General features: G+C 46.9%; 1 protein-coding gene across 5 annotated transcripts; it reads right to left on the reverse strand.

The window, feature by feature from the left end:
• Positions 1-6844: 6844 nt before the first annotated feature.
• CCDC6 (coiled-coil domain containing 6) lies at positions 6845-95269 on the reverse strand. Of its 5 annotated transcripts, XM_080938112.1 has the most exons (13): positions 94869-95269; positions 59341-59490; positions 45481-45609; positions 36843-36946; positions 34734-34894; positions 28983-29139; positions 20763-20863; positions 15751-15875; positions 14068-14695; positions 13409-13594; positions 12258-12335; positions 9834-9948; positions 6845-8322 (listed from the first exon to the last, which is right to left on the reverse strand). In XM_080938112.1, the coding sequence occupies exons 1-9, from the start codon at positions 95148-95150 to the stop codon at positions 14495-14497; spliced, it is 1410 nt and encodes a 469-aa protein (XP_080794238.1). In that variant the 5' UTR covers positions 95151-95269; the 3' UTR covers positions 6845-8322; positions 9834-9948; positions 12258-12335; positions 13409-13594; positions 14068-14494. The 5 variants fall into 5 exon arrangements, with proteins under 5 accessions (XP_080794238.1, XP_080794240.1, XP_080794237.1 ...); XM_080938114.1 differs by lacking the exon at positions 12258-12335; XM_080938111.1 differs by having other exon boundaries at positions 12258-13594.
• Positions 95270-144179: the final 48910 nt, after the last annotated feature.

Consider the following 144179-nt stretch of genomic DNA (forward strand, 5'->3'; position numbering starts at 1 on the left):
CTGCTCTTAACCGCTGAACCATCTCTCCAGCCCACTTTCTGATACCTAAATATCTTTTCATTGTTTGTAAATTTAACCTAGTCTACTTTGATTCTCCCATTTCCAAAATATATCAACGAGTGGATTTGAAAACATCTGCAGTTGATCATATGTATGTATCCGTGTGTGGTTGGGTAGTGGGGGTGTAAGGTAGGGGTTTCATTCCTTAGAGTATTGTTTCTGAATGTGTAGGTCATGACCTCTCTGGGGGGTGTGGTCATGTTTCAGATATCCTGCATATCAGATATTTACGTTACGATTCATAACCGTAGCAAAATTACGGTTGTGAAGAAACAATAAAATAGTTTTATGGTTGTGGAGGTCACTACAAGATGAGACCTTGTATTAAAGGGGTGGAGCATTAGGAAGGTTGAGAATCCGATACTTTTGAGTCTAGGTCTCTTACTGACCAGGGACCTGACAGGCCCCTAGGATGGCTATGGAGTCACAGCTATCCCCCTGTCCCTGCCACCCCAGTGCTGGGAATACACACACTGCTACCTGGCTTTTTCATGTGCACCTCAGGTCCCTATGCTCACACGGCAAGCAATCCGCTGACTCAGCCATTCCCCAGCTCCATTATGGGTTGCTCAAAGTTTGTTTACTCTCCCATCAGGATCCCTAAACAATCCTAAAAACATACTGTTTAGGGGTGAGGGCAGATGGATCTTGGGGTGGGGGGTGACACTACCTGCAAAATCGATATGGTTAGATGGAAACAGACACGGTTCTGGCTTGAGAGACTCTCTTCTTCTGAAAATCTCCATTTCAAAAATGTCCAGATGGTCGTCCCTCTAAGCCCCTCATTCACAGTGGACATCAGATCATCCAAAGCAACAGCAGAGCAACTTAAGACCCAAGTTCCATTGAACACAACTGTCTTGAATGTTAAAGGAGAACTTGCGTTTACCTAACAGGTGAGGGCAGGCACAGGTAAGGCAAGGCCTGTGATTGGGCAGTGAAAAAGATAGGCGGGGGCGGAGTTTTGGAAAGGTGGGAGAGATAGGAGAAGAAAACAAGATGGAGGTGGAGGATGATCCACCCCCGTGTGGCTTTAAATAGCCACAAGTAGCTATGAATATCTTATAAGGGATGGATAATTATAGGACAATTTGTCTTATCTAGGTGGGTGGTTTATATCCTTATCAATTGGCTCTGAGTTTATTGTGTGGATGTTTTGTGGAGTGAGAATTTACTGATATAAATATAATTGATAGGTTACAAGCCTCAAGAGTTTTGATTCTGTTGGGTTATTGGGAATTGTGATTATAACCATAGGGGGTAGATGCTGGGAATGTGAGCAGAGTCCACAGCAGAGAGGCATGAGACAGGCAGCCTTTGCATGGGGCTAGCCATGGAGGCCGAGAGACCACAGGGCCCAGAGAGTAGCAGGCTGAAGACTGGGATGGAAATTGAGAATTTAGCGAGCTAGGTGGAGATGTTTTGCTGATTGAGATGAAAATACCCAGTAGGTGTCACATGGCCCACCTGTGCCAGCCATAGCAAGGGCTAGTGCTTCTTTGTTTTTATTATTTACTACAACAGTTACTGGAGTATATTACTTTGTATCATTTCGGGGCAGTGCACTTTAGGTGCCTCGTTTTAGTTGTCTTTTATCCTAGCTCAGACCCCACAGACAGGGACTCTTCTGTTATCAATTTGACTGCACTTAGAGTCACCTAGAAAACACTTCTGGGCATGGCAGTGAGGGAGTCTCTAGAGAGGTTAAACTAAGGTGGAACGAACCTTACTTAAAGTGAAGGAGACCTTACCATGGGCAGAGCACACTGGACTGGAAATCAAGGGAAAGAGCAGGCTAAGCATCAGCCAGCATTCAGCTCTCGGCTTCCTAGTGTTGTATCCATTGTTCACTGTGACCAATCATTTCATGACCCCGTTGCCATGACTTCCTACCCTCTGTGAGAAACAAAACAGACTGGAGCTTTCCTTAAATTACTTTTGTTGATTCCTCATTTTCCAAACAAAGCCTTTCTGATCAACTACAACCTATGTCAGGACAGGTGGATACTTTATTACAAACAACTTGGTGACCCTCTGTTGGGTAGACACCTACTGGCTCTGAGATAGCAAGTTTTCACACCGTGATTTAACATTTGTGAGCATCCATGGGATGTTACTTATCTACAGCTGTGTGTTCACAAAAGACAAGGGACATCATCAGGTGACTCTGCTGCCAGCATACATGTCAGAGATGGCACTTACCAAACCTAACTGGGATAGGCCAGTCACTCCACATAGCCTCTCGATTTCTCAGCAAACTTACACATTTTGCTTCTAGCATTCACAATCATCGCCGGGAACAGCGCTCTCATTTTTTCCTTAACCCCACCCCCACCCAAAGGAATATCAGGAATACTGAGAATTATGTGTGGTTAAGGATGAAAGCCACATTTAATGATTGCCCCCCCTTCCTTAAAGAGGATAACTATGCACTAATAAGCTTGGTGAACATTAAATGAGTCAGGGAACCACCCAAGCAAATCCTCAGGAAAATTTGAGATCCAAGCCACTCCTAGCTCCTCTCAGGAACCTCAGACTGGCAGAGAGAAAGCTCCCATGGCTGTCCCCCGACAGCAGTGTCAGACCTGGAGGCTTAGCTCATGTGCCTCCTTATTCAAACTCTCAGGCTTCTGTGCAGAAGCCTCCACTTGAGGAAGAGACAGACCTACTGCAGGAAGATGATTAGCAAAATATGTAAATAAAAGCCTTTCACAATAATACCAGGAACCCAACTTCCTGTCCTTAATCAACCTGATCATATTATATATTTTATAGAGATAGGATCGTCTTTGGGATGTCGGGTACATAGAGGAATTAAGGAAGAATTCTGGGGGGCTGGAGAGATGGCTCAGTGGTTAAGAGCACTGACTGCTCTTCCAGAAGTCCTGAGTTCAATTCCCAGCAACCACATGGTGGCTCACAACCATCTGTGATGGGATCTGATGTGTCCAAAGACAGCTACAGTGTACACATGCGCACACACACACACACACACACACACACACTAAATAAATAAATCATAAAAAAAGGAAGCACTCCGAAGAAAGGCTGCCCCTGCTCCCTTCTGTCTTGTTTGGCTCAATCTGGGCTCTATTATGATGTCTGTGCCCATGTTGGTGGGGGGAGGGGGGGATCTTCTATGACCGACAGAAACATGGGCCTCAGAGATTAAGTGTTCTGGTCAGTTGCTAGACCCAAATGATGGTCATCTAGTATAGTGGGGACTTGGGAAGTTGATCTTAACAAGTCAAAGCATTCCGCAAGTGATACCAGATGAGGAAATGGCACGTCACATTTTCTGCTTTTTTTTTCCTTTTGAATGGTGGAGTCTTACTATGCAGCCGAGGCTGACCTCAAACTCTCCATCCTCCTGCCTGCCTCCGTCTTCCAAGTGCTGGGATTACAGGTGTGTACCACCATGCACACCCCAAAACAAATATATATATATACATTTTTTTCCTTTGTGTGTACAGATGAGTGTGCTATGGTTGCCAACCCAACCTTTAAGCTCACAATCCTTCTGCCTCTATGAATCTATATTCTGGCGGCTTTACCAATAATGTCTTTCAAAAGAATAGAAAGGCGCTTTCTGGGCTCTTATACAGTCCCATCATGGAAGCTATGTCAAGGGCACAGGCACATGTGGTGGCTGGTCACACTGTGCCCACAGTCAGGAAGCAGGGACAGATGCCAGTGGCATTTCAGTGCCTCTTTTGAATTCAGTTCACCCTCAGCCCACAGAGCCCTGACACCTTTATTTAAGGTAGGTCTTCTCCCTTCTGTTAAGCCCTTCGGGAATCACCCTCACAGACACACCCAGAAGCCTGTTTCCGTGGCAACTCCAAATCCCACTAACAGCAACAGTTTCTAAGCGTCGAGATTACAGGTGTGCAGCATCGCACCCAGGAGAAAAAGACAGAAGAATTGTATAAAGTGCTATTACTAATCTCATCTACACTCTTCCTACATCAGTGCCGGGGACAGTCAGGTCGCTGTTGAAGAATACACCTTAGCACAGGTGTATAAACAGTCCTCAGCTCCAGTCTGGTCGAGTGTCACTCGGGGTGACACTCATATCTTGTGCATCCTGGTGGGGAAGACAAGAAAAGCAGGTTCTGAGTAGCTACATCACTCATCCAAAGACACAGTGTCAGAGGTCACATGCTCCTTTGGTTTTGCCAGACAAGGGACTGAAGTGCATACTTAACATACCAAAGCAGACCTGGCCTCAAGATTCTCCCAGCATCCTTCACTCCCTCTGGCATACCCTGCTCCCAACCCTAAACTTTCCAAGCCAGGGGCTGGGCTGCCCTTCCCCCAAAGGCTCTTCCTACATAATCCAGACATTCTGGACTCTTCCTCCTCTCTCTTCTCCTTCTCTTCAAGTCCTTTCGCTCTCTCCTATCCTCTGCCCCCCATGGCTATTCCCTTGACCTCAATCCTTGGGGCCAGTGAAAGGGCACTTAAGAGCAGCTTCCCAATAAACCTGCCTTTAATAAGATCTAGTCTGACTTGAATTGGCTCAAGAAAGAACCTATCAGCTCTGGTAGAAGACATTCTGTTCCCAAGACCATGTTCTCTGAAGGCCAGGCTCTCAGAACACACAGGTGTGTCCTGTGGCAAAAGCATGCATCTTGGTGGTAAGATAAAAAGGAAAAAGGGAAAGCAGGGAGGGGTGCAGCCAAATGAACTGTGTATTCCGGAGTTTCACCAGATCCTACTGAACTCAAAGTCTCACAAAACTAACTCGGGGCTCAGCATGAGTGGAAGGCACTTTCCTTTAGAGACACAGCCAGGCTAGTCCAAGCCTGATGAGAAATCCATGGATTCTCCAGAAACAAAATGTAATCCAGGGCACAGGTTTGTCCCCCTCTCTTGCTCTAGTCTCAGCAGGAGGGGGGAGGTGTCTGTGTATAAAGTGACCTGGTAATACGCACAGCCTTTACCCTCTCGGAATGGCAATGAAACTCATCCACTGAGGACCTTATAGCCAGTTCTTCCTAAAGCACATACAATGTGGCATAAAAACAATGTTTACCTTTTGTTTTATAAGCACATTTACTTCTTCCTGCTTGGGCCGTTTGACTTGACCTCCCTGTAATGAGGTGCTGGGCAGAGCGAGGTTCTAGAAGCAAGGAAAACCAAGGACTTTTCTTCTCATTGTGAGGCAGAGAATGTAATCTAAGAATGTGGTTGGGTAATTTCAGAACCCAAAGAAATCTTCAGTCTGATGTGTCAGGCAGGCTTCAGACCCAAAGCCTAACATACTCTGCCCCTGTGGACAATCAACAGCAGAACTGGGAGTGGGGTGGGGGTGGGAGTCTCTGTACTTAAGAGTTCTCCCATTTCAGTTTGCTAAGCCATCAAGGACCAAAATGAAAGATCGCTTGATCCACACGGGCAAAGATGTGCTACCATGAGCCCGGGAAGTAGCCCATCGGGGACGTGCTTGCTGTTGCAGTGTTAAGGAGCTGGGCTTAGATTTCCAATGCTCACCAGACAGCTTGCTGAGATACACTGTGGAAGGGAAATCAATGAGACCTTGTTTCAAACAAGGTGGAAGAGGAAGGACCAACATCCAACGCTGTTCCTTAACCTGCGCTCACAGGGGGATAGGGTTGATTTGAAGGAATGGGCTGCTAACATAATGTGACCAGTTAGCAAACGTTTCCATATTATACTAAAGGACTACCCCAGGGATACTGGCAAGAAGGTGGAAGATTGTACAAGTGTCTGATGTGACCAGCAGGGCACTAAGTGTACATAGAGGGCCAACTCCTCACCCTGCATCTCACCTACACTTTTGTTTTGTTTTTGGGGGTGGGGGTGTCATTTTGCTCATTGAATAGCTAAGATCCCGTTTGGCTTGACCAAAGTCATTAAAAGACTGAGATTCAGGACAGAGAACAGGCAGAGGAGCAGCCAACTCCATCTAGAATGTCTAGAGTCCCAGAGCTCCTCCACCTACCTGTTCATCAACGTTCCTGCTTCCACAGCCCCTGGCCTCTTGTCCTGGCTGAAGCACGGGGAAGAGAAGAAAAAGGCAGGCAGTGTGGAAACCATACTTCCACACACAGCCAGAGGGACAGCTTTGCTCTTGGTACCCAAACATTACCCACACAACAGCTCTTTCAGGGTCCTGGGATTCCCAAGGGAGTCCCAGTCCGCACTGTGTCCACAGCCACATCCATTTCAGGCTTGCTCCAGGCCTGCAGCTGTGCTCGGGGTGTGTGAGCTTCCCACATAACCAATGCCCCCGCCCAACAGTGTCCAGCGAAGGAACCGCCAAGCACCAAAGGTTAGCGCATGCCCAGACTTTGTAACGCCTCGGTGTCCCTCTGTTGTCTACGAAGTTCACTCTCGACAACAGTGCAGTGAAGACACAAACCAACCAGCCACTTCCCCAAATGCAAAAAAAAAAAAAAAAAAAAAAAAAAATATACTTAAAGAAGTTTAAGATTTTTCGGCCGGGCCACATTCATCGCCATTCTCATCTCAGTCACGTGTGGTCGGTCACATGTGGCCTGTGGGCCAAGAAATGGACATACTTGCTGGACACTGGAGCCTCTACTGACCTCAAGCCCAACCGTGCTGGGGCAGAGCTCACGAGAGCCAACTATTAACATCTAGGAACACAGCGATCTGGTTGTAGAACACAGACACTTAAAAATTAGATGATAAAAATCGCATACGGGACAAAGATGACCCTCAAACAGCATACTTTTTAAAAGAATTCTCCTTTATTTTCTTTGAGACACTGTCTCATCTATTCCAGGCTGGACTTAACACACACTATGCACTGAAGACAATCTTGAAAGTCCTAACCCTCTCGCCTCCGGACTTCTACTGCTGGAACTGTAGGCGTGCACGGGCGTGGTGTGAGGAGAAATCGGGGCCGTGTGCAAGCTAAGACAAGTGCTCTAACCCTAAACTACATCCCCAGCTTCTGCCTTTCCTCATGTTCACCAGGTTATTTATAGCTTCCACATGGTGAACACTATGGAATGCGACAGCTTGAAGTCACTCCTGAATAGAGTATTTACATTGAAGGAATCGAAGAAATCGGCAGGTCATACAAATCAGGGCTGAGACAGGGTCTCAGGGCACAGCCCTGGCCGGCCTGGAACTCACAGACGATCCTTTTGCTGATGCCTCCCTCTAGTGCTGGGATTAAAGGTATGCACCAGAACACCCGGGAGAACCAGGACTTCTAAACAAGCTGGGTTTCTATTTCTCTATGAAGCTAGACCTCTCAGTTCAGCCTTCTAAATACATACTAAGAGACCCATCCTGCAAACACATGGAACACATTAGATCGGCGGTTTTCAACCTTCCTAATCCTAAAATCCTTAAATACAGTTCATGCTGTGGTGACCTCCCCCAACCATAGTTATTTTTCTTGCTACTTCATGACCGTGTTACTGCTCCGAAATATAAATATCCATGTTTTCTGATGGTCTTAGGTGACCCCTGTGAAAGGGTTGTCCAACCTCCACAGGGGCTGTGGCCCACAGGTTGAGAACCAAATGAATGACACAAAAGCTAAGAGAATGTAGGAACACCAGTCCTACTTTGTAACCTGAGGCTCATTTATCAATGTCCCCAGTGATAAGTTTGTAAGAAGATAGAGAGGGAGGATATGTTCTATAGAGGTGTGGTGAGGTATGGGGAAGCATCCCTTCCTCCTGAGGGACCAGCCATACTATAGTATAGTATAGACTTGTTTATTCAGGGCATGTGGAGGGGAGTTAAGAGAGTAGTAGGGGCAAAGAAGGGGGGGGTAGAGGAGTAGAGGCCAGCCATAGCACATGAAGAGCGAGGGGGAAGGGAATGGGGAAGACAGTGGGAGCAGGAAGGGAAGAGCACAAGAGCCAAGAGAGCTAGAGAACAAGAGAGGAGGGGGCAAGCAGCCCCTTTTATAGTGTCAGGCTGTTGCCAGGTAACCATGGGGCGGAGCTTAGCCAGAATGCTAATACCCGGGGTACATTTGATTTTCTTATTATCTGTACAAGTTCTGGTATATGCCTCTCTCCAAGGCAGACTTTGATTTCTGTTCCCCTTTCCTGTGAAGAAACACAAGAACTAGCTGTGCTTGACTTCCCGTATTCATCACATGCCTTCTCCAAGTAGGTCACAAACTCAAAGGCTTGCAGGTCCATGCTTCAGAAACCACAGCACTGGACAGAGCAGCTCAGAAGAGGATCAGGCACGTTGAGCTCTCAGCCCGAGATGACTGCGAGGCCTTCCAGCACGTGACGTTTTCTTAAAAAAAAAAAAAAAAAAGGAATCTTGGGGGGGGTTATTTGAATTAAAAATGCCTCACTTAAAATTGCATTCTAATTTTCCATCAATGCTTCGGACGATGGTGAGATCGTTCCCCACCACCCCAACCATCTGACTTTACTATAGTGATGTGTCGTTTGCCGGAATCCCTCGAAAAGCGTTAGGTAGACATCCGCAGCTTTGCCATCTCACAGAACACAGGGAACCTGGATGTGGAACAAGAAACCTCCCCAGAGTTGCCTTTATCCAACGGGTCAAAGGACCAGGTGGCTCTGCAGCCTTGTTTGTAGGACAATCCTGAGGCTGGACTGAGGTTTCCCTTGGGAATTCCCATGGACATTAGCCATATAAGCAGCCGATTCGCTTACCCTGTGTGGACTTCCTTTCTGCCACTGACCACTTCCTGGAATCACCCCCAACTCGTGAAATTGGGACAGAGGTCCCACCCACCTGCTAAGCTCTAATTCCTTTAGATCTCTACTCTGATCCATGGCATATCCTTGTATTAAAGCGGGGGGGGGGGGTGGTGGTGGCAGATTTAAATGACTTGACCCAATAAAATGGTTGTCAGGAATTAAGGCTACATTCTTTAAAGGACTCCACTACCATGTACTGCCAACCACAGCCTTACCCAAAGTGCAAATGACAAGCCACAGACCCAACACATGGACACTGACCTCAAATATTCCCACACATATCATCCCATATTTTCCTGACCTACTGAAGCAATGCAGACTTGAGTTGTACCAAGGTTAGCTGCTGTAATACAAGCTGTCTTAAGAATTAAGTTCGGCATGTGGATGCCTCAGTCCTTCTTAGAAGGGGGAACAAAATACTCATGGGAGGAAATACAGGGACAAAGAGTAGAGCAGAGACAGAAGAAAAGGCCATCCAGAGACTGCCCCATCTGGGGATCCACCCCATATCCAGTCAGCAAACCCAGACACTATTGCTGACACCAAGAAGTGCTTTCTGACAGCCGACTGATGCTTCCCAAGAGCCTCTGCCAGAGCCTTACTGATACAGATGAAGATGCTTGCAGCTAACTATTGGACTGAACACGGGGACCACAATGGAGAGGAGTTAAAGGACTGAAGGAGCTGAAGGGGTTTGCAACCCCATAGGAAGAACAACAATACCAACCTAACCCAACCCACCAGAGCTCCCAGGGACTAAACTACCAACCAAAGAGTACACATGGGGTGAACCCATGACTCCAGCCGCCTATGTAGCAGAGTATGGCATTATCTGACATCAATCGAAAGCCTTGGTCCCGTGAAGGGTCGTTTCCCCACTGTAGGGGAATGCCAGGGTGTTGTGGGAGTGGGAAGGGGGAACATCCTCATAGAAGCTGGAGGAGGGAGAATGAGAGAAGAAAAAACCAGGAAAGGGGATGACATTTGAAATATAAATATATAAAATATCCAGTAAAAAAAAAAAAACTGCAGATCATTACCACTGCAAAAAAAAAAAAAAAAGTTTGTTATTACCTTTCATTAATGTTGTGTATGTGTGTACCGAAGTCTGCGGAGGTCAGAGGACAACTGCAGGAGTTGGCTCTCTCCTATCACATGGGTCTAAGGGTTCAAACTCAGGTTGTCAGGCCTGTAGCAGAGACATTCATGTACAATTTCACTGTCCCAAGAGTGAGCTTCTCAAATAAGCAGGAATACATTAAAGCATTATCAATTACTACACACAAGTGATAAAGTGATTAACACGGGATTGATGTCATAGGCTGATCCATACCAGGCTACATACATGACCAATATACGGCATTTCATGATCGTCTTGCTACCCGGGTCATTGTAAGCCTTAGGGATGATTCATCATCCGTGAAATGTCCTGTGGCACGTGCCTGTGCATATAGGTCCACATGAGATGTTCTGGGAGTGTAGCTTCCAAGTTATAACCCCCTTGGTTTACTGTTTAAAGTTGCAAACACAGTACAAGGTGGGTAGCCTCGGTGGGCCTGGGTTCAATTTCCAGCACCCACGTGACAATTCGTAGCTCACCTGTCCATTGCACAGACAAGGGAGCCAATGCCCTCTTCTGGCTTCCACAGGTACACATGGTGCACAGACACGCATGCAGGCAAGATAGTCATACATGAAATGTTTTCTTCTATTTAAAAAAAAGGGACACATGCTGGCCCTATCATGCCACCCTCCAGTACATCCCCCAGATTAGCTTGCAATGGACTTTGGTTTTATCTGTTGGAACCAACACTAACCAATCACCAATTCCAATTCAGAGACCAGAAAGAATGAGACCAAGTTGATGGTCTGAAGGGTACGTTTTAAAAAAATTATCTTTATTTAGGTTTTTTTTTTTTTCTGATTCAGCACATGTATTAAAGACTGATCAACATAAAGTAAATAAGACATTAACTGGACGTCTTACATCTCTCTAAACTCCAACAGAGAATGTCAGGATGGCCACCGTTACCTGAACTCCAAGCTAGTTAAGCTACCTGGACAACACACAGAGCACAAGATATGCAGAGGCAGAGGGCAGGCTAGCTTCTTGGCTCTCCCCTCTTCCTTGTCGACATCTGCCCAACTGACAGTCCGCTTTCTTTGCAAATAAAGTCCCAAATCAAGTCTGTGGAGACATCTCAGGGTCCATCTGAGCAGACATTCTTCCGAAGGAATGCATTTCAGCCTGTGCTACCTGCAACCTTGGCTTTCTGGTTTTGTTGTTGTTCCGTTACCAGAATGAAGTTCAGATCAAATGCACAATGCAATCTGATGGTGGTGAGGACCAAGTCGAACAGCAAAGCTGAGCAGGAACCCAAGTTAAGGCATGAACACACACACGCACACGTGCACACACACAGCACCCATGCTAGCACGCACAGAGGATCCCACTGATCACTCCAGAAGAGGTGACCTGGGTGTGACCAGTAACCACAACTGCTGAGCATTCTGGGAAATGCTCCCCGACATTAGGCTAACACATTTTTATCAAAACTTAAAAAAAAAAAAACAAAAAAACAAAAACAAACCCTAAAACTTAAACAAAAAAAAAAACCTTAAGCATCTTTTAGTCTCTCACAATGGCTCCTGAGAAAGAACCATGGCGCAGCATCAATGGCTGGCTCTTCAGTAATTTGGAAATAGAAGGTTTAGTCTGCATGTCTTTGGTAGGCATCGCTACAAGCTCTCAGCATTGGTTAACCTATTAGACAAATACTGGACAGAAGACCAAGTCACAAAGAAAACTTCCTTCTGGATTTTAAAAAATAAACTTTCTGAAACACGCACCACTGTGCTTTTGCCTGTACTCTTGGGCAATTTCTACAAGCAGGGCTTTGCACGGGACAGGTTCATGTCTACCTAACAATGGGGGATCTACAACTGAAGGATCAACAAAAATTCACATTATCAATTATGTCTGGTTGAATCAGAAGCCAATGATAAAAGGCACAGCAGCATGAGCCATCAAAGCCACATTCTGGTCATCCCATGGTCATTAAAGGGTGTCTCAGGATCTCAGACTCTAAAAAGTCCTTCCAGTCAACAAAGACATTTAAATAAAATCTTAAAACACTTCCATGCCTGCCAAAGGTCGAGAATTCTGTCTACAACGCCAGCATGCTTGACGAGAGAAAGCAGTTCGGAGCCCAGAGGTGCTGGGGTGCTAGGTGCGTGGACTTGGTTCTGTACAAAGGTGAGGTCATGGGGAGCAGAACCCTGGCCTTATTAGCAGCACAGTGGTACCCAAGGGTCTCTGTCAACAAGACAGGAAATGAAGCCACTGAAGGTACTGTTGCTCTCACCTGCTGAGGATGGCTACAGATTTTAATCTAGCGTTAGCCTGTGAGAGTAGGAAGAACTGAACCTCCAGAGGCCACGTCTGGCCCACAGTAATGGGGCTCCTGTCCCTAGGGGCCTGACATCTGGTTCTCTTACCTGTCACTACGTGCTTCGGAAGTGACACAGAGCACCCTAGGTTCAGATCCTAGCGTTTGTTCTCTTGGTTCTTGACACCTGCAGGGACCGGTAAGTGAATCGTACTGAGAAGCGCCGAGAGGAAGAGCTGGGTTGGAGGGGAGGTGACGGCTCTACAGGAATCCAAAGTACACTTTCCGGGACGAGACTGAATGTCAAGCCTGCCACTCCCAGGCTTGGCCAGTGCTTTTACACTTGTGCTTCTAGGAGGTAACTAAACCGGTTGGCAGCGGAGGGAAGAACTTCAGAGCAGACCTACGTGTTGAAGGATAGGCCGCTAGCCAGCAGTACTGAAATCTACGAAGATTCTTGTAAACACTTATCATATTTCTCTCAAAAGGAAAAAAAAACTAGACTGTACCGTGAAGGAAGAATTCCTCTGCCTAGCCTCAGAATTTCCCTGGAATGGTCATGTACCAAGAGGGTTGGGGACCTGCTGGAAATGCCCAGGGTTTAGTCTGACACTGAAGACCTAACGCCTTGACAGGAGGTATCGGACTCCAGCCCGTGTCTGCTGACCGCACCATGGCCTGTATGTCAAACACCCCTTATAAAGGTAACTTTTATAGGCTGGACAGTTTCTTCCTGGTCGCTGGAGGGATGACATTCTCAGTTTAGGGGGTTGACGAGAAGAAAAGTTCCTACACTTGTTCTTACTCTCCAGTTCTTAAAATGCTGTCAAACACTATTATCCAATAACACTTTTTCCATTCTGTTAACTCTTAAATATGCATTTGAAGGCAAAAATGGAGGTTTCTAGACTGTACAATATTAATTATCTACAATGTCACCAGGGTATTCCTTGTTCTTGGGAGTGTGTTCCATGAGGAGTTGCTGTTAGAGATGGTTGTCACAAACATGAACTCTCAAAAATTACCGATAAATTAATTTTTCAGTTCTCCGATTATTTCCAACAGAGTCACGCTTCTCATCATAAAATATACATTCTCTAAGTTATTTCCATCCACGGCATATATAAATATGCGAACACAGGCAGGGGAAGCACTCGACGACTAAAGCACAAAGTAACCGCTGACAGACAAGAGACAAAGGTCACAAAAGAGCCACTTGGTGTCCCCCCACCCACCACCCAGTGAAACAGAAGGATTTACTTGTGCTGAATGAATGGCAGTCACGGTCAGAACCTCCGTGGTGCTCTCCTCACTTATGACAGGCAAACCGAGCAACTGTCAGGGCAGGAGAGCTCCTCTGCTGCGCTTCCGATGTGCCATCACGCTAGGGTGTCGCCTACGCTTCAGACGGTATTTCCTAACAGCATTTTGCACCTGGAAGATACTCTGTCTTCGGACAACACAAAAAAAAAAAAAAAAAAAAAAAAAAAAAAAAAAACCCAAAACAAAACCAAAAAGGAAGGGTTAGCCGTATAGGCTCTGTTACAATCTCACAGCCCCTGCAGCAGAGATCTAAGCCTACATTGCAAGGCATCTATCCACTTGTGTCAAAGGGCACTGGCTTAGGTGGATTAACATTAAGGAGAATAAAAATCACATCTTAATAGGCAATAATTCCCACCCCACGCACGAGGGGAGAGAACAGCTGTGTGATTTGTTTCCATAGGCTGTTCGACAAGGAACACGGTGGTCAATATACATCAGAAAACAATCTGTAAAAAGTGTGTCTGTAGAAAGCTCTAGACTACATGTTGTGGGCACCGGTTCATCTAACTTCCGATCCTACAGTGAGTTAGGTCTGCAAAGGTCTGAATTCTTGTAGTGCTGAATTCTTGGTATGTTTGGTAAACGTCACTGACCTGGAGAAGGAGGGTTTCTAACAGCTTGGTATTTTTCCTGCAAATTCACAGAGAATAGTCATAAAAAAAGATCTCCCTTCTTATTTTACAAACCTAAAAGCCGAGAAAAAGCAGCCCTGGGGCCCCCGGGGGTAGGGTTTGCACACTGCTGCTCAATACCAGATACCAGACAGCAATGTTCCAGCCAGGGAATGACAGACGTGGAGATTCAAGTAAAACACCGGTGGAGAAAGTCGTCTGGCTAGTGTCTTGGACTCGCAACATCGGCCGCGTTTCCGACGAACATTCACGACACAATGAGGAGGGAAAGTAGATAACCTCAGTGCAAACGCATCAGATCCAAATACGCCGGGAGAGAAGCCTTTGGCGTTGAGAAGGTGGCTCCATCAGACGTGTCCCAACTGGAAATTCTGACTAAGCTCATGCATTAAGGCTGGGAGGACGGGTGCGCCGGATGCTGAGGCTGCGAGGGGGTGGGCTGCGTGGTGGCTGCCGAGGGGACAGCAGGCTGCATGGGGGGCGGAGGTGGCGGAGGAGGTGGTTGGACAGGACTCTGTGTGTTGGGAGATGGAGGTGGCGTAGGCCGTTTAAACTTGTCAGGGCTGCTGCTCCTCCGTGGTGATGGCCTCTGAGGGGAAGACAGGGACACGGGGTCAGCTTGGGACATTGGGTCAGTTGCAACAATGCATGAATCAGAGAACAGAACCCAGAGCATCATGGGTAAGAGAGCCACAGGTTCTCTCTCTGTCACCAGTGGTTCTGGTAAAGGAGGTTGTGTTCACACCCAAGCCTGTGAAGACCGAATACAAAATGAAAATGAGTGCTGAGCCCTTTAATAAAACAAGAAGGATGATAATGACGATGATGTCACCTTATCCCTACTTGTGTCCCTAACCTCCTGTCACTCAGCTTGTACCTCATTCTGAGGAAACATGGTACATTTTCTACCTTTACACAGGTCCTTCGAACTTGGAGACTTCTTACATGGGCACCCCGAGGAACATCGCAGAGCAAGGCTCTTCTCTGAACCTCTCTCCCTCCTTATTCCTACTACTACTGCATTTCTTCCTGGTCTCTCGGCCAACCGGACAGTCAAGTGTGCAGGGCGACTCTCCTGAGGAGACCTTGATGTATTTGTGTGTATGGATATTTTCCTGGCACAGATAATACACACAGTCCGTGCATGCCTGGTGGGATGGATCCCCTGGAAGTGGAGTTACACACAGCTGTGAGCTGTCATGGAGATGCTGAGAATTGAACCAGGGTTCCCTAAAGGATCAGACAGTATTTTTAACTGCTGAGCCGTCTCTCCAGCTTCCTGGATGAACTTGAGCCTCCTGGATCCAAGAGAGGAAACCAGGAGTGGAATTAGAAGCCAACACAATTTTAGGAAGGCCACCAAGAGTCAGTGAGCAGTCAAGGTGCTGACGAGAAGTATGTGCAGATGCTGTGGAAAACCCCAATACTACTTTATAGCAAATAGCTGGCCAGAGCTCAAATTACATTTCATAGCAGGCATTTTCTGTAAGCAAGCCCGAGTCCTGAGATCTGGGGATATTAGTTTCAACACCAGAATGTCACATCAAACTCAAGGGAACACACCACAGGTAGGAGGAGAGTAGACCCAAGACACAAGGTGGCATTAACAGCAGCAGTCCTCAGCGCCCCCACGAGGACACTTACCGTGATGCCATGGGAAGGCCCCATGTGCTGAACGTGGAGGCCCGGAGAGTTGTAGTAGGACATTCCAGCTCGGGTCAGCGACGTCGGGGGTGTGAAGCCAACCGTGTGACTTGCGTATGAAAGACCTGAAATGGAAGGGCAGCAAGGTTTGGTACTGTGTCTACAATCTTCAACCAGCTAGGAAAATTCCAAGGGCAGAGGGTCTCGGGTGCACACACAAAGACAGACAAGCAGAAGGGAGGGCCCACTCAGTGGCATGCTGGGTAGCAAGGGGCATTTAAAAACAAAACTAAACAACAACAAAACCCAAAAAACAAAAAACAAAAAAAACCATCAAGCACTGGGGAGGACAGGACAGCTAAAAAGCGAACCAAAAAGGAAGCTGAGAAATGAACTTGGTCACAGTCCATCAATGACCTTTCAACACTGATGACGAGAGATTAGGAAAGGGCAGAAATGAACAGTCTTTCCTCTATGAATGGTATTGGGAAAACCGCAAATCCACATGCAAAAACCAACCAAACAAAACCCCTTCACGTTATACCATCCACAAGCATCAAATGAACTAACTATAGGGTTGAAAAGAATGTTTGTGTTCAACAGTGGGTAAAACCTGTAGTGTGTAAACAACCTAACTGCTGTGTGCTGTGTGTGCATGCATGTACAAAGATACATGTATGTGTCTTTGTTGTAAGTACATGTGAGCATGCAAACTGTGTAACCTGATTCAATATAGGATACAAAAAGCCCTACATATGCCAAGGTTCTCTGGAAGGCAAAATCTAAAGGCATTCAACCCCCTGCCATGTTGGCCAGCCTCATTTCCACGGACGGAGCATTGCAATAGTTCTTCCTGCACGTGCGTAAGGACGTGAGCTCTATCCCATCAACCATACAACATGGAGTAAGGATCTCTGGGACTCGCTAGTCAGTAAACCTAGCTGGAAATCTCAGGCCGATGAGAGATAATTGTTTCAAAACACAAGATGGACGGCTCACTCCTGAGAAATGATGCTTGAGGCCGTCCTCTAGTTTTGAAGTACATGTGTACCTGCCTACCCATGCACACCTCTATATGTGCGCCCGCGAGCGCGCGCACACACACACACACACACACACTACAGACTCTTATTAGACAGGGATGGGGTAGGGCCCAATTACCCATACTTGAAATATTCAGATACAGTAAAGACTGTACTGGTCTGAGCAACACAGAGCATGGATCCAGCAGTTTGCACTTTGGACTTCTAGCATCTAACTGGAAAAACCTCAAGGGTAGGTAGATGGCTGTGGCTTCAGTGTGCAATGTGCACCTTCCCACCCCCACCCCAGGACCACAGCTGCATGTGCTTGAATCTGAGTCTCCAGCAGATGGCACTGTTTGGGAAAGCCACGGACCCTTTAAGAGGCAGGGTGGGTCTCAGGAGTAAGTAATCAGGGGGGACCCTGAGTTTTCCCGGTTCGGCCGCACTTCTGGAGGACACAAGTGAGCTGCTAGACTCAAGCTCTTGCCCCCAAGTTTTTCTCTGGCAAGACAAGCCGTAACCCTCTCTGATCCTTCCTTAGGTTGCTTCCTGTCAGGAGTCTGGTCAGAGTGTAACTAATACAGGGCTATAAAAGTGGCTGAGGTAAAAACTAATAGGAAAGGGCTTGGACAGGAACCAGAGTCACCACCTTCTTCTAAGGACCTGCAGGTGGCTGGCAGCCAAGCCGTTTATTGCTGCCTTGAATTATACGGGAACAAGAAGCTTTGCTGTCCGGTTCCCTGGATATACCGAGAACCTTCTTAGAGGGCTTTCCTGTGGCCTCGACATCAAACACTGAGAACTTGTTTCCTGTCAGCGGTGCTTTTGTCTGATGCCATTTCCCATTTCCGATCGATTCTCTGACTCGAGTTTACAAGGCGGAACCCTGAGGTGAAGCGCCAGGCTCTGAGACCAAAGTGGTCGCTTAACGTGCTGTTTATTGATTATCCGAGATTGGAGAGCATGTCCTCAAGTAACAGCTTAGGAACTGGAACCCTAACTCTACTTCTGGGGAAAGTGACAGGGAGGGCTGGGGTAGAAGGGTTGCCTACGGGCGCAAGGTCCGGCTTTGGACCCTGCCGCCAACCAGAAACGAAACGAGAAACCAACGGATCAAACACATGCACCGCACTCCTGAAAACCCAAGATGCACTTAAAAGAAAATGGTGCTTTAGTTTTTTTATTAAAGAGTTATTTTATTTATTATATGTAAGTACAATATAGCTGTCTTCAGACACACCAGAAGAGGGCATCAGATCCCATGACAGATGGTTGTGAGCCACCATGTGGTTGCTGGGATTTGAACTCAGGACCTCTGGAAGAGCAGTCAGTGCTCTTAACCACTGAGCCAGCCTGACACTTTAGTGTTAAATACGGTTCAAAAGGGTTCAAAAGATTGCTTTTGGTGCTAGAGAGACTGCTCAGTGGAGCATTCACTGCTCATGTAGGACCTGGGTCTGAGTCCCAGCACTCACACTGGGGTTCATAGCCCCTCTTTCTGACCTCTGAAGGATTCAGGTATACATGTGACACACACACACACACACACAAATATAAAATAGTAATAAAAGAGGTTCCTTTTATGAAACAAAAAAGTTCAGCCTATTAACTAGGTTAATTTTTTCTAAGAGAAAAAATTTAAAAATTAAAATTTTTTTTAGATTATGTTGTCACCAAAAAATCTTCAGACTCTCTACTGCTGCCCCTCCCCCGCTTCTGATGCTCTAGGCCAGCAATTCTCAACAGTGCACATCACACCCCAGGACTCCAACGCTAACCCGGAGCCTGACCCTACACCAAGTCAATCGGAGGCACAACGCTCAGGGGCAGCCTGCTACGACAACCTCTGTTTGTGATTCTCAGCCACAGGATAAATGATTTAATCTCACTATCCTACAGAGCCCGCCATTAGCAAACAGGGCCGCGGTAGCATCCTCTGAAGTCTGATGCAAGGACTAAATGACTTATTAGTGTATTTTATTTAACCCTCTTCCCCAGGCCCTATTGACTATCATCTTGGTGGTCTTATTAATTTTTATTTTTGCTTAAATCATAATTACCATGTATATCACCCTTTAACCCAGACACACACACACACACACCCCAACAACAGTGAACTTTCTTGGACTTGAAAATTTGCATGCATACAGTGGTTGCTGAACAACACATTCTGCGAGGCTGACAGACAGGGACCTTTTAAGAAATGTGTCCACTGAGAATTTCAATTTGAGGTAACAGTGTCCCCAAAACTGCTAGGGGACATCACCACTAAGCAGTGGTGTGGCAGAAAAATCACAATGCAGATAATTAGATGGCTTCTATTGGTTACACTGTCCTAGCTTTGGTACCCAAGGCTCCTGACTGTCATATCTTACCATTGTTTCTGAGAAACCTCAATCCCGACTGCAGTATTTTTTTCTGATCCCTTGGAAATGACATTCTTCTAGAAATTTTAACTTTTTAACAGTTTAAGTAAGGTACAGAGTTACACTCAACATGACTTGGCATTCTTACCTGCTAAACAATAGCCTTCCCCTCCGTTACTCCTGACTTAAGCCTTCCTCTTACACCAGCAAGTCAGAAGATAAAATGAGACCTTTATTGGGGTGACGACACCCTAGCACTGTCTTGGGGAAAATGGAGGGGCAGCTAAGAGAAGCTTTTGAGGTAAGAATTAAGACCACTGGAGACTAGAGACATGAATTCAGATCTGGGAATATCCTTTTGGGAAAAACAAGGAGCAATGGCTTGGATAGGAATCCCAGGTCTGTCCTTGGTTTCCTTTGCCTTAGAGAGCTCACATTTCCCACAGAAGAGCTGTCACCATGTGGGAGACTCTTCACTGTTAGCTCTAGTATCTCCTCAGAGGACATGGCAGGCTTCAGAGATGGCTGGCTCAGTGGTTAGAGCAGTGACCACTATTTCCAGAGGACTTGACGTTAATCCCCAGTACCCTAAGCACAACAACTCACAACCATTTCTAACTCTAGTCTTAGGAGACCCAGCGCTCCCTTCTGACCTCCGAGCCCTGCATGCACGTGGTTCTTGGACACCAAGAAACCGCCCATCCACACAATGACGCCACCACCGCCACCACTACCACCACAAGATGTCACTGTAGTGCTGGCTAGATCCCAAAAGGATAAAACCAAGAAGATTCTACCACACTGTCATAATTACAGTGGACCTAGAACCTCATGTCCCCTTCACTGGCCTGAAGGGAAATCCGTTTTAAGGATGACCTCATACAAAATGAACCACAGTCCTAATAAAGCCTTTGTGAGGCCACCCTGACAGGGACACTCGCCAACCTGGCACCCCACCCCCAACCCCCTCAAGTCCACCTGCAGCTTGTTCATCCGGAGGGACAGAAACAAAAGCCTCCAGATACATGCCTTTCCCCCCCCACCACTCCCGCCTTGTGACTCCGCCCCACTTCCTCACCCCTCAGGATGGACCATAGACTGCCCACCTACACTGAGCCGCAAGCACCACCGGTGACAGGCCTGGGACACTGAGGAGAACGTTGGGTCGGATGAAGACAAACATGCTGGGAGAGGAAAGGCCCTGAATGACAAGCCAGCAGCGGAAGAAGGGTAGAGCTACCTTGTTTGCACAAGGAACCTACCAGGCCAGCCAGGTTTGCCTTACAAACCACTGCAAGGATCAGGAGGTGGCTCATGCTAGAGGGAGGGAACACTGATTGTGGATAGAGAAGCTCAGCCTGGCCTCTTCCTGACCCAATGACCCAGAGCTTTAAGAAAATAAAACCGGGCTGCTGACTAAACATAAGCTAAGAGCTAGCTAAAAACCAGCAGGGAGCACTTAGCTAAACCTGTGTGAGGCTCTGGGTTCAATTCCTAGTGCCACACAACCACAGCAACATACACAGCCCCCTGTAATCCCCTACATATGTGCGCGAGCGCGCGCACACACACACACCAGCTGGAAACCAGTCACGATGTGATAGCCCAGAGACACACTCACCGGGTGATATGGGCCTGCTTGAACTGGGAGAAGGCGTGTAAGGGATTGGGCTGGACACAGTGCGAGGTCTTAGTCCTTGTGCAGACATCTCATTAAAATACCTGAAAGGAGAGAGGAGGGAGTGGTTGAAACACCGTGTTCACGTGGACCTTAAAGAAAGCCTAGGAGTGAGGCTCTGAAAGCACAATCTAAGGTGGGAATCCTGGGATTTGGAGAGGCTGGGGGGGGGGGCATTCAGACTCCCAAGTCACAGTGCTCCAGCCCCCATGTGTCACTCCCCCAAGAGGTCTGGCACAGCCATACAATACAGACATCAGAAGGGACCTGAAGTCCTGCCAGTGACCTCAGCAGCACAAAGGTATCTACGTTGGAATTGTTATTTGAAACTCAAAACCACCAAGCTCACCAATACTTAACCAATGGAGGACAAATATGCCCCTGGGCTGAGTTTTTACAATACAGGCTCTGCTCAGCAGATAGTCACGTGTTAGATTTTAACAGAGGACACCAGCGCCGGGCACCTTGGGCGGGTCACACTCGGCCACACTGTGCTGAGTCTAGCTCATGCCAGGCCCGAATGTGCTGAGGTATCATCACTAGGACCGTCAACTCTCACTCTGTGAACCAAGCACACAGTGCTGATGCAGGGGAATTTCTGCTTGACAGACTTCCTGACAAACCATACCCCCCTGGCCTTAAAGCTAAACAGGTGTGGACTTTGACCTGGTGTTCATTCACATGAGGTAAATGAGGCCTGACTGACTGACACACAGCTCACTTAAACGCCTGTCTCTGTCTCCTTCCCTTCTTTAGGGCAGCCCACCACAGGAACCCCAGCTGGGATGGTTGGTTCCATGCATTGCACATACAGGCGGGTGGTTTAAGATCAACCCTTACAGTACTAGGTGTCTGATATTTTCATTCCCCCGAGATCCATCCCACTGGGTCAGTCCTGGGGTACAGAGTGCTACTTAACCAGGTACTTAGCAACTCCATGGTACCTTGAATAATTTATTTTTTTTAATTAATTAAACAAACAGACAAACAAACAAATAAATACAGGGCTGGGGATGTAGCTCAGGCTGTGGAGCTCTTTTGTAGCCCCGGGTTGTGCCTCCAGCAGTCTGGTGGCTTGCCCCTCTCATCCCAGCAATCTGGGGTGGAAACAGGAGGGTCAAAATTCCAGGTGAGCTCAGGATGACAGGAGAGCCTCCCTACAGAATAAAGAAAAACTTTGCAGGGAACGGCAGCTCTGCAGGAAGCGGCCGTCTATCTGGAAGTGTGCCAGAGCCACATCTTCCCAGTATGGCCCCTCTGAGGCCCAGCCCCGGTGCACTGTGCTCCAGCCTAGATCTCCTGGGTCTGAGAGAAGTTAAGAATATCTAGTGAACCATTTTGTGTTCGGGCTGACATTTTCAGTCAGTTTTACTGAGAATGGGAAACTGTTGAGAACTGACTTAGAAGCAGGGATTCAGTTTTCATACATAATACAATCTTTTTTTAAAAAATTGATTTATTTTTATTTTATGTGCATTGATTGGTGTTTGAAGGTGTCAGATTCCCTAGAAATGGAATGGCAGAGTGTTTTGAGCTGCCAAGTGATTGCTGGGAATTGAACTCGGGACCTCTGGAAGAGCAACCAATGCTCTTAACCACTGAGCCATCTCTCCAGCCCCCATAATACTGTCTTTTGAAAGAAAGAAAAAAAAAAACCTCTTCAAGTGAGGAAGCAGAGATTTTAAAGAGGAAAACTTGTCATTCTTCTGTAACTTTTAAAGTCCCATTTACAACCATGCCATTATTTTTAAAATCCCATTTTCCTCAAAGCATCCAGAGGAGGTGCTGGGGAGCTTCAGCAGCCCTCTGGATCTCTTTCTTTAGTGAGCACAAGTGGGGGGCTGCATGGTGACTCACACTTTTGTCCTCGACATATGGCACACCTCACAGAACAGACCCCATGTGATGGTTTGAATATGCTTGGCCCAGGGAGTGGCACTATTAGGTGTGGCCTTGTTGGAGGAAGTGTGTCATTGTGGGGGTGGGGCGATTTCGAGACCCTCCTCCCAGCTTCCTGGACGTCAATCTTCTAGCTGCCTCAAAAACAACAGGTAGAGCTCTTATGCTCCTTCAGCCCTATGTCTGTCTGGATGCTGCCATGCTCCCAAATTGAGGACAATGGACTGAACCTCTGAACTTATAAGCCAATTAAATGCTGTCCTTTATAAGAGTTGCCTTGGTCACAGTGTCTGTTCACAGCAGAAAACCCTAACTAAGACAGTCCAGCTGGTACCCTAGGCCTCACACAGTGGCTGCCCAGGTATCTTAGGCTCCATCTACCTTTCAGTGAGATATGGGCTATGCCTGGTCAGAAAATGGTCTGTGTCAAGAGGAAGGCTAATTCCATCGTTGCTGCTCAAAGGGGTCTTTGTTGCACTTGGATTTGTTAGTTATCTTAATGATTTCCTCAATCCCCAGTGTCGAGGAGGAGACGATAGGGGAGGATCTGACAGAGGTACCCACGCAGAGACCAGCTGCTCTAATTACCCGCCGGACGCTCACGGCAGCACAGGAGCCAGAGAAGTGCAAGCTAAAGACACGGAAAACACATTTAGTTAAAAAAAAAAAAAAAAAGAGCAATGCACAAAGTTTCCCAGAGCTAGGGGAAGAAAACAGCCACACAGATAGAAGGGGCAAGATGAAAAAAGAACCCCATACATCATATAGTCAAGACATGGAATACACAGAGCAACAAAATAACATTGATGATGGCGCAAGAGAAGCAAGTCAGGACATAGGAAGTTCCATCAGAAAACAACTGTCTATTCAAGAGAAAACCTAAAAGCCAGAGAGGCATCCAGTAATGCATCCCAAGCTCTGAAAACCATTAACTTGGCAATCCGGATTATCATACCAGCCAAAGTACTCACTTTTCATAGCTGAAGGAGAAAGAAAAGTTTTCCTTATAAACATAGGAATTTTTAATCACTAAGCCGGCAGTACAGATGGTGCCTGAGTAATTCTACAGAGCCAGGAGAAAGACAAAAGTCTAGAATTCATGAGTCTAGAACGAAGAATGACATTTGTACTTAAAACAGCAAGTGAAAAAACAGGGATCAGTGAAGTAAACAACCCAGAAATGGCAGGAAGGCACAGACACCTTCCAATTTAACACTGATGGTTAACAGTTGCAATTGTCGAAGCCAAAGATACAAAAAGAGTAAGCTGGATTGAACAGTAGGAGCCATCTGTTTGCTTGCTACCCACAAGAAATACATCTCACTGGCAAAGCCAAACAGAGCCTGCGGTGAGAGGGAGGAAAACGACAGTCATAGGCTAAAGGAAGGTTGGTACCACTGAGACATCTGACCATGCATTTGTCAGTCTGAGAGTAGAGATGACTACGAGACACCCGGTTTCATCAATAAACACCACAGGGTATAAAACACACATGTAAACACAGTAAAAGGAGACCCCAGCCTCCACACTCACCAAGCAACAGGCCACCCAGACCAGAAGAACTCACAAAAACTTATCAGAGTTAGATAACACAGACCAAATGGTCTAAAGGGTATAAGATGATCCCACTCAAATGGTGCAGGAGGCATGGGCTCAGCGGCAGCCTATGAATGTTCTCCAAAATAGACATCTTAGGACCATAGCAAGTCTTAGCAGCATACGCTTAACTATTTCTAACATTCTACAGGTGGTCATGCTAGAACAAGGCTGAAGATCAGCAGTGGTTGAGAACACAAAACACAAAAAGTCATGGAGAAAAAGCAACACACCAATGAATAATAAAACAGGCCATGGAAGAAGTCAACAGGGAAACTTTAAAAATTACTAGAATTTAATGAAAACAGAAACAAGATGTCAGAACCCAAGGGGTGTAATCAGAGTGTTTCTAAGATATAAGTATACAGCTACAAATGCCCACATTGAGGGGGGAAGAGGGAAGGAGGTGGGAGGGGGAGGGAGGGAGGGGGGAGATGGATCCCGAATCAATAACTTAATGGTACACACACCAAGGGCTTAAGAAAAAGGAAACATGTCAAATCCAAAAAAGAAAAAAAAAAAAATCAATAGATAGCTAAGATCAGGACAGAGGCTAATGAAATGGAAATAATCATCAATAATTAATAATAATAATAATAATAATAACCAATGAGAAAGTTGGCTCTTTGAAAAGATAACTTTGACATAGCCTTAGCCAACCTAACCTAGAGTCAGAGACTGATCAAATTCATAGGATCATTATGGTATAGTGTGAAAACCTACATTCTAAACAACTGGAAAATTCTCTGAGAAATGGATACAGTTTTTGAAACTCACATGACTTATCAAAGTTATATTGAGAAGATATAAGCAACTTAGATAAGTTTAGAGTCCATTACAAGCAATTGATTTAGTAATGACTTAATTCAAACTCTCCCAACTAAACACACACACACACACACACACACACACACACACACAGTCACACTGTCCAGACCCAGGACTCACTGCTGGGTTCTGTCAGACCTCTAAAGAGAGGTGACACCAAACTTCAAACTACAGCATGAAATAGAAAGAGCATGGCCACATTCATTTAGCATAGCCACCATTCCCGATATCAATCCAGATAAGGACCCAACAACAGCCAATTAAGGACCCAACAACAGCCAATTAGAGGACCATCTCTCTGCTAGACATGGATCCAGAAATTCTCACTAAAAGAACTTGCAATTGGAATCAACTACATCTAAGAAAAAAAAGCATCCATCTGTCATGAACTAGTTAGTTTAATTTTAGGGATACAAGGGATGGTTCAAGACACTCCTTTCAACAAATTCATCGGCAGACTCTGAGTAGGTATTGTGTCTACACTTCCACAGATGAGGAGGAAATTTGATGGAGTCCAGCATCATTTCAAGATAAAGGCCCTGAAGAAACTATGAAAGAGTATACCTCATCATAATAAAGGATACACACAAACACACACACACACACACACACACACACACACACACACACACACAAACCAATGCTAAGGTTATACTGAAGGGGAAAAGTCTCAAAGCATCGGCCCCCTGGCAGGAACTTTACAAAGACACCACCTTCTCCACACTTACTCAGTATACTTGGAAAGCCTCTGCCAGGAGCAAGCAGACAAAAGAAATACAATGGTTACTCATAACAAAGATACTGAACTCTTATTTGCACACATGGTTTGTTACATTCAAATGAATCCGGAAGACTCTTAAATCAACTAAGTAACAAGGTATCAACTCAACATCTAAAACATCAGATTTTTCTATATACCGACACCCAACTCAGCAAGAAATAAATCATGGAATCAATTCTAATATCTTAAAAAAAAAAAAAAAAAGCAAAAACAACCCAGGGATAAAACTTAGGAAGTAAGAGACCTTAACGACGAAAAACTTAAAAGCACCAGAGCTGAGAAAGACGGAAGATGGAAAGGCTCCCATCAGCACGGGTAAGCAGAATCGCTAGACCTGCAGTTTCCCTGCCCCCACCACAGTTCCAAGGACAATCTTCATAGATATAGGGGGGAAAAAAAACCCTAAAATTGATACAGAAGTACAGACAACTCTGGATAGCCAAAGCAAACCCGAGCAGAAAGAACAGAGTTCAGAGTGTCTCTGTGTCTGATTTTAAACTATCCTACAGAGCGATGGTAATAAAAACAGCATGGCACATCCACAAACCGGCAGATGTGGAACTGATCCCTACAACTCCCTGACTTTTTAAAAAAAGCACAAGAGATGCACACCGGAGAATGGACGGCCTCCCTGACACACAGTGTTGAGCCCAAGGCTCAGTGAAAATAGTACAAAGATCATCTCAAAAGGCATCAAAGACTTCTATGTGAGGCCGGAAAGCTTCAGGCTGGTAGGAGGAAAGGCTGAAAGATACAGGCACTGGCTTTCTGAAGATAATTCCAATAGCTCAGGAAATCATGCCAAGAACTAAAACATGGCGTATGAAACAAAGAAACAAAAAAAAACAATAAATGTTGAAAACCGGTGGTTCTCAATCTCCTAATGCTGTGTGATCTTTAATACAGCTCCTCCTGGTGTGGTGAGACCCAACCATAAAATTATTTTGTTGCTACTTTGTAACTGCAGTTTTGCTATTATGAATTGTAATGGGAGTATCTGATATGCAGGAGATCTAGCAGGTGAGCCCAGTGGGGGCCACAGCCCACAGGCTGAGAACCACTGCTGAAGAAGAAGCCCGAAGAATGGCAGAGAATCTTCGTGAGCTACAGAACGGACAGGTGGCTAATAATATATAGACTATATAAAAAGCCCACGGTTAATAAATGTGGTCTCACAGCTTTAGCCAGGGCACCGAGAAGGTCAGGGCAGAAACGTCCAGCCTGGCTCCCGTCCTTGTGGGCATAGGTCTTAAAGCTCACAGGAACCATTTTAAAAAGTGAATACTGAAATACCAAACAAATCCATCAATAAATGGGCAAATGAGATGAATGGTGAACAGGACGGATACAGGCACAAGACATTAATAATCCCAGCACTCGGGGTGCAGAGGTAGGTGGGTCTCTGAGTTCCGGGACAGTCAGGACTGCACAGTGAGCACCTATTACAAAATACAAAAACAAACAATAAAACTTTGTAGGAAAAAAAAAAGTTAAAGGGTCAACAAACTTACAAAAAAAAAAAAAAAATGTCCAACATCCTTAAGTATCAGGGAAAGGCCAGTCAAATCTATACTGAGATTCTTCCCTCGTTTGAGTGAGTGGCGGTTATTAAGGGAACAAGGAGCAAATGTTGGTGGGGATGTGGATAAAAAGCTGCCCTGGTGGAAACTGAACCAGCCTGGCCGCCATCGACGGCGGAATGGAGGTTTCTCGAAAAAAAAAAAAAAACAAAAAAACAAACTGGAAATGTCATACGACTCAGATATGCCAGTTTTCGGCTGTAAGACACCAACGGGCTTTAAGCCACAGAATCACAGATCCCTGTACAGCTATGTTGCTAGGGATCTACTCCAAACAGCCGAGCTGTGGTTGTGTGTGGAGATCCGCCCACAAGGAAAATGTGGTGTGTGTATGCAATGGAGCTCTCGCAGTTGAAAAGAAGACAGGAATGATGTTATTTTGCTGGAAACCAAAGGAAGCAAGCTGAGCCAGACTCCGAGATATGTTACCACATCTTCTCGTTTGTGGATTCTAGGTTTTTGGTTTTTTTTTTTTCTTTTTTGTGCAGATGAAGTAAAAACCATTTCCACTCAGAGACACAACATGAAATCACAAGAGAGGCTGAGGGATGGAAAGATGATCGGTCAGGTGGAAGAAAACAGAAAGAAAGGGATGTGAGCGAAGCACGGTCAACACACACAGCGTACTTCAGAGGGACAGCCTATGAAACCCACCACTATGTCAAGAAGAAAAAACAAAAAAATACACCAAACCCCAGCCATTGCTCTGTAGTTCCTATGGCCTGGCGCCTTTCCAGTTAGGATCCTGAAGAAGAGTTAGTTCCAAAGGGCATCAATGCATATGAGCTAAAGAGTAAACTCAGTGGGGTTTAAAACAAATACTGGGGGTGGGGGCGGGGTGCTGCTGGAAAAAGGGGGTGCTGAGAAAGTTGAGCGCCATGAGGCTAAAAAAAAAAAAGACCTAAATTCAATATTTTCATGTTTGAATTTATCCAGGAATTTTGTCAAAGCTTAGCATGGTTTACTGACAAAAGAGTTAACATTAAACAAATACAAACCTAAAGGGGTGTGGGGGGGGATAACTGAAACATTTGCAATTAAAGCAGATTTGGAGAAAATCCTGCTAAATGTGCCTGCGGTATCTGTATCCCAGTGTGTGAACTTATTCCTGTTACTAGAAATAGGGCCCGCAGCAAATATGTTTCTCTGGTATTTCCGCTCACATTCCTTTAAGCATCAATGTTAAAGATTTTAAAAACAAAACAAACGCCAGCTCGAAGCTTGCACATACCCGGCCGTGAGCACGTGCCTTAATGCGATGGTACTCTCCATCACAGCCTGGGTGACATTTAAGCTCTCCCCTTCTAGAACTTTCTTATTTACACGTGCAGCGGTTTTGCCTGCAAGGATGCCTGCATACCACATACACGCTGGTCGTCTGGCTGGAAGCCAAGAGAGGGCACCGGAGGCCCTGGGTCTGGTGTTCTAGAGACAGTGGATGTGTGGGAGGCAGACTGGGCGTGGGGGATGGGCGCAAACCTCTCATCATCCATCTCCAGGCTGGACTCGCTCTCGGAGAGCTGGCGACACAGCGCTTCCCTTCTCTCCATCTCCCTCTGGAGTTTCCGCTGCAGCCGCAGGTTCTCTTCCCGCATGTGCCGCTCCTCCTCCAGGTACTGGGCCATCTTCTCTGAATCTGGAAAGCCAGAGCGTGCAATTAAACAGTGTTTCTTGCAATCATTACCCCACAGCGGGGTGGGCCTTCCCCTGCCGCATGAGCCTGGGGTTGAAAAGTTAGCCTAAGTGCCAAGGTTTACTACAGGTGAGCTACATTTAGTAAATCATCTGTCAGGGCTGCTGGGAGAGGCATCTCCGCCCCACACACGACACAGATGGAGTTTCACTACCTTGTAAGACTTCCTTCTCCACTGGGGGCAGGGAGAGAGGGAGAACAGTTAGGGAGAGACTGCCCACTGGTTTCCTTCCAGGCTGTCTGTCCACTCTAAACAGGTGGGGTGTGGGGGGGGGGACACGAGTGCATGTCACCCTCATTAGCACATCTACCACGCACAGTGGAGCAACTCTAGCAGTGTGGTCAACAGGATACACTGGGTTACAGTCTTGTAAAATAGAACTTTATACAGTGAACAAAACCCCTTTTCCCACCATGTATAATAAGCTGTGTGTTTGTGTGTGTGTGTACAACCTCTAGGAATGGCTGTCTTGTAAGATAGAACTTTATACAGTGAACAAAACCCCTTTTCCCACCATGTATAATAAGCCGTGTGTGTGTGTGTGTGTGTGTGTGTGTGTGTGTGTGTGTGTGTGTGTGTGTGTACAACCTCTAGGAATGGCTGTCTTGCAAGATAGAACTTTATACAGTAAACGAAACCCCTTTTTCCCACTGGGTCCTCAGGCTTGGTGGCAAGCCTTTTTACTCCCTGAGCCATCCTGCCTACCCAATGACCTTTGATGACAATGGCACTCGTGTGCCATGCCCGGAGAGGCAAGAGGATTTCCGATCCTTCGAGCCGGAAACGACAGCTGCTGGCACCGAAGGAAGATCCTCGGCCCGAGCAGTAGGTAGTCTTAACCACTGAACTGTCTCTTCAACCTCAACTGTTTCAGAAATTAAAATGCTTGATTATGAGACCCCATCATGTAGACTAAATACTAAACCTCTCAGCTATTTTGAACGCAGTCAGAGACCCCACTGCCTAATCGACATGCAAAGTCTTTTGAACGGAAGTGATGGGGGCGGGGAATGCCTATGAGGCTCACTTTTAGTATCAACAGCTTAAAGGAAGTCTCCCCAAGTGCACGGGTGCACGACTGCTCACGGAGCTCAGTAGGAAGCGCCAGGTGGCCTGGAGCACAGCCAGGCTGCTCAGAGTCAGATGGCGACCACAGAGCAAAGGGTCCCAGAACGGACGATTCGGGAGGCTCCAAGAACAGTACTTTAAGGGAAAGCATTGTATTTTCAGGAAAAAACCTGCAACTGAAGCCAGACATGGGATGCGTGCCTATGTTCCCAGCACCTGGGGTGGGTTTAGGCAGTAGGGTTGAGAATTTGAAGTCGGCCTTGGCTACACAGTGAGACCCCTGCTTCCAACAAAAACAAAAATACAAGGAGAGGTTAAGTTGTTAGCTATGGGGGCTCAATAGAGGAATGCTGTGACAGTAACTTCATGAGAATGCCATTGCAGAACTGCAGGGCTTCCTGTCAATGTATCAACTTAACTGAAATATGCCAGCAGGGCCTGGTGCTCCTCCAGTGTCAGGACCAAGTGTAGGAGGCTGGAACTAAAGCCTACCTTGGGCGCCCTCTGCTGGTACACTGTGACCTTCGTCTCTCCAGTCCTCAGAGATCAGCCCTTATATTCTGCCTACCCCATAAAATTGCTTCAAAGGTGCCGTCGGTGAGGGTGGTGTCAAACCTGCTTCAGGGGACGCTCTCACAAGCATGCTGCTTCCTGTTCCTTTCCCAGGTACAGACCACATGGAGACTGAGCTCCACGGCTGACTGGCTGTCACGAACAGCTACACCCATAGAGGAGCAGGCCACCTGATACACAAAGTTGAAGACTCAGGGAGGACACAGGATGAATCATTAACACAGCTTCCTCTAAGCCAACTGTCATCAACCTTTGGGTAGAGAGACCTCTTTGGGGGTTAAATGACCCTTTCACAGGGTCGCTGAAGGCCCTGAGAGAACATTTATTTACAGTCAGATGTACAACAGTAGCAAAAGTACAGTTATAAAGTAGCAACAAAAAGAATTCATTGGGGAGGGGAGGTCACCAGGGCATGAGGAAGTGGATTAAAGGGTCCCAGCCTTTAGGCAGGTTGAGAACAACTGCTTTAAGCCTTATTAAAACCAGCTAGACGGTGCTGACGGCTCCTCTGAGCCAGCCTTTTCTGTCTGGGGGTGAGTCCCACTAACATTCACAAATGGCTTCAGGGAGACCCACAGGCCTTTCAGAGACCAAGCCATACAGCAAGTGCCAAGGATAAAAACAGAGCACCCTCCCCTCAGAGCCTCCTAGCCAAGCAAATGAGAAAGAGAAGGGGGGAACTGGTTGCTCTGGGAAGAGACAAAAGAACAAGCAGTCTACCCAGCCCAAAACAAACTGGCACCCCAGAACATTTTGATCCAGCTTACCCGGTTTCATGGAGCATCTACAAGCAGTCATCTGAGACACACCTCAGGATTACTTGGATTGAAAAAAAATTTTCAGGACTACAGTCTAGTCCTCAAAAGACAGAGAGAACCACCCAGTGCTGGCAGCGTAGGCGGTGGCACCTACGGACTCATCCCCAGCGGGCTGGGACACAATGAAGACAAAAGGGATTTTGCAGGTGTGATGATGCCAGGAATCCAGGACTGGTGAGATAATCCTGGATCATCGGGGCAAGTGTAAGATACAAGGGTGAGTCAGAGTGCAAAGGGAAGCAGAACAGGAGAGAACATGAATGTGACATCCCCACAAGGAAGAGTCACAGCAGAGGCACACGGATGGAGCCTCACGCAAGATGCCCCGACACCCGCAGAGGCACGCGGTGCTACTTGGAAGCTCCACCTGTCCGACCTCTGGCCTCCAGAGCTGGAAGACCAAGAACTGTCTATCCTTGGTACAGCAAAAAGGAGAAAGAACATGTCACACTTTTGAAGGCCTCCAAGATCTTGATATACCATCCAAGAGAGAACACTGAACTACCAGTTGGAATGCACCTTCGGGGGACGGGAAGGAGGAGCTGAGACCATCAGTATGCAGTCTACCGAGTGGGCTGGCCCACTCAGGACCTGCCCAATGCGCCTGTGCACACGGAGACTCACGAATGCACTGTACTGCAGCCGGGACACAACAGCAAACAGAAAGGGTCCCTGGGGCTGGTGAGATGGCCACCAAGCCTGCTAGACTGACCTGGATCCCTTCAACCTACACAGTGAGAGGAGACAACCCACCCCCACACGCTGGTCTCTGACCAACACGTGAGCTCCAGGCCACGTGCACACGCAGTAATGAATGGACATAGTAAGAATGTTTTGAAAAGGGATCCTTTGAGCAGACCATTTCACGTATGGGGTAGTCAACCTTTACACAGGAGCCAAGGCAGCTGTGACAACCTGGAGAAGAACTCTAAGACAAGCTTGTTTGGAAGAGAGATGCAGGGAGAGGTGCTTACTGTGTGGCTCCCCGTATGAAGCAATTGTGCATGCGCAGACTGCTCACCTGGCAGTAACGGAGAAAGGGAAGACCTTCCCCAGGGAATACTACCTCAAGGAAGTAAATGTCTGCAGCCAAACCTCGGACCCCTAAAAGTGCAGGGAAACCTAGACAGGCTCAGCAACCCAGCACCTTGATTTCTACAACACCTTGGCCTTTTTCAAAATAGTAAGTATTCATTTCAGAGGCATTTGTTCAACAAATACCACGTGCAAACACCATCTAAGATTAAACTCAGCAATAGGGAAGGCATCAGGAAGGCAAACACCCTTCGCTCACGGTCCTGGCTTCATAGTGCCAAAGTGCAGTGAGGGCCCCTGCGTGGGTTGCCCCTGCGTGGCTTTATTAGTATTCATTGGTATCATGCACATAAACATGGTCGCAAAGGTCACCCAGCCTAACGGCCACTTCTAATTGTCAGTTTGATGACAGTCTAGAACTGTAACAGGCAGAGATGAAAACATTCTAAAGAAACACTTCTGTCTTTCTACCAGGCTACTGAGGCACTGGATACCCACAAAGCCATAACTTTCCCCCAAGAATCTCAGACTGGAAGGAGGAAAAGGGGACAGGCAGAGAGAATCTGTCTCCCTGGAAGAAACTTCAAGTGTACAGGCTGAGACTGAAACCTGGACAAAGATGGGTCCATGAGGAGGAGGACGCGAGGGAGGAGGAGCTACCGTGCGCACATGGCCAGGAGAAACAGCTAGTAGTTGAGGGAACACCGCTTGGGGGAGGGAGGTGGGTAGCCAGGTCAGCAGTTAGAAAAGCAGATTAAGGGTTATGCCCCACCCCAGTAATTGTCAAGCCAAATAAGAGAGTCACAGTCGGAGTCTCGTGTTTTTAAAGTAGTGGGGGATAAATTAAGTTGGTTCTCCTACACTAACCCCAAACCAGACTTGAGGGGTTGCTGGATCTGTTGCCCTCTTCCCGGTGTGGCCGGTGACTACATCTTCCCTTTCTGCTTCCCACTGTTAATGTGGCTTTTTTACTGCCTCAGAGGACAGATTTGGGGGTTACAGGTTGTGGCTAACCTCCTAGCCCCCACCAGCCAAACCAAATAAGATAATAACACGGAAATGGGCCTCAGCAAAGTGTTCTGAGATTGCCTTAATTATATTAATTGACGTGGGAAGGCATGCGCTGTGAGCAGCTCCATTCCCAATCAGCTTTCCTGAGGGATGTGGCCCATGCAGGCCCTACTCTGCTGCAGTGGACAAGGCCCACACACAAGTACAGACAGCGTGACCGGGTTCAGCGAGTTAAATAAAACTCAGAATCAAAGTTGGGAGTGTGGTGGTAGAGGGTGGGTGTGGGAGGAGTTGGGAAGGCTGAACAGTCATAATCAAAATACATTATATGAAATTCTCAGTTAATTAATTTTATTTGTATATATTAATATACGCCAATCATTCACATATACAAATTATGCCAAATATATTGTATGTTTATAAGTTAATAAAATATTTAAATCATATTAGGATTGATAATAAACTATATATGTACATGTGTGTAGATGTACATATATGTATGTATGTATGTATGTATGTATGTATGTATGTGTGTGTGTATGTACGTGTATGTGTGTATGTACGTATATGTGTGGATATATGCATATGTGTGGATATATGCATATGTGTGTATACAAAGCACAGGCATGCTTGTATCAACTGTTCTCAACCATGGATGTGATATGACCAGTTCCCCTGACCTCCTGCTTCTGTGACCTCCCTGTTATGATGAACTGTAACCTGTGTGCCAAATATGCATGATCTTCCTAAGGTCAGGAATTTATCCCAGCAACAGAGGAAATAAGACACCTAGGCTCCTGCTCACCTAGGGACTCCCTTTTGAGACTACCAAAATTATCTTCAGGAGGCATTCTAAATTGTGGCCCCTCCTGCCATGACGTTTCCGTTTTAAAAATACGTCCCAGAGTAAGAGGAACGCCAGTGCACATGTCTATGTGTCACTAGGAACGCCGTGACTGTGGCGACTGCAAGTCCCTTAGTGAAGCACAGGGACTGTGTCTGGTACAGGGAGGGGATGGGAGGCCACGTACGCTGTAACTGGGCGGCTCGCAGCTGCTTCTTCAGCCGCTCCACTTCGTTCTTTAAGAACCTGATATGCCTCATCATGTTCTCGGGGGAATCAATCTCCATGGAGATGTCTCTAGGCGATGGCGGGGCAGACACAGGCTGGTCTAATTTCTCCTGCAGGATTCTTCACAGAAAAGGGAGGGAAAAAAAAACACACAGTGATGAAAATCGGTCTGCAGTCAAAGAGCACACAACATCCAAGCTCAGGGCTTGCCCAACAAGCGTCCACGGGACTGACTAAAAGCCTGTTTCGCAACCTCTCTGTCCACCCTCTTATCACAGGTCAACAGGCAAAGCGGCAAAATCTCATTCCTTTTGTGGTTTTTTTTTTTGTGTGTGTCTGTGATCGCATGTCGGTGCAGGTGCACACAAACCACCCGCATGTGGAGGTCAGAAGATGATCTCATATGTGGGTTCTCCCTTCCTCCTTGGTTGCAACAAGATCTCTTCTTGTTCTCGGCTGCTAAGCAAGGCAAGCTCGCTCGAGATTCTAGGGGATCCTCCGATCTCTGCCTCCCGTCTCCAGTTACGAGTTCACAGGCACAAGCTAGCACGCCCAGCTTTCTGTGGGGTGGTGGGGATGTGAACTCAGGTCCTCACACCTCGTGCACGGAGCAGTACCTCATCCCCTGCTCCTTCCCTCTGAGTGACCCTGGCAGTCAGTGGGAACTGTTTAGTCTGTGTAAACAGGTATCTGGTTACCACACCCAGAACCCAGCAAACACAGGCTCGGCTAACGACATGGTTAGCAAGCAGGTTGCAGGGCATGGAAGGTAAGAAGAAACTGTACTCTCTTGATGCTTCGGGTGAAAGTGCTATGCCCCGACCTGGAGGATGAAGTCAGTTACTGACACTGCTAAACCTGCTTAAACCTAAAGGTTTAGCAGGAGGTTTGGAAAACGGGGCCAATGATACAAGGTTAAAAAACTAAACCTAGTAGAAATTACTTGGTCAATAACTGGTGCACCCACCTTCCCTACCAATTATCATTCAGGTAGAGGTTAGAAAGAAGCGACAGCCTTTTACCCATGAAATGACCATTTTGTACAGCTATGCTCAGTAGAACTGCACATACATAAATCCTCCAACTGCATTCCAAAAAGGCAGCCGCTAATGGCAACATCTTACCTGTAGCTGTGCCCTAGTTGAGACAGTTAACTAAGGCTGTGGTCACAAAGTAACTTTTTAATTCAGTTTATTAGAACTGCTACTTTAGTCCTGTGATCCATGCTGACTGACTATGGCTGGAGGATTTCTCCCACCGTATCTTCGGAATGCCTGGTGTTTATAATTCTACACACGAACCAGAGCACAGCACATGTACGGCACAGGCTGCTGGGAAGCAAGCAGGAGACTCTGAGGCAGGGGACTGACGACCGCCTGCAGAAGGGACTCATGTTTACCCACACAAAGCTTGGACAGGATGTTCCTGCCACTTACGAGCTCTGTTCCTTCCAACCCTAAAGGGCCGAGTGATAAAAATGTGGCCTGTGACTGCAACGAGGTAATTTCAGGAACGATTGCTGTGGGGTTACGCTTTACCAAGTATCGCAACTCACAGACATTTATTTACAGCCAGTTTTAAAAGCAGATCGTCACGTTTCCTTTAAAATTGCCCACTGAGTCAGGAAACCCTGGAGACCCAAAGTAGCTAGCAGGTGAACAGTGGCACCAAGGTTGACTCTGACTTGGCGTTAAACTAGATGAACAATCTGCACTCGAGAGGCGAAAAGCCATGCACAGAGAGGAGGCTGCTGCCGGAAAGGTCGACACTTTCCCTTTAACAATTGGGGAAAGGGCCAGAAACTGGAGAGATGGCTGCTCTTCCAGAGGTCCTGAGTTCAATTCCCAGCAACCACATGGTGGCTCAGAACCATCTGTGATGGGATCTGATGCCCTTTCTGGTGCTCCCCAAGACAGCTACAGTATACTCATATCAATAAGTTTAATTTAAAAACAGCAAAGTTAAGATGGTATGTGTTACCCAAACAATTCAAACACCCCAAAGCCATTCACAGTTAACAGACAGGAGTCTTCCAGACACATGCACTCACACACTCACACCGACAAACCTCTTTTCCGCTTCCAGCTTATCCATCCTCTTCCATAGCCGATTTACCAGCGCCTCTTGTTCTTGCTCCAGTGTGTTCTCCAGGTCAATCTTCTCCCGTCTTAACTAGAGGAGGGAAAGGGAAACAGCTTTGCTGAGAAGGCCAACGTACCCGAGCATCCTTGACTGGTTCTCACCACGAATGTGAGAGAGATGAGGGAAGTTGGCAGAAGAGCTTTGGAAAGACCAGACAGTGGATCAGACTATTTCCTACAGCCATAACCACTTCGGCAAGACAGCGAACCCAGGACCAATCACTTCCGTCATCAAACTTCTCAGTATCTCTCAAAAAGCCACTAAAACTAAATAGTTACAATCACAAACCTTGAGTCAACTATCTGTGTTCGAATCCCAGCTCCACCAACAGTTGGCTGGAAGAATAGGAGGAATTTACTAAATGAGAGTCTGAATACTTCAGAAGTATTTGGTGGCACAGCAGGGAGCTTTGTGAGGTAGAGGAGGGTTTGTGCGGGGTGGGGTGTCTTCTCTGTCTGAGGGAATGAGTTGGTGTCTAGAGGGAGTACCTGTCACCTGCTCCCAGACACATCTCAAAAATACAAAAACACTGGTCTGCCTGTAATTATCTCTCTCACGTCCTTCTCGGTTTGTTTGTATGTCCTGTTTTGCTTTAAATTCAGAGTTCCCTCAACGGGCACCCTCTAAGTGTGAGAGTAATCCAACCACAACCCGCAGCCTGCGGGACCCGTGCAGTTCATTTCAAAGCTGCTTTCTAATTAAGTCTTTCAGTGGCGGGCCCAAGTCTTCACCGGCGTTCAGCAGCTCTGGTTCTCATTTCGGGTTAATTAACGTCAAGCTGAGAGGCCTGCAATACATCCCAATTAAGCCTGGAACCTCCTCAGACTTCCTTGGTGGGTAAACTGTGTCTCTGGGACATCAGAGCCCAGCTTGTCAGGCCTGTGTGTGGAGGTACAGGAAGGACATGGAGGCCCAGCCCAATCGTGCCTGCAGCCCTCTGTTCACTTCAGAGCAGACAGAGGACCCCTGTGAGCACAGGGCCACAGGCTGAGGCAGCAGACACAATCGGAGATAGAACAGAACAGGTAGCAACCGAGGAGTCGGCTACCAGGGAGGGGACAGGGGAAGCAGCGACACCCGAATAAGAATTCCACCCTTCACACCAGGCTCGGCTGTGAGACCCCAAAATGTTCCCGTGCACTTGGCAATGGTTTAGTCTAAGCCCACTGTCGTCGGTGCCACTAAGAGAAAGTGCACTTTGAACTCCAGAGTTCAGACCCCTCCAATAACGTGGGAAGAAGCCTGTGGGAACCCAGTCCCTGCCAATCAACACATAACAAAAACTGACAGGGAGACTTCCCTACACGCAAGAGTCTGTTACAATGGAGCTCCTCTCAAAGCCCCCTGGGGGCCAGCAGGATGGCTCAAGACAACCTAGGTTTGTTCCTCAGAACCCAAATGTCCTAGAACTGACCTGACCTGCAGATTCTGTTACCTCCACACATATGCCAGGGCACATGCCATCTCCCCTCAAATTAAAAAACAAACAAAAAAAAAAAAAAACCAAAAAACAAAAGGAAACAAAAAAACAGGAAAGGTGGGGCTGGAGAGATGTCTCAGCAGTTAAGAGCACTGACTGTTCTTGCAGAGGTCCTCAGTTCAATTCCCAGTGGCTCTCAACAACCGTCTGTAATGGAATCTGATGTCCTCCTTTGGTGTGTCTGAAGATAATGACAGCGTACTCATATACATAAAATAAATAAAATCCTTTTTTAAAAGACAGATAATCTTCAAGAAGAAAGAAAGAAAAGACAAAAGGGGCTGGGAGCAGACTCTGTGGATAAAACACTTTGCAGGCCTAAGTGAGGACCACATTCTGTATACTCACCATTCATACGCCGGTCTACCTGCAACCCCAATGCTTAGGCCGTAGGAGAAGAGGTCCCTGGGGCAAGACCGCAAGCTAGACTGGACAGATCAGCCAGTTCCAGATTCAATGAGAGGGCCTGCCTCAGTAAGTAAGGTGACCAAAGAAGACTCCTGATGTTAATCCTTGACACACACATTCTCTCTCTCTCTCTCTCTCTCTCTCTCTCTCTCTCTCTCTCTCTCTCTGTGTGTGTGTGTGTGTGTGTAAGATGTGCATAAATGTGAACGTATCTGTCACAGCCTAACAAGAACCCATCCATGCAAAGAATAAATGGACTATAACCTCTTCAAACAGAAACCCTCCACCAATCAAATGCTTAGCCAGGATTCTTCTATTCCAGCTTAGCTGAGAAGATGACAAAGCCTAAACAAACCAGAGGGGATGCAGTTGCCACCCCCCAGTTTCCTCAGAGCAGCTTCCAGCTGAATGTCATACTGGCCCAGCCTTCTTCAATCACTATTCCCTCTACTATCATGGATGCCCAGGTACCCGTGACGCTGACGAGCAGTGTATCAGAACCATGCCGTGTTTAGAAAATGATCCATTCAAACCAGGCACGGCTGTGCACTTCACTGCTGGAGCAGGGGCCGCCGGTCTTCCTTTGCTGGAGGCTAATCCAACTTCTGCACACAGTAGCTCTGGGGATTCAAGAGGATTCAAGAGAGCTGCTGTCCATTCAAAAAAGCCCTTGCTCTGCCGCATACCCCTCAAGGGTTAAACCTGCAGAGGCAGGCAGAACCCAGGCCTCTCTCTGCTGGTTTCTGGGTTATGACCCAGCACCAGCAACTCTTCTCCTAGCTGGGAACACCTACCTCTGACTCTGGCCCTTGCTTTCTGGAAAACAGTCCTTAGGAAAATAAATAAATAAACAAAACAGAAACACAAGCTGTCTGTGTTAGGCTAGATTAAGGCTCCCACCCCCAAGTGATTAACCAATCAGCAACTACTTTCAGAACTAAGAACAGATCCTACAGCCCCACCCCCAGCACCCCCCAAGCTCACACATGGAGGCTTTCCAAAAGTCAGCCAGCAAAGGAGGGGGAAGGATGGCCACTTTCAAGTCCCAGAAGTTACAACCACTACTGAGGACTTATGTACTCCAGGAACAGGAAATGTTTCTGTTTCTGCACCAAGGGGAGGAAGGGAGGGAGGGAAAGAGGGAAGGAAGGTTGGGGGGGGTGATACTAGAACCAACTATGTAGCATGATAAACAGTCCTCAGGATAAAATGGTTGTCTCTCTGCCGCTTCCTAATTTACCAAGTTTTTTTTTTTAATGAACATCTATTTTTGTCATTAAAAAGACATTTAAAGTCATCAAGGCAATGGTAGCAAATGTCAGGAACCAGCACTTAGGAGGCAGAGGTGGGCGGATCTCTGTGAGTTCAAGGTCAGTCTGGTCTACAGAGCAAGCTCCAGGACAGCCTTTTGACTAAGTGATTACTGTGGATGGGAAAGCAGGTTGCACGGCGCCGACTGTACGTTTTACAGCAGGATGGGCAGGGGAGAGGGTTCAGTGCTAAGAGCACTTGCTGCTCAGGCCTGAAGACCTGAGCTCAGTCCCCAGCACCCATTTCTGATGCTCACAACCCCACACCTACAGCTTCAGGGAATCCTTAGTCACTCCACGCACATGCACATAAATACGTTTTTTTAAAAAGCCAGTGGGCAAGTCCTCAGAGAAATCACGTGAATGTCAGTTCATGCGGTGTTGGGGGCTGGGCGTCAAAGGACCTGCAGGAGTCAGTTCTCTCCCTCCGAGGTGCAAGTCTGGGGACTGAACCTGGCTCACCCAGTCCTCTTAACTGGAAGCCATCTTGCTAGCCCTAAAATGATGCTCCTAAGGAAAATCTGAGACGCACTAACCCTTTCCAAATTTTCATGGGAGGGTAATGGATTATCACCATAATGCAAACACTGAGTTTCGAAACCTCCATCTAGTTGTTTGAAAGTGATCTTCAAAAACACACATGGAGGTCACGGGATTTTATTGCCTTAATGCAGCTCAGTGCTCAATAGACAACTAATCTCATTCGTGCCACAGACTCTCTCCTGACAAGGTCGGTCCTTCCAGCTGCTGGAATCCACAAGGATTCAGTCAGTTCGAACAGGATCCTAAGGGACTGGTCCTGTGGATTCAACAAACACTTTGTTCCCCACCAACAAAAAAGCCAAGGGCTCCATCCGCTCTCGTGCTAAGTCACATGGACGCGCTGACCTCTAGGTAACTCACTACAAAGCATGCACTCTGGTCGGTAGGCGGTCGAGTCGTGGGTCGGCCATTCCGTTTTTTACTGTGACCTTATTATCTTCCAGACAACAGAAAGGGTGGTCTGGGGCACCCAAAGAATCCCAATTCTAAGAGCAAGAATCCCAAACGTAAACTGACTCACTATTAAACATTTCCATGTTTTGCCTAAAAAATGAACAGTTAGGAGTCTAGGGAGTAGGCTAGTTGGGAGAAAGGAGGGGGTTGATTAATAGGAAAGGGGGTTTGTTAAGGAAAGGTGAGAGGGATATAGGACACTGGCAGAGATGGATGGAATGGAGTTGCAGGAAGGCGGGCTCCTAGTTGAGGAGAGAGCAAGGCGGGTGATACAGATTGTGGATTCTGTACAAGAAATTGCCAAGGAACAAAAAAGGTTAATCAGTAAGAAACACTGCAAACAAAACCTTTTCCTAAGGATTCAGACTCTGTGGTCCATGCAGCTTTCTGCAGCTGTAGATGGCACAGGACCCTGGGGCACTGTCCATAAAGCTGGGCTCTTATCAAGTCCTGTGAGTCACCTGCTAGGATTAGTGACTGAGAGTAACACTGTGGGACGCTGTCAGCACCGAGGCCTGGCCAGGTCCTGGGACAGCTAAATGACTAACCATAATGACAAGCCCATGCCTTCAAAATCCCACTGCATTTCCTGTGAGCAAGAGGAAGAATTCGTTTATCACCTTCCCCGGCTCCTCTGTTCTCAGGATGGCTTTGCAGAGCCTGCTGACGCCCTGGCCTGGAGCAGCCTCTCCCACTCCCGACTGTCACGACACTGGATTCCCTGAGCAAGGCTGGACGTGGGTGTTTCTCTCTAGCCAACCTGTGTCTGTCTTTTGTGTCTCCATCTCTGTGTGTTCCCAGTCTTCTCTGCTGCCTAGTGATCGCTTCCCTCCACTGCTCAGCTCCTCCTTCCTCCCTGACCCCTGGGGACCACTTGTCATACAAGAACGAGGCTCCAGTCCAGACACCTCCTGCCGTCTTTCCTGGCAGACGGTGAGAGATGAACACATGAACTCATACAGGCTCATGCTGTCCAATCCATACACCACGGTACAGGCAAAAACTAAGTACAACAAGACGGAGCCAGGTCACCACGACCTACCAGGAGAGAATTCTCAGAACGTGAAGTGTGGACGAGCAGGCTGAGGGAGAAAACAAGACATCTGTTGCTCGTGTTCCTGCAAACAGGGAGTTCCAGATACCCAGAGGGACAGCTGACAACTTCCTAAGATTTCATTTTATTATGTGTGGTCACACTTATGTCTGTGTAGTTTGTACTGATGTTTGTGTGTGTATGTGTGTGTGGGGGGGTGTCCACAGAGACCAGAAATGGGTGTTGGATCCCTCGGCTGGAGGTACAGGGGTTTGTGAGTCAGCTGCCTTATGTGGGTGATGGGATTTGAACTCAGCCCTCTGGATTAAGTAGCAAGGGCTCCTAACTGCTGAATGTTCTCTCCCGCCCATCAACCCTGGTTGTTCAAAGGCAGCTGCTGTGATTCCTGGGGGGGGGTGGGGGGGGGAGATTATCTCCAGGGACAGTATTCCCTGGATGAGTCAAGTTTCTGCTCCCTTGACACTCTACAGAGCTTATGCTATAGAAACTGAGCCAAGTGTTGAATGTTACAGAAAACACTAGGATTGAAATATTTCATCCTCCAGAAAAGCTCTTTAAGCAGGAACTACATCCAGGGGAATGCATTTTTTATGACAGTTTCCCAAGCTAAGTACAGAAGGCCCTAATAAACTGGGAAGCTGGGCTTCATCTCAGTAGAGCTATGCCTAAATGGGGCTGGGGGCAGGCTGGGATAGTTGTGCCCACTTAGGATGCAGGAAGCAGACTCTGACAGCATCCCATACAGACACACAGGAACCACCACAGAGTCGACCACAGAGCTGCTCAGGTGATCCCAGAGACTCAGAAGAAACCAGAACATCCCTCCCAAACACTGTAAGATTACCTGTTATGATACATTTCTCCATTTTAAGTAAAGTACAATCCTGACATGTCTCAGTTCAGACTCCTTTCCACCAAGAGGCTCTGAGAGGCACACCCTGCTGGAAATTCTTTCCTAGCAAGCTGCATGTTTATAGATGGAATGTGCACCTTGGGCTGTTACTCAAGTCTAGCCTGACAGATAGTGGGTACCCCGTTCCTGCCCATCCCTGCTCCAGCCTTGCCTCCTTAAACCCATTTTTGTGTAAATTTCATCCGGGATTGAAACATTTCATCCTCCAGGAAAGCTCTTTAAGCACAACTCAATAGTTTCAGGAAGTCCCTGAAACCGACCACATTCATGAGAGCCCTCCCTGCCAGAGTAAACAATGAAGAGTTCCCCTACAAAGGTACCCCCTCTATGGGAACCAAGCTTCAAAGAACACTTGAGACTAGTCCAGATGTCTGTAAGAAGCAGAAACCAGCTGACCTGCCTGGGAGAGGCAGTTTGGATCAGAGTCACTTAGAAAGAACATGCTGCAACCTGTTGAGCTGCCTGCGGGCTTGTCAGTGTGCTCCAAGTTTCCAGCTTCTGTGTGCTGTCACCCATGCTAGGCTAACCTTGGTGATCAAGCTGTCTTTGAGTTATTTCTGCCCCCATAAGTAACCCCTCATCCACACTCCTATAACAACTATAAAATACACTGCTTCACAAGGTGAACGCTGGTGATATCAGCATTTTGGTCTTCCCTGAGTTCCCTATCTGGGCTGAGTGAACAAGCGTTTTGTGTCTCCCTTTCCTGGAAGAGGTCTGATACACAAGGCTACTTTCTCCACCTCCCCAGAGACTGTGTGTGAGGCCATAGCTCTTTCCTGCTGAAGCCAGCTCTGTGTCTCCACCTTGTGGCCACAACTGGAGAATCAGGTCACAGCCTATGAACACACACAGGGTAGAAGCTGCTTTAAATGTGGTTAGCCAGCATAAAAGGCAGTCTCAAAAACGCAATACTGTGAGAAGCCTGCTGGGTGAGCGCCCTGCTGAGCGAGCCCCCTGCTCTCTTAATTAAATGGCTTAGATGCCTGGGACTTGCATCATGGATTAAAACACAAATCCTCAATCTTTATGGGGTGGCTTTTCTTATCATGGCAATGGTATAGGCAAATATGGGAACCAGTGTTTTTAAATTGAGGACAAGAGTCTTCTAAAACTTACGTATTACACCTAAGTTTGAAAGGTGTTCGACAGAAACAGAGCGCTCTAGGTGTGCTTACGGAATACCTACCCCTTGGAAACCCAGACACAGAAAGAAGGGGTAAGGATGTTTTCAAAGAAATCATCCCGTACCACGAAACCCAGTGACTACCAGTCTCTTTTGGTACCTCTGTGTATGGATAACAAGACAATATACCCAACAATGTTCCCACCCTGGTTTCAACTCAGGCAAATTGTTCTATCTAGAGCTACAGGGGGCTGGAGAGATGGGTCAGTGGCTAAGAGCACCTGTTGCTCTTCTAGAGGATCTGGGTTGAGCTCCCAGCCTCGCTTGGTGCTTCACCATCTGTAATTCCCATCACCTGGGATAGATGCTCTCTCTGACCTCTGCAGGTACCATGCACATCAACAGCACACGGACGTGCATGAAGGAAAAACACTCCACGACTCAGACACAGGGATGGACAAACAGAAAACACAGAGACTAAGAGATCGGAGTGCTCGCTCGTTCAGAGAGCCTCGCCAAATCACTAGACAGAGCTGGGACGTCTTAACACACCTGCTCAGCTTTTTGTGGAAACCCGTAGCAGCACACCACAGACCCCTTTAAGTGTCTTAGAGAAATGTCCTTTCAGGCTACTGAGGGGGAAAAAGCACCAGAGATCACAAGTCCGGAGTCACCGCAGACCCAACAGAGGGATGATGGCCACCACGGCTGTGTTTGACAGAGTGGAAGGACCAGCATGTTCCTCTAAGGCTAGCTCTAGAACGGACACCTGCACCAGCCTGTGAGGCACACGAACGCTGGAGCCTGACTAGTTTTGTACCCCCCAGTCTGCCGTCCAAGTTTCAGTTTTTCCTGTTGCGAATGGAGACCGTCTATCGGGGTCACCCTACGTAGTGACTGACCCCCGACACCACCCCCCGAGGAGCTGAATCAGTCTACCGCTCTGTTATCCGTCTCTACAAGGCTGACCGAGTGGAGCCTGCTCCCTGTTCCTGTGAGAGCATTGTGGGAAGATGTCCATCATTTCATCTCAAGGACCCTTGAAAGCAGCATTTAGTTCCTACAAGACCCCTTCACTCTCTCACCCACCCCCAACCCACTTCACAGAAAAGGACTTCCCACTATAAATCGGGAGCTCACCCACACAGCTCCTGAGACAGCAACTGTGGCTAAAGACGGAGAATGAACGGGAGCTCTGTGAACTTACCAATGCTCCCTTCCACTCCCTGGTGCCTCCCAAGGTGGCTTACAGAGGAAGCCAGCGAGCTCCGGCTCACCTGCTCTAAGGTGAGTTGCTTGGAGATGGTGTCATTCTCCAGCTTTTTGATCTTCTTCATCAGCTTGTTGACCTGGAACTCCTGTTCCTGCTCCAGATGCTGCTCCAGCTCCGCTTTCTCATGCTGCAGCTGAAAGAACAAGTGTGGGGACAGTGAGCGACTCAGACGCCACAGACGCCGTGCGAGATCCGTGCGCCACTAGGAAGCTGCTCCTAAGTACAGCAGTGCCGCCTGGGCTCGCACATGCACAACTGCTTTGGGGTAAACGCCAGGCATCATTCGGGAAGCAAATATCAGACCATAGTCAAACACTGGTATCTACCCTGGAAGGGTTACGTGGATGTCTCTGTGGACAGGAATTTGGAATCTGGGGGATGGGTAAAAGGCACGCTTTAGAACATACTGCAGTCTCTTTTAAGTTGCACGCCATGGACAGAAAGGTTGGGCACACGCATGCCCACAGCGTGTGGAAGTCCAAAGACAACTTTCAAGAGCTGGTTAAGATCTCTTCTTCTACCTTGAGGCTTAGGAATGAACTGTCATCACCCAGCTTTTGTGACAGGGGTCCTTTGTCCCTTCAGCCACCTCATCGGTCAGAGGAATTTTCCAGGTGGAAGTGTCACACGGCCAGTCATTAAATTAACTGTGAGCTCCTCAGATTTGCATCATGTCTGTAAGAACCAGATGTCACAATCCAAAAATACACTTAGCAAATTATCCGGAATTATGCTATTTCCCAAGGTGCACGTAAGCTGGTGTTGGCGAAAATCACCAACATTAGTTCTCTTTGCATAATGAAATCATCCATCACGATGCCTCCTACCGTCTTGCTGAAGAATCCAGGGTGTGGGGGTGGGGGTGGGACAGAGCTTCATATATACCATTAAAAGTGAGAGCTATGATGTTACAAGTAAAAATTTTACATAATTTATATACGAAAAAATCAACTTTCAAAACCAAAAGGAAATTAAAAAAAAAAAAAAGAGGGAGTCACGAGAGGCCAGAGTTTTCACTAATAACCAGCCATGATTTCCAACTAATAACCAGGCATGTTTTCTGGCACTCTTGTGGGGACGGGGGGAGGGGGGGGATGTGACACAGACACTAATCACCAGTGGGAGTTCGCTCGCTGCTTCAGAACCCAGGAGAGACAAAGAGAAGGGGCTAAGGCAATGAAGCGTGCGGAAGCAGGAGCACCAGGCCTCTCAGGTTCACTCTCGTATACAGAACAGGCCATCAGGAGGACAACGCACCGGACAGCAACAGAGCTAGCGGAACACATCCTGCTCTTCACCCCACAACAAACTTCAGACACACAAGGGAGGCCTGTCCCTAGACTCTGCCCCCAGGGGTGCCTACTCGAGAGTCAAATGGTTAAATCCAAGAAACATTAGGCCGGCTGGCCTCCCTCAGGAAGATGCTGCAAGTGACCCTTGCCACATTAGCCAAGGGGGAATAAACACTCATCTTTTTGGCGGGAATTCTGCTACTCAGAGAGTGCGTGCTCTGTTTAAAGGCACCTTTTAACCCGGTCATCTTCTATCATGGGGCATGTTAACTAGCGCAGCTGATGTACCCTCTCCAAAACCAAGCTGGTTATTAGCAAGGGCCACCTTCACCAAATACTACGATTCTAGGCACGTGTGTGATGCGTGGTGTATGGGTATGAAGCCGGTGACAGGGAAACACACCGTCAACATTAGGCCCGTCTGAGCGAAAGGCAAGAGGTACTTGAGTTATAAATTCTTTAATCTATTTACATAAAGGTGTTTCTAAATATATCTCCCGACACATTTTTCAACTGCCAACGTTTTATTAGCCAGAGTATGGTTGCTTCTGCCCCAGGTAAATTAAAACAATAAAGAATGGAATCTAACTGGGAAAAGCTTCTGGCCCAACAAGAATCATCTGTCAGAGAATGTTAATCCAAGAACAGAGAGGCTCTAGCTGATGGCAGGAAGTCATATTTAGACAGATGTTCTGCTGCTGCCAATAACCGGGGAGGTATTTCCGCTAACAACTGCTCGGTGAACTAGGAACAAAGGCACTGGTAGCTGTGTGTCTTAGGTTTCCTCTGAAGGAGCTATATGCCCTAAGGAAAACCGGACCATAAACTGATCATTCCGAGGACAAGGTCCCCAGGTTGCACTAACCATTCAGAGGCTACCCTGAGCTGGAGGGTCTGAACTGTCACTGTCCCCCAGGGAGAGAGCAGAAGATAAAATACGGTTCAAAGAGAGAAGCACAGGAATGTCCTACTCCCTCGAGGCGATATGGATAAAGATGAAGTGGGGAGGAGGGGAAAAATGGGGGAGGGGAGAGTAGAGAGGTAGAGAAGGGAGCAAAAAGAGGTGAGGAGGGAGCAGGGAGAGGGGAGGAGGAAAGAAGAAGAGAGGAGGAGGGAAGGAGAGGAGGGAGCAGGGAGAGGGGAGGAGGGAGCAGGGAGAGGGGAGGAGGGAGCAGGGAGAGGGGAGGAGGGAGCAGGGAGAGGGGAGGAGGGAGCAGGGAGAGGGGAGGAGGGAGCAGGGAGAGGGGAGGAGGGAGCAGGGAGAGGGGAGGAGGGAGCAGGGAGAGGGGAGGAGGGAGCAGGGAGAGGGGAGGAGGGAGCAGGGAGAGGGGAGGAGGGAGCAGGGAGAGGGGAGGAGGGAGCAGGGAGAGGGGAGGAGGGAGCAGGGAGAGGGGAGGAGGGAGCAGGGAGAGGGGAGGAGGGAGCAGGGAGAGGGGAGGAGGGAGCAGGGAGAGGGGAGGAGGGAGCAGGGAGAGGGGAGGAGGGAGCAGGGAGAGGGGAGGAGGGAGCAGGGAGAGGGGAGGAGGGAGCAGGGAGAGGGGAGGAGGGAGCAGGGAGAGGGGAGGAGGGAGCAGGGAGAGGGGAGGAGGGAGCAGGGAGAGGGGAGGAGGGAGCAAGGAGAGGGGAGGAGGGAGCAAGGAGAGGGGAGGAGGGAGCAGGGAGAGGGGAGGAGGGAGCAGGGAGAGGGGAGGAGGGAGCAGGGAGAGGGGAGGAGGGAGCAGGGAGGTGGAAGGAAAAGGCAGGGAGGTCAGAGGTGGGAGGAGGGAGGGGAGAGGTGGACGGGGTGCAGATGGTGCTTTTAAAGAACTACAATTTGCCCCAGATACTCTGCCTGAGATAAAAGTTATAAATTCTGTTTCGGGAAGAGTCAGGCTGAGTGTCGCTAACCTAAAAACCCTCCAATTCTTCAAAACCTGAAGCTCTTTGAGCGCTGACAGAACCCTACCTGTAAAGAAGTGTCACATGCCCCTCATGTCAGAGAAAACCACAGGTGTACTAAACACTGGAACTGCATGCAGCTTGCGTGTAACAGGCACACTGTGTGAAGATAATCTAAGGAGTCTTGGGTCTAGACGTTGAGTACCTGTGTCCAAGAATGCCTCTGTGAGGTATAATCCAAACTCCTAAAACGTCTGAAATTCCCCCCCACTTCATGTCACAAGCATTTCAACCCATCCTCATGTTAATTCAAGCCAATCTGGGCTTGAATGGAAACCCGGAATCTACCTGTTGGTTTAAACCACAGCCCAGGACACTATGACTCCCCCCAACCCCATCCTCTTAGGGAATCCTGCTGGAGGCAGACCTGAGACCTGGCACCAAAATGAGCTCCAAGATCCTCTCTGTCTCCAAATAAGGGTGAGAACTTCAAATCCATCCAACCTCATATGAGCCCTTTCCATGCTGATAGTAAGGACACAATACCAAGCAAAGCTAGCAGGAGAACTCTCCGGTATGCCTGAAACCAAGTGCCTGCTTCCTTAATGCATCACTACTAAGTGGATGAAAAGGGTTGTCTGGAATTAAAGAGTTTAGAGGCTGAGATGTCGCAGCAGTTAAGACTGCTTACTGCTCTTGCAAAGACCAGACCTCTGTCCCCAGCACCCACATGGTGGCTCAGAACCAACTCCAACTCCAAGGGGTCGGGTGCCAGGTTCGGACCTTCCCAGGTTGTGTGTGCATGTAATACACATACAAGCACTCAGGTGTGCGCACACATATGCATAAAACAACTTTTACTATCAAGGGTTTAAAGGAGCCTCTACAGCAGGCCATCCAAGGATTATGGAGTGGTTCATAACAGTTGTGGCATGTACTATTAACAAGAGCAAATCTACAGTCCTGGAATCATATTACATAACGGATGTCTGCCTCGCAGGTTCTACCTTAAGATAGGGTCCCAGTTGCTCCGAGGTCGCCTTTGAACACGTAAGCCTCCTGCCCCAGCCTCTGGAGCTGGGTGACAAGCCTGCAAACCAAAAGACCTTGTGCTCTCAAAAGAATTTGCTACAACAGGTTGAAAAGCTGCAACCACTCACCCTGGGTACCGTGTGCCCGCACATGCCACAGGTGCCCCCATGGGCTGCAGCTGGGCAGCCCTCTCTACGATGATGTCCTCAGCCAGGTCGCAGGCTGCACAGCAATGCCGGTGGGTCTTCCCTTGTCTCTCTTCAGCCCTCACCAGCTTCCTCAAGGAGACCTGGGGTGCTCTACTCAACAGGAACCCCTCCTCTTTGTATTCAACTTCCTGTTCCCCACCGATACAGTGGGCTGGGCAGATGGCTTCATGGTGACTAGTTGCTGCCCAAGTGTGAAGATCTAACATCAAGTCCCCAGAGTAAATCCATCAAGTGTGAGTCTCCATCTACAATGCTAGAGCTCCTAAGAAAGGTGGGGGCAGATGCAGGAGAACCCGGAAACTCAGTGGCTAGCTATCTTGTATACACAGCATCAGACAACGGAATCAAGGTGGAAGGCTTGGGGAAGCACTCATACACACACACACACACACACACACACACACACACACACACACACACACACAGAAAATAAAGAAAATGGCTTTTAAGGGAAGTACCAGATACCTGATATAAACATCTACCCTCATCTGCACACACATGATGTATACACATGTACACGCATCCAAACACACATACTACACACGCACAGAGGCAAAACTCCTGTTTTTTTTCCCTACGGTCTACATTATAAAATTGGTCTGGTTAAACACTTTTGGAGGTCACTCAGGCCTACAGGTCAAGGTGGCAATGTTGCTTCTCACACAGGCCTGTTCCTGCCAGAAAGCGATTCCACTCACCCCAAGTACCTGCCACCTTATGTCTCTCTCTGCCTGAAGAGCCCGACTCCCCCATCCCAAGTCAGTAAACTCTGCAGAATTCCATGGTGCTGGTACCTCCTCACCCCCCCGTCACAACACACACCCTCCTCACACTGCAGCCCGCACACTAGCTGCCCCTGTGCGTCTTGATGATAGTTGGTGGCACTTTTAGCATGTGTCCTCTGCTGGAGGGCGCCGTCACACCCTGACCTCCAGTGGTAATCTGCTCTATATATTCCCCTCATTTGGTGCAGGAACTGTGACCCTGTACCCTGCAGGGGACAAAGCTTGCCTTCCCTGGCTAGCAGACAGCCCGATACCTTGCAGATAAGGGGGAAATGCCTGGTTCCAGCCAAGGCCTCTGCCTTCAAATGCTTTGCCCTTAGCCCTGGGGTAAACCAGTGGTTCTCAACCTTCCTAATGCTGCGAACCTTTAATACAGTTCATGTTGTGGTGACGCCCCAAACCATAAATTATTTTCACTGCTACTTCAGAACTCTAATTTTGCTACTGCTATGGATTGTAACGTAACTATCTGATATGCAACCCCCAAAGGGGTCAGTCGGGCTGATCCCCACTGGCATGAGCTGTTGGCTGCACAGTCGCAGCCTTCCAGGACTGATGGCGGCAGAAGGAAGGTGACCAGGACTCTTTACTCCCGAACACCTAGAGAGCTCACGCGGCGCCTGTACAAATGAGGGCACCTGCACCTTGTGTGCCTGTCTGCCCTAGACTAAGCCTTGGGAGGAGACAGTGCTATGAAGGAGCCAAATCAATGCTAAGAACAAGACGATGATGGCGCTGAAGTTCAATTACACAGCATGGGGCTCTTGGTAGTCACTTCCTTGTGTCTATTTACCTTTTCTTTTTCTTAAAGATTTGATTATTTTATGTATGTGAGTACACTGTAGCTGTCTTCAGACACACCAGAAGAGGGCACCAGATCTCATTACGGATGGTTGTGAGCCACCATGTGGTTGCTGGGATTTGAACTCAGGACCTCTGGAAGAGCAGTCAGTGCTCTTAACCACTGAGCCATCTCTCCAGCTCCCTACCTTTCCTTTCTTTTTTACTGCCTGTATATATTTAGATTCCAGCTTTGCCTGACTTTGTGCTCTTCCCATCCAGGCGCCCTCTGCTAAATGTACTTGTGATGAGTTAGAGACCTCGACTCATATTTTCATCACGTTGAGCGGCCAACTCAACAAGGAGGCAGCCTTCATCCTCTACTGGTTATAGACACCCAGTTCTTCCTGGTTGGTGGTCCTTAGGAGTGGGAGACAGCAGAACCTCTTCTCCAGGGCTGGAGTAATAAAAAAAAAAAAAAAAAAAAAAAAAAAGAGCAGAAACAGGTGACCCCTGAGGCAAGAACGGAGCTGCTGCCATCAAAGAGAAACTGGATCTAGTGCTAACTGAAGAATTGCAAATCTTTTTCCAACAGCTTCTCTCTCAGCACAATGCGACAGATACATAGTTAGCCGCCTCTCCCGATTATTAATGGGTTCGGTACTTTCTCACTTGTCTCCTGGCCATTTTATCTGTCTACTAACAAGAGCACTGTGGTTCAATTCTTTGCCATTTCTCCTCCCAGATGTCTGTCTGTCTGTCTGTCTGTACTGCAGTTCCACATTAGCTATGACAGACACCTTCTCCCACTCTTGTCTGTGCCTTTCCCTTGAGCCCTCCTTATGTTATCTCCTGTGGTCTTGGACCCTTACTCCGGGCACATCTCCTAGCAATGGTCTTGATTCCTATAGATAAGTCCTGATAACAATACTCCCGTCCTTCCTTCCTGTCTAGACCAGACGTCTCCACTGAGCCACGCCATCTATCTGCCCAAGTTTTGTCCATCTGAAGTCTAGACATCTCTACTTTGCTTCCAACCCACACCAACCTAATCTGCTGGCTGCTCTCCCCCTTTCAACAACGGGAACGCTTTTCCAGCCACAGGGGTCCACGCTTCTAGGTCTCCTGGTTGTTTGAAAGGTGTTCCTGTTGACGGCTAAAACTCATCCACAGTCAGGTCAACTGTCTGTATATATGTCTGTCAGGACACGAGTGTACAATTCCAACTAGAAATGCTAACGCTTCCCACCCTCAGAGTCCAGCAAGCTCTTGCCTTTACCTAATGATTCTTAGTTTCCTTTAACCTTTATTTCCCCGAGATCTACTCTACCTCCTATCTGAGATCGAAGGCAGCACAGATAGTCTCATGTGGCCCACTCAGGGACGGACCACATGTGTGAACACACATGCGCATAGACTTTCAGGAAAACCTGCCCATGTTGGGATTTTCATGTATTGCATGCACTGCCAGCACATGTGTATGTATGCGTAACACGTGTGTTCGGTGCCCAGAGAGAACAGAGTGAGTTAAGTCCCCTAGAATTGAAATTGTAGGTGTGCTTGTAAGCCATGATGTGGGTACTGGAAATCGAACCCGGGTCCCCTGGAATAGCAGCCAGTGCCCTGCACCATAAGCCATATCTCCAGCCACTATGTTTTATTACTGAAGAGCTTCATCCTTTTCTCTAGTCCTAACTCTCATCCCATCCTGCTGAGAGCTGCCTGGCATGCTATTTACAGGGGAATTAGGATTTATACTTTGGCCGCTGGTGGGTCTGTGGCATTTCAAATGCAGTTTAAACAATCTGGCAGCTCCTTGCAGCTGTTTTGTGAATGGAACGCATTTAAAAAAAAAAAACAAAAAAACAAAAAACGCTCCATGGAAGGAAATGAAAACCAGACAGAGCTGTGGGTCTGGTAATGCGGAATGAGAAGCAACTAGAAAAACAAATCTTCCAACTGTTTTGATAGCTATAATGTGAACACAATCTCCCCTTGGTCAGTTATTATCTCTGAACACCGCTGCGCACAAGGACCACAGGTCCAGCCGACTTAATGAAAGACATACATCAAAGTTTCTTCTCTTCCCCCGCAGGAGGCGGAGTTGTCATCAGAACAGATGCCAAGACATTCTTGACCTCAGTGACCCTGACATTAACAAAACAGTTTCCTACAGTATCAGTCCATCCTGTGACTTAGCTGTCTACACAAAGCCAATGAAGTGCATGGCCACCTTGGCGACGCCGGCAGGAAATGGCCTCAAATCCTAGTGTGCATCTTTGAAGAGGACCGGCCAGTGCTTGTAGACACACCAGGCTACTCAGAGGCGCAAGGGTTCTGGGGGAAAAAAAAACATCCATCTGGTGGTGCTGGAAGGAACACAACCTCTCTGTGAGGCAGAAGGTGTGGGGTTAGCCCAACCTAATGCTTTCTTCTGTGAGATGCATTGGCCCTGGTGCTTTGTCTCAGTGGCAGGAAAGCAACTTGCCTTCTCCCTCCTTACAACTCATCCTCGGGGACACACTTCCTCCAGCAAGACTACCTTGCTTCCAAACAGGCAGCAGCCGAGGATCAAGTACTCAGACACGCGAGCATATGGCGGCCATTCTCCTACCAAGTGCCACGGCAAGGACAGCTGAGTGCTAAGTGAGCAAACAAGACAGCCAGGCACCCCGACTCTTTCCCATCTCTGCTCCCTTGTAAAGGCGATGGAAGGATGCTTTGGCTGCTGCGTGGTACCAGTCTGAAAGCAGCATGGTACCAGTCTGAAGCATCTGCCACCATCTCCCCTGTGATGTCCATCTTCTGCAGGGTGCCCACACCCACCTAGGCTCCGGGACAACCTCCTGGTCCTAGGGGCTTCATCTATAGTTCTGCATGAAACTTCCTTCCATGTTTCTGTAGATGCTAGCCAACTGCTTCTTTTACTTTAACTCTCCAAGGTATTCTAACCTCAGGGGCCAAGTCAGTAACAAAGATGGCACGTCAGAGGCTGGAGAGATGATGGCTCAGCAGTTAAGGGCTCCGGCTGCTCCTGCACAGAACCTGAGAGCAGGTCCCAGCACCCATGCTGGGTAGCTCACAGTCACCTGTGACTCCAGCTCAAAGGGGATCCAGGGTCTTCCTGGCCTCTGCAGGCACCACATTCACATGCACAAACCCACACCTAACAAACACACACACACACACAAACACACACGTGATTAAAAAAATAGAATGAACTTCTTACTAGTGCAAGACTATATATACAGTCATTTTCTATTCTAACCACACTTGCACTTCCCCCTGGGCCAGACTCTACTCTAAATGCAGATCAAAGCTACAAGACCATAAACCTGTTTGTTTTAAGATACACAACTTGAAAACTGGAACAGGTTTTTAAAAACTGAGGGATATGTAGTATGTAGCGTTCCTTATTACCCTCAATTATTTTATGGTGAAAGACAGGGACCCAAATTACTGACTTTTCGTAGTGTCCTGTTTGCAGAGAGGCGTGAGGGCAACAATCAGAAACAAGGTGATGCAGACAGGTGGACAGTGACGCACACATGCACACGGGAAATGAACCTGATACATCTGATGGGGGGGATGCTAAAGCCAAGCCAAGTTAGCACTGAAGACCCACCGTCTGCAACCAGGGCAATCGGAATTTTGCTCTTAGCAACAGAGGATTAGCAATGGCGTGAATCCCACCAGGCATTTGAAGACACTCCTTCTTAATGATGGGAGCACGCCTGACCCTGGGGCTTCGATACAACTCCTGACCACAGCGGGGCTCTGAGGGCTGAAGTCATCGGGCAAAAGGAGTTCTCAAAAGCCCAGGACATGCAGCTGACAGAAGTTTTAAATACCATTTACAAAGTGCCTCCTTAGGAAAATGCATGTAGCTGTATCCAATAAGAAAAGGCACACACAAGCAATGACTGTCACCTAGCTGGGCGTGGTGGTGTGTGCCTGTGGTCTCAGCACTTGAAAGGCTGAGGCAGGAGAATCATAAACTGGGGTACTATCAAGACCCTTGCTCAAAAGGTATCAAATTAATACACAAATAAGACACTGTGTGCTCAGCACCCAGCAGAGGGACAGGGATGACATTCTGAAGAATTGCCGTTTTTCTAACATAGACAGGTGTCTCAAAGTCGGACCCAGAGTTTTCGCACAAGAACATTTTAACTGCAAATAATGGTGACTGTGCCTTCTGAGGGCCACAGAGCAGATTAGCTCTGCATCTCCACCCCCCCCAAGTTATTTTTCTTTTAGGTTAGTCTTTTACTCATCAAAAGGCCGGCCCCACACTTGGGGCTCAGATGTACATTTCTCAAAATAAAGCTTTCGCAAGATAGAAAAGCATGCGGCAGGCTGGAGAGTTGGCTCGATGGTTAAAAGCACTTGTTGCTCCCAAAGGGCCCAGGTCTGGTCCTCTGTAACTACAGTCACAGGGGATCTGGCCTCTATCTTAAAAGGGGGGGAGGGATCTGGCCTCTATCTTAAAAAGGGGGGGGGGTACCACTCTCTCCTTCCCAAGAGAAAAGAGCTACAAGCCACAGGCTTGACTGCGTGTGGCGTGTCGTAGCTTGCTTTACTGAGGATTTAGCATTATCTGCTTCCCAGGTTGGTAGTTTCCAGGGCTGTCATCTATAATCACAGGAACTGGATTTTGTTTTTAAAGGCATCTCAGGACCACGTGTAGTGGCGACACTCCCTTCAACCGCTGGTGGGGAGGCAGAGGCAGGCAGATCGCCATTGGGCCTCAACTAGCAAGTCTCTTTCGTTCTCAGGAATCCCTCCTAAATATGTATTTTTAAAATGTCCAACCACCACAGAGAAGCCACACTGTGTCCAGCGGCCTTCGAGTGAAACACACGAGGCACTGTCACGGAGACCGATCAATTCCGCCGTGTGTCTATCGATGGCGATAACACAGCCCCATTCCTCTTAGCAAGTCTTTTTTTTATTTCAAAACACCGTAAACAGAAGTGAACACCTAGAAAGCCATATTAAATTAATTACACAGTTGGAAAAGCCTACAGGCATCAATTACCCTAAAAATCTTCCAGATGGAAAAAGTTACTTTCACATTGGGTGGTTTCAGAGTCTTCGGGTTCGACAAAGGACAGGTCGAATCCATTAGGGAATCATGTGCCAAGAGCACAGAGATCGAGGATCGAACCCAGGCAGTCCTTTGCTGTGACTATGAACCCTGGAAGTGGCCAACCATGGAGCAGGTTTTTGGGCATCCATGCGCCTAGCGTGTTGCTTGCTATGATGAAACCCCTGGCCCATGGTATGAGAAGAAATGGCCACCACTGCACCTCAGTTAGAGAACTGAGATTTGATGCTGGTACTTACATAGCTCACTGTCTTCAGGACCTCAGCCCGTGGGGATGGTGCTGCCCAATCAGGGGAGGTCGTCTCTCCTCCGCAAAGCCTGTCTGGAAACCAGTTTCTCCTACGCTCATTCTAAAATCTCGTCAGGTTTTTTCAACTAAGACCAACCATCACAGGGATGTCTAACAGGCCAGGATTGTAAAATGACAAAACGAACCCTAATTAGAGATGAGCCCACCTTCGGGCAACACGTTATTGTTGCCTCCAAGATCCTAAGACCCCGAAGAGGCTGAGGCGGTGTGGTTCGTGGGTTAGGAGTTTCAGTTAGAAAGCATTCTGGGGGAGACAGTGATGATAACGTGTTTAACACCATCAAATTACACACCCTCAGAAGTGATGTTCACAACATTTAGGCAAGTAAACAACCGACAGCCACCTAAAGGTCTAAAACGCAAGCCAAAAACTCTTGAGAAACTGGGAACGTGCCAAACATCCCTACACCCAATGGTGAGAGTGTGCCACTGTGTTCTGAGGTACCGGCTGACTACACTCTTCTGTGGCTGAGGGCAGACTCCAGATATTGCCATGTGAAGCCTCAGACCACATACTACTTTGCAGGATGGGCAGAATCAGCTTAGTGTATTCTACCGTTCCGTGCTATTTATTTCTCTTTACAGATAAAAACTGGGGGTGTGGACTTAGGTTCATACTGTCTGCACATTTACACTTAAGGACTGTGAACACAATCAGTACAGGGCAGAGCTGAATTTGTAAAACTCAGGGAGGTCACATCGGAAGTCCAAGGCATCTTATGCCTGGCACACCAACTTTCCCCCCCTTCCCCGCAACCCCCGTATCTTATCGGAAGGAACACTAATGTTACTGGAAAGGCTATGAAGGGTGAACGGGAGGCCAATTACAAACACAGAGGTGAGCATCTTTAGACAAAACAAAGCTCACTTGCTGGGTTCTCGCTGTTAACTGGGCTCAGCCAAATACTAACAGCGTAAGTTCAGTAAGAAAGTGGGGGGGGCTTCTTGCCTTGTTAACAATGAGGATAACTGAGAGACAGGGCTAAACACGGGAGAAACGAACTGTAACCATGTCTCTGTATGTCTAGAAACAGCATGAACAGCAAGCCGTCTACTACTGAGGACACGGGCCACAGCAAGTCAAATTAACCGCCCCTCTCTTCTCTGTAAATCACAATGCAAATGAATAATTTAAGAAAAAACTGTGCAGAACGTTCTGCTATACACATCAGCTAAAGACTGTTCCCGAGGAGCACGTATTAGTCCCCTATCGGCAGCCACTGCTGGAATAAGACCATAGCATTGTCATTAATTTATGACTAGGAAAGAAAGAGCAAGAGAGGGATTTCCTGGGTGAATGTTCTTAACGCTGAAGCCTCTGCTCACCAAAGCCTTCCTGGAAGAACCTCTGTGTGGAGGTAAGAGCCTAGCAGAATGACAAGGAGGAGTCACCAGAATCTTCTCACAGAGGACCCAGTGAGGCCCACTCACTGTTGCACTGAATGCAACCTGCCCGTGAAGCTGGTGAACGGAAAACACATGTTCTACCCCCGGTATCTCAGTATCGTACTTAAATTAATAGGAATTAATACACACACACACACACACACACACTAACACGCACCCTCTCACACCCTCAGTGGTTCTCAACCACTTCCTAATGCTGTGCGTGTGACTCTTTGATACAGTTCCTCATGTTGTGGTGACCCCCCCAACCATAAACCTACTTCGTTGATACTTTATAACTGTAATTTTGCTACTGTTATGGACAGTAAGATAAATGTCTAGTATTTCTGTTGGTCTCAGGCGACCCCTGTGAGAGGGTTGTTCAGCCCCAAAGGGACCTCCACCCACACGTGAGAACCATAGGTGGACCCATGCTATAAACTTTTAGTTGTACTGTGGTAGGAGCCTCTGTGATACAAGCGAGAGTGGAGGCGGGTGAGTTCCTAAAGCAGGCCCAAACCCTCCTGTGTGTTTTGTGTGTGGCTTCACTCGACAACTAACAATAGCAGCGTGACCCGATCGATAACCCCCCCCCACACACACAACCGCTCGCCCGTTAGAACGTGCCCTCAGTTCAGGGTCACATTATCTGACTGCAGAAGAACAGTGGCTGGGGAGGGGTCTGTGACTCAACGGGAGACGAAATGGCAAAGCTGAAAGAGCTTTGCTGATGCTGAGCTCCGCATCTCCATGATGCTACCTACACTCAGCTTCACCTGTGCTCAGCTGGTACCCACAAGCTTGTGAAGGCTCAAAGGAACACACTCCCACCCTTCCTGAGCAGGTGGGCACCACAGCCATTGTCTGAAGGATCCACAGCCCACAAAACCCAGGCGGCACCAGAGAGGGGGAGGGGGAGGGGGAGGGAGAGGGGGAGGGGGAGGGGGAGGGGGAGGGGGAGGGAGAGGGAGAGGGAGAGGGAGAGGGAGAGGGAGAGGGAGAGGGAGAGGGAGAGGGAGAGGGAGAGGGAGAGGGAGAGGGAGAGGGAGAGGGAAGCCTAAATCGCAGAGAAGACTGTTTACCTGCATCAGTTTCCGGGAGAGCTCATTGGTGAGAAACTCCTCTTCCTTCTCGTAATTCACGGCGAGGGTTTCTTTCTCCTTCTGCAAGGCCTGGATTTTCTTGAATAGAGTGTTACTGATGAATTCTTCTTCCTGCTCAGCCCTGGCTTGCTGTTTTAAAAAAATTAGAAAAAAAAAAAAAAAAACAAAAACAAAAGCATGTGGTGAGAACGCAAGAATTTTCCCGAATGTGGCACAGCTCTTATTTCTAGAGGTCCCTCTTTTAACGAGAGCTCTGTTTTTAACCGTGAACCATTATAGCACTCCCTACACACAAAGCAGGGGACTTTGTCAGAGGCACCAGGAACAACTTCACTAGGCACCCAGAGGCCTCTGTGGGCTGTGCATGATCTTTCTTCAAAGTAGCAGAAAGCGCACAGCCAAGCCCAGGGAGTGAGAGATCTGTCAGGGTGTGACAGCAGACAACCAGCAGGACAGGAAAAGAGTCTGACACTTGGTAGCCACTGCCTTTACCCTCAAAGGGCCTATGAACACCTCGATCCACACCCACCACCACCTAGATACCAGCTTCCCCAATGCATACGTCATGGTTTTTCAATGGCAGTACATCTGTGGCTCGCCATCCTCCAAATGACCCTAGAAAAGTTCTGCCAGATACACTTGTAACACTCAAGACTGAAATCCAGAACTACACAAAAGCTGGACACTCAGAGACTGGTCGGCCTGGAAGTGTCCAGAATAGCCATTATGAATAAGCTCTGGAAAAGCCATTATGAATAAGCCAAGCTACCTGGTTTCCTTGCCATCCCAAGATCCACGTTTTAAAAAGCTTGAAGTCTTGCTGCTCAGCTGTTGGGGAACTAAAGAAGGTACTAAATTTGAGGCAATCATGGGCTTCATAATGAGATGAGTTCCAGGCTATCCTGGGCTACAAAGTTCTGACTTTGCCTCAAAATATAACAATACCAAACTAAAACAAAACTGGCATCTGATAGCATACTGTTAGGTCCACAAGAACCACCGACACGTTGCCAGGCAACTGGGTAAAACCCCATTCCTTCTGAACTGTTATTTGTGAGGTGCATCGTGCATTTATTGTCTGCCCCGGCAGATGCTCGGAATTTAAACCAGATCCCTTGCGACTGACAGCTGGCGGGTCTTATGGGATTAGCTTACAAACTGGTTATACCAATAGGTTTATCAGCACAAGCCACTTTTCCGCAGAAATCTGTTTGAGTGTGTCAGTGACACCAGACACAAGCCAGACGTACCGCCATTCTAATGCAATGCTCAAAGAAAGGATTTCCACTCCACACTCAAATTACGATTCCTCGCCTGTCTGTAGCGGCTGACGGATGCTCCCACCCTATCCAACCCACTATATTGCAGCAAAAACAACGGACGAATTAAAGCAGTTATTAAATAGCATAGGAGGAAAGTGGCAGATACAAGGAAAAGGCCCTGTTCTCCAGGGCTGCACCTCCCAGCACTCCCTGAGGAACCAAGAGCCGGACTCAGCCTTCCCAGTGTGCCCATCCATGAAGATGTGCCCACGACAATCCACATCTTTCCCCAGACACTGCAGGAACCTGAGGACCACAGGCCCTGGACTCAGAGTGAGAGAAGCCCTCAGCTGAAAGAATCTACAGCCTACAGGGCAAGGAAAAACATAAATCCCGGCAAACTGAATAGTGTTATTCTCTCTAGGGTACCAAGCTGACTCTGCATAGCTGCCTTGGAAAGTCTTGCCCTGCGCGTCAAGAAATATCATCTTTGTGCACATAACATACCATGAACCCTGCAAATGCCTAGTCAGACAGGGAACAGCAAAGGAACCAAAAGGCAATCAAGTCCAAAGAAACAGCAAAATACATCATGAACCAACCTAAAACATATGCTGAATTAATAATAATAATAATACAATAATAATTTTTAAAGCTACAGGAGAAAAGCACAGGGGGATGAACTGTCTAGTGAGGGGCTATAAAGGTGGCTCAGCAGTTAAGAGTACTTGGTTCCTGCAGAGGCCCTGAGTTGGTTCCTAGCAGCCAGGCCAGGCCTGTCACAACTGCCTGTGGCGCCAGTGGATCTGGAGCCCTCTTCTGTTCTCTCCGGGTATTGCAACCATGTGAGCATTTTTGTACTTAAAGACTTTGGGAAATGACTGACCTATATTCAGGTGGAAAAGGGGTATAACATGGGTTATCTCACAGGGAAGTGTCATCCATGTTTGTGGCTTGCAGATCAAGGAGATCCAGCTCTTCCTGTGCTTTGGGACTTGTACATGTCCATTTATTCTGTCTGAATAGAATACTATGTAATAAAAACGTTAGCCAGAAGTTATATAGCCACGATGAGAAGCAGTTCCAAAACAGTAAAGGACGTAATAGAACCCTAACAGAGGAAAAAAAAAAACCCTAACAGAACAGACCTCACATTATAGAGACCTGGGAGGAGCTGGCTTAAACTAATGGAAAGTTCTAGAAACACACACACACACACACACACACACACACAAAACACAAACCCAGAAGCCCTGGAAGTAGAGGACTAGGTAGGGGCTAAGGGAATCAGGAGAGCTGAATGTGCCAAGAGAAAATAAAGGGTAATATTACCTAAATGCACTTCAGGCAGGCGTGGGAATGCCAGAATTAATACATGCAAGCTCACTCAGGGTTTATATTGCTGTGATGAAACACCATGACCTAAAAGCTACTTGGGGAGGAGAGGGCGTATTCGGCTTATACTTCTACATCACAAGAAGTCAGGGCAGGAACACAAACAGGGCAGGAACCTGGAGGCAGGAGCTGATGCAGAGGCCATGGAGGGGTGCTGCTTAATGACTTGCCCCACATGGCTTGCTCAGCCTGCTTTCTTCTAGAACCCAGGACTTCCACCCTAGGGATGACACCACCCACAATGGGCTGCCCAAATCAATAAATAAGAAAATGCCCTACAGGCCTGCCTACAACAGATTTTCTGGAGGCATTTCCTTAATTGAAGCTCCCTCCTCTAGATGACTTGAGCGTCTGTCAAGTTGACATAAAACTAGTCAGCACAAATGCTAATTTAAAAAAAGCAAAAACATGTCAATATATTTGTTCTAATTCCCTGTGTTGCTGTGTTAAAACACCCTGAATCAAAAGCAGCTTAGGGGAGGAAAGGCCACATTCTAACACCAAGGGAAGTCAGGACAGGAGCTCAAGCAGGGACTGAAGAAGAGACTATGGGGAAGTGTTACTCACTGGCTCCTACTTAGCTGGTTTTCCTGCATAGCCCAGGACCACCTGCCTAGGGAATGATGCTGCCTTCAATGGGCTGAGCGACCCCACATAGACAAGCCAGCAGGATACTCTGATCTGGGTAAACCATTAACCAAGACTCCCTTCTCACGCAGGTGATGCTGAACAATTAAAGCCAACTAGGACAATAATTTAATAATAATAAAAAAAAAAAGACTCCATGAACCCCACACATTTAATTCAACAAACTTTTATTCAAACAACAACAAATAAAAGTATAAAGCTAATGTAACATGTGCAGCCATAAAGTGTGCCATCGCTGGACTCCTAAAACCAGAATCGTCTCTGAGAAGCAAGTGGGTTCTCTGTTCGGTCTACTCTGTGGCTCTGGGCTGGACTTGAACTCCTGATCCTCCAAGTCCTCAGCCCATCAGAGCTGGGATTTCAGGTACCCACGGTGGGCCTGTGCTTCTTGTTTACCTCAAATTTGTAACAAGAAGTAACCTGTTACACTGCCTCAGACAGAGAGAAAAGGGGGCGTATATCCCACGACATAATAAAACATGGAAAGGCTCTCTCCTTATGACAGTGCATGAACTAACGTAATTATTAGACCTGCCTGACAGCTACCATCCGGACACATCTAGACAACGGCTGGCCTGCGCTTCAAGTTACCATCTCTTCTACGCGTTAAGGCGGACTCCGTCTTATAAATGCTTGACATGTTAGAAAGTGTTCTGGCTTATACGTCAGCTAAGATAACGTTTAATACTGCAGCCTAACTAGGATTCCAGGCCAGCTTTCAGAAGCTCATCCGGGCCGCAAAGTGACTTCGGAATGATGATAGGAAAACAAAATGGCCGGGGTCTCTCGGTTTGGAAAGCAGGGGTTCTGTGTATATGGGAGAAAGGGAGGTTTTCTTCCTCTTTAAATACCCACCCACCTACTGCTGTGTTTACCTGTCAGATTGCAGATTACTGCTTTAGTCCCTAACAGAAGATCTTCCCCCTCACAACAGTCAAACTGCTTCCTTTCCACAGCTGCTTCTGGGGGCCTTCCAGCTGGCAAGAAGCTAATCAAACCGACCCAAAGGGTGCTACCACAAGAAAAGCCCAACCCTGATTATGTCTGAGGTGTGAACAGATAAGGTGTCACAAGATCCCCACCCGAGAGTCCCTCCCCAGAACCACTCTGTCTAACATTGCTTCCTAGCCACACCCGAGATCTAAGCCACAGCTGAGCAATGCTGCGAACTCCCATGAACTCCCGTGACGGACACTCAGTTGCAGCTTCAGGGGCAGAGGTGACCGAGAGCAAATTTGATTATCAAAGTGCAGGAAACAGATCAGAGTCTTGAAAAGAAGCCATATTGACAGCAGATGACTGAGCAACGGACAGTGATGGAGGGACTAGCTATCTCCCTACGGCTGGACGTTCCGGCCATCTCCAAAGCGTCTGCTATGCTGTAAAGACCATGCTACAAAGACCATGCTGAAAACAGTATCCTATACTGTCCCGGCTGATCCATTTGGCCCTGGTTATTCAGTCAGCCCAGAGCCGAATCCTGTGCTTGCTCTAAGCATCTAGGAGAGTGACAGTTCAGAGAAAGGACTCCAGTGGACAGTAACCCCTCCGACTTTTGCTTGAGAGGCTGGCGTTCTATGGATATGCGGTGCTCTTCTGAGCTTTCCTGAGAGCACAAGGAATAAATTCCCAGTGTGAAGTTTTTTTCTTGGACAGTATGGTACAGGGACAAGACTGTGTTACCTTCTTGTAACCCTAAGTTGTGTGTGTGTGTTTGTGTGTGTGTGTTCCATTGTAGTAGAGCACTCCAGATTTAGAGGTGCAGAGATAACAGAGAGTTAGAAAGACCCCCATCTCTCCTGAAGGAACATCCTAGAAAGCTTGCTATCCAGCGCAATAGATTCCGGTGGTCTTGAATCCCCTAAATACAATTCCCCAAAGGCTGAAAACCAAGAATTACATCCACTTGGCCAAGAACCCAGCCAAGCTGCCTGGCACTCTAGCCAGGCTGTTAGTCTTATCGTACTTCCTGAGGCTGATCGCTCTGCTGGGCCAACCCACCCTCAGCATCCATCCTGCTTGCTCCGAATTATTTTCCATACTCCCGCACCAGTTATGGGATGAAGTGGGTTCCTCTAAGATAGATAGGTCAAAGACCTAATTCCCAAGGACCAGTGAGTTGTCAGGGTGACCTTATTTGGAAATAAAGTCTCTCTAGATAAAGCTAAGATGAGGTCATGAGGGTGGCTCCTACTTTAACTCCTGATGTCCTTAACAAGAGAAACCAGAAACGCAAGGAGGGGGTGGGGGTAGAGAGCAGTGGCCCAGTAGCTAGAGATAGGAACTGAAGTGCTCCAGGCCAAGAAAACTCCTGGCTGGGATTAACTGGAAGAAACTAGCAAGGATTCCCAGAAGACTAAGAAACCGACCAGGCCAGTTTCTGGCCACAGGCTGTCCAGCTTCTATAGCTGGGTAGAGAGTGCAGATCTGTTGTAAACCCCAAGACTGAAAGATGCTGTCTAACACTCCTTAGGCAAGTAGCTTACTCCCACAACCAACACACGCATATACAAGCACACACGAGTGCACACACACATATAAAAATCCTCTAAAGCAACTTACGTGTAAGGAGCTACAAAAACACATTTCAACATCCCTTATCCTTAATATTCCTAAGGGACCCTCAGGCTTCATTCAAGATCTTAAAAACATTTACTGTAATTTTGCAGAGGTTCTGTAATAAACTGGGAAGGTCTCCCTAGCCTTCAAAATAAATAAGGGCAGTTACAACTGTCTAAGTCCCTCTTCATGAAGAGCAAACATTCCCCAACTCACGGAGACACAGCCTGTATCCGACACAATGCAGATCCTGGCTTGCACGTCAGAAGGAAATAAAGAGGCAGCGGTTGCTGGCAACATCCGTAATGTGCAGACGCTCATTTCCTTACACATTTACCAGGCAAATACAGCCAACAAACCAACTATGCCACAAGCACAGTAACGTCGTAAAAGGACAGGAAGAGGCAGCACATTATCCTCGTACTAGTAAGGTCACTAAGGGACCCATTAGTGTCCGGTGACAATACCTCATGGACGTTCATCTCGCCTCTTGTTCTTCAACCCAGTCAAGCACAGGAGCACTGCAGTCGGTGTGTCTGTCTGTGTGTCTGTCTGTCTGTCTGTCTGTCTCCATGTGTGGAGTTGTGTATGTGGGTGACTGACACTGGGTGTCTTCCCTGATTACTCTCTATCAGACATGTTGAAACTGGATCTCTCATTTGAACCCAGAGCTCACCAATTCAGACAGTCTATACAGCTCGGCTACTCCCACATACAAGTGGGCCACCATGTCCCCCTGGTACTAACATGGGCCCTGGGAATGTGAACTATTTACGTTCTCTACTCACTAAGGCATGTCCTGAGCTATCTATCTATCTCCCATCCGAACACATTTATGTATTAAAGTAACCATTTCGAAGACTTCGTTTACAAAAGTGACCCATGGTTTAAGGATTACAGAGATGGACATCCAACGTTCTCGGAAATGTCATTCACTGGAAATCTACACAACCTGCCCATCAGCAACCGGAAACCAGCTACGAAGGGAATGTTCGCAGTTCAGGTTGCCCATCTATCAACCTAGCTTCTCTGGGTGGAGCTGCTGCCGGTAGAAAACCAAGACAGAGAAGAGGCAAGCGTGTCGAGCTGCAAGAGGAAGAAAGAAGTCAGCCAGCAGCAAGGTATCCAAATGGCCTCTAGAAATTTGACAAGAAAAGAGATCCTAAACCAGCGGTTCTCAACATGTGGGTCGTAACCCCTTTGTGGGGTGGAATATCAGACACCCTACCTATCAGATACTTACATGATAATTCCTAACAGTAGGAAAGTACAGTTATGAACGCCAGTTCATGGGTGGGGTCAGCACAGCAGGCGGAACTGTAGTGAAGGGTCACAGCCTTGGGACAACTGAGAACCAATGCTCTAGAAGCTGTGGAAATCAAGCCTGCCACCCTGGGCTTTACCGGCGGAACTTTAAGATGGTTAATCTACACAATATTAAGCCACGACATGTGTGGAACTCTACAGCATCAGGAAGGAATAGGTGTGTACATGAGGCAATGATAGCTATCCTGACCATAGAGTAATGTCGCTATAATTAAGAACAAAAGAAAACCTATTCAGTGTTCAGACCACTGGGATTCAGCAGGGTTTGGAAAGGCAGCCTGAAAAACACAGCAGGACCCCCCACCCCGGGTCCTTCTACAAGACAGTGAACATAGAAACCAGGTCCAAGGAGCGCACTGAGACCTGCCTTCAGTCAACCTGCAGTGTGCATTCAGTAAGCGATGTTTAGGGCTTCAGAGAGTAAAATGCTCGCCGCGCAAGTTCGAGGATCTGAGTTGAAGCACCTAGACTCACTTAGACCTTGACTAAGAAGCAGCTATCTGCAATCTCCATACCTGTCCAAGATTGGAAGTACAGAAAAGAACAAACTCCTTGGAAGCTCTCAGATCTCTACTCGCTCACTGCGGCTTATGTGCAACGAATATGAACTAACACGTACACCATATAGTTGCAAAGAGTTTATATAGATTGATAGGCTGATAAACTGGTGGACAATGGACAGGCAGACAAGACAGAGGGAGTGATTCTAGACAGATTTTTAAAAAACCAACTCTGGTAGATATCTGCTTGCCCAAAAGAACCATGACAAGCTCCCAAGGACTGAACCAGGAGATCTGAATAGGGTAAACTTCCTGAGTGGGAAAAAATCGTACAGAGGTGGCAGAGTTAGAAGACAAAAAGGTCTGAGATGCATGGCCCGTGGTGCTTCTGAGACATCTTCCTACCTTGGAAGGTATTCCAAACACTAGAATTATGTTTTCAAGTTTTCTGTGAAGAGCAATCCCAAGTCCAAGCGTGTGTCTCTCGGGAGAAACCAAACACTGCTTAGAGACTCTCGTTCTAACACCACACAGTGTGCGTAAACATCTACCGCTGCCTCCTGAGCCTTGCAGCTCTGGTGTCTCTGGAGTGTGGTTTTCTGAAACAGGAGGTCATATTAGGGCAAACCCCCTGCTTCTAATTTTCTGCTTCAGACTGACTGGGTGGTACTAGACTGACACCAGCACCTACTATGCAGCAGGAAGGAGTGTGTTCCTTCACATGCAGAGGGTAGTGTTATAGTGAACAAACTTTGACCTACGCACACCTGCCTAAACAGAGGAGTCGGTTCTGCACAGGGGAAAGTGCGATTTTAAAATTCCCAAGAAGCAGTGCAATCCACGGTGCCGAGCAATGTGGGCAAGCCCATGACAATAGCCTCCTTCCTGCAGACCACACAAAGTGGGACTCAGTGCTTTAGAAAAATGAGGGTAAGAGGATCCGGTGAGGGTTTCAGGGGAGATGTCTAAGGAGAAGGAGAGAGGAGCTGGAGCAGGGTGAGCTCAAACAGTCACGTATGAGATGATCAAAAAATAAATAAGAGCCATCAAAAACTATATATCCCCCGAACTCAACACCCACCGACCTCCCAACTCTCTCCCACCACTCCGGCACCTTGAAAGAACCGTAAGCTCTTTGCAGCAACTTCCACCAAACTTAAAGATGACTGCTGTGTCACATAAATTTTATCTGTTAATTAAAGGGGGGAAAAACTGAAAGTGAAGCCACCCAAAATAGCATTGCTTCTAATGAGTACAACAAAAAGATGCCAGATGCCTTGAATGGAAGGGCAAAGTGCTCACCTCGTCTGTGGGGCCAAGTTTGATCCCCAGAACAGTACGACAGAATTTTACCATTTTATCAGCCTAAGAATGTCCTCTTTAACATCCAACCTACAAAAGCTTATTACAGTAAGTAGACAGCTCACCATTCCACGAACTGTACCTCCCGATGCTGACATTTTAAAAATAAACGCCAAAGGGCCGAAAGCACGGGTCACCATCTTAGTCATAACAGCAGACTGAATCAAGCAAGCCCTTGTGTCCCAGACGCACTGTCTCCCAAAAGCTTTCAAAACCAGACAACTCTTCTGGGGCCTCCCAGCAGAGTCCGGAACAGGAGGATGCCTGTTACCATGTACACAGTCCATCAAGGTACAGAATGTCCCAGCTAAGGCAATAGAAAGAAAAAAGCAAACAGGCTTCTGACGTGAGGCTCAGGGCCCAAGGTCAGTATGGAAGTGGACCATGGCAGAGAGCTGGGCTTTCTTGGTCATGATATGGCTGGGGTACAGTTGGGGATGGGAGGGATCCCCAAAAAAGATCCTGTTTTATTTAAAAATAAAACAAAACAGGTGTCAGTGGAAAGGAACAGAAGCCACTGTGGGGCTCAGTAGAGCTCCTGCTACATAACCCTGAGAATCTGAGTCTGAACCCCAGAACCCAATGCAAAAGGCCAGGTGCAGTGACAGGACTACAGGGGTATAGACAAGCTGCTCCCTGGGACTTGCTGGCCAGCCAGCCTGCCTAGCCGAATCAGTAAACCCCACGTCCCAGCAAGAGAATGTCTCCAAAAAACAATAGGTGGACAGTTCCTGACAAATGTGGTCAAAGACTGACCTCTGGCCTCCACATTTACAGGCATCTAAGCCTGCAACTCTACTCAGGGCCTGTGCGCTTGCACACACACAAAACTGATCAACTGACAACTGAGGTCATGAGATTAGCCCAGGGCTTACACTCAGGGACTAAGAGACAAGAGGGAGGGCAATGCTATCTAAAGGATTAATCTCAATCTCTTTCTCCCTCTTCCTCGTACATGTTAAGTTACACGTACGATACACCAAAGACTGGGAGACGCTACAGAGAAGGAAACAGAAGGCACAGACGTGCTACCCCAAGGAAAAGTACCCACACTTCCGGCCCTCCCCTGGGTTCATCTCAACTGCCTACATTGTCCTGGACTTTGAATCAACACCCCATCCCACGCATCTTCTAACTTCTACCTCTTCTTTTGGATTGCTGGGCTGGTAAGGCTCACCCATTCCTACACAGTGGTTTTGAACTCCACGACCAGAAAAGCCACACACGGCTCCCAGGCAAGACCACACTGGGTGCCCGAGCATCCGTGTACCGCGGAAGGAGATGCCAGAAAGCAAATGGTTAAGTGTTATCAGAAAGCAGTACCGGGAGGTGGGGGCACATAGCTGATTGTGGAAAGGACCTGTGAAGTTCTTTTCTCATTAAAAAAAAAAAGTCTGACAAGGTACAGGGTACACCAACACCAGCACCAGGAAGGCCACGCCACATATATGCACACAGATGTACACACCTACACACAGAAACCCACACTGGGAAAGCATGTACATCTAAGCTTCATTCCCAATCATAAACGGGGGAAGTCTGGGAGCGAAGAATGACGATCCCAGATAAGCCATGTTTTCCACATCTCCACGTTCTAAAATCACCAACAGTACACAACAAAGGTCCAGGCATCTAAGTAGATTTTCTGGGCAGTCTCGGTTCCAAAATCTAGTATTAGCCCAAACCACAAATTCGCCACGGTATGGCCATAGACCTGAGACCGTATCTCAAACAGGCAAAGGGAAACAGGACAGAAGATTCTGAGGGAGAAAGACTGAACAGGGAAGAGAGTGTCCTGTGCCACATTGACTGTGGCCACTCTGGCAGAGATGACAACAGGGAGGGCAGGGTCCCAGGACTGCTGTGTTTTGTGACCTGGATACAAAGCACACAAGGACGTTACTCTCTGAAGATGCACTTCGGTGTTAATACATCACCTTTGTCCCTGATACCTGCTGCACAACCCACCACCGGCTCTAAACTGTAAACTATCGATTGCCCCTTGTCACTGTGCCAGTCAAATAAGTCGTCCCCGCCCCCTGGCCCCGTCGGCTGTTTCCATTGGTTGGCAAGAGGGGCTATCGTTATTAAGGCAAAGTGAGGCCCGGGTACCTCTGAGAAGCAGGTGTGAACTGGAGTATCACGTATCCTGTACATCTTCAGATGAACATCAAAAGCAGCATATTCAAGGTTTCAGAAGGGAGTCCTGGGGGCTGACATGAGGGATACTCTACCTGAGAAACATGACAAAGTAACATGTCGCTGAACTTTCCCTCTCTCAGGGGTCAGCCTACTGTAGTTTCAGATCCATTCTGGGCAATATTTATACACCGATGTATCCAAAAATACACTAAGACAGTTCTCTGGATGCACATGTAATTTTAAGGGTAAGAAGACATGAATGGTCACGGCGTGGGGGTGGGTGTAGGGAGAATCTCTTATAATCATCACCTGTCAGTAAAAAAGGCAATGGCCAATGAGCTGAGGCAGGAAACAGGAGGTGGGACCCTGGCAGGAAGAGAGGATTCTGGGAAATTTGAGAGACTAAAAGGAGACACTGGGAGAGAACACTGAGGAGAAGGACTTAAATCAGAGGCAGCTGGATGCAGGAAAGAATGAAGAGAGATCAGAGCGAGATGCTGAGGAGAAGCAAAGGAAGAAGCAGGCCCGGACTGAAGGAGAGGTAACTTAACCAAGTGGTAGACAGAATAGTTTGAATAGTCTGAATAAGTTACAAGCTAGTCAGAGAGCGAGCCAAAGCTTATGGCCTAAGCATTTATTAATAAATATTAATCTCAGAGCCATCATTCTGGGAGCAGGAGCTGGGAAAAGGAAAACATGGGAGTTTCGTTTTTTTTTTTTTAACAGGTGGGAAGTCAAAGGAAGCCCCAAATCAAAATTACAGAGACGTTCATCAACAACAGCTCCTAATCAAACAGAAAACTTGGTTCTGAATGTCCCACTGACCGGCAGTATACAGCCTCAACGACTGAAAGAACTTTACTTCAGACCTAGGAAAATCATTTCTTCTTTAAAAGAGACATTACAGTGGGGTAAGTGGCCAACTCTAAAATAACCTCACTTCCCAGCTGTGTCGACGAAGATGCAGGAATCAAACAATATGATACTGGAGCCCTACTTTCAGATGGTTAAGCAAAGGAACATGGAGAGGAGTCCTTTGAGAGTGATGATAAATATCTGTGATTTTTACATGAAGTGTACAAGAACAGTCACATGGACTATTTTGTCTACATTTTAACTGGGTTTTTATTGCAATAGGAACTAAGACAGAGAAAGGCACATTTTTAAGCACCCATTTGTAGTAATTTCTTCTGACTTAAAACAACACATCCCAGGCTGGAGAGGTGGCTCAGTGGTTAAGAGCACACGGTCTGCTCTTCCAGAGGTCCTCAGTTCAATTCTCAGCAACCACATGGTGGCTCACAACCATCTGTAATGGGATCTGATGCCCTCTTCTGGTGTGTCTGAAGATAGCTATAGTGTACATAAAATAAATCTTAAAAAAAAAAAAAAAAAAAAAGCAAACACATCCCAGAGGAAGGCCTAAGTCTCAGGAGGTAAACAACTCACAAATTCTAGGAAGTCCCTAAAACTTACCAGATTCACAAGGCCCCTTCCTTATCTCAAATTATACAACAGTAAAGGTGAGTGAGAAAGAGACTCTCCAACCTGTTCTGCTGCCAGTACATTATACACAGTGTTCCAGGAGTTCAGCTTCTGTGAGTCAGCTCCCAGACTGACCTTTTAGGGATGCAGCTGTATTTGAGTCATCCATGCGGCAAGTAACTCACACATACTGCTATAAATTGTCCCTATAACTAACTGGGTCACAAGTTGGACTTTAGTGGAGTCTTATCTTTGGTCTTTTGTCTATGCCCTACTTAGGGTGAGTAAACTAGAAAGTCCTACTACAAATTTGCTCAAACTTGCAAATCCTATCCAACTAAACAGTAATGATAAAAACTTTTATTCCTTATTTGGCTTGACTTACACAAACTGGCAGACTCAATTGACTATATATAGTTAATGAACAAATTCACTTTGCTCTAAAACTGCCTAACATACTTGAGAACAAAGGGCTAAGATTGCTTTCACATGAATTGACACTGGTTATGGCAGGGCCTGCTTTAAGAAACTGGACACAGTACACACAAGATGAGAAAGTTCAGTGGCCAACCAGAATTTATAACCCAGAATTTAGTATGAAGTCCCTAACTCGGAGCAAAGCTACTAACAGTTTTAGGATTTTTCAAACCCACTCCCCTGCACCCCCCCTACTCTCACACACACACACACACACACACACACACACACACACACACAGAGTGATAATCACTAATGGGGGACCACATTACAAACTACACAATATACAGGCAGCTGAACAGGTAAGTTTCTTCCTCACCTGTCCTGACTCTTGTACAATTTCAGAGAAGGAGGGCTCTTATGAATCTGGTTTCAGGGATTTCCTGGGATTTATAGTTGCTTGCCTCCTGAGACTTAAGCCTTCCTCTACAATATGATTTTTTTTTTTTTAAGGTCAGAGAAAATTACTACAAACAGGTATTTAAGACATGCCTTAAATAGTTTCAAACTCCTAGTATTTACAAATGTGCTGGTTCTTACTGAGAAGCGTGTTTGGTGATCAAAAACAACTTTATCAGTCTCCACTTGCTTTTATATTATTTAAGAAGTAGAGTAAATCATGGAGGGGGTGCGGGGGTGCAAATGGAAGCAACACAGCAGTTTTTCTAAGTAAAAACAGTTCCTTCCAAACTCAAAGAAAACAAGATGTTTCATTCTATAAAAAGACAAGGCGGGGGGGGGGGGGGGGGGCGCGCACAGGGCTGGCGGGAGAAATGGCTTGGTATGTAAAAACTCCTGCCACGTAAGCGTCATGATCATAATCCTTAGAACACACACAAACAGATGAGGGATCTTAAATCAGTAACCCAGCACAAGATAATGGGGACACAGACAGGAGAACCATCTGGAAGCTCTTGGCCCAGCTAACCTAGCCACACATACCCCTCATACATCATATGCACACACACATACACCACACACACACCATATACACACCACACATATACCACACAACATACTACACATATACCACAAACACACACGCTACACAAACATACACACACACAGACACAGGCACTCACAGATCACACACATCACACATATACAAGTCACATATACACACTACATATGCAAACACATAACACACAGACTACACACCCAGACACAAACACATACTTACTCACACATCACATACACTACACAGACACACCATACATGCCCTACACACACACACACACACACACACACACACACACACACACACTTGGAGCTGGCAATTCCACTCCAAGCTGTTCCACGAGCAACATAGACCACATCCCTGTTGACTCATGAAGTGATGACTTTAAGGGAATGAGTCTGTGACTTTATCTGTGGGACGCAGCCGACTGGATACAATAGAGGATGTGCTTCTTGCAGCACTGACCTTCCGAGGGACACTACACATCCTGCCGTTGACGAAAGCAGCTCTTTGCCCAGTGGAAGGATAAACTCGGTGTTCTTTGAGTGGGGGGGAGGGACAACCGATACAGTGTGTGCACATTCATGAGTTTCTTTTTAAAAGGACATGGGTGTGTGCATAAAATTTATCTTTAAAAAAGCACACCATCCAGAACAGTGGTCTGTCTCCTCTATGAAAAGAAACGTGACGAAAGAGAGCCCATCCTTGCTTTTGATCTGTTCTCGCACTGAGATTCGGCAGCCTTCACTATGTAACCCTGTCCTAAAATACACAACTATCTACACTGTGAGCTTGTGAGGCGGCCCAGCATTGTGTGTCATTCTGTGAGCACAGAGCAAGTAGCAGCACACAACTTGGTGTGGGGACAGAAATGAGCAATAAATCATGTTTAATGAATAAGAAGATGGTATATCAAAGAAACATGGGAAGCCTCCAGAGGATAAATCTGCTTGTCTTCCCCCAGGGACTCAAGCCTCCAATGCACAGAGCAAGCCCGGAGCAAGCATGTCAGAGAAAGACACGCGTCATACTTAGATTCCCTCCAGGTGACCTCTGCAGAGAGGCATACTATCCAGACACCCAATTCTTTACCATGTCCCTTCCTAGGTGACTGACCTATACATGAGGACACTCTCTCAAGCCCAGCATGAGCTGCTTCTCCCTGCTTGCCTACTCTCCAGCCCCAGCCTCTGACCCGACCTTTGCCCGGGTTCCGGCAAGCTGACTTTCTCTCCCAGGCTTCCTTTCCAACCCTAATGTGTTGGCCAAAATTCAAAGTGTTGCTCTGAGTCATGCTGGAGATTATACTGCACCAAGAGAGGCTCCGCCAGATAAGAAAGTCTGGCCTCTGATTCATTTGGGCTGCATAGAAGGGTTCTTCCATGGGCAGAACATGCTAACACTGGATTCGGGTGAAGAGCACCTCGAATACAACTGCTGAGGGATAACAGTGGTTAGGGAAGGGTATGCCCCTCTGACTGTACATACACACAGAAAGGACGGCTGCTTGCCTTTGTTGGAAAATAAACTTGGGGATCCAGGGAGACACCCACTTGGGCTCCGCCTACAGCACTTCCTCCCTCCTCCATCTCTGTTTCTATCCTCACATCTGGCCACCGCTTTAACACCACTGCACCTTCCTGCCACATCTGGATTTGAGAGCAGGAAGACGGCCGGCACAAACATATCCCAATTAAAAACTGAAAAAGAGCCAGAAGGCTGTGGCACACAGGTTTCATCCCAGCACTCGGGAGGCAGAGGCAGAGGGATCTCCACAAGTTCAAGGACAGCCTGGTCTACACACAGCGAGTTCCAGGACAGCCATGGCTACACAGAGAAACCCTATCTCAAGAACAAAAATAAAGTACCTGCTCTGAATGTGTTCAAGTGAAAGCTCTATTTTAGTGTAGAGCCTGAAATAAGAAATAAATGAATAAATGAAGACCAACCGCCAACTTGAAGGGTGTTAGGTCAACACTACTTTTTGAGTTAGATGCGGGGCTATGACTGGGCCCCACTCACATCCAGATCCGCCTTAGCTGCATCCCCACTGCATCCAGACACACTGATCCCTCATTTCCCTAAAGTGCCAAGCTTCTGACCATCTCAGAATAGATCCATGTTTGTCCCCTTGGCCCAGAACAGCCTTTGACTGGTTCTTGGGCATGCCTAGCTTTTTTGTTGTTCAAACTAGCTACAGATGATGACAAGGTCTGGTGTCACTTCAGGGACAAGCCGAGAGCTCAGTCCAGTCACGTCCTCCCAGGAGGCTTATCACCATCTTAAAGTCAGCTGTCTGCTGTCTGCCTTCCTCTGCAGAATGTAAGCCCTAAAAGGGGAGGAGAAAAAAAAAAAACAAACCTGTCCCCCAAGCTCTGACACACAGAACAGCTGCAGAAAGGCAGCGCCTGTGAGGTGAACAAAGGACACTACTGTGGACGACAAGAATGTGGCTGGTCCAAAGCTTTAAGCCCTGGTAAGGAAACACAGAAAATGCTCCACAGTGAATTAACTTTACCAGATAAACAGCCTGAAACTACCCAGGACAGATAAAGAATGCCAGTTAAACCGGAGAGTATTAAGCTTCTGGGCGGAGGGGAAAAAAAGCCACGGCCATAAAAGGACCTAATGCAAACACCAGAGCATCTCGTCAACCAGCCGTGGGTTGTCTGTCCCGAGTCAAGACCTTACAAGAAATACAAAGTACTACGCAGAAAATGTTGCAGGATGAACCCGTTCCTAGAAAGGCTAAGGATGTCCTCAACATAACAGAACAGATTTACAGCAAGCCCACGGACAACATCAGCTTAACTGAGAGAAACTCAAAAGCGTTTCTACTAAAATCAGGAACAAGACAAGCTGGGCCACTCTCTCCACACCTATTCAATGCAGTACTTAAAATCTTAGCTAGAGAAATAAAACAAATGGAGATCAAGGGAGACAAACAGGCAGGGAGGGAGTCAAAGCATCTTTATTTGGAGATAAATAGTCCTAAAAATTCTACCAGGAACATCTCACAGCTAATAAACACTTTCAGCAAAGTATCTAGATACAAAAATGAGTAGCCCTCCTAAATACAATTGACGAATGAACTAAGTAAGAAATCAGGCAAACAACACCTTTCACTATAGCCTCGAAAAGATTTTAAATCTCTCGGGGTTAACTCAAACCAAGCGAGCAAAAAGTCTCACATAATAAAAATGTTAAGACACCGAAGAAAGACACTGAGGAAGTTACCAGATGAAAAGGTTTCCCATGCTCATGATCAATAGAATTGGTATCATAAAAATGGCTGGCCTTCCTCCAGAAAAGCAATCTCCAACAAAATTCCTTTTGTTAATATTTATTTATTTATTATATGTAAGTACACTCACTGTAGCTGTCTTCAGACACACCAGAAAAGGGCATCTGATCCCATTACAAATGGTTGTGAGCCACCATGTGGTTGCTGGGATTTGAACTCAGGACCTCTGGAAGTGCAGTCAGTGCTCTCAACCACTGAGCCATCTCTCCAGCCCCCTAACCCCCCAACAAAATTCTTAACAGAACTTGAAAGGATAATTTTCATTTTTAGCTTTGTATGGAAACACACAGGATCCAGGATAGACTCTTGAATACTAAAGAACTGCTCTGACCTCAGACACTATTACAGAGCTACAGAAATAAAAACAGCATGGCATCGGAACAAGAACAGATACACTGATCAATGCAAGACCCACTGATCGAAGTATGAGAAGATACACAGGACCGGACAGAAGGAAGCATGCTTTGCACTTACTGGTACAGGCAGGAAACACCTTCTAAACAGAACACTGACAGCACCGGCCCACAGAACAACCATTAACAAATGAGACCTCGTGCAGCCAAAAAGCCTCTGCGCAGCAAAGGGCAACATCGTTTGGACAAACTCTACGGGATGGGGAAAGATTTTTACTAACTACACACTCAATAAAGGGCTAATATCTAAAGCAAAGAACTCAAAAAAACTGGACATCAAGAAAATAAATGATTCGTCTGAAAAATGGGGCATGCATCTAAACAGAGTTCTTGAAAGATGGAACAAGCATTTGAAATGCTGAACAACCTTAGTCCATTGGGTAAATGCAAATCAGAACTACTTTGAGGCTTTATCTCATACCAGTCAGAGCGGCCAAGATCAATAAAACAAATGACAGTTCAAGCTGTTAAGGATGGAAAGCAGGGGAGGGACCATTGGCCCATCGCTGGTGTAGGGCACTTTTACATTCACTGTGGAATCCATGGCAGCTAGAAATAGATACACATCGAGATCCAGCCAGACCACTCCCCAGCACAGATCCAACGGATGCTCTGTCCTACTACAGAGACTCAGGTTCGTTGGGGCTCTATTCATGATAGCCAGAAATGGGAAACAGCCTGGATGCCTATCAACGGATGAGTGGATAAAAAAATATGGTACATATGCACAATGGAGTATTACTGGGCTTTTAAAAGAAATGACTTGCTAAGTTAAATCACAGGTAAATAGATGGAGCTAGAAATAAAGAAATTATGCTTTGGTAACCCAGACCCAAAAGGACAAATACAGTATGTATTCATTTACAGGAGAACGTTAGTGGTTAAATATTCAGTAAGTCGGCTATGATCAGTATTACCACGGAGGTCAAGTATAAAATAAGGTACTGGGGCAAGTGGAATTGATCTCCTTAGAAAGGGACTAGAACAGATAGTTGCATAAGGACAAGGGGGAAGAATAGAACAGGAGGAACAAATAGAGGTGGGGGTGGGGAATAAGGGAGGGAATATGGAGAGGGAGGGCTAAAACTAAGGGCCATTTGAGGGGTTGTAATGGAAACAGTACAGTACCTAATATAGAAGAAATTTCCTAAAACATACACATGAATGAAAGAAACCTAAAGAGTCACCAAATAACAGGGCAAAGCCTCAACAAGACATCTCTTGCCATGAAATGAAATTTCCAGTTCCAGGAATGGGTCACATTTGAGTTGCTGGTCAACAGAGCCCCATGGAAATCCCCAAGTAACTCAAGGTTGTTGCTGAAACTTTCAGTTGCCCTCCACAAACTAATGGTAAAGGGGTTACTGCCGAAGTCAACACCTACACAGCTCACCGAAAACAGAGAACTTGAGCTGATGCCTACATACAGACTTCACCCAGCTGACTGGTGCTCCTGGTAGGCCACCAGGAGAAACGGAAACACCAGCCCAGGAATAAACCCTTTCTGTCTACAACAGACCTGCCTACAGACATGCTAGGGCAATAGTGGCACGAAGCTTATGGAGTAACCAACCACTATCTGACTGAACTTAAGGCCCACTCCATGAGATGTTACCCATTCCCAATACTGCTCAGCTACCCAAGAACCTAAGACCAGATAGGCCAGGAACCTGTGGAAACACAATACTAAAGGAACGCAACAATAAAATGACTCCTGTCAGCATTCTAACGTACTCATAGGGCAGTGCCTTGCTCAGCCATCATCAGAGAAGCTTCCTCTTGCAGTAGATTGAATAAATGCCGAGACCGACAATTGGACAGTGTGCATAGAGTGAGAGAGACCTTGAACAGTCAGTTCTAAAAGGGATATCTTCCATCAAATCACTCTTTTCTGAGCTCAGGGAACCCTGAAGAGAAGGAGGCAGAAAGATTCTAAGAGCCAGAGGGGATGGCGGACACCAGGGAAACAAGGTAATTAACCACAGCAGGACTGGCACATGTACGAACACACACACACACACACACACACACACACACACACATTATGGGAGCAGGCACAGTCCCTGCACAGATCTAAGCCAGACAGGATCTAGCACTCAGAGGGGAAATGGACACAAGCCCCTACCACTAACTCAAAAGATATTTCCAACTGATAACCACTCACAGAAGACAACTCAGTTCTCTCCAATGGTGTCTCAGTAGGCATACAAACCACTCTTAAGGCCAGACCTCCGTGTCCACCCTCCTCCTCCTCTTCTTTTGCCCTATACTGGGCTTCTACATACATATTATGGTTTCCAGTCTTGTGTTTTAATGGAATTTCTATATATGCAAAGGTGTGTATCTCTGTCTCTTTGTGTTTCTTGTGCGTTTTCTTTGGCTCTTTTTTTTTTTTTCCTCCTGGCAATGTATTTGCTTTGTCCTACTCCAGTGCGTTTGTTTCTATCTTATTTTAGTTTATTATTTACTGTTGTTATTGTTGTTGTTATTATTTTAGATACCCATTTGTATTTTGATGTGAGAGGAGGAAAGTAAGGATGTGGTCTGGGCGGGTCAGTGAGTCAAGGAGAACTGGAAGGAGCTGGAGAAGGGGAACTATAGCCAGAAGATATGAAAATAATCTATTTTCTATTATCAAAAGAGAGTTCTCATTTGTACTGGTGGGCCAAAGTAATCTTGGGGGGGGAGGTAGGCGGCTCAGTGGATAACCCATTGGAGCCCAGATCCCCAGAACCCACAGAAACACCAGGCAGGTGAGGCTGCCCACCAGCAATTCCAGGGACTGGAAGGCAGGCAGGGAATCACAGGGGAAACTAGCCAGCCAGACTAGAACAACTGGTGAGCTCTGGGTCCAAGAGAGACCCTGACTCAAAGAATAAGACGGGGAACAACTGAAGACATTTCCAGACATCAACCTCAGGTGTCCAGATACCAACCACAAGCATGTACTGAGTGTGCGCGCACACACACACATATATACACACCACATGCATACATGCACACATGCGTACACACACACATAGCCATGGCCAAGGCTACACAGAGAAAACCTGTCTTAAAAGAACAAAAGCAATCTGGAACCAGATGAGAATTTTGGAATCTAACTCCCGCTGTTTCTAAGTGCTAGATACACCCCACATGGCCACACACTCCCTAACTCCCTTCCCTCATAGCTCCTACTTACAGAAAGAGGGCACCTTGTCTTGGAAGCATACTGCCAACCTTGACTCTTCCCAGTCTGGCTGTCAGCACTGTCCCATGACAGGTAACTGAGTAATGCTTCCTTTTCCTGTGCCCCAGATCCATGACGCTGACCCCCACAGCCCCCACAGCATACTGGAGGCACACAGAGATGACATCATCCACTGTATATCTCCCAGGTAGAGATTCTGTGCTAGGACCAGTTACTTTTCTACCTATTCCAGAACCTTCTGCCTACATGCTCCCCTCACCTTCCTGTCTGGTTCTCCTCAGCACCTCTGAGGCTTCGAACACATTGCCAGACTTCATGGAAGCCACAGGTAACCAACCTCTGGATACCTGTCAGACAATGCTCAGTTAAAAGCTCCCAGGGCACTGTGCAAGATGTCGACTTCAGATGCCCTTAAGTGGACTCCAGAAGCCAAGATCCCCGCTCCACCCACAAGGTGCCTGGAAGACTTAAATACTGTATGCTGGGATCCCGGCTGGCAGACCAACCTAGAGCTCAACTTGCACGCCTTGGATGCTTGGGGGATTGCTAACAGAAACCAGGGCATCAGGCAAAAGGCCACTGAACCTTGTCAACAGCTCCAGGGGGAAAGGAGAGGAGAGCAGGAGCCAAAGCCTCAGCACACAGAGGTGAAGAATCAAAACAGAGAGGGAAAGGGACAATAAATACACAGGGGCCCAGAAATGCCTGTGCTTTTGGGACTTCCAAACACATATTTCCTACAAGACTGGGCATGTATCCATTAGTCCTTAGAGAAACTGAGAGTCTGCAGTTCACACTATCTTGGGGGTATGCTTGAAATCTTTCACAATAAGGAGTTTACTACACGGAAGGTTGGAGAGAGGTCTCAGCGGTTAAGAGCACTTGCTGTTCTTGGAGAGGACCTGGGTTCTCAGCACTCATTCATAGCTGCCCCTAACTCCAGTTCCAGGGGATCCAAAATCCTCTTCTGGTCTCTGTGAGCAAGAGGTATGCATGTGGTGTGCAGACATCCTACAGGCAAAACACTCATACACGTGAAATTAAATTAAGTATTTAAAAGCTTACTACAAAAGTCATTACCATCATAGGGCTGGGGAGATGGCCCAGTGGTTAAGAATGTATAGTGGGAAGGCTGGAGAGATGGCTCAGAAGTTAGCAGCACTGGCTGCTCTTCCAAAGGTCCTGAATTCAATTCCCAGCAACCACATGGTGGCTCACAACCATGTGTAATGGGATCCGATGCCCTCCTCTGGCATGCAGGTGTGCATGTAGATAGAACACTCATAACACATTAAATAAATCTTTTAAAAATGTGTGCTGCTTTTTTAGTACAGTCCCCAGCCTGTTGAGTCACAACTGCCTATAACCCTAGTCACGGGGATCTGACATTTCTGGCCTTCCTGAGTATCTGAACACACACACACACACACACCTACATAATTAAAATTAGCATCACAGAAACTAATTTCACGGCAGATGGAGTCAAGGGCTGTATATGCCCTAGCAATGTGGTCAAAGCAGCTGACACAAGGCCTGAGAGACAAGTCCCCAAAGGCACAGGACTGGGCAGCCATCTCTCCAGGACATTGGCACAGGGAGAACCACAGAGCTTATTGACCACCACCCTTATCTATGAACTTACCCTACCCCCAGTGCTGCTGGGGTATCGAAAGCCACTCAGTACAAGTTCAATGGCATATGTGTCAGAAGCGGCTGGCCTGGGAGACATCCCCTAAGAAGATCCCCATCAGCCAGGAGGGACAACATGAACCCAAGAGGAAGCATTCCATCACAAGGTCCTAAAGGACACCAAGACTAGGCCCCAATCCTGCCGCACAGTCTGGGGCTGCACAGGATGCCAAGTCTTTGTCTTCAACATTGCGTCCTTGGAATGCACCCCTTTCTAACCTCTTGAGAGAAGAGTCTTTAAGTCTTTTAATAGTCTCTCATCTGCAGACCATTCAGTAATAGCCTAGGGCAAACCCGGCCAAGCCCTGGCTCCCTTTCATTTCATTAGGTCTAAAAGAGCAGCCCCAAAAGGTTCCACTGTGTTCTCTGGTCTGTAAGGGAGGGGTGGTCTGCAGGCAGGTAAGCTACAACTGTGTTCTACCGTGTGAGTCAACAGAGGTGGGCTCCCCACTGTGGAAGCATTCTCTTCTGGGTGACAGAATCACACAGGCTACAAATACATCAACTGCCTGCCTCCTGCATCCTTCAGAGAAAGCGTGAGATGACTAGTCCTGCCATCCCCGGGCTGCCTCACTGGCCAACACACCAGTCATTTGGATGGCTGATTCCCACGATCTCATGCCTACGGTGAATACCGAATGAGATGACCAACCTGGCTCACCTTGGTAATCACACCATCCAACCTATTCTGCCAACTATCAAACACCATCTTCACTGATGTCACAGGGTCATGGATAGACAGGGCACCTGCTTGTTGCTCATTCCCTGACCTGCTTCCAAAAAGGGCATCTCAAGCTTACTGCTAACCCTTCCCAGATGTCTAAAAACTGTCCAGTTAAATAGACACTTAGGCATTTCATCATCTACAAAAGCAGGAAAGCCACAAACACTTTACAAGCATGTTTAAGGAACAGAAAGGTTTAAAGAAATATTTATATATTGATTTTGTTTTATGTTCTTAGGACCAATGAGGACTCTCATAGGCCCTTGGCAGCAGGCCATCACAGAAACGAAAGAGCGCTTAAAAAGGTTCCAAATGGACAGTGGTGGCACATGCCCTTAATCCCAGCACTCAAGAGGCAGAGGCAGGCAGATCTCTGCAAGTCCGAGGCCAGCCTGCTCTACAGAGCAAGTTCCAGGACAGCCAGGGATACACAGAAAAACCCTGTCTTAAGAAACAACTGGGCTAGAGAGATGGCTCAGCGGTTAAGAGCACAGACTGTTCTCCAGAGGTCCTGAGTTCAATTCCCAGCAACCACATGGTAGCTCACAACCACCTGTAAAGGGATCTGATGCCCTCTTCTGGTGTGCCTGAAGACTGCTGCAGTGTACTCATACATAATGAATAATCTTATGGTGCCCCCTCGCCTGAGGTCTCCAGCATCCAGGAGTACCTCAAGCTCCTCTCTGTTTTTAAAGTATCATTTTTTCCCCTACAGTCAGCTTGGAGGATTAGCTAGAACAGGAGTGATTTTGAAATGTACCCTAAGCAACTGTACTGGGTGGAGAGGATGTCTTAAAATCCACTTCGAGGACAGGACAGGGCAGGGGACACTTGATGGGTGCAGGGCCTTCAGAATCCAAATGGCAGAAACTAACACTGAAAACTGACAGGTGAAATATTCTCCGGCAGTAAGAAATACCCAGTCTGTGGCCAGCATGGATGTTGTTGAATCCTAGTAACAAAACCAGGAGGGCTTAAAGAGGCCAATGGCACAAATACTTCATGGAACCCCGACCATGTGAAGTCTGGACATAAAACCAACGTTTACTAGGAAGAGTCAGAAAGACCACCGGAGGTCTGATCTGATGGGAGGGAACATGCTGGTAGGAGCTATCCTGAACTGGACAGAAGCAGCACCCGATGCTTTCTTTCTAAATTCACCACACCCCTCCAATCCATCGGTGGGGGGGGGGGGGCTTGTGCACCTCACAGTAGCCACACTGTGCTCCGTTCAAAGGTTTGCACAGAAGCAGTGCTGCCCAAAATAAACCCCACACACCGTGCTGAATAGCTGTGTTAAGTTCTAGTTGACAAAACAAATCCTTCACAAGAGCAGGGTCTTCATAAACCGGTCATCATGCAAGGGCCTGTCCCAGCATACTGTGACCTTTGATGCATCCAAAGGTCCTCATACCCGTGACTGGGAGACCTTACATCTGTATGGTGAGAAGTGACCAGATGCAAATGACAGGAGGACATGCCGTGTGCCATACATAAGCAGCCAAAGTGCATTTGAAAGTCAGGATGCTCTTACCTTTTACCTGCCTTCTCTCTCCTTATATTTCCTCAAGAGCCAGGGCAGAGCCCACGGCGAAGCACCCACCGGCTCCCCTCTTTCCTCCCAAGATCCATCCATCCCAAGGTATTTGTGTTTTGGCTGGGGGTGGGACCTATCCCTCTCCTCACTTAAATTCAATGTCTCCTTCCTGTCTTGGCTAAACACTGGCCTCCTTTAACCTGTGGGTCTCGGCCCTTACATTATGATTCAAAACAATAGCAAAATGAGTTATTAAGTAGCAACAAAATAACTGGTCCAGCATCACCACAGCATAGGGAACTGGTAAAGAGCCGCAGTATTAAGAAGGCTGAAGCACTGGTCCAGATCAAAGGCACAGTTGCCTGATGTGCAACAGGTACTCAAACTCTGACGTGAGGGAGGCTCCTGCGCTAATCGGACTATTTTTAAGCATCGGCTGTAACCTAAGTAAAGAACTAGAAACTAAAGACAAAGTGTAGGAATGGAATAACCGTGGTGTGCCGGGTACAGGGCTGAAGGCGGAGGAGACAGAAAGACAGCAAGACAAGCCTCAGACACTACACACACCCTCTCTGCTGTGACTGCTTTCTCCAGACAGAGTCCACTGCCTTGACAACATCCCTGAGCCCAGCATCCTGGGGAACTTGCTGTCAATGGAACAGCCCTGACGACCTCAGTCAATGACCAGATCTGTGTGGAACCCAAGAGCAAATGCTTACAACCAGAGGAAGACAAAACCGCCCCTAAGTTAACATACTACCCTCTCATCGGCTGTTATCTTGTGCGCTCTCTTGGAAACCAGACGCAAGCCCAAACCCTGGCACCATCAAAAAAGCGAGAGACACGCCCCCTTCCATAATGAAACCTCGGTTTATCTGTTTGTACGTCCATAGCAAAACGTAATGGAGAGGTTCTGATTCCCGGAATCAGCGAGGATTCATCAAGCAATTGTGACACTTAAAGAGATGGTTCGTGGGTAAAGGTGCTATACAGCTAAGCCTGTTGTTCCATCCCTGAGCCCTCACATGGTATGAAAGAACAAACTCCCTCTAGTTGTCCTCTGACCTCGACATGCCCATCATGGGACACTGAGAGCATGTGAACTTGAGTATGTACGTTCGAGTACCCACCTCCCCACAGCCCTCCCCACACACACACACGAAATGTCAACGAAGCTGTACGCAAAATTCTACCCTTGGTATCTCTCATCCAGAAGAGGCTGGAGGGTGGTTCAGTGGTTAAGAACACTGGCTACTCTTCCACAGGCCCAGCATTCAGTTCTCAGCAATCTCAGAGCTCAGCATTTATAACTCCAACTCCAGAGAACCCAATACCCTTTCTGACCTCTGTGAGGACTGCATACACAGTACATACACATACACACAGACAAATTCACATTCATTTTTTAAAAAAGGGGGGGGGACTCAAAAGTGGGAAAATGTTGGCAAGAATTCTATAAGCTTTTCTTTGTCCCTTCATCGTTCACGTGATGGTTTACTCAACCGATAGTTAGTTGATAATGAGCTTTGCCCCAAGTTATGAGGAACTAGGTTTAGAGCCCCACTGTCTTAGTTAAGGTTTCTATTGCTGTAATAAAACATCATGACCATAGGCAGTGTGGGGAGGAAAAGGCTACTTCATTTGACAGCTTGTGGTCCATCATCCAGGGGTTTCAGGAAGGAACTTAAGGCAGGAGCTGATGCAGAGACCACAAAGGGGTGCTGCTTACTTGATTGCTCCCCATGGCTTACTTGACCTGCTTTCTTATAAAACCCAGGTCCACCAGCCCAGGGACGGCACCACCCACAATGAGCTGGGCCCTCTGACATCAATCAGGAAAATATACCCAACAGGGCACAGGCCAATCTAGTAGGGTCACTGTCTTAATTGAAGTTCCCTCTTCACATGTGTGACACTAGCTTGTGTCAAGCTGACATAAAACTTATCAGCACAGCAGAATCCATGTAAAACACGGGGTACGACGCTAGTGCTTGCATGTTACCCCCAGCTCACACCATACCCACAAACACATATATATACACAAGTTCACACACCAGAAGAACACACAGACGCCCACATAAATATGTCAACAAATAATTAAAAAGGAGCTGACTCTGTCACACTCAATAGGAGAGTCCTGGCCAGGAAATGCTGAAGATCATGGTTTTCCACTTAGCACGCCACAGATAAATATGAATAAATAAATATTAAAAGTCACCACAAGGGGCGGAGAGATGGCTCAGTGGTTAAGAGCACTGACTGCTCTTCCAGAGGTCCTGAGTTCAATTCCCAGCAACCACATGGTGGCTCACAACCATCTGTCATGGAATCTGATGCCCTCTCCTAAGGGCCCGACACAGCTTCCCATGACCAGCTCCTTGCCTTCAAGGTTCAAAGAGGTGTGTAAGAGTTCGTGTTCTTTCCAGAAAGACACAGGCCTTCCCAGTGGTACCAGTGCTGGACATGTGCCTTATGAGCTCTCTGCTAACAATCATGCTAAAAGCAGCTAGCCAGCTCCTCTCCAGCTCAATCACCTGGACCCTCTAGAGCCACTTCTGAAACACAGGCAGCAGGTGGGCTCTGGACGAATGAAGGCCCGTTAGGCAAACAACCCTCTTCTGCACAAAACTCTCAGCAGAACACCACGGTTTTTTTTTTTTTTTTTTTGTTTTTTTTTTTGGGTGCTTCAGGACGACCAACCAAATGCACGCCCATCATTTAGGCTCTCTTATGTGGCGCAAAAGAACCAAACTGTCCCTTTATGCAAACAAACAATGCATGGAATATTCCAGCGCAGGCCACTGGGTTTATGCACTGACATGTGCCCATACTCCACTGTCTTCTCCCATTTCCTCTTTCCTCTTGGGGAAGCCCTTTGGATGAATGACCTAGGCCGGTGAGGACAAGCCACCTCAGTTCCCCGCTGAGCTTGGCCCCACTTGATTCCCCAGTGCCCTGAGATGCCCTGGTGAGTATTAAGCAGCTCACACCAGAGGCACACCTGGTCTCCTGGGATGGGGGAGGAGTATCTGAACTGATCTGAAACAGATGTGGGGGAGATTAGCCCCGTCCATCAGCATTGGGCTTTTAACCAGCTGGGATTCAAACCTGCCCAGAAAATCCTCTCCATAATTAACTTTACCTTAAGTTGTCTTCTGCATTCCCACAGTTTTGGATTTAAGAAAAGAAAAAAAAAAAAAAAAAAAACTCTGGCAGTCAGGTGGGTGGGCCACAGGGTTTAACAGGCGAGGCCTGCTATGCTGACCGACCCAAATCACAAACTTAAAATGTCACTGACATTTCGTTTCAACCATCAGCAAGTTACCAATAAATAAATAAATAAATAAATAAATAAATAAATAAGTGGAAGAACAAAAGGCGTCAAGAGCCATCTCAACACAAATAAACCAATAAATAAATAAATAAATAAATAAATAAATAAATAAATAAATGGAAAAACAAAAGGTGTCAAGAGCCATCTCAACACAGATAAACCAATAAATAAATAAATAAATAAATAAATAAATAAATAAATGGAAAAACAAAAGGCATCAAGAGCAATCTCAACACAGATAAACCAAGCAACAGCTCTCCAATGGCTCTCACCAAAAGTTCAACAACAAGCTAAAGACTTTGTGAGGAGCTCCGAGCTCTGACACCAAGCTTTTGTGGCAGATGCTTATCAAGATAAACTTCGTTTCAGAAGGCTAAAGGGAGACGTGCCCTGGTTCAGAAAGGCAGGAGTCGGTACTGACCCCCCCTTTCTCCGTTGCATGGGGGAACTGGGGATCAGGCACTGGGCAGGAGGTGAAGTCACAGTTCCCTCTGCAGTCAAGATGGACCAAGTCAGCTGTGGTCCTGGCTGGGCATCTAAGGAGCCCCCAAATTGCCTCTGGGTATTTCTCAATACCAGGCACACAGGAGATCTGGTGCAGGTCCTGGAGACTGAGTCCTATCTCTTTAAGGCTGCATTTTTTACTACCTGCTATCTTGTGTCTTTCTGAGGAAATAAAAGATAATCAGGTAAAAGGGTCACGGCTTAATGTCCCACCATCAAAGGAGGAAGAATCCTGACTTTCAATCAGAGAACACACCCCACGTAGGAGGGGTCACAGGAAGTTGAACATGGTCCAAGCATGACATACCTGAATGAAAAGGCCCTTATGAGACCCACCAACCTGTACAATGAACGTACACTAACTAACCAAAAGGAGTAAACTGTCCTCCACACTGGATCTAGAGACACAAAGGTAGCACTGACACTAACCAGTCACGCTGTATGTATTTATTTCTCAATATTTATTCCCTGAGGGAACTAAAGTGGTTATTTGCTACCCACTGACCTGGGTGTAGGGATAAACTTCACATCAAATCTGACAACCATAAAATATAAAGATATATGTGTATGTACACACACACACACACACATACACGATAATCTCTGGAAGACAAGAAGAGTCTACAAGCTTCCATTCTGAGATCCCAGCCATTGTAAGTGTTTTCTAGAACATCCTTTCCTGTCAGGAACACACTGAACCTGTGAGCATTTACGCTGCTGGCTTTGACAATAATTCAATATACCTAAAAGCAACTGGCGCTGTGACTGAAGAGGAAACGCAATGCCTCCCCACTGAGGGAAAAAATTACGCCGAAGGACAAGAAAGATGGCTTACTCCTCCTCACTCAGCCTTGCTGAATTTTAAACACAAGCATTAGCATCGCTAGGTGTTAAGCCTGGTTACATCTGGAAGGCAGGATTTCAAGGGGAGCATCTACCAGGGCACAGAACCCCCCACCTCCACCTGGAATATCACTGACTGTGGACAGCTCTGGACTGAAACCTCCCGAGATCTCGCCGTCCAATCTAAGTAAGACCCAAGTTCCCATGACCTCATCACCCTATGATGACCATGGATGTTTCCCAGAGGCAGCGTAGGTGACTTTAATATAAAAGAAGCCACAGGAACCATCTGGGATGATCCATCACCATCGACGCCACCAAAGCCGCAAAGGTGAACCTGAGTACTTAGGACAGACCTGCCTTCCCTGGCCTTCCTCAGAGACCCGGCCTGAAGACACTTTGTCCCCTTGCTAATGAAATGTAGCGGCAACATCCAGGTCAGTGTTACGAGGTAGCTTGGCAGATAGAGGCCAGAGCTTAGGGCACATGTGGCCTTGGAGTCCCCACAATATACGGTGTCTCCACCATCTACTCATTACATCTGGCAAACCTGGAAGATGAGGTTTGCTGTGATGTCAGGAGTGGCCTATGACCTTAAAATGCAGGTCACAATACTCCCACCCCAGAAAACCAACAAAAACAGAGAACACCCCACCCCCACCCCAGAGCCAACTCACCAACCCTCACGTGCCTCCCATAAACCAGACTCTGAGTAACATGGACAAAGTAAAAGCCAGACCCCAACGGTAGAAGATGGGTTCCGAGTCTGAAGAGACAGCCCAGGTTACTGGACTTCTCTCACAGGAGAAGGGAAGGTGGAGGAGAGAAGAGCTAAGCAAGGTAGGTGTAGAGCCAGAGGGGGTCTGGGGAACTCAGTCCAGGCCTGTGTGGGCTCAGGACATGCACAGTGCCAACAGATGAGAAGAACATGGTAGAGAACCAAGTATGATCAGTGGCGCAGCCTGGGAAGCCAATGGGAAGCTGACCTGGCTCGGGAGAGAAGAAATGAAAAGTTTAATGAGCTCTGGTGTTTGCTGAAGACCAGTTTCTGAGACACTCTAGATTCTCTAACAAGCCACCCCCCATCCCTACCAAACGGATAAGAAGAGGATTACAGAAGGCTATGGTGACCTCCTAAAGTGTCTTGTAGGAGACAACCAGAAGGTGCTCGCAGATGTAAAACAAACAGCACTTCCGTGCAGAAGACTCAAGGGCAGTCTAAGGGCTGTGTGCAGACAGATCCAATGTGGAGCTCCCATTTTCCTAAGAAATGTGTCGCAAGTGAGTGCTTCCAAAAAACCTTTTAAAAAAAAAATCTACAGAGAGGGAGAAAAGACAGTCCACCCTTTTCTGGGGGCTATTTTTAAGTCTTAAAAGTGGAAAATTGTATCTGAGGCTGCAGAGTAAATTATCGCAAACACACTCTATATGTAGTGTGTCCTTCCTTGGGTAAGGACACCACTGTTGACGAGCACACCATCAGCCTTTCTCAACATGCCATTAGACCACGGGTTTTGGCTACTACTTCACCACACTTTTGCTTTGAACTTGAGAGATGGCTCTGAGGTTAAGAGCACTAGCTGCTCTTCCAGAGGACTTGATACAGTACCTAGCACCCACATAGCAGCTCCCATCCCCACTGCCCTCTTCTGGCCCGAGAGAACTGCACACATGTGGCGCACATAGGTGCATACAGGCCAACATAAAAATAAATCTTAAACAAACAAAAAAACACTTTTATGTCTGTACTGACCTAAACTTCTATAAAGAAGGGATCTGTTTTAGTAATCAGAAGACACTTAAATCTTAGTGATTTACCACAGGCCTTTATTTCCAAACTAACCGTACAGAACGCCTGAGCCCATCTAGAAAAGTCACGTGCCTGCAGGAGGCTCACACGTCATCCCAGAAGCTGGCCGAGAACTCATGGGACCAGCCTTCGAAACTCTGCTCTCCCACACCTGCCCAGGAAGCACCCGTCCCTGGACCACCCTCAGGCTCGAGTCAGACCCTCAGAGACCACACTCTTCTAGGACTTGCCCCACACTAATCTGGACTAACACACTATTTGAAGGGGTGGCTAAGACATTTGGTTTGGGTGTTTATTTCCCCCACTCAAAAACGAGCAAACAAAAACAAAAGGCCCATGCCGTCTATAATCTGATTTAACGGGTAAAACTGGATAATCACTCAAAAAGCTCTTATGGCTCTCTAAGGCCCAGATCTACTGCACTGAAGATTAGCTCCGACCCCTCCCCATTCGACCGTCGGAAAGAAGAGGCCGGTTACAAGCCATTCTCTTTCCCACAGGTGACAGCTTCCTCTTACTATACACATACCGAGGAAGCAGACCAAAGGATCCACCCTTCTCGAACAAGGCATCATGGTGGGAATGAGCAGACTATACCTTAGGACAGGATAGCTCAATGGCTGGAGCCTTGAACCTCACTGTGGAGGGGAAAAAAATCCAAATGTGAAGCACCATTCCAGACTTGTGAGAAAAATCCGAATCCAGGAAGAGCAGGGCCGCAATTCGGTGAGGATGGAAAGCACCCCACCCGAGCCTCACTGACCACTGGTAGGAATGAGAACTCTTCCGGGCCCTTTAGAACATGGTTCGGCAATTTTGTAAGAGAGTGAACACTTAATTACCACATAACCCGGCAACTCTAATCCTGGGTATTTACCCAAATGGGCTGAAATCTTTTCGTCTAGACATATGGATGTGAACACTTAAGGCGGATTTATTCACAACCGCTAGAACTTGCAAGCAACCAAGATGTCCTTCGGTAGATAAATGGTCAAATCCTAGTCCTAAAAAGAAAGGAGCTCAAAAATAAATAAATACTATAAAGGGTCAGTGGATAAGGCGCCTACGGCATCAGTATGAAGACGGGATTCCGATTATCAGAACCCAAGGAAAAGCCATCAAAAACTCAGTGGGCCTAGCTTGTAATCTCAGCCCTTTGGAAGGTGGAGACCGAGGGGAGCCCCTGAGCACCCCGTCTAGCTAGAGTAACCTAATCTGCAGGCTGTGGGAGAGACCCTGCCTCAATATTTAAGGCAGAGACAAATCAAAGAACACAATGTCAGACTCCCATGGACACACACATGCATGCCCTCTGGAGCATGCGCACCTGAGCAAAAAAAGCATGAGGGACCCTTCCTTCAGTCCATTTTCACCAAGTGTGAGTGTGATAGAGCAAACCTTTCCACGCCCATCTGACATGCCGAGGGGGGGAGGGACCACAGTGAGGGCTCAGCAGTTCCCAGGTCCCATGGGGGAGGGAGGAAAAGAGGAGGGCTGAGGATTACCGCTGAGACAGAACTGTGTGATGCCTTGTCATCTTCATCCAAGACCACAGCACCTACAACTCCAACAGTGAGCCCTGGACACTTACAACTGCCCCTCTCTGGTGCTCTGGAGGTGGAGGAAGTTGTGCCTACAGAGGGTACAGGAAGCAGGTGGGAGACATTATGCCAATTTTAACCACACACCTAAAGCCTGGGGGGGGCTATTTTTCAACTGCATCTCTCCTTCCCAAGGCACCAAGGTGCAGCTGAAAGTCAACATGCCTTCCTTATAGTATCTAAGTACGGTCTTCATCGAATTTACTGTCCGCCGACAAGAAAATGATCGTCATAATTAGAAGAGCAGAGCGAAAACAAAAAAAAAAAAAAAAAACACTATGTCGTTACTCCTCTTCCTGTCAGATTAATAGAAACTCTGGAAAATGGCAGAGGCCTGGACGATCCATCTTACCCTGGTCAGAGCCTTCCCAGGGTTTGTCAGGAAGTTCACAGCTTGATGCAGGCATAGCCTCTGGACTCCCCCAGGCATGAGCCAGTTCAGAGGCAGGACCCCCCCAAAACTTCATCCCAGGTGAAAAGCCTCATCAATCTCTTTCCTGTCCCTGCCAATTAGCTCCTAATGCACCTGCCTAGAGTGACGTGTCCAGATGGGCCACTTGCACTGTTAAAACTTTGAGGCCTGCCCCACGTTTCCGAACTGTCAGCCTTTACAACCTTACTGGATAGGACTATAGAACAGCAGAAACGCTCTGACTGGAAGTTGGCGGTGGTGAACGGGAGAACCCAAGCTTCTTCCACCACCTCACCCACCGTTCCGAAGCTCAGAAGGCTTCTGGCCCTGCTTGCCACAAGCGAACATGTTTGTCCCTGCAAGGCCAGTGCATCTGTGTACAAGTAACAGACCCTACTGATGGGTCAGCAGGTCAAACAGATAACCTTTTCAGTGTTTCCCGTTTCCACACAAACAGCAGCCTGACCCTCTGCTCCAGGCACAGAAGAGGCTAGAGAGGTACCCCCTCCTGCTCCATTCCATGGCTCAGCTCTGCAAGAGACCAACGCTGTCATTTATGACACACTTTAAATAGTGTTCCTGTCCATCAAATTTCAAATTAACAACCTCGGCTGTCCCTCTGATTTTCAACCAAGACCTCTCTTAGCCCAGAAAGATCACCTCCACAAATGGCTTTCCTTTCCTATCAAAACTTACAGCCTGGAGATGTACCCCTTCGGTCCAGTTCCACCCTGCAGGACTGGGTAAGAGCAAGTTAAGACACCTTTGTACAAAACCAACTGCTATTTGGGTGGCAAATCACACTGCCTCCCTAGTGGGGAGACCTGCTATCCACACACACCAAGGCAGCCATGTAGAAGCCAAACACAGGGAACACACACACACACACACACACACACACATCACTTCTTGGCACAAGGGCAGCTTAAATTTGTCCCGTTCTCGTCTCCAGGATGTGATCCTTGACCCACCACCAAATTTCTTTTGCTCCACTGGAAGGTTTCGTCTAATCAGCGGGGTGCAAGCGGCTCTGGCAATTTACCCTCCTTGATTCCCTGACATTTTCTTCCGTGCTGCTGGCTGGGAAACTGTTTTGATCTGAATAGGGTTGTCTGTGGGGGATTCTGCATGTTAATGATGTGGAGCAGGCAGGGATGAGAGGTGAGAGTACAGCGCGTACTTTTTCTAGTTACGTTTCGCCTCATCACCGCTTCGGGGGCCTTTCCACTCGGCTACACCAGGAGGCTGATCTCAGACTAATCTTGCCCTCTTCCAGGGGAGCCTCGAGGGGCCAGGTAGAAACAGAACAGATGGCCTGTGTTCCCGTCAAGTACCTAGACTCACAGGCAACTACTCCTAAGACTCTCGAACCAATGAAGGAGACGCACGTAAATCCTCTCTCAGCCAGGCAGTCCCAGCGGCCACCCTCCATCCTGGTTTCAGCTCCAAACCTGTCCCAGCCAGCGCCAGACGTTACACTCCCCACTACTCTGTACCCGCCCACCCTCCGGGACCCAAAAAGACAGGGATTAAGAACAGGGTGCTGGTGTAGCCTCACTGCCCACCCTTCCCTTTCCATCCTGGCCAGAAAACTCCACTTCCCGGATTCCGGGCCACTCTCTCCCTCCCCCTGCGCCGGCGATCCAGCAAAGCGCCGTCCTCCTGCCAACTGGGGGCCCAGCCCAGTGGCACACCCCGTCTCCCCAACTAACCCCTAGACACAACCCAGCTTCGTCCACTCCCGAGGACTCGGAGAAGGTGTCCCTCGATAAGGAGCCTTCAGGCACCCTAGGGCTGAGAAAGTCCCACCCCGCCCCCCCAGCCACGCCGCCAGCCTCCAGCCCTGCCTCGGAGGGGCCTCCACCCTGGGCGACGAGGGGACGTGGGGAGTCTCCCCAGACACCTCCAACGCCCCAAGGGAGGGAAGGGCGTTCGTGGACCCCAAGGCCCGCTCCCTGTGCACTCAGGCCCGCAGCCCCGCACGGGGGCGCGCACTCGGGGGTCCCCCTAGTCCGCGGGGTGCACTCACGATGGTCACGCTGGCTTTGCGCAGGTCGCGGTTCTCCTCCTGCAGCGCCTTGCACTTGAGTTTGTAGGTCTCCAGCTCGATCTTGAGCACCTTGTTCTCCTGCTGCAGTGAGGCCAGGCGGTTGGTGAGCTCCTCCAGGCGGAACGGCGAGATGACAATGCCCCCCGACTTCCCGCCGCCGCCCCCGCCGCTGCCGCCCGAGGTCGCCGAGCAGGACGACTGCATGGCTGCCGGGCCGCCGCCCGCCGCGTCCGTGTCGCTCTCGCTCGCGCTGTCCGCCATGGCGGGGCGAGTGGGCGCGGGGAGCCGGGCGCGGGGAGCGGGGACACCAAGGGCCGGGCGCGCGGCGAGTGGGCGCGGGGCCGGGCGCGCGGCGGCGGCGGCGGCGGGGGAGCGGGGGAGCTCGGAGCGCGGCGCGGGCGGGCGGCAGGGCGCAGACGCGCGGCGGCGGCGGCGGAGAAAGAGAGGGCGCTTCCCGCGGCCGCGCGAGCTGCTCCGCCAGGGAACAGAGACCCCGCCCGGACTCGGGCAGTACTGCAGCGCCGGGGCTCTGGCGCGCTCGGCGGGGCGGTCCCCGCAAAGCCCCAGCCCCAGCGCTCGCCTAGCAGCTGCACGCACACCCTCGGGCCCGCGCCGCCTCCCCGCGCACGTGCTCCTGCCCCGGGGGTGGGCTCCCTGCGTCCCCAGGCCCCAGCCCCCCGCCGCGCCGCCTCTTCCGGAGAAAGGCGGACCCCACGCCGCGCCAGCCCCGCAGGTGCCGGGACACGTGGGAGGGGCTGCCGGGCTCCGTGGTCCACCCCACCGTCCCACCCCCGCCGAGCTGTAGCCTGGCACCTTCGGTTGGCGCCGGTGCGCGTGGATGTCCCTCTGGGTGCCCCGTGCAGATGCTCGCTTGGGGCTGGGAACAGAAAGTTCCCTTGCACTGGGCCGAGAGAGTGTGCGTGTCTGTCTGTCTGTCCGTCCCTCCCTCTGAGTGTGTGTGTGTGTGTGTGTGTGTGTGTGTGTGTGTGTGTGTGTGTGTGTTTATCTGTGTCTCTCCCTCTGAGTGTGTGTGTGTGTTTTGCCTTGATGGCAGCCACAGGTTAGCCTAAGTTAAGAAAAGAATTTTGCAGAGACGACAAGGCCCTGGTGCGTCCAGTTGTTCGAACCAGGGGCAAGCCCCTCCACCCCTTTTTCTCCTTTACCTCCTTCCAGGTCACGGGAATAGGATTAAGAAACCGAGATTTGTCTAGTCAAGAAACGGGAGCTTCCCCCTCCCTCAGAAGGGTTGAAACACACTTCAAGTACCAATTTTCCCAAGTAACTGCAGGCACAATGCTAAATAGCCACGATTAAGTGAGGGGAACTGTATAACCATTGTTACCTACTGCTCTCCAACTCCTACAAAACTCCAGGAGTTAAAAAATAAAACCGTAATTACTACCCTAGAGAGCCAGCTTCAAAGAATCAAACTCCAACTCAAATACTGTTAGGCTCCTCCCTCTTAGGAGGGCTTGCTTGCAGGAAACAAGCCTAGCAGGTGAGAAGGGTCTAAACACTTCACCCTCCTGATGCAAAACAGCTTTCACTTCTGAATAAAAAAAAAATTGGAAAGTGAAACTAACCAGACGGGTTTTATTATCCTAGTCAGCAGAAGAACAAACTCAAGGAAACAAAATGAAAGTTGGGGGGGGGGGTCCTGAAAAGCGTTTTCTGGCTGTCAACTTTAGAAAGCGCTTAGTATGACTACCTCGCTTTCCCGGTTCATAACCTTGTCTTTAAACCTACGTTTGATCCAGCGGTTTGACTGTTTCGTTCCAAAGATAAACAGGAACTGGCCTCACCTTGGAATAAACTCTTAACCTGCCAGAGGTGAAACCTTGACCTCATGTTTACCAAGATGGCTGCTTGGAGTCAACGACTCAGAAATGTCCACTGCAGTGAGACTCCCCCCCCCCCAACCTTCTCCTAAATGTTCTTCATTTTAGTGCTACGGGACTTCTGAACACAGTCGGTGAGGGAGGATTTAACAATGAAAGTTAAAAATCGATGGGGGGGGGGGGAGCCTTTGGCTTTGCTCTAGAGAAGCACATCGCCAGTGTAAATAATCCTCTGCTCACTGAAGTTTACTTAGCTCCTTGACTTTGCCGTGTTGGGTCTGGGACAGGAGAAACTCGGCTCCTTCGGTTACAGGAAGCTTCTGGAAAAGCGACTCGCGGGGGTGAGATGGTTGGGGTAAGGGGAGCGTGGCCTGGGACTGGGATTTAACTGCATTCTTTCCGCTTTATTCAGTGCAGTCTGTGGTGGGCGTGGCTTCCATACTTCACAAGTTTCTATTGTTCTTTTTCCACCCCACCTCCAGACTGCCAAGTTTGGAGAGCTTACTGCCAGGGGAGCATTCTCTCTGGGGGTTTGGGGGGGTTAGCGCTCTCCTGTTTATCACTTAAACTAACTGCCTGGGGAAGCCGACCTGCAGGCTTCCAGTCGGCAGAGGGGTGGAGTTAGAAGTGCCTGGTTTTCTTAAAGGGCCCATGTCAGGCTAAGCTTGAGAATGTCTTGGTCTTCCTTGGGCAAACTACATTTTGACTTGGTATCTGTTGTTAATAATCGGTTTGAGAAGATATTAGAAGAAAAATTTCATCTTCTAAAGCTTCCCTGCTGATACAGATGAGAATAAATTGGAGGATTTTTTTTTTAACCCCCGTCTTGGTTTTTATTGTTACTGCAAAACAGAAGCATATCTAATTTTCTACTTCTTGTAGAACTGATTCCCCTCATAAACAGACAATTTGTCACGACGCTGGTTCAGTAATAGCATTACAATGGAAACACCAGATACAAAACAGACCAGATCATTATAGAACTCCTCGACTTTCCAGGGGAAATGAATCAGAGGGTGGACCATAGGCTGAGTTCCCTGGAGGAAGAAGGAGCAAATAAAGATTAGCACTTCTGTTGCAGAAATAATGAAATCAGCTTCCCCCTGAGCTTAAGTCACGGGTTTATGGATAAAGAAAAGGGTGCCTTGCGGTTGAGGTGCGAGGGGACATCTAAATCTTTGTTTCTCAAATGACATTTTTGCATTTTGATTTGCCCTTTAGACCTTAATGTTCTCAATGCATGTAAAAATGGTGGTGTAAATCCTAGGAGATTTTAGTTGCTTAATTGTAGTGTGTGTGTGTGTGTGTGTTTGTGTGTATGTAATATATATCACCATACATCACTGGTTTCTCCACTATAGGATCCACATGACTTCACTCAAACCCTCCGTGATTTGGTGGATTCAGAATGCACTATTACCGTCTTAAACACACTTGAAGTGAACCAAATGTAGGCTGGCTAGAGGTAGAAAAGTCGTTGACACCATTTAGAGCCTGTGTCTGGCTCCTGGGCCTAGAAGAGTGATCTGAACTTTGGCTACTTCAACCCTTGGAGCTAGATAGTTTTTTTGTCTGTGTGAGCTGTGGTGCACATCTTAAGACGTTTGTTTTGTATATCAGCACACCTCTGTTCTGCCTGTTCCATGCCAAACCAAAAATGTCTGCAGGCGTAGCCAGGACTGCCTTCCCCAACCCTACACCCACCACAAAAACAGTTGTTCAGCTAGAGATAGGAGAAACCAGAAATGACAGGAGGGGGTGATGTTGTAAAGGACTTCCTGCTACATTTGCTTAGGAGGTATGGAGTCATACAAGTTGAATTTAGCGAAAGGAGCACTGACCCCAGAATACCCCAAGGATAAGTAGGGTGCTAACCAGGCCTGTGAGATAAGGGCGATTTAGCATGCTAGGATGTAAACGTTTGCTCGTCAGGATTGACCTCCACTCCTATAACCAAAGGAGATAACCCTGACTTAGCAGCCATTAGGCCCATCCCCATAGCAAAAAACATACATCTAAGGGTCAGCTCAAGGGGTCAGCACAGGGTCACTGCTACCATTAAGCCCACTCTGCCATTAAGTCCCCTGGGCTCTTATCAGGAAAAGCATAATTCTGCCAAGTGGGCAAGATGACCCGTTGGGAAAGAACAACGTTGGTGGACTTAAGAAGTGACTCTGGCCGTTCCCTTGCTGTGTAAATAAATCTCCCATCTGCCCGAGTGGCCAGATGAACTTGCCCCTGTCGTTTTCTTCAGTTGTTCAAAGTGGGGCTGGATGATGGTGTTTATGGGGTGCATCTGCCTGAGGACTATTTCCTTCATATTTTGTAGCAATCGTCAGCTGCCCTGGGCCTCTGTCCCTAAGCACACATATGGACTCTTTCCTATCCCTGTCTATAGTCGCTCAGCTTCTTCAGCCCACCTCTTTACTGGCTTTGCTTATGGTAAGGTAACCTTGGACATGCAACACTCCACTTGGGCATGAGATCCTGACTAGAAAATGAGTCAGGCATCTCTCTCCTCACCCCTCTTTTGTGTTTGCATGTTTCACTGAAACACGCTGCCTTAGTTAGGGTTTTACTACTGTGAACAGACACCATGACCAAGACAACTCTTATAAGGACAACATTTAATTGGGGCTGGCTCACAGAGTCAGAGGTTCAGTCCATTATCATGGTGGAAATATGGCAGCATCCAGGCAGGCATGGTGCAGGAGGAGCTGAGAGTTCTACATCTTTATCTGAAGGCTGCTAGCAGAATATTGCTTCCAGGCAGCTAGGATGGGGGTCTTAAAGCCCACACCCACAGTGACACATCTACTCCAACGAGGCCACAGCCACTCCAACAGGACCACACCTTCTAAAAGTGCCACTCCCTGGGCCGAGCATATACAAACCATAACATACACCATTCACACACACACACAAAATACATTAATCAGAAACAGCATTTATTTCTTAAGGCATTGGTTTACAAGGATCGAAAGCATTTTAATGGGTGGCGGTCTAAAGCAGCAGTACATTATAGATTAAAATAAACAAAAGGGAGTCAACGAGGCAGATGTGCAGAAACTATTTAGGTGTGATATACCTGGAGATGTGGCAGCCTATACATATAGAAATTGTCCTTAAGTAGCCCTCCCAGAACTACTAGCCAGACAATATTCTTTATATCCTAATTGCCACACAGCAGAGTTCAAAAGAAAGGAAGGAAGCTGGGCGCTTGGGAGGCAGAGGCAGGCTGTTCTCTGTGAGTTCAAGGTTAGCCTCATCTACACGGTGAGTTTCAGGACAGCCAGGGCTTTACGGTGAGACCGTGTGTCCAAAAGAACAAAATAGGTAAGTAGCAATCAAAAGAAACTGGACTCAGAACCCGCTGTGTAATTACACTTCCGTACAGTTACATAAATTAAACCCAGGCATGTGGAGAGACTTGGTAGTCTCTACTCCCAAAAATTTATCCTACGAGGGACTGGCTAAAACTGGTGCCCAGAAAATCCTTTCTAAATCTTTCTCGGTATGCCAGAAGGGCATAAAAGGAGAGCTGTCTGGTTGATCGGCGCTGTCAGGAGTCAGACTAATGATTCTGTAGGAGAGAAAAAAGTGACTGGGAAAAGTCATGGCAGGTCTGTTCTTCTTCATCTGGACACCCATGTGCCTCCACTCAGCACTGGTGTTTAGATGTGTGCTTGGGATGACGTGTGTTTCTGTGTAAATGTTCTATTTCAGTAAAATACATGAATACAAACATCGAAGAGGGATGAAACTGAGGGTGGTCAGTCTGGGTCTTTCTGTGAGGATCTTTACCTTAGGTGAGATTTGCCCTGAATGGGAGTGGCTCCATTCCAGGACATGGGTCTCTCCCTCCCTCTCTCTCTGCCTCCAGGCCTAGGACACACATGACTAACCACATCACCCTCCAGCCACCTCAACACAGTTCTTGTTATCTCTTCAAACGCCAAGCTAAAGTTAACCCTTTGTTTCTATTGCTGTGAAGAGACACCACGGCCAAAACAACGTTCATAAAAGAAAGCATTTCAAGGGGGCTGGTTTACAGTTCAGAGATTTAGTCCATTATCACAGGAAGCATGGCAGCACACAGGCTGTCATGGTGCTGGGGACAAAGCAGAGATCTACAGCTTGATCTGGAAGCAGCAAGGAAACTGAGAGGCTGGTCATAGCTTGAGCATATATAAGCTCAAAGTCCACCCCCACAGTCACACTTCCTCCAACAAGGCCACACCTCCTAACAGTGCCACTCCCCAAGGGCCTATGGGAGCCAATTACATTCAAACTACCATAGCCTTCAATCAGTTGGCTTTAGTTTGGTTTGTTTTAACTGTTTTTTGTTATTTCTTTGAGAATGTCATGTATATGTATATTGTATCATTTAATTTGATTCTTGTCAGGTAGCTGGTCGCAGCAACAGTAAAAGTATCTAATATATAAAATTGGTACCAGATTAGACTGGCCATGCTTCAGTGAATGACTTCGCGCCCATGGTGTATGGGTAGCACAAATTAGAATCTGTAGACAGTTTTAAAAAAGAGGGCATTGGAAAGAATGGGTATGGATCTGAAGAGAGTAGGGGGAGAAGTGAGCGTTAATATATTATATAATGCATACTTGCATGAAATTACCCAAAACAAATTAATAAGACTTTTAAGAATTGGTACCTGGAGTGGGACTATTCTTCTGATAAATATAAACAGCAGTTTTGTAGTACGCCATTCATTGGGATATTCCGAGGAGAAGTTTGAAGCTTCAGGCTGGAAAAAACCAAAGTTCTGTAAGTAGAGCTTAATGGGCCTTTCTGTTGGGAATGTGGGAGACTGGACCACTGAAAGTACTGTGATGATGGGTGGTGTACTCATGATGTTTCAGAGGGCAAGAGGTCTATGATGAACTTAGCCAGAGGCCATTTTTGTTGCATTCTGGCAAAGGATTTTGCTGCATTCTACTTGTGTTTCAAAAATCCGAGCAAGGTTGTATATTCAGAAGTAGTAATGAGATCATTTCCTTGGCTGGGGAAATTTCAGCACAGCATTCAGGACGTGGCTCAGTTACTGTTCACTGTGCTTGCTCAGATCTACGGTGGCACAAGGGGCGGGAGGGGTGGAGAAATGTGCTGTTTGGTAAGGAGAGTGTGAGAAATTCTACTCTGGTAGGCAAAAAGAGGGTGGAGAGGTAGTATCTGCAATTGCTAAAAAAATTAGTGCCATTAAAAAAGAAATGTCATAGGGCTGGAGAGATGGCTCAGTGGTTAAGAGCACTGACTGCTCTTCCAGAGGTCCTGAGTTCAGTTCCCAGAAACCCCATGGTGGCTCACAACCATCTGTAATGGGATCTGATGCCCTCTTCTGGTGTGTCTGAAGACAGCTACAGTGTACTCACACACATGAAATAAATAAATAAATCCTTAAAAAAAAGAAAGAAAGTGTACTGGCTTTCTTAATACAAGCTGGAGTTATCACAGAGAAAAGAGCCTCAGTTGGGAAAATGCCTTCATGACATCCAGCTGTAAGGCATTTTCTCAACTGGTGATCAAGGGGGGAAGGCCGGGCCCATTGTGGGTGGTGCCACCATCCCTGGGCTGGTAGACCTGGGTTCTATAAGAAAGCAGGCTGAGCAAGCCAAGTGAAGCAAGCCAGTAAGTAACATCCCTCTATGGCCTCTGCATCAGCTCCTGCTTCCTGACCTGCTTGGGTTCCAGTCCTGACTTCCTCTGGTGATGAACAGCAATGTGGAAGTGTAAGCTGAATAAACCCTTTCCTCCCCAACTTGCTTTCTGGTCATGATGCTTGTGCAGGAATAGAAATCCTGACTAAGACAGCCAGACAGCAGACAGACAGACAGAAACGTTGTGCTCTTACTGGGACAGTTGGGAAGGTATTTGTTGACTCTGTTGGTCTTTCTATGGGGTCCCTTTCCCCTACTGGGCCTTCAATCCTTCTCCAACTCTACCATAAGAGTCCCCAAGATATCTGTCCACTGTTTGGCTGTGGGTATCTTTTTTTTTTTTTTTTTTTTTTGCATGTCTGCCACTACAGCTGTGGTAGAAGCTTACTAGTCCAAACTAAAGAATGTTCCAAAGAAGTTTATGTCATTTGGAGACTTGCGGTCATTCTTTGGTCAGTTAAATGTTTCAGGTTGCTCATTGGGAACACTTTCTTTTTCTTTTCTTTCCTAATTTCTCTTTCCTTTCTTCATTCCTTTCCTTCTTTCTTTTTCTCTTTCTTCTTTAAGGACATCAATTTTAAAAGAATTTTTAAGACGTTTTTATTTTATGTATGTGAGTGCTCTGTGTGTACACGGTTGCTGTCTTCAGACACATCAACAGAGGGCATCAGATCCCATTACAGTTGATTGTGAGCCTCCATGTGGTTGCTGGGAACTAAACTCAGAACCTCTGCAAGAGTAGATGGTGCTCCTAACCCCTGAACCATCTCTTCAGCTCCCTCAAAAGAAATTTTAATAAAATTGACTCATCCCTTAAGAATTACACCTCAGCCCATTGCTATCATGATTTTTAAATGGTTTTTGGTTCTTATTTCACCAGGGGGTCGGGGTGTGTGTATGGAGGGATTAAAAGATATACTGGCTCCAAGTTCTCTAAGGCAAGTCTCAGCTCTGATCATTTCCCTCTTGGCTTGAATGTGTGCGGCTCCTTCTGGTTCTTTCTCCTGCATCTCGGAGCTTTCTTTAGACAAGGACATTTTTGTCAGTGATTCGGCTTTGAAGCAATTCTTTCTTTCACTGAGTATTTCCTGGTGCCAGGATCACACACTCATCTGTTTTGGCCCTTCACTAACCTAACCACCTGGTTTTCTTTGCATGTATCGGTCCTTGCAATTCCTTTGGGGCTATAGCAGCTCACGCCCAGTACAAGTTAATTCTATGAGAAGTGTGTTCCACCTGGAGTCAGGTCACTTTGATTTCAGTTTCGACTCTACCTAACTCTTACCACAATTCTGAAATAAATCAGTGTAATATACAAATGAATTCGGCTGTTCTCAATGGGAAGCAGTTTTATCTTTCGGGTGACATTTGACACTGTTGGGAAGGTTTCTGGTTGTCATAACTAGGGGCTTGTTAGTAGAATCCAGTGACAAAGTAGTCAGGGAGTCTGCCAAACATCTTACCATGCTCTAAACAGCTCCTCACAAAGGAGCTACCCCCAAGTGTTGAGAGTGCCGAGGTGCAGGAGCACATTTGTTTAGGTCTGTTTTCTCAGCAAACTCACCTTATGAAAAAATTCCTACCCCTGCTGTTACACATCCACCTTGTGTGTTAGGTTCCGCGCAGATCTGAGCTCTATGCCCTGTAACCTTCACCCAAACTATTAATCAAGTCGGGTGCAGACTGCCAGAGTCCTCTATTAGGTCAGTGCCAGGACAGTGGGGGTAGCCACCGAGCGGGGGCCATGACTGGAATCTGCTGATGTTCACATGCCATCTTCCCTGACAACCTATTGTGTGGCTGTGAGAATGTTATCTGATAAACACGTGCCTTGGCTTCCCCCAGCTGTGAAAATGGGTCAGAGCTGTATAGTTAACCCTACATAAAGTTCAGTGAGACATTTAGAGCCACAGCACTCCAGAGCCAGAGACAGAAAGGTCACAAGGTTGAGATTAGCCTGAGTGACGAAGCAAGTTCAAGTCCACTGTCAATACACAGTGAGACCTTGTCCAAAAAAAAAAAAAAAAAAAAAAAAAAAAAGAAGGGCTGGGGCCAGTGGGGTGGCTCAGCAGGAAAAGGTGCTGTTAGCCTGCCAAGCCACAGGCCTCCAGTTGTGGAAGGGAGAAAGGGACATGTATCCTCTGACCTCCATAGGCCCACCCACACATGAATGCATAGTAAAGGTGTTGGATGCTCGGGGATTTTGTTTGTTTTTAAGAAAGGAAGACAGAGGCTGTGGTAGAGCCAACTACCTCGTTCAGTCGTCAACACTAGACAGAGAAGTTCAGTAGCAAAGTCCGGCAACCAACCCATAGGAAATGGTACCAAACAGCTGACATGTCTCATAAATATTCTTTAGTAATACTAACTTTTAAAAAAAGATTTATTTTATGTGTGTGTGTGTGTGTGTGTGTGTGTGTGTGTGTGTGAGTACACTGTAGCTGTCTTCAGACAAACCAGAAGATGGCATTGGATCCCATTATTGATGGTTTTGAGCTACTATGTGGTTGCTGGGAATTGAACTCAGCACCTCTGGAAGAGCAGTCAGTGCTCTTAACCGCTGAGCCATCTATCTCTCCAACCTATATACTAACTTTAGGAGTTACATATACATACATTCCCCAATATAGCCCAGGCATAGCATGAATCTTCTGAGGCAAGACATTAACTCCCAGAAAACACTGAGACCCCCCAGAGGATGCTAGGAAAAGACAATATGGTTCCTTCTGCAGTTCTGGCTCCTCATAGCCCAGGACATTTGTCTGTTTCTGAGTACTGGGCCTAGAAAATGATGAGTCTATAGATGAGTATGTGTACATGTGAATAAACTTAGAGTTTATATCCAAATTCTGAGAGTTGCTGAAATGAATAGTCAGACATGGCTGACCTCTGGCAGCCAAAGTTGGTTTGCATCTGTAACTCTGAGATGTCAGTGGGTCCTGGGAGCATCAGAAGCCTCCAAGCATGGTGGAGGGGAAGTGACTCTGTGTCACACTCTCCCTAAAGAGCACATGCTTTATTTTGCTTCATTATGATACATATGCATGACCAAAAAAAACAAAACAAAACAAAAAAGCACAGTATTTCATTTCAACGCACATGCTCCAGCATCTGTAAGTACTTACGTGGCCTCATCTTAATTTGTTAAAATGACATTAAATAATAGAGACCTGGCCAGGCAGTCGTGGTGCACACCTTTAATCCCAACACTTGGGAGGCAGAGGCAGGCAGATCTCTGACTTGGAGGCCAGGCTTGTCTATAAATCGAGTTCCAAGACATCTTGGACTATACTACAGAGAAACCCTGGCTTGAAAAACGGAAATAAATCAATCATCGAACCATTTGTTGGACTCTTAGATGCTGAACGGCAACTCTACAGTGGTTGCTTGTCTTTTGCTGTGATAAAACGCCAAGGCCAAAGGCAACTGATGGGAGAAAGGGGTTTTATTTGGGGTTTATGGTTACCAGGAGAGAGGCCATATTGGTGGGTGAGGCAAAGCAAGATGATGGTCGGAGCAGGCCTCCAAGAGATTGCACGGAAACACAAACACAAAGCAAAGAGAGCAAAATGGAGGTCGAACAAGTCTCTAACGTCTTAAAGCATCCCCCCCCCCCCGTGATATTCCTCCAGCAAGGCTGAAGTACCTCCCCAAACTGTCCTACCAACTGGGGACCAGTTCTTCAGCTAACCGAGTCTATGGGCAACATTTCCCATTTAAACTGCCACAAACACCAAAAATAAAACTCAAAATCCCTGCTCTGGCCTGCAAAATGGTAATTTCTGGCTTACAGCAGGATCGAAGGTTCGCTCTTGGAATACATGCATGTAGTATGCAGTTTACCTGTATACAGTGAAACCACATTGCTCATCTCGGAAACAAACGGCTGGCCAGCCTTCTCCCACTGGGTACCTTCACCTAGTTATGTAGGGGGTTGGTTTGGTGTCACTTGTATAAAATGCTTTCTACTCAAATCCTGTACCTGCAAGGTCTGGTTGTTCCAAGATGAATAGATCCTCATGATTACATATACCAGCCTTCATTGTTTAAACCATGCTCCTCAGTTTAAAACTACTGGATAAATAAAACTGGCGATAGCCAGTTACTAGAGGGACTAGAGAAAGGTGGTGTTTAAGTTACCAGGCTGATGGGCACAGGTACCAACAACTTGCCCACCTGAAAGGAGGAGTAAAAGATGGGCGGGGCTCAGAAAACAAGCTCTTCCACAACTTGTTTGCTAATTCTGGTAGTTGGCAAAGCAACTGGCTTCGTGTGAATTCATTTCCATATAGAAAAGTGGGCAGGCCCCAGGTGAGGTGGAGACGTATTATTTTTAGCAGCTGAGTTTTGGGAAACTCACGGTAGAGGACCACATTTGCCACATAGAGACCATCAGCAGAGGCAAGCTTTAGGACACTATGGGTGAAGGGAGAGAAGGATACCCAGAAGAATAGCCAGGACCTGAGGCTATTGGTCCTGAGGCTGTTGAGAAACAGCCCGAAGGCTGCAGCTGTAGGACTCAGAGCAGGGGAGAGGAAGAGTGTCTGCATGCCAGAAAAGGATCTGGTGTTAAATGTGAACAAGAGACAGGCAACCACTGCAGTTGGAAGACCAGGATGTTAGTCAAAGACAGTCACATAGCAATAGCTACTGAGCCTGGATAGAGAAGGGGTGTGTCGTTTTTTTAATCGTATTATTTCCTGCGTGTTTGGTTGTTAAAATGGAAGTGTCTTGGTTATGGTTTTACTGCTGGGAACAGACATTGTTAGGAAAAGGATGAAGAGAGTGGGGGGAATTTGGCCCATGGAGGTGTGGGGAGGCCTGGGGGCAAGGGGTACGCCTCTGGGGGACCCATGCTGGGAATCCCTTCCCCCTGAGGAAGCGGGGGCCACACCATATAGTACAATTCAGGTCATGAAAGAGTTAAGAGGGTAGTGGGGGGGGGAGAGAGAGAGAGAGAGAGAAAGAGAGGAGAGAGGTAAAGAAGTAGGTAAGAGGGAGAAGAGGGGTAAGGGTGGGAGAGCAAGAGAGAGAGGAGGGCAAGAAAGAGAGGAGGGGCAAGCAGCCCCTTTTATAGTGTCAGGTAACTGGAGGGGAGCATACCTGGCTATTGCCAGGTAACTGAGGGGGTGGGGTATACCTGCTGGTAACTGAGAGGTAGGGTTTACAGAGTCCCCACAGACATCATGACCAAGGCAAATCTTATAAGGACAACATTTAATTGGAGCTGGCTTACAGGTTCAGAGATTCAGTCCATTATCATTAAGGCAGGAACATGGCAGCATCCAGGCAGGCATGGTGCAGGAGGAACTGAGAGTTCTATATCTTCCTCTGAAGGCTGCTAGCAGAATCCTGGCTTCCAGGAAGCTAGGATGAGGGTCTTAAAGTCCATACCCACAGCAACTCACTTACTCCAACAAGGCCACACCCACTCCAACAAGACCACACCTATTTCTACAAGGCTACACCTCCAAGTAGTGTCACTCCCCTGGGCCAAGCATATTCAAACCATGACTGGAAGGTTTAAGATACATCAGAAGAACACGGAAACCCTTCAGAGAGCACGGGAAAGGGTTGCAGGAAGAATCAGCAATGGTAACTTGTGTTTGAAAATGCCGTAATGAAACCTAATACTGTGTACATGCTAATTAAAATTTTTTAAATAAATAAAATAAAATGTAATATTAGAAGTGACAGTAAGGGGGTACAGAAGTAAGGGGGGAGTTTCCTCCAATAATCCAGCGAGAAGCAGGGGATGGTGTGGGATGGTGACATCGAAGCTGCGGAGAAGTGGGTGCATTTTGGATCTATTTTAGGAGGTAGAGAGAATTGGTTAACGGATTTGTATGTGGAGTGGGAGAAATTCAAGAAATCAAGGACGACTGAGCAACCGCAAGAAAGGAATTGCCATCTGAGGAGATGGGAAAGAGCGAGGGACTCAGGAAGTTCAAAAGTTCAGCCGAGCTTCCCACGCTTGCTAAAGTAAGTGTAGATCTCGAGGCAACAGCTGGATGTGGGAATCTGAGATTCAGAGGCAAGGTCGGGGATGGATGGAGCCAGCAGTGTCTCCATAGCGGATAATGGCTTAACTACGAAGCACCGCTCCCAGGCTTGGGCTTGGTCTCTAGATGGGGCCCACTATTTTGGGAGATGGTGGAAACGGAGCTTGGCAGAGTTAGTTCATTGCTAGGGTATTTGTTATTGAAGGTTACATGTGGTCCTAGGTCTCATCGCTGTCTCCCCTGCTACCCAACACACACATACACACACACTCACACACACACACACACACACACACTTACTGTCTTCAAAAGACACTGTGACTGGGCCTTTTTAAGCTGCTTATCCCAGAGATTTGAAACTAGGACAACAGCACTTGAAGCCACAAGTCTGGATACCGTCACCGCTGACTCTCATACGCTGTGGTCCTATTGAAAACAAAAAAAGGCTCTTTTATTAATTAAAAAGCTCATAGAATGTGAAAGAAGATGATCTGATCCCTCACGGTACAAACCAGTATTCTGAATGCATGTATATTAATCATTTCTTCGGGGGCCATACTATGTCATCTAATAAATTATGTGCTTCTCTTTCACACTAAGTATGAGGACGTTTGTCCTGGCAGTGTGAAGGGAAATAATTTCACATCTTGAAGGGTCGAATGGAAGACAAATGAAGTCACTTCCTTTCTCTGTGCCAGTAATCTCAGAAGCTTTACTGAATATAAATTGTTCAGTATATCCCTATATTACTGTGCTGGTCACCCTTCTAATAAATTGCCAGTGGAGATGCTCATTGTCCTATAAGCCAGGGACCACGTGTGAGCTCTGGATTGTGTGATCTCCTTTGGGACTTGATTGAGCACGCTCCATGAAGTCTTGAATTTCTTCAGATATTTGAAGCATTTTCTAAACTGGTCTTTTATGCTAATTGACAGCAGGAATCTTTTGTTTATTTGTTTAGTTTTTGTTTTTTTTTTTTTTTTTTCCCCCTTAGGACAGTGTGTCTTTGAGTATTCTGGCTGTCCTAGAACTCACTCTGTAGACCATGTTGGCCTCAAACTCAAGAGATACATCTGCCTCTGCCTCCCAAGTGCTGGGATTTCAGGTTGACAGCGATACTCTTAGTTTCTACCTTTAAGTTTTATTTTTTTAAACACTTATTTATTTATCTTATGTGTATGAGTACACTGTCGCTGTCCTCCGACACACCAGAAGAGGGCATCTGATCCCATTACAGGTGGCTGTGAGCCACCATGTGGTTGCTGGGGATTGAACTCAGGACCTCTGGGAGAGCAGCCAGTGCTCTTAACCACTGAGCCATCTCTCCAGCCCCAATTTCTACCTTTAGAAACAGTAAGTCAGGGGCCAGCGTAATGCTTCCATGAGTAAAAGCACTTGAGTCCCATGTCCCAGAGCCCACATAAAAACTCCGATCCTGTGATTCCCATCTGCAAACCCAGCACTCCCACTGGGAGATTGGAAGCAGAAACAGAAGAATACATGTGAAGCTAGCATTTAGACCTACTAGCCTGGGGTACACAGCACGGGACAGAAACAGCAAGAGACCCTTAAAGTGAAAGAGAAGCAGCTCAAACCTCCACACAGGCTCTGTGTCACATGTGTGCACACATGCATGCATACACTCAGACACTCACACATTTACACACACGTGCCTGCACACACACTGACACACTTGTACACTCAGACACACATGCTATCAAAACACCACCAACCCCTGCACACACACCCCCTACACACCTACACACAAATAAACAAGGAGAGATCAGTAAAGAAATAACAAGTCCACGCAGAGCACAGGGATCAGCGTTTTGACATCCTCATTATTTTTCTCTCCTTGAGCAGTTGGCACCTGCAGCCAAAATCTGAGGTAGAATACAGTTATGTCGGGTTTCTGCTGTGGGGACACAATGTCTTCCTGACCGTAATGTCACTCTCATCTTGATGCTCATCCATGTGATTTAGCCCTTGGCTTTGATTCATCTTGTGTAAAGATGTTTAAATTAGTAGGTCTTCGAAAGGATTTATAGTTAAACATCATCTTTTTTTTTTTAAAGATGTATTTACTTATTTTTATGTACATTGGTGTTTTGCCTACATGTTTGTCTGTGTGAGGGTATCAGATCCCCCGGAACTGGAGTTACAGACAGTTGTGAGCTGCCGTGTGGATGCTGGGAATTGAACCTGGGACCTCTGGAAGAACAGCCAGGGCTCTTAATTGCCAAGTCTGTCTCCAACCCCTAAACATGATCTTAAGGGGGGGGGGGGGGATAGAAGAAAGAAGAGCCTTGCTGTCATTTCTTGTGAAGCATATTGTGATTGCTGTCTTGAAACCACAATGATTTTGAATTTTGTAGAGAGGAACCATGAGGCTAATAAAATACAGTGATCCTAAGGTGTTGAGATACCCTTTCAACATTCATTTATGTATATGTGTGTTTCTGTGCACGTGCGCACGGGCCACAGAGTACAGTGGGGGTCAGACCACAGCTTGCAGGAGTCAGATTTATCTTTCCACCATGTGTGTCTCATCGATTCATCATCAGGGTAAGCAACAAGTGCTTTTATGCACTAAACTGTCTCCCACAGTTATCGCCCACTAAGAGCCTGAGCCTGGACCATGCACTCCTGTTTAGTCATGAACTTGCTGAGCTCTGCTGACCTTTACCCTAAATCTCTTCCCCAGAGTGAGAAAACAAAACAAAACAAAAACCCAACAGAGTATATCCTCTCTTTCCCTGTTAAAACTCAACATCGTCTTAAAATGTGTGTTTTTTTTTTTGGCATTTTCTTTTCCCAAATCTATGACTTGTCTGTGGCTCACTGCTTCTTCAACTGCTTCTCTTTCTCGTTCTCTCTTCATAACCAATAGGTTTTAGACTCGGCTTTTTGTGATGAGATGCTGCCATCTACAAATGCACTGGGCCACATTATGGCTATCCTGGGATACGTGTGGCTTGTGAGTCACAGGTTAGACACACTTAAATCCTTTCCATGTTATCATTAAGGCCCCTACTGTTCCTGGTCCCAGGCATATCGTCCCATTTTTCATTAGGCCATTTTTTTTCTTCAATGGATCCTTTAAGGATGATACAACCCCATTTTCTGTAGAGCGGTTCTCCTAAGTCAGTAGTTTTCTGTTCGTTAATTAACTTCCTGTCTTCTCTTATGAGACTGTAACATGTATGAGAAAGGAGATCTATTTTGAAGCATTGGTGTTTCGAATGAGATGGTCCCTCACAGGCTTAGGTATTCAAACACTTGGTCCCCAGTGGGTGGCATTGTTTAGGGAGAATGTGGAGCCTCCTGTAGGGGGAAGCCTTGCTGGAGGAAGTACGTCACTAGGGGCGGGCTTTGAGTGTTTATAGTCCCGCTCCATTTCCGGTTTGCTTTCTCTGCTCAGTGCTTAAGATGTGTTGTAGCGTCCTGTTCTTGCTGCATGTCTGCTGCTTGCTTTTCCTGTTAGACTTCCAAAGTCTTAGCCTAGGTATGCCGCCCCACAGAACACAACTTGATGATAGATGGCTGTAATGGCAAGAGGTTTATTTTTTTGATCCGACGCGCGTGGGGTTGCTCAGCCTCATTGGGAGAGTCAACCCCGAACTCAAAAAGCTTACATCTTTTATACCCTTTTGTAAGGGGGGTGAACTACTATATTGTGATTGGTCAGCAAAGCAGCAGTTAAACTCTTTTTGGTCAGAAAGAGAGAGGAAGGGGGAGAAACTTTGGCAGTAAGTTTGCTGACAATTTACAGTTTTCCTTGGAATTCAGTACAGGGAAGGGGAGCTATTCTGAAAGCAGATTTTTGTTTTGCTTTGTCTTAACTCAGCCTGGTCAGTATAGCCTGGTGATTCTGACCTGTCCATGTTAAAAATCTTGTTTATACATTCTCAACTTTGAGGGGTTTAGGCTGATGATGATGTATATTTGAACTTTTCTTATGAGACCTGTGGTGTCAGCCAGTAAATTCTGTCTTCAAAAATGGGTGTTTTGAAAAAGTCTCATAGCCCCAAAAACTTCGTTTTCTACACTCCCCTCCCATGGTTGGACTATTACCTTTCTGGAACTGTAAGCCCAAACAATCTCTTCCTTCTGTAAGTTGTTTCTGGTCATGGCATTTTATTGCAGCAATAGGGAAGTAATAGATACAGTTATTTATATGACCTGCATGTGCAGGTTGTTGACAGTGTTTGGACCAAGGTAATGACTTAATAAGTATTAGATAAATCAGTAAATAAATAAATGTGCTGAGCTCAGTGAAATGTACTTGTAGTCATGGGAGCCTACAGAAGTATTCTCTTAGAGTCCAAGAGTTCAAGACCAGTTTGGGCAATAGAGCAAGACCTTGTCTCAATATTAAAAAAAAAAGTAGACATGTAGGGGGATGGCTAGATGAATGTGCACACAGATAGACAGACATATAAAAACGAGAGAAATTGGCAAGACTGATTTGGACCAAATTGAAAAAGGTGTTTGTACCAGAAATAGAAGGAACAGACTTATATTTTATATACTTTTAACCATAAAAAAGGAAAATGAGTATAGGTTATTTTAAGGTTTCCTTTTTGAGTTTTATGCATTTTTCTATATTTTGTAATATAAGCAGGTTTTATTTGAAATCAGGAAAGCAGAATGCTGTATGGGAGGAGGTGGTTCTCACTACCAGCCTCTTTCCCATTTGTGAAGAAGACTGGCTTCCACCATGTTCTTCCCCCAGACACTTGCTTTTGTTTTCTACAAAGGACACAGTCATTTATTTTGATGTGAGCCCACATATTAGAATATTTTCTGCATAGGTATGTGTGTAGGCTTTCTCCAACATCACTAAGGGAAAAACATAGACTTAGTTGGTCTCCATGGCAACGCATTCAGAGCTAAGATTGATCCCTGAGGATAGCAGCAGTAGATATTCCAGCCATGGAAGGTATCTTGGCTTGCCTCCAGATTGTGCATGTTGCTATCTGAGCGCCAGAATCAGGGTTCATCCTCATCCACAGCCCCTCTGCTTTCTAAATGTGCTCGGAGCCTCCTGCCCTGATGCTGTTGCTTCAGCAAGGTGCTGCTCCCAGAACTCATAGCTGCCATCTGAAGCCTGCCTAGCCTTTGCTCCTCAGAATCTAATCCTTGAATAGAGTGCAATTTGAATCAAAGGGGCCATAATGTCTCCTCTGCATTGGAAACCTGGAGAGTTCTGAACCCTGCTGGGTTTTCTACCTAGGCAAACCTATGATAAAAGATGCCTGCCCCTTCTCTCTTTTTTTCCTTTGACAGAGTCTCAGTCAGTTCAGAATGGCCTTAAACTTGCTATGTCCCTGAAGATGACCTTGAGCTCTTCCTGTCTTTAATGTGTCACCTGGCTTGGGTCATGGGTGTCCAAGGATCTGATCAGATGTGTGATCCGGATGTTGGTTAGGGTTTATAGGCAGCTATAAAATCATAGAGAGTCAAATAAATTGCCTGTATGGCTGGACCTCATCCAGGAAACACAAAGGCTAAGACAGGGAATACTCCTGCTCCTGTGTTTCCTCTGCTGAGCCCAGGCTCCTGCTGTGAGTGCTGACTTTGTAAACTTTTTTTTTTTTCTACTTAGAACACTGGTATTTTCAAAAATCACTTAGCAATTTCTTTTTCAGTGCCCATTCTAGTTATTGATACCCTATTTTAAACTGAAGCTTATCCCCTAAAGATATATAAACCCATCCAATAGGTCTGTTGATGAAAAAAAAAAAAAAGGTTTTGGAAGGAAATGAAATTTAAGGAGAAGCAATGGTGTGTTTTTCACTAAGGTCATGTGTGTTCCCTGTCATCCGGTCTCTGGGGAGGTTTCGCTCTTGGTGAAGTAGAAGAACGGGATTTGGCCTTCCATGAGCCTTCAGTTAGGGATGGGAGATTATTTAAAGGCCTTCTTTTTTTGATACTGCAGCAACACCTGCCTGCCCTCATTACTTTAACACCACTAAGAACAACTGCTCACACTGCAGTTAAAGCCTGTTGCCCTGGGCCAGACCATGGTGACTCCTGCCTTTAACTCTCTGTGAGTTTGAGGCCAACCTGGTCTACAGAATGAGTTCTAGGACAGCCCGGGTCCTAAGGGGCTGGAGAGATGCCTCAGCGCTTCAGAGCACTTGCTGCTCTTCCAGAGGACCAGAGTTCAGGACCTGGCACCCACATCAAGAGACACACAACCTGCTTGCAGTCCCTGCTCCTGTGGTTCAGAGGCCTCAGGTCTCCATCAGCACCTGCATGCACTCCCACGAGCATACCCACTAGCAAACACACACACAGTTACGCCATGAAAACTCATAAAATGAACTGCTGACCTGGGCCAGTGTGGTGGCTCAGTGAATGTGAGTGCCGGCTGGCTACCCACGCCTGCTGATCCGAATTCCATGTTAAAGACCGGGATAGTTCTAGAATCCTAGCACTTTCATATGGAAATGAGAGACAGGAGAATGAAGCTTGTGGGCCAGCTAGCCCGGAGTACAAAGAGTATCAGAAACAACGTGAGAGACCCTGCCTCAGCAATGTGGAAAATGAACATGCTCTCGAAAGTTCTCTGAGTCGTCACTGAGAGACCCTGGCGTACAAACAAACAAATGAACTAAGGTGGAGAGTGAAGGAAAACACTGGTGTTGACCACTGGGCTCTGCATGTGTACACACACACACACACACACACATGCACACATATGATTTCTGCTGCTCTTAGACCTTTCCCGAGTCAATCCATGTGTGTCAGGGTCCAGTTAGGACATATTGACTCTGGGCAGTAAATGCAAACTCACAGGAAAAAAAAAAAAAAAAAACCCACATGCAATACCCTACAAACATTCAGAGCACCTCCCTTCCATCCTCATTTCCTCCCCCACACCTCATGTTCCTATATGGCTGTGATTATTCAGGCATGTCTTCTGGGTTGTGTTTCTCTGGAGAACCCTGACACAGGAGCTTCTGCCTTGGGTTGAGCAAGAAGCACTGATAACTTCGCTTAGGACCTATGTCATGGAGACAATGAGGTAGAGTTTGAAGGCCAAGTTGAGGAAGGGAATTCCTTCCTTGCTTCGGAACTGGACATGAGAGAAGAGGGGAGCAGGCCTACTTTCGAGGCCTTCAGATAGAGCAAAAAATATGCTGCAAAAAAAAAAAAGTATTTGTTGATTCAGTGGGAGATATTCGCACACACAATCTTTTGTGTGTGTGTGTGTGTGTGTGTAATTGAGCCCTAGACCTTATTAGGCCCTCAGACCTTAGCACAACTGACTCCATGATGGAAGTCCCATTCAGATAGCACCACTGCCAAAACTAAAACAAAGGTCCAATCCATAGTTCTGGGAAAGTCTCTAAATGTACTAACTCCGCATTTTGGCTTCTGTAGTTCAACTTCTGACTCACTGTTCTTGTTAGCAGAAGCATATCAACCCAGAGCATGGTGTTTGTGCTTAAGAGCTCACCCTGAGAAAGGCTCCCATCACCAAGTGACAGGCTCATTCATAGGAAATTCGGACTACTGCCCCAACAGGTACCTAGGTCCTCTGCAAGTCGAAGTTCTTATTATAAGGAGGTCTGTATTTTCGGCATCTACCAAGTAGACTATGAGAGGCCTAACCTGAGAGTTTCCATTTGTTCTTGCTTCTTCCAGGAAATTTAGCCAGACGTTCGATGAAGGCTTTCGAGTCAAAAGACTTGCATTGGAGACCGAGGAGCAATTCTGCTTCTTTGGAATGCCTCCCTGGGGCACACAAGAACATTACGGTGTTTTGATACAATCTGGACAGGCCACAGGGATAAGAGCCTGGCATCCTTCACACCTTCTCAAAGTCATCCCTCTCCCCAACTCTCTCTCTGCCAGGGAAGGGACTTGCATGCAGATTTTCTTTCATGATTCCAAACTGGGAATAGACTGAAACTCTCTTCATCTGGGATATTAGTACAATCCATGGGGACAAAGACAGTTCACGTATACAATAGTGTGTCTTTTTCTCTCTGTTACACTCTCTATTTTTCAGGTGCTGACCATGGTGTGTGTGCTGCCTGTTTTTGGTTGTCCAAGAAACTACATCTGGAATTAACTTAAACCCCAAGATGGGGCACACCTGTGAGGGGTATTTGCTTAATTTGAAGATCCATGGAACCTCTGAGGGGAAAAGATAACAGCTTTAATCCAGATCTTTTGAGGTGGGAAGAACTCTCTCTAATCTGGGCCCTGGCTTCTGCCAGAAGCCTATATAAAGACAAGGAAGAAGGATGTTCTTGCTCTTCCTGCTCTCCCCCCCCCCCCCATTGCTAGCAAGCCCACTCCTTCACGGGCATTACAGCCCACTTCTTCAGGATCTCAGCTTCTGCTGAAGACCAGCTGAGACATCCAGCTTCATGAACTGAACAACTACAGGATTCTTGGGCTTTCTATTCATAGGCAGCCATTGTTGGATTAGTTGGACCACAGCCAGTAGGTCGGTTATAATAAATCCCCTTTCTATACACACAGAGATTCATTCTGTAAGTTCTGTTCCTCTAGAGAACCTTGACTTTCACAATGTGTTTTCCTTTCAACCTCTTAGAGGCAGGGATTTCTCTTATACGGCTGAGCCCCGTCTTCTGCTTATGTGTGTGTTGTTCACATATGCAAACAAGAGTGTGTGTGGGCGTGCCTATGGGCACATGCGTGTAGCCCAGGGATTAACCTTTGCTGTTATCCAACTAGAAATGTCCAGCATGTGTTTCTGATACCGGGACTGTCACTGATCTGGAAATCAGGCAGACTAGCTTTACTGGCCAGGGATGCTTTTACTGACAGAGTATCAACATCCTGGCCTGATAAAACAAAGCAGAGACTATACAGTTCTTGACATGAATGCTACATGCCCATTAGGTTTGAGAGCTAACTGAACATAGAAGGATTTATTCGATATTCCTGGATATTTCTCATCACAATACCACCACTGCCAATAGTATCCTAGAAGACAGGCTTGTTTTTCTCTCTGTACCCTTTCACCTTTCCCATGGGTCTCACAACATCCACCAGATCCTGGACTTTCTAGCTGTTTTGCCTCATCTTTCAAAAGTCAGTAAGAAGACAGTCCACCTGCTGTTTGCCTGGAATTCAGGAAATGAACATCATACCATATGGGCTCTTTAACACCCACCCACGTGGCCCCAGACACAAGCAGCAGATCCCCCGGCAGCTGGGACAGGTGCCACTAGGGTGGCTGCTTTGCATGGGGATGACACAGTTTTTATAACCTCCCTTCCATTTTTAATTGCACAGAGACTAAATTAATTTTGGTCTTCTCACCGACTGCAGACAGAGCCAGAGTTTCTCTGACCACCCATAGTACACATCCACAGCCCAGAAACGACAAAAATTCATACCAGTGGCAGACTTGAAACTAGCATCCCAGGAGCAGAACCAGCTTAAACCGAGTGAATAAAAAGCCTCCATTCAAAATGACATGGAGCTGACACTTAAAGCCCCCCCCCAATCCCCAGTGACATACTTTCTCCAAGATTTCACCTCCAAAACCTCCCCAGACAGCGCCACCAAGAGGTGGCAAATGTCTGAGCCTATGGGGGACATTTCTCACTTACACTATGACAGACTTCTTTCTACTGAAGATGTACTGGTGCTCAGACACTGTAATTCGTTATTTATTGCTTTAGCCCCCCCTTTTTTAAAGGCACTAAAGCAGGAGTAAAGAGAGGAAGGGGATTAGCATGGCTGGGGTGGGTGCCAAAGTGAGACATGGGGATTCTGTAACCCCCACCCCACAGTTACCTAGCAACAGCCAGGTATGCTCCTCTCCACAGTTACCTGGCACTGTAAAAGGGGCTGCTTGTCCCCTCCTCACTCTCTTGCTCCTCTCTTGCCCTTAACTCTTTGTCTCCCCCCTCTCTCCACATGCTCATGGCTGGCTTCTACTCCTCTATTCCTCCTCTCTCTCTTCCCCTACCACCCTCTTAACTCCCCTCCCCATGCCCTGAATAAACTCTATTCTATATTACACTGCTGTGTGGCTGGTCCCTCGGGGAACGGATCCCCATACCTCACCACACCTCCATAGAACATAACCCCCCCTACTCTCTTTATCTTTCTTCCTAACAGTTGGGATGAATCAAAATATAAAATGTTAGGTAAATGTATGGAAATGTCAAATTGAAACCCATTCTTATGTCTAATTAATATGAAACAATCGAAACACATTTCAGATTTATTTATTTATTTAATTTTTTACCTATTGAGAAGGCTAGGCTGACTATGACGGGCTTCAAATTGGCAGTTCAGGAGACTGAGGCCTAAATCTCTGTTTCCAAGAACTGGGCAAGTCCAGGCAAGTCCGTGCCTCAGAAGCCACCCTGAGGCAAGGACAATAGGTCAGAAGCAGTTTTCAGACTTCCCCAGCAGCAGTTTTCAGACACCACACCCTAGAGATGGAGCAAGATAAAGGTCACCTAGCACCAGAATCCTCTAATGTGCTTCAAATCAGGCCTGTGAGCTCACTTGGTTGTCTCTCTATCTTGGTAATGGGAGACCCCGGCATGCTGGACTTGGTGTAGAATAAAATTCTCTTTACATTTACACACTATTTGAGTCACAGGTATCATTCTCCGGTGAGTCGTGGACCCTTACAGTGTATAAGTGTTTCTGCCTGAATGTGTGTTTATATACCAAACATGTGCCTGGTGTCCCCAGAGGTTAGAACATGACAGATCCCCTGGAACTGGAGTTACAGAGGATCGTGAGCCGTCATGTGGGCCCATCTTCCCAGCCCTCAAAACATTTTTTTTAAAAAGTGAAAATAAAATAGAATCATTTTGTTTGCACTTTTGCGTGAATAGACTTACCAAACCATCAATGAATCCATTTTTATAAAGGAAAGAGGGAGAGATCATTAGGTACCTGGATTTCTGAAAGAAGATTTGCTCCAAAGGGTTGAGGGGAAGAGCATGAATGAAGGACCAAGGCGGATTTTACTGGAGAAAGAAGATTGGTACCTGGGGATGGTGATACTCAGAGGAGATGGGATATCCAATGCAAGATATAAAGTGACCCAGGCTGTATGTCTTTCAGGAGTGTCTGCTACACTGAGAGGTCTAGCATTCTCTCACGAGGTCCAAGAGCCGTGGAAGCAAAGATGGCACCCGTGTGCTTGGGTAGCATGCCTTGTAATGCTAAGACAGCATCTAGCTTCTTCTTCAGACTGCAGGGCTTGAAGCCCTTAACTAGCAAATAGCTCCATGTTTTAATGCAACCCCTGCAGAGGTCGCAGAGCAAGGGGGAGGCTTCATTCATCTGATCAAGATGCTATCTGAGGAAGGGCTCAAGCTGATTAGGGTGCTGTCAAATTGGCAGAGCAGGTACGGGTTAGGGGTGGGGTGATATTCAGTGACTGGGATGCTATCTCTTAGGTCTCCGGTACAGCAGAGCATCTCCTGGCAGCTTTCAGATGCCCTCCAATAGTCTCAATCAGGAGAGCCAGCAAGGCAGTGTTAGGAGTTACTAAGAATAAAGAGCTGAAAAGATCAAGGTTTAAAGCGGAGGGTTGAGTTCATCACTCCAGAGGAACAATCAAAAGACAGACACTGTCCAACCTCAAGAACAGGAAAAGGCTTATACATGGAGAAGTGGGCACAGGGTAATTATGCTATGACTTATCACAGCTGGCTTGGACAGACAGGGACCCAGATGCTTTATTAGTACTGGGATCCTTTTAAATTATGATGTGCATGCCAGTGTGCATGAATATGTGCACGTTGCTCTTCTGTGGCTGTTACAAAATACCAGACAAAAGCAACTTAAGAAAGAAAAGGGTTACTTTGACTCATGGTTCTCAGAGTATATAGTGTATCACAGGGAGATGCCTGTCATGTGTTCCCAGGAATCAGAGAGAACTGAATGCTTGCTCTCATCTTGCTTTCTTCTTCTCCTTCTTCCTCTTCTTCTTTTACTTCCTCCTCCTCCTCCTCTTCTTCCTCCTCCCCCTCCTCTCCTTCTTCTTCCCCCTCTTTTTCTTCCTTCTCCTCTTTCTCCTCCTCCTTATTCTTCTTCCCCCTCCTTCTTCCTTTTCCTCCTCTATCCTCCCTCCTCCTCCAACCCTCCTCCCTCCCTCCCTCCTCTTCCTCCTTCTTAGTCTTTTTATATTTAACCCAGGACCCCAGCTTGTAAGATAGTGCCACCTATATTCAGGCTGCCCTGCCCCCTCAGTTAATGCTCTCTCATAGACATGTCCAGAGTGCATCTCCTAGGCAATCCCAAGTCTAGGCAAGCTGACAGAGACACTTTAGCATCCCAGGATGTCTGTATCCACCTGCACCCTGGTATTGACCATACTTGTGGGTCCAATATGGATACACATTGCTTGCATTGCAGTGTTTTCATTAGTCCTATTGGCAGGGTAATTCTTACCTTTCAAGATGGAGTTTGCTCAAGGAAAGTGAGCAGGTTCTGGGGAAGAAAACTTGTAGGGTGAAAGTGTAAAGGAAAGAGAGGCAATAAGAAGGGAGAAAGAAAGAAACAGCACAGTTTCTGTGCCTGTCAATCGGAGATGTGGTACCAGCTGTTGGCAGGAGACAGATGCACCGCCATTTGCCACCCTGAGTTACCAGCATTGGTTAGTGAGCACAGAGATGTGTGCCTCGAGCGATAGCCGTAGCCAAATCTAAACACGTGAGTGGAGTGTCCTTTGTCATTTTTCTAATTAGTCCACGCCATCAAATGATTCCACTGCAAGCTCGGGCTTAGGCTTGCTTCATCTCCCTCCAGAGTCTCCTCTCTCAAGGGCTCAGGCCAGGCAGGGGCTGCTTGCTTCCTTTCTACAGGCACCAGAATCATCGAGCCAATGAAGCAAACGGGAGCCATACAGACAGAGGCTCTCTGGTATGCAGCAGTTTACAATCCAGCAGCAGAGGCAAAGAACACATAAATGCTTGTGTGGTGCTAGTGAGGATCATGCTGGCTGTCATGCTAGCATCCTTCAGAGGAAGATATAGAACTCTCAGCTCCTCCTGAGCCATGCCTGTCTGGATGCTGCCATGTTCCCATCTTGATGATAATGGACTGGACCTCTGAACCTGTAAGTCAGCCCCAATTAAATGTTGTCCTTTATAAGAGTTGCCTTGGTCATGGTGTCTGTTCACAGCAGTAAAACCCTTAACTAAGACACTGGCACTGCTCACAGGACTCCTCATGGGCAGGGGCATGTCGCAGATGGGAGAGGAGTGGCAGACAACCTCTCACCATGTCAGGTCCCTTCACTTCTCCATTCACTTCTGAATCCACAAGGTACAGTGGGGGGACCATACGGAAGCAGGGTATGAATACAACACACACATACACACACTATATGTGTGTATAGCACACATTGTGCCACATACACACATCATAGCACACAACACACATGCAACATCTATCCAACAACACACAATACAGTGTAACCGAACACATACTGTATACACACAGTATACATAACACATAACTACACAATATACACATAACACATGCAACACAGCACACACACACACACACACACACACACACACACACACACACACACACACACGGAAAACTCCCATTTGAGCCATCTGAACATGTTATTTCTAGGCCAATCTTTTTTTTTTTTTTTTTTTTAAGATTCACTTATTTATTATATGAGTACAATGTAGCTATCCTCAGACACAGCAGAAGAGGATATTGGATCCCATTGCACCTGGTTGTGAGCCACCATGTGGTTGCTGGGATTTGAACTCAGGGCCTCTGGAAAGAGCAGCCAGTGTTCTTAACGGCTGAGCCATCTCTCCAGCCCTGGCCGGTCAGTTTTATTTCAGTGTTTACTGCTTTTGCCACCACACACCTAACACTAATGGTTCACATGGCTTGCTGGGATGGTGGGAGGGGAGAGGGCTTTGTAGAGAGAGCCATCGATAGGGTCCATCCACCCCAAGCCCAAAGGACCAGCATTTCAGAGCATCTCTATTCATTTGGCTAATTAACTGGCAAGCTCAGCTTAACATAATCAGATCACTGTTTTTGAAAACAGCTACTAAACCACAGCCCCCACTAGGAAGGTGCCAGCTTCATTCCTGGCACAGCTCCTGGGCTTCTCCCTGCTGCTAGCTGCTCGGGTGAAGAGCCCCAGATCTCCCTCCCTCTTGGAGCTTTGCTCTCTCAGGTATCTGGGATCTACTCCACCCATCAGCAATTCAACTTCTCTCGACCTTGTGATTTCCCTCTGTCAAACCTCGCCTTTTCTCACTTCTAGCTTCCCTGGAGCCCAGGCTCAGAGTAGCTGGGGGCTGGTTCAGTTAGTGCTAAAACCTAAGACCAACAATAAAAAAAAAAAAAAAAAAAAAAACCAATCTTTTATAGTAGAGCCACGCCCAGGTCAGCATGCTCCGGGTGGCCTGCAGAGGCTGTGATGACTGGCCTCTCTGACTTTGTTCATTGAACTTGCTCCTTCCTCTGTGATTTTGTCTGTGACCATTTTCTGTTTATTCCCCTCAGGGTATCCTGGCTTGCGTGTTCCACCTTGAACAAGCTGGGTGTGTTCTCATCTCAAAGACTGCAGGTATCTGCCACCAATTCTGTGTGTGTGTGTGTGTGTGTGTGTGTGTGCACTATCAGAAATTCCTGCATTCAAGGGGTAGAGGAGTCAGGTGAATCAGGAGTTCAAAGTCATCCTTGGGTACATAGTAAATGAGAGGCCAGTCTGGGATATTTGAGCTCTGGAGAGAGAGAGACTCCTGAATGAAGAAACATGTCTAAAAAGAGGACTTATTTAGAGTGAATGGCAGCCCTGCTGTTTAAGTAGTTCAAGGTTAGGGAAGGCCACTTACTAGAGTCTGGAATGGAGGGAGGGCAGGGCAGGAACACCCAGAGAGAGGGAGAGATGAGGATGAAGGCTCAACAGCTGGACCAGCCTTAAGATCCCGAGTAGCCGTGTAACGAGGCCAGCACAGATACAAACAGAAATGGCAGGTGAGGTTAGAAATGTCGTCAGAGCCACATGGAGCAGGTACCTCTGGCAGGCAGCTGGATTTGAAGCATGACAGGCAGCCAAACAGCTGGATTTGCGATTTTTAAAGATGAGGGCAACTCCCGTGCCAAAATGGCCTGAGCAGTCTGGAAGCAGAGAGCATAGGAGACTACGGTGTGAGGTAGCCTGGTGATGGTAGACAGAGCTGGGGTTTATCTTACCTTTTATATTTGGAACCACCTCAATCTTGCAGAGCAAAAGCAGCTAAAGGAATCTGAGCGGATGCTTTTGTTAGCGTGACTCACTTTCCAAAGTCTTGTCCTGTGGTGTCTGAGCTCTTCCATGGCCTTCTTCACCAGCTCCTTTCTCTTTACCTGTTCATGCAAGTGTGGATGAAAAGACCCATCTTTGTAGATCCAAATTCATGTTCTGTTGTTTCTTTATTTTTGTTTTTTGTTTTTTTTTTTTGTTTCTGTTTTTGTCTATAGCTTTAGTTAAGTGTTGAACAACATCTAGTGTACATATCGTGTCTGTATTTGCATAAGAGTCTGCGAACTATTTGATCACGGATAGATCATGTATTTTTGCCTCTGTGTTTGTGTAGGGAGTGAAGGAAGCCCGAGTGAATGTGTTTTATTGATAAGGACGGATGCATCACACGCCTAGGAACTGGCCAAGTCTTCCTTGCCTCAGGCTCAGGGAATTAGAAAAGCCTTCTGCCAGTACATGAGTCAATGTACAGAAAGCATAGATGGTAGTTCTTTCTTCCCAGATGACTGCAGCCTGAGACTGGTCCTCTACAGAGACCCGCCCCCCTCCAAAGACCAGCTAACTGCTCCTCCCTGAGTAGCACTCAATCTGCATGCCGAGGGTTCCTCCTGGTTGGTGCTCCTCCATTGAAGTGAATGTGGCTGATCTGATCCCAGATTTCCTGTGCCTCTGTCTGTCTGTCTGTCTGTCCTCTTTTTATTTTCTCCTCACCAATAAATCCAAAGCCATGCAGGGTACAATTGATTTGTGTCTGTGTTGTGGGGAGCCATGTCTCCAGCCCCATCTTCTTATTGTTTAGTGTATGTTTAATAAGAACAAGACAATCCTCAGGACACTAACAGAGCTGTGAGAAACCCAGGAAATCTAAGACAGATGCCAATATTTTTATCTAATCTTCAGTATAGATTCTACATCCATCAGTTGTCTCAATGGCAATCTCTATAGTAAGTAATCTGGGGCTGGAGAGATAACTCAGTAGTTAAGGACACTTGCAAGAAATCTGGTTCTGTTCCCAGTGCTCACATAGCAGCTCACAACCATTTGTAACTCCAGTTCCAGGGGAACTGATGCTCTCTTGTGACCTGCAAGGGCAGGAGGCACAGATGCTGTGCCCTAACATGCATTCAGGAGAAACACCGTCTTAGTCAGGGTTTTTATTCCTGCAGAAAACATCATGGCCAAGAAGCAAGTGGAGAGGAAAGGATTTATTCAGATTACACTTCCACATTGCTGTTCATCACCAAAGGAAGTCAGGACTGGAACCCAAGCAGGTCAGGAAGCAGGAGCTGATGCAGAGACCATGGAGGGATGTCACTTGCTGGCTTGCTTCCCCTGGCTTGCTCAGCCTGCTTTCTTATAGAACCCAGGTCTACCAGCCCAGGGATGGCACCACCCACAGTGGACTGGGCCCTCCCTCCTTGATGACTAGTTGAGAAAATGCCTTACAGCTGGATCTCATGGAGGCATTTCCCCAACTGAGGCTCCTTTCTCTGTGATAACTCTAGCTTGTGTCTAGTTGACACAAAACCAGCCAGTACAAACACTCACATATATAAAATAAATCTTAAAAAGAGAAGTGTGTGTATGTGCATGTACAAGAGAGAAAGTGAGTGCACTCGAATGCGCATGTGCGTGTGTGAGTTTCCTCCTTCCACTGTGAATCCAGTGTATGGAATTCAGGCTTGGCAGCAAATGCCTTCCCTGAGCCATCTTGCCAGTTCTTTCTTTGAGATTTCTAGTGAATCTCTGTGTTTCTGAATATTTGTTTGCTGGTTAAAGAACATCTCGCTGATTTGTGATGCTCTGTTAGAGTTTGATTCTGCTTCAGGACTTCCTTGTTTCATTGGCTGAAATGTTCGCTTTTCGGTTCCTTTATGGCCTCTACTGGCTTTTGAATAGAAGCTGACTGCTTAAATCTCTGGGTTCTCTGCTAGGGCTCTGTGATGGCTGTTCTTGGTTGTCAACTGACTACATCTGAAATTAAGTACAACCACTGACTGGGGCGAATCTGGGAGGGATTTCTGCTTAATTTTAAGCGAGAAGATTCACTTCTCATCTGGATCTCTGAGGTCAACACACCTTTAATTCATATCTTTTGAGATGTGAGGACCCTCATCCCCTCTAATCTGGACCATGTATTCTCCTGGAAACTTGTATATAAAGAAGGAACTTTTGCTGGGTTGCACAAGCCTTTAATCTCCCAGCACTCCCGGGGCAGAGGGATCTCTGAGTTTGAGACCAGCTTGGTCTACAAAGCAAGTTTCAGGGTAAACCAGGACCACACAGAACAACCCTTGTCTCAAAAACAAACAAACAGGGGGTTGAAGAGATGGCTCAGTGGTTAAGAGCACTGACTGCTCTTCCAGAGGTTCCTGAGTTCAAATCCCAGCAACCACATACATGGTGGCTCACCACTGTCTACAGTGTGAACTAATGCCCTCTTCTGGTGTGTCTGAAGACAGCTACAGTGTACTCATATACATAAAATAAATAAATACATCTTAAAGAAAAACAAACAAAGCAAAACCATAAGACAAAAACAAAAGAAGGTTTTGCTCTTTACTGCTCTCTCCTTGCTAGCAAGTCTGTCCTTCCGCTTGCACTAGAGGCTACGTCATCAGGGTTCTGGTGTATTACTGAAGACCATCTGAGACATCCAGTCTTGTGGACTGAATCCTGTCTGCATTCTTGGACCTTCAGTTCATAGGCGGCCAATGTTGGATGAGCTGAACCAGCCTGTAAATAAATCCCCTTTCTCATAGACGTAGCGAGATTCATTCTACAAGTTCTGCTCCTGGAGAGAACCCTGGCTGATACAGGCTCCTAGTTCGAGAGCTTAGGTCACACTACTGGATGGTCTTGTGGTAATAAGGAGGACAAGGAATGTTTGGTGTCTTAGGTGATTGTCTTCTTCTTCTTCTTAAGTATCCTTAATGTTTTCTCTTTTTTCTTCATAAAACTCAGCTGTGTCACCAGTACCTCCATGTCCCAGCCCGGCCCAGCCACGCCCCCATCCAGCCATGCTCCAGCCACACCCCCAGCCATGATTATCTAAGGCTGTTGTTGCTTCTGAGATCTTGGACCCTTTTCCCATAGCGAGTGCTGTGGACTTCCAGGCCAGAATGTCCTCAGGATTTAACCTTCCCTATCAATAGTCTTTCTGAGGATGACACACGTCTGTATTGAGTGGTCTTGCTCATCTTCATTGCACTACGCCATATATGATGGTGTCTTTCACGTTGTGGTGTTTTGAATAGGTTTGTCCCCCATAGATTCATGTGTTTGAATATTTGGCCATAGGGTTTGACACTACTGGGAGGTGTAGCCTTGTTGGAGAAAGTGTGTCATGGGTGTAGGTGGGCTTTGAGGGCTCCTATACCCAGACTCTACCCAGTACAGAAGACAGTCTCCTCCTGGCTTTCTTCGGATCAAGACGTAGAACTCTCGGTTCCACCTCCAGCACCTCGTCTGCCTGTGTTCCGCCTTGCTTCGTACCGAGATGATAATGGACTGAGCCTCCGAACCTGTAAGCCAGCCCTAGTTATATGTACTTTATAAGAGTTGCCTTGGTCATGGCGTCTGTTCACGGGCAGTAAAACCCTGACTAGAATACCTGTGTTTGCGCTCAAGGCTTTGTCGAGGCTGCAGGGAGTTCAGTTTTGGGGTTAAACCCTCATTTGCTGTCTGTCATAGTTTGAAGGCATGGTTTTTGTGAGATGTGGTTTCACTCCAAATCTTACGTTTTTATAAAGCTGTTGCTACAGTTTAAGTACAAACCTCAGGGGTTGTCAATAAACGTTTTGGTGGTGTGGCCTGTGGGGTGGGCTGTAATGTGGACAGATGTAGGTGCCCTTGTGAAAAGGCTTGAGGGATGAGGTTGTTTTTCTAGTTTCCTTCTGCCTTCCTTTGAGTAAAGATGTACTCAGGGACACAAAGAAGTATCTGTTATCTATAAGGGAAGATTTATAATCTCCACTCTGCTCTGGCCGCTCAAAATGGAGCGAGGGGAGTCTCCACAGTCCTGTATGTTTTAGAACTGGCTGGAATAATCAAAAGTATTTTAAGACAGATAAAAGCGGACCTTTTGGCCGTGTGAAGGTGCACCCGGGGCTGGCTGAGCAAACGGGTAATAGGTGCTTGGAAGGAAGGGGAAGCTGCAGGAAGGGCAGCGACACAGGTGTGCGGTGACTCCGACGATGTCCCCGCCGGCTGTGTTAGCTTCAGTGTAGTTTTGCCACATCCAAGTGGAGCTACTGACTACGCTGGCAGCCGGCCTGAAAGTCTGCCCTCTGGGATCAGTTTGGGGGGCGTGGGGGCGGTGTGCATTAGGGTGCTCACGTGACAGGCATTCACTCGCTGTCCAGAGAACGCTCTGGAAGCAGGTGCCTCTGAGCTAACTGGGGGAAGCCCCTACCTGTAGCCATTGGCTGAGTCCTGCTTCCTTGCCACGGTATAATGCTCAGCTGTGCCATCTTCAGAAGATTACAGGTTATTGCGGCTTCCTAAAGGTTTAAGGATTAAATATCTTAGCACTATAATAGCTATGTTGCCCTGATACATTTAGGAAAAGAAAATGATACGGGTGTGAGGGGATTAAGAAATCACGCGTAAACCAATTGGACAGAAATAAGCACTAACTGGTGTCTTTGCAAGGGGACCTGCAGCTGACTCGCTCCAAACCCTTTGACTAGGGATGTAGCTCAGTTGTGGAGCGTGTACCTGGCACGCGGAAGCTGAGTTTCATCCCCAGAGCCGACAGAAATAAAGAAAAGAAAACATTGGCCTTGTTTGCATCAAGCCCACAGCTGCGGCTGTTACGGCTCCGTCTTCAGCTTTGTTCTGCTTTCCCGGCACACGGAATTGTCTCTGAGGTCCAAGCGCTTAGCAAGTAAAGGCGAGGCCGAGGCATGAGAAACTCCTGATCCCCCTGAGGGATGCGAGGCGCTGGATCAGGGGCTGAGCCCTTTCTGTCCCACGCTGGACAGGTGCAGCCTTTTAAGTGGGAACAGGTTCCGTGTTGGCAGATGCTCAGCAAAGGAACGGAGACGGCTCCCATTGCTCCAGATGAACTGTTTCAAAAACTAACGCGGAGCCGACGCCAAGAAAAGCGCTGTGTACATATTAGAGCGTGGCTGTGTACGCATTCGAATATAGCATGTTGGAAGAAAAAAAAACCACAGTGCATTCAGAAACTTAAGTTAACCATTGAAGCGTTGGTGTGTTATCCCAGATATCTCTTGTTCATAAAGTTACAAATTTAGATATACACAAAGCACTAAAAATGCAAAGCCGATCTATTCTCCGTGGTTCTTGACTTTCCACACTTGCACCTGGGAAACTGCTTTCAAAGTTGGAGCAACAAGACTGGTCCTATCAGCAATTATGAAGGGGGCGTGACTTATTACTCTACCTCTGGCCTTTATTTATTTATTTTTTAAAATAGATTCTGGGGGAAGGGAATCATCGTCTTTGGTTGTAAACCTTCAAACAAGCCTATCAGGTCTGGTGGATAGTTCAAAATCTTTGGTCATCCAGATAGCTTATATCCAGTTTGGTTAATATAAGAGGGTCGCAAACTACAATGAATAGGCAAGAACTCGATAGATTTGTGGAGAGGGAGGAGCACAGATAGGGGTCGTTTGGAGGTAGGGGTCAGCAGGCATTGTGTACATGTGTAGAAATGTCTAATCAAATGTACTTGAGAAAAAGAAAACTACTTAAAAGATAACAACAAATAAACAAAACCCCCCAGAAAAGTCCCAAGTCATTAAGCAGATCCTGCAGATCTCACATAATAAGAACTAAAGAGGTCTGGATAAGTCAACTTTTGAACAAGAATTCTGGGTAATTAAAACGATGGGCATTAATTGTAATTTCTTCTCTCTGACCGGACAGTCTTTCAAAGCAAAACCTGTTACCCATTGGCTCCTCGTTTGGGTGGAATGCCCCCCCCCAATGTGGCATCCTGCATTCCTCTCCAGAGCCAACGTAGTTCTCTGCTATTTCGTTCCTTTTGGCCTGGACTTGATTACACTTGAAGCTTTGCCCCGATGAGAAATTAAGACGTCTATCTTAACTCATTTTCTATTGCTGTGATAAGACACCGTGGCCAAGACAGCTTGTAGAAGAGTGGGTTTGGGGATTACAACTTCAGAGGGTTTCAGTTCAGAAGCATAATGATAGGCGGGCGGGGGGGGGGGGCGATAGAGTAGTGACTGAGAGCTCTTGAGCCACAGCTGTTTTTTCTCTGGGTGCTGTAGCCAGCTGTTCACTCATTCAACAGCTGTTAGTTTAGCATTTTGTTCTCGGAGTGGTATAGGAGACTGAAAGGCAGCTGCAGTCCAGGGAGGGGGCTTGCCAAACTTTGATTCTGGTTCCCAAGTCTCTCTGTTGAGTGCCTAGGGAAAGTGGTTCTTTCAAGAAAGAGTTCCCAGTCTTGGAATGTGACACGTGCACTTATGGAAGGGTCGCTGGAGCTGCTCTAGACTGGGAGTGTCTGGAGGACAAGGATTGAGGATGAGGACATGGCCGAAGAGAACAGAGGGAGGGGAGGGAGGCAGACATTGTGGAGCGTGGCAAATACCCGAAGATTACAGCGGAGCCCTGTCCTTCCAACTCAGGGCTTAATGCTATTCTGTTCCCACGATTTGTTTAATTAGTTGGCTATACATATTCTGTGCCCTTTTTTGTTCCCTCGTTTTTTGAGACAAAATTTTCTCTGTGTAGCTTTGGCTGTCCTGGAACTTTTTCTGTAGGCCGGGCTGGTCTTGAACTCGTGGAGATCCGCCTGCCTCTGCCTCCCCAGGGATCCAAGGCTACCACTGCCCCATTTACCACTAGTCATTTGCTTGATCCAGATCCGAAAATGTGTCTTCCCAGAGGCCAACCACTGGCCCTGTCTACATTTGCCTCCTCATGTCAACTACCTCACTGGTGATCAGTTTGTTGGGCAGAGGAATTAACCAAGCTGCTCATCCACACTACCCCACTGATAAATGGTACAATTATCTGGACTAGAAATAAGCTCAGAGAACTCCTAGGCATGGGGGCGTTGCTAATGTCACTGCATTTAGAGACAATAACTTCTGGCTGGAGAGTCTAGCTCTAAGAATCTAGGGATGGCGTGTACCGCCATCCTGTGACCCTCCCTGAGACTCCATATGTGTTTGTTATACATGAGCAAGGAGTTAAAAGTCTCAGCTCTGTGTCCAGTCTATTTTGGGGCCATCTGTCTCCACAACCTGACCACAACTGTTTCAAGTGTCACTCCGTGCTGTCTGAAGTCTATCCCAGGGCCTCTCCTCACTCTTGGCAGACTCCCGAGGTGAAAAATTGTTCCAGAATCCACATCCAGGGTCACGCAGCTCACCCCGGCCTGTTACTGCCTAAATATAGCTCACAGCTCAGATGAGTCACAAGGGTGGCCAGTGTCTTAGAAGAAAGGAAATTTCATTTGCTGTGGCCCTTCCTCACAAACCCCCCAAATCTGGAGCAAGTCGGCCCTCACCTCTCGTATTACAGAAGTATTAAAATTTCTAAATATTCAAACATCCAAATGGGTTATTTGGGGGGATATTAGTCATAACCGTTAATTTCTCACCTCCGTAAAGGCTCTGAAATGACTGTGGTTTGCCCTTCTGTGTTCTGGGTTGACATACAACCAGTTGTCATTTCAAAGGGACTGGGGACAGTGTATGCTGGCACCAAATGTGGGAGACTGAGGCCCTGGCACACAGGTTTAGTTTCCCCAGATACCATAATCTACTGTCCAATTGGTCATGTGAAACTATATTAGTTATACAACAAAGAACTCCTAATTCAAGGCATTTGTCCCATGCTTTGGTGGGACCCCACTTAAGCTAGCCTTGAACTCACAGAGATTTGCTTGCCTCTTCCTCCACCACTCCAGACTTAGATCATTAAGTTCTCACAATTTCAAAAATCTAGTCATTTGGCCTTGCAGATTCTTTAACACAGGTGTGTGTGGGTTGTTTATTTTTTTCCCCCCAGCAGTTTTTCAGTTCACATTTGTTTATGATTGTTAAGAGTCCAAAAGAGCGCCACCTGCTGGGAGCCAAGGGTACAAATACAGAAGCCTGTGGGGACTTTTCTCATTTAAACAAGATGCATGTCTCAGCACTGGCAAAGTCTTCATTTTTCCTTTCCATTCTTACCCACAGTGCTTAGGCACATGTGCAGAATAAAAAGAACAGAGCTTGACATGACCAAGTACCCTCGGCCTTGGCGGTTATCTTTCATATGTGGAGAACAGCAAACTTTGAGAATTCTTGTATTTCTTAGGGTTTTGTTTTTGTTTTCTCCTGTGTTCCTTATTTTGTGTCTGAGCAAGTGGTGTTTGTTTTGTCTAAGTCAAAAGAGTCCAAGCAAGAATTTCCTTGGAGGATTTGGTGAACGCTTACAACTTCAGTAGGAGGCTCAGAAGCTCAAAGCCACCCTCAGCTACATAATAAGTTCAAAGCCAGCTTAGGATTTGAGACCCTGTCTGTAAGTGATCGAGGGAGGTACAAAGAGGCATGCATACATACATACATAGGTAGATAGGTATATACATAGATATATAAATAGACACATAGATATTTATAGGTAGATACATACATACATGCTTAGATACAGGGGTAGGTAAGTAGATGGATGGATAGATGGGTTGATAGCTAGATGTATAGATAGATAGGTAGATGGATTTGAGAAATACTAGTCAAGCTAAGTATGGTAGAACATACCTTTAATCCTAGTACCCCAAAGCATTTTTGTGAGTTTAAAGACAGCCTGGTCCACTACAGATTGAGTTTGAGGCTAGCCGGGACTGCATAAGGAGATTCTATCTCAAAACAAAGCTAAAGGTTAAAGAAATGGCATTGACCTGTGTGGCTGGCTATAGAGAGGGATGGGAAAAGAGCTTTATGAAGCTAGGTTCTGAAAATCAATTACAACTTACTAATTACACTTGATGTCATTATAGCTCACACTCTGTGTTCAAATCTGAAATTTGTGTTCACCCCCCACTGAGTTGATAGGAGAATTAAAAGACAGTTCCCTAGGAGTCTCTGCTCCAACCTGGCTTGTCCAACTAGGCTAAGCCTGGGGGCCAGCCCTGGGCTTGCAAGCCCTCTGCCCCACTGAGCTCAGCCTCATCTTGTTCAGCCTGTTTTACAGCTTGGTGGGGGGTGCGGGCGTTGAACTCAGCCTTCCACTGTAAGCTCTTGATGAACTGAGATCTCTTCCTAACCTTGCAGCTGGAACTGTTATGGCTACAAATTGAGGCCAGAGCTACTGTAACCTTGCAAAGTATCTCTGGGAGCTGCAGCTGACAGACTTCAGTGGTTCCCAACCTGTGGGCCTCAACCCCTTTCTAGGTTGGCCATCTAAAGCACAGATATGAACATTATGTGACAGTAGCAAAACGACAAAGTAACAACATATACATAATACAAAAATGGTCACCACAACACAAGGAACCGTATTAAAGGGTCCGTAGCACTTAGGAACTCTGAGAATCAGGCTTAAAGCCACCAAAAAAGGAGTAAGAGCAAACAAACTTCTTTAGATGGCAAATATCCCCTGGGGCATAGAGAGCCAAACAGGCAGGCAGGCAAACAAGCCTGGTGAGATTCTTTGGAGAGGAAGCTGTATTTCTGTCTCCGTCATCTTTGACATGCCTTTGAGTGCTGTTTCTCAGTCTCGTGCTAACTCAACTCATGGCTGTTCTCTTCCCAGAGTGCAGGCTTCTTCATTTTCTTCATGGTGGAACCCTTCCTGGGATGAGGGCTCAAACAAACCTAGCATTAAAGGGACCTTGGTCCAGGTAGCAGAAAATAGCAACAGATAAGATGTGTCACAGGAGACTGTTACCCAGACAAGCCACACCAGGCCAACACGGTACCACATGGAGAGGTTTAATGAAATGGGACAGGGTGGAGGGGAGGAGAGAGAGAAAAGAGAGGAAAGAGAAAGAGAAGGGCTCAGCCTTTTATATGGGCTGTGAGGTCACTTGCTCCTAGGCGTAGGTGGAAACGTTTGGCCTTCTTCATGGCAAGAGATTCCTGGGTCAGTGTCGCCTGTGGGCGGCTCCGCTGCTGGGAACAAGAGCGGTTTCTAATAGCAACAGTATCCTTTGATAGGCTAGTTGGGCATCTGCAGTTCTGTGAGCTTAACCATATCTGTTTCCGTTCGACACTTGGGAGACCACTGAGTCCAAGAATCGGGCACAGTGTTTGGTTTTTGAGGCCTTAGATGCTTCCCTCCCAGCGGAGCGTAGATGTGTACTTATATTTTATCGTTCCTTTCTCCATCCCACAGATGCTAAATTATTGAGAAGCCATTTGAACTGTAAAAATGAAATATACAGCCTATAACCGCCCAGCAGGAGGCCTGGATTAGTGTCAGCTGCTGTGAGCTGCTAGCTTCCAATATCCTTCAAACTCGTCAAAGTCCATGATAGAAAGAGGGAGAGAAGAAAGCCTAATTTGAGGTGTTAGTTGTCTATTGAACATCCTTACTGATTTTTTTAAAATTTACATTTCAAATGTTGTTCCCCTTCCCAGTTTTCCCTCTGCAGACTCCACATCCATCCTCCCTCCCCCTTACCTCTAGGAGGATGCTTCCCCACCCACCCATACATTCCCACCTCATTGCTCTAGCATCCCCTCACACTGGGGTATCAAACTTCCATAGGACCAAGGGCCTCCCCTCCCACTGATGCCCGACAGGGCCATCCTCTGCTACATATGTTGCTAGAGACATGGGTCCTTCCATGTATACTCTTGGGTTGGTGGTTTGGTCCCTGGGAGTTCTGGGTGGTCCAGTTAGTTGAATTTGCTTTTCTTCCTTTGGGGTTACAATCCCCTTCAGCTCCTTCAGTCCTTCCCCTAGCTTTTCCATTGGAGTCCCCATGCTCAGTCAGAAGTTAGCTGGGAGTATCTGCATTTGTATTGGTCAGGTTCTGACAGAGCCTCTCAGGGGACAGCTATACCAGGCTCCTGTCAGCAAGTGCTTCTTGGCATCAGTAGTAGTATGGGGGGTTTGGTGTCTCTGGATGGCTTTTCCATCCATCTCTGCTCCATTTCCCCCCCCCCGTGCATTTCCTGTGAGGCTGGGTGTGTCAGAACTCCTGGAGGTCAAGCTGTCTCTAGGTGTGAAGGGGGTAGGAAGCTTTACTGATGTGTTTTATAAAACCAAGGATATGTTATGGAGCACAATATGGTGCATGTGGGGCCTATGCTGAGGTATCCCCTTTCTTCTGAAGCACCAGCCATAGATGGGTCTAATATAGAATGGTTTATTTAGGGCTATGAGATGGAGAATTGAGAAGGGAGGTGGGGGGAGAGAGGGGGGAAGAGGCCACAGCTAGAAACACATAAAGGTGGGAGGGGGTCAGAGAGAGAAAAGGGTGAGAGAGTGCTAAGAGAGGCCAATAGTCCCTTTTATAGCAAACCAGAACTACCTGGCTGTTGCTAGGTAACTGTTGGGCGGGGCCTAGAAGGAATGTGAACACTGTGTCTGAAGCTTGGTGGGTTCTGAGTCTGTATTTGACATCATTCTTGTTTGGGACTCTTGAAACTAGCCATGATTTCCAATCATTGCTAATGCGGGAACTTTCTTCTAGAGGGAACCTTTATCCTTGTGTGGCTAACCCTTTTAAGAATCTGAAAAACTGGGCCAGTAAGATGGCTCAGCAGATAAAAAGAAGTTTGCTGACTGCCAAACTCAATAACTTGAATTTGATCCCTGGGGCCCACATAACAGGAAAGAACTGGCTCATTCAGGATGTGCTCTGACCATGAGCCCACCGAGGAACACGTGTACCCATCCCTTACCGCCCAAAAATGAAAGAAGAAACTTCCCTGAAATTATCAATGTCCTTTCATCTCACCAACCAGATTTATACACTAAAATACAAAAGATGTCAAGAGTAGTTAAGAATCCCTAATAGCCAGATCACACAAATCTGTAAATTCCTTATTAGATTTTTATTTCCTGTATGTTGTAAGTATACACACATGCTAATATAATTATATATTTCTCTCTATGTTTTTTTAAAGTTTTTTTTGGGGGGGTAAGATTTATTTATTATTATATTTATGAGTACACTGTAGCTGTCATCAGAAACTCCAGAAGAGGACATCAGATCTCACTACAGATGGTTGTGAGCCACCATGTGGTTGCTGGGAATTGAACTGAGGACCTCTGGAAGAGCAGCCAGTGCTCTTAAGCACTGAGCCATCTCTCCAGCCCTCAGTTTTGTCTTCAAGACAAGGTTTCTCTGTATAACCCTGGCTGTCCTGGACTCTGTAGAGCAAGGATAGCCTTGAACTCAGAGATCTGCCTACCTCTGTCTTCCAAGTGCTGAGATTAAAGGTTTTGTGGCACCACACCCCACTAATTTCTTTCTTGAAAAAAGAATATTAAAAATAAATAAAAGTTATATTGTGATCTTATCTTTATAGAAAGGTAAAATTGGCTGAGAAATTTCTGTTTTATTTGTAAGCACCTTTATTTCATTTTTTATAATTTTATTTTATACACATTGGGTTTTTAAATGTATTTATTTTATGTACAAGTACACTGTACCTATTTTCAGACACACCAGAAGAGGGCATCGGATCTCTATTACAGATGGTTGTGAGCTACCATGTGGTTGCTGGGATTTGAACTCAGGACCTTGGAAAGAACAGTCTGTGCTCTTAACCACTGGGATTTGAACTCAGGACCTTGGGAAGAACAGTCTGTGCTCTTAACCACTGAGCCATCTCTCCAGCTGCCTGTTGGATTTTTCCTTGCATGTATATGTCTTTGTGAGGGTGTCAGATCCTCTGGAACAGGAGTTAAAGACAGTTGTGAGCTGCTATATAGATAGTGGGATTTGAACTCAGGTCCTTTGTCGCGCACCTAACATCTCGCCAGCAAGAACGACGCGACAGGATTCTTCTGCGAACAACCTTTATTGTACAGTACTCTTGAGAGGGGACCACGTGGAAGAAAAGTGCACTGCTTATATATGTCCAGGAGACTTGTGTCGCTACCTGATTGGTGCGCCCTCCAGTATCTCATTATCATGTCCCGAGAGTGGCCTGTGACGTGCATGGTACATGCGCACTATGTCCCTCGGGCTGGACAACAGCTCTGTTTGCTGAATCATCAGCAGGAAGCCAGCGCCATCTTTGGGTGTGGCACAAACGGCTACCAACAGTCCTCTGGAAGAGCAGTCAGTGCTCTTAACGTCTGAGCCATCATCTCTCCAGCCCCAAAATTTACCTTTAAAATGACAATTTTTTTTTAAAGATTTAGAATTAGGCACAGGTGTTTTCGTTTCACTCTTTACTGTGTGTGTGTGTGTGTGTGTGTGTGTGTATAATTGAACATGCCATAGCATGTATGCAGAGGTCAGAGGACAGCTTGGAATAAATAGTAGCTTGTCTGTCTTCCTGGGGCTTGAACTCGGTTATCAAGCTTGGCAGCAAGTGCCTTTACCCACTAGACAATTGTACTGGAGCATATGTGGGTATTTTATATTTCTAAAGCTCTATGTTTTTTAAGCTAAAATCTAGGAAAGGCAACATTCTTTTTGTTTTATTTTTCCCAAAATTTAAACATATGAGCTCTGTTAGCTTTCCTTCTAGGCTCCGCCCAGCAGTTACCTAGGAACAGCTAGGTAGGCCTGGTTTACTACAAAAGAGGTTGCTTGCCCTCTCCCTGCTCTCTTATTCTCTGGGCTCTCTTCTCTTCCCGACTCCTTTCTCCTTCCCAACCTCTCTCCATGTGTTCCTGGCCAGGCTCTCTTCTTCTTCTTCTCCTTCTTCTTCTTCTTTGTCCTCTTCTTCCTCTTCATTCTCCTCTTCCTGCTCTTTCTCCTTCTCCTCCTCCTCTTCTTCTTCTTCCTCTTCCTTTTTAACAAAACCCAACAAGCACACATCTCTCTTTGGCAGTATAGAATACTTTCTATTTTGCCTACTTAACAGTGTGCTACTTCTACAAAAAAGTTTTGATGAGACCCATCGGTAGGCAGATATTTTTGGCAAACTCCTCCTCCTTGGTGGTTGGCACTCAAAGTGTAAAGTATGCCTTGCTTCCTGTTGTCACCTCTCTACGTGTGGCAGTATTGATAGAGTAGTCATCAGTTTTGTGTCTGGAAGGTACTAACGTGTTGTAAAAATTAACGATCCTGGCGCGGCTACCCATCTCATACCATTTATGTTCCTGTATGAAAGACACACACACACAAAACCTTTATATTTTAATATGTCTTAAGCAGCACAATAGCTAGGCAACTGCCTACTCTCAATGCTGTTAGAATCTACCTTCCCCTCAATAAACCCCAAATTATCACTGTGGTCCATCTGGGCTGCTTTCAACTGCAATCAGACAGCCCTCTGGGCCATATTCTCTTGGCCCCTAGCCCATGGTGGCTTCTTTCTGGTTCTCCATCTTCTTCATGGCCCCCAAGCCAGGGAGGAGGGGAGGACCTAAACCCTGCCTATGTCTCTTCTCCCCAACTGCTGGCATCTTTATTTACCAATCAGAATTAACTGAGGGAAGGGTCCCTCAGTGTCTTTTGAATTAGCCTTAGAATACAAGCAGCAGTAGGCCAACCCACTACACCAATGGCTATCTAGTTGTCACTGCCAGGTAGGGCAAACCTCATCTTGATAATGCTTCCTGGCCAGCTTCTTCTCTTACTTTTCCTTGTCTAGCTGTTCTCTATGTGGCTGCCTTCATGCTCTCGGTTCTGCCATGAAGAGTGGTACCCCCATTTTGTTATTAGTGGGTCCCTGGCAGGCATCATCCCTCTGTTGCTGTGAATGTGATCCCCAGAGTTGGCCTAGTGAGCCAGAGTCAACCCTACCCCTTGGTTCCCAGTCTTCACAAACCAGTGGTCACTGCAGGAATTGTGATTTCTCCATGTTGCTGAGTCATTACAGTCTCACAGTGTCCTGGGAGTTGATGGTGCCTGCTGAAGTCTGTTGAACAGATTTAATAAGCCCATGGTCTGAGCCCAGTGTTTCTGCTTAGATAGACCTCCTATGTGGCCACTGGCTTACTCTTACTCTTTGAGTTCAAGTGTTCACTGAAGTTCAGGTTGTCATAGGTTATGTGAAGTTCAGGTTGTGTGAATATCAAAGTCTGTTCTGTGTCACATATCTATAAGAGCAGAGAACATGGTACAATTCTGAGAAGACTCTTTTTTTGCTTGTATGTCTTATGAGTCAGGGGTTTTGTTTTGTTTTATTTTTTCTTTTCTTTTTTTCTTTTCTCTTTTTTAAATCTGGACTGTGCTTGTGTAGTCTATACTGGCCTCAGACTCAGAGATCCTCCTGCCTCTGCCTCCTGAATGCTGTAATTCATTAAAGGTGTGCCCTACCATGCCCAGCCCGCTAACGCCTTGTGCAGGTCTATGCAGGTAACCACAGATGCTATGAGGCTATAATCACATCATGTGCAGAAGACAGTGGCTTTACAGTGTCCTTCCCAACCTGAATGGCTTCTGCCTCTTTTCCCAGGAGAGTGATAAAGGTGTTTCATTGGCTAAACACTCAATCTCTTATCCTCAGGATTTTGACCAATTCAGCACCCCTCCATTGACTGCATCCAGAAAAAAGAAGCTTCCCCAACTAAAGGTTGAAAGACGCCTAGGTCTATGACTAGCTACATAAATATTTAGAAGGCAATTTGACTATTTAGGAAAAATGACAATAAAAGTATTTACTCTAGGACCGTGGGATTTTGACCAGGGTTATAGTAGCAGCCAAGAAACTGCCTCCTGTAGAGCAGGCCTCAACTCCAACCAGAAAGCTGTTAGTTATTCTGTAACAGGCATGCCTTTGTATCAGCATGCAGCATCTAATGCAGGAGAGTTGGAGGAAGGAAAAGGGGTGGGGCTTATCTGATCGTATTCATTGTATACATTCTCAAAAATAAATCCTCAAGAATAAAGGGCAAGAAATTTAGACTAATGAAATTCTGATTCTGCCCCATTTGAATAAAGTCTCACTCACACCACTGCCAAAAACCAAGGCACTTCTTTGGAAAACAGATGTTTTCCTCACTGTTGGCCCAAGTTGGTATCCAGAAGAAAGAGATATACAGGACTTAGATGCAGGACCTGTTAAGGTGTTGTTAGTCTTGGCCATGAGCCCTTACCATGGAAGACTGTTAGACCAGGCTAGCTTACGTAGGCCAGTGAGACCTTGTGTTGTTTGAACTACTGAATATGGCTTCTTTTCTCTTCTCTTACCCGGCTCCGTAGCTGACACAAATGCAGTTTTTCTATACTCTGGGAAAAAAAATACTATCTTTTTACTGGGATCCTCCTGAGTCATTATATTTAGCAACATAAGCTGGAGACAGCCAACTGGAAAGAATGCTATTCATACCGTGTTTGGGGATGGTGGAGTTGAACATAGTTAGACCTCAAAGGCCCAACGTGTCCAATCGGTGGTGTAAAGTAAGTAGCATGGGTTTGGGCTTTTTATTTCTTATGAATGAAACCTCTTGCTCTTTATACTTCAACCATGAGACATAGTAGAGACCTGTCCAGAGACAGAGATCCTGAGTGTTTCTCATGGCATCTCTTCAATGAATCAGTGTCTTGAGTGTTAGGGTCCTATGGTGGTTTGAATAAGAATGGCTTTTGTAGACTCAAGTGTTTAAATGCTTGGCACATAGGGAGTGGCATTATTAGGAGGTGTGGCTTGTTGGAGGAAGTGGGTCATTGTGGGGAGCGGGCTTTAAGGTCTTTTATGCTCAAGCTACACCCAGAGTGGCATATAGACCCTTTCGAAGACTACCTGCAGATCAACATGTAGAACTCGCAGCTCCCTCTCTAGCAACATGTCTGGCTGTACCCTGTCATGCTTCTGTCATGACGATAATGGACTGAACTTCTGAACTGTAAGGCAACCCCAACTAAATGTTTTCCTTTATAAGAGTGGCTATGGCCATGATGTCTCTTCACAGCAAGAAAACTCAAACTAAGCCAGGTCCTTACCTACTTATTTGGCTGGGTGGAGCCTGGAACGAGGTAGACTTGGAGACGCAGGATCAGGGCTGTCCTAGACAAGGCTAGTCTGGAGCTGGCTTGCTTCTGATGCATAACAATCAGTTCCCAGAATGACTCCTTCCATCAGAAGACAGAAAAATCCAATTCCATGACACGCCTCAGAGAAAACAAAGAGGTTCTCACTGGCTCTTGTTACTGAAAAGTTTGGAGGGTAGCTGCCTGCAGCTGCTAAGATGATGTCTACAGACTCATGTCTTTCCTCTCTGTCTCCCCCCCCCCCCCCCCCCCGCTGTCCAGTTCACTTTTATTATGTTGGCCTGTTTCTGAGGCTCATCATCCTTCTAGAGGGCAAAGAAAGAAGAGAGAGGGAGAGACCTTGAGGATGGATGGAACATAGAAAGAACATAAGAAGGAAAAAAAAAAAACAGACATAATGAGAAATAATGTTTTCTCTTGCATGGATCTTCCCGCTTCTGTCTTTTAGGGTCTTTCTGGCCTCTCCTCACGGCTTCTGGATTTCATTTGTTTTCATACATCAGCTGAATCAGGATTGAATGATGAGGAGGTGAAACGTTATCCACGAATCAAAAGATTCTCATTCAACATTGTTAGCATCCTTGTGGGTTAGCGCATTAAACTAGCTTTGGAAGCAAGGGTGGAGATGTAGTTTGTTGGAGGAATGCTTGTCTGGCATGCATGAGGCCACGGGTTTAGTTTTTAGCACCTCACAAAACCAAGTGTGGTAGTGCACTGTAATCCTGGTGTTCAGAAGTGTAGACAGTACAACCATGAGTTCTAGGTCATCTTTAGGTACATAGCAGATTCAAAGCCAGTCTAAACTATATGAGACTTAGTCTCAGTTAAAGCAAAAACAACAAACAAAACCAAAACCAACCACTTTTGAAACTTCCTCAGGACTAAACCCCCATTTCCCACTTTGAGTAGACATACTTGATATCTCAGACCACCAAAAACCATTTTTTTTTCTTACAGTAGCGGAAGTGGAGAAGCAGAAATGAAACCAGAGACAATGATCCTGGGGGTCATGGGGGTTGAGCTCAGAGGAGCTGGTGATGAACTTCAGAGATGGGACAGGGTGTGATGTGGTTTTTGTTGGAGGATGCTCACTTCTCTCCTGTGAATGTGGCCCATCTACCCAGGGGCCAATGGTCACTGATGAAAGGAAAGCCACGGATGCTGGTAGTATAGGCGAAGAACAGGGGCCAGTTGAAGCCGAGCTCCCGGATGGGTGTCCTCTGGCCTAAGCAGCAGGTTGCCCATGAGAGAGTGAATGTTTGTGTCACTAGCTCTCCACTGTGCCACCCTTCCTAAGCCAGAGAGCAGGCAGCCAGGCACTCTGCTTTGCTGAAGCCCAACCCACCACCGGCAGCCATCAAAGTCTGGTAGTGTTCACGGAGCAATCTCTCTGTGCCAAGTCCTCTTTGAAAGGCTTTGTACAGATGATCTCACTTCCTCTGTTTGTGGTTGGGAAGAAAGCACCTGCCTGCCAGATGAGAGAACTTAAAGGTTAAGTCAATTGCCCTGGGTCGCATAACCAGTACAACTCGATGTGAACCAAGGAGAGGCATGTATGGGCACAGAACTCTATCCTAGAGCTTAGTGTGTAAATGTCAGCCAGTTGGGAAAAGTAACCACACCGTTGGCAGCGCTATCATGCGCAGACTTCAGAAGGTCAACAGAGGACAGCAGTAGGCTCAAGGTATTGGGAACTCCATGGAGTCATTCCCCTTCCCCCAAGCAAGGGGATCAGGATTTAGGGATGTCTTCTCTGCTCTCTAGGCCCCTCCACTTGGTCTATAACATATAGAAAGGTTTCCTTCTCAACCTCAGGGCGGTCTTAGAACCATCTCCTTTCTCTTTGCCCAGGAGCCTCTGTCCTCTGTAGATGTTCTCTTCAGCCTTCTAGATGGTTCCACATCTGCCACTGAACATATATATGTGTGTGTGTATGTACATGTGCATGTGCATATATGTGTATATATGTATGTATACTTATATGTACATGCTATTTGTATATATACACACAAATATATATACATACAAGTATATTGTACATGTACATGTGTACATATGCATATATGTACTCACATATGTATATGTGTATATGTACATACACACATGTTCATGTTTATATGCCTATACACATATATGTATACACATGTAAATATATATGTATATGCATGTATATATGTATATGTGCACATATATACATATATGAATATGCATATATACACATATATAACTTCTTTTTTTTATACCCCAACTTTAGTTTTCCTTCCCTTCCCTTCTCTCCACACCTTCCCTCTGCCCCATCCCTCCATCCCCCTCTCCTTCATTTCTCTTCAGAAAAGGGCAGGCCTCCCATGGGTATCAACCAACCATGGCATATCAAGTTGCAGTAGGACTAGACACCCCCTTTGCATTGAGGAGGGATGAAGCAACCCAGTAGGAGGAAAAGGACCCCAAAGGTGGCAAAGGAGTCAGAGACAGCACCTCCTCTCACTACTAGGAGTCCCATAAGAAGACAAAGTTACACAACTCTAACCTATCTGTAGAGGCCTAGGTCAGTCTCATGCTGATTCCCTGGTTGACTGTTCAGTCTCTGTGAGCCCCTGTGAGTTCAGGTTGCTTGATTCTGTGGGTTTTCTTGTGGTGTCCTCAATCCCTCTTCCTCTCCTCCCCTTCTTCTGCAGGATTTCCTGAGCTCCAGAGACCACTCCTTCTTCTTCTTTTTTTTTTTTTTTTAAAGATTTACTTTATGTGAGTATACTGTAGAAGAGGGCATCAGATCTCATTACAGATGGTTGTGAGCCACCATGTGGTTGTTGGGAATTGAATTCAGGACCTTTGGAAGAGCAGTCAGTCATCTCTCCAGCCCCTGAACTACTTCCTTCTTAAGGGCCAACATGTATAACAATCTTTGGTGAGTTGGCTCAGCTTCCAAAGTTTGATACCTGTAACCTTTATGGTAGAAGGAGAGAGTCGGCTTCTGCAGGCTATCTTGTGACCTTCATGGATTTTCTGTGGCCTGTACACACACACACACACACACACACACACACACACACAAATGCAATTTAAAAATTAACAAAATCTTTCATGCCATATAATCTTACATGGTTTTATACCATTGGAAGTGATTATTTGTAATATTATAAAAAAGGATGTGTGAACCCCTCTTTGCTTGGAGTAGCTGCAAATGTTTTTTTTTTTTTTTTTTCTAGTTTAGAGGGCTCAGGCCAAGAAGAAAAAGCTGAAGGACACCTGAACACTCACCTATAACTGTCACAAGATTCCAAAAAAGAAAGTCACCATAGTCGTAGGTTGCAGGTGCCTTTCCCTGGACATACCTTTCTGCCATATACAATTACATTGTTCAGCATTAAATGACTAGACAATGGTGTGCTCATTTGATTCATGTCAACCTGACACAAGCTAACATCATCTGAGAGGAGGGAACCGCACATGAGAAAATGCCTCCATAGC

This window comes from Micromys minutus (assembly GCF_963924665.1).
Source record: "Micromys minutus genome assembly, chromosome: 25".
NCBI lineage: Eukaryota > Metazoa > Chordata > Mammalia > Rodentia > Muridae > Micromys > Micromys minutus.

Bases quoted from the DNA above. Each gene is read 5' to 3' on its own strand.
- CCDC6 (XM_080938114.1), bottom strand. From the start codon at position 95,150: ATGGCGGACAGCGCGAGCGAGAGCGACACGGACGCGGCGGGCGGCGGC. The intron at 20,864-28,982 runs GTTTGCGCCCAT...CTCTCCTTTCAG, and splicing joins CTGGAGATGGATGATGAGAG to GTATTTTAATGAGATGTCTG. The intron at 15,876-20,762 runs GTGAGTGTGTCT...CTTCCATTTCAG, and splicing joins AAGCAGGCCCATATCACCCG to GTCTTTCATACGCAAGTCAC.